At 41.1% G+C, this 144,179-nt stretch overlaps 3 protein-coding genes across 8 annotated transcripts in view; 2 read left to right on the top strand and 1 right to left on the bottom strand.

Moving 5' to 3' along the window:
• Window positions 1–41,959: 41,959 nt before the first annotated feature.
• On the bottom strand, window positions 41,960–62,252 carry FASTKD2 (FAST kinase domains 2). Its single transcript, NM_001102117.1, is given in 12 exon segments — window positions 41,960–42,163; window positions 43,105–43,219; window positions 45,076–45,160; window positions 45,575–45,787; window positions 49,312–49,475; window positions 54,484–54,656; window positions 55,750–55,889; window positions 56,143–56,266; window positions 56,550–56,658; window positions 57,501–57,604; window positions 60,575–61,395; window positions 62,208–62,252. Coding segments are annotated over 11 exon segments (2,067 nt in total). The 5' UTR covers window positions 61,295–61,395; window positions 62,208–62,252; the 3' UTR covers window positions 41,960–42,043.
• Window positions 62,253–62,286: 34 nt separating this feature from the next.
• On the top strand, window positions 62,287–94,796 carry MDH1B (malate dehydrogenase 1B). 6 transcript variants are annotated; one of them, XM_005202730.5, is made up of 11 exons: window positions 62,287–62,595; window positions 68,606–68,718; window positions 72,151–72,285; window positions 72,473–72,615; window positions 74,469–74,965; window positions 79,837–79,978; window positions 81,329–81,492; window positions 84,209–84,348; window positions 84,666–84,717; window positions 90,971–91,051; window positions 94,203–94,796. In XM_005202730.5, exons 1-11 carry the CDS (start codon window positions 62,574–62,576, stop codon window positions 94,280–94,282), a joined length of 1,569 nt encoding a protein of 522 aa, XP_005202787.1. In that variant the 5' UTR covers window positions 62,287–62,573; the 3' UTR covers window positions 94,283–94,796.
• A 34,831-nt stretch (window positions 94,797–129,627) lies between these two features.
• Window positions 129,628–144,179, top strand: part of DYTN (dystrotelin) — a 52,777-nt gene continuing 38,225 nt past the window's right edge. Inside the window, exons 1-6 of the mRNA XM_010802287.3 lie at window positions 129,628–129,837; window positions 132,665–132,866; window positions 134,746–134,831; window positions 135,355–135,455; window positions 140,971–141,042; window positions 141,298–141,461. Of these exons, the coding sequence (XP_010800589.2) occupies window positions 129,738–129,837; window positions 132,665–132,866; window positions 134,746–134,831; window positions 135,355–135,455; window positions 140,971–141,042; window positions 141,298–141,461 (725 nt within the window). The 5' untranslated portion in view covers window positions 129,628–129,737. The remainder of the gene's footprint in view (window positions 129,838–132,664; window positions 132,867–134,745; window positions 134,832–135,354; window positions 135,456–140,970; window positions 141,043–141,297; window positions 141,462–144,179) is intronic.

Genomic DNA, 144,179 nt, shown 5'->3' with positions numbered 1-144,179 from the left:
AAGAGAAGCTTCTATATTTTTGACTATTGGACACTATGACTATTGCAACTCATCCCATTTCCTCCTTGACTCAAAAAGTCAAAACAGGGTTTGTAGCCAACCTCAGGCTTTCAAGAGAACATTTTCATTTGTGTTTCCAAATGTTAACTTCACCCCTAGCTGTCTCTCCTTTTTGCAATCCAACTTTCCTTCCACCCCAATTTCCTCCTCTATTTCTTGTTATGTTTTATATTTCACAAATTATTGTAGGCAACCTAAAATCCGTTTTTGATTCTTGTGAGGAACAAATGGAAAGTCGATTAAATGGAGAAGGAGAAAGAGAAAAAGGCTCAAGTTTGTGCTACCAGTAGAGGTAAGAGTGGGATATACAGGACTTCAATTATTCAGAGTATAGATGATCACATGCTGCTTTTATCAGACTTTTTTTAGAATGAGAACTTCACTGAGCATTTTCTTAACATTGGACAGTTAAATTTGCAATGTGTATACCAAGGTGAAAGGGTGAGAGGGAACAGGAAGATGTGCTTGGCCTTGGTTGGTGTGTACCCCATGGCTCTAACTGAAGCCATGTTTCAGTTTGTCTTTAGGCAAGACCACTCCCCCCAAACCCCATCTGTCCTTCAGACCCAGAATACCTAACAACATCTGTACCCAGGAAGCTGGTGGGGTGGAGAAGGTGTAGGGGGCAGGGCTGAGGGATATATTTAGAAATCATCCTTACTTTGTCCACTGAGTCATATTCATTGTAATTGTAGATCCCTAAATTCCTGTCTGATTCCATTCTTTTTCTACCCAGTAGCCCTTGTGTGTTTTATATTAAGATTCCGTGTCATGGGAGGGAAAGTAAAAAGCTTTCTCTGGAACAAATTTGAAATAGAATCCTAAAAATGTTTTTTGTCTTTTTTTTTTTTTTCAGGCTGAATACATGTCCTAAATGAAAGTGCCAAAAAGTCTGACATTACATTTGTGATTATAAGTTTTTTCTCTCTTTCTGTAGTTGGTAATTACTTGGGAGAATAAAGCTATGTTTTCCCACTGTATCAGAATTTTAGAAAAAATGGCTTGCACACGTTAACTTTATTTTTTCCTCTCTGGAAGGTAAATGATCATGATTAATAGCAATTCCACTGGTGGGACTCCTGAGCCACCTGACTCCCTAAGGAAAAATGAGAAAATAAAATCAAGCTAAAATGCATTTGTCTTCATCTCAAGTATGTGTTATTCGCTTCTATTTATTTAATGGTGTGTTCTATCAGTCTTTGGCTGGGGTTACCTATAATATTCTTGCACCTCCTAGAAGATTTGCAATGGCCCAGCTTCATTTCAGAGCTTGGTCTGGGCCAAGCTTATCATCCAGCCTGGCCTCCCACCCTCAGGCACCCTCTGGTCCCTTCTCAGTCACTCAGTCATACCTGACTCTTTGCGAGCCCATGAACTTTAGCCTGCCAAGCTCTCCTGTCCATGAGATTTTCCAGGCAAGAATACTAGAGTGGATTGCCATTTCTTCCTCCAGGGGAATCTTCCTGACTCAGGGATTGAACCCAGGTCTCCTGTGTCTCCTGCACTGGAGGCAGATTCCCACTGCACCGCCTGGGAAGCCCCAAAACCGTCCGGTCCCTGATAGACAGCCTATACAGGGAAGCAAGCACCAGTCCCTTGGTCCATACCAAACTGTGGGGTGAACTTCAAGGGTTCTTGCTAAAGTTCACTCAAGGGCTTGGCGATATGTAAATGCTACACTAGTCAGCTTACAAGAGCTAAGAAATCAGAACCCAGAGGGGTATTAAGGCATAAGATAAACTTCTTCCTGAAGCAGAAGTGATTTTTGAGAAAACTGACCAATATTTACCTGGCTTATCTGGAGAAAAAAATATAACCTTACCTTTGTATGGCATGCTATTATTCATAACGAACTTTCACAAAATCATTCATGGGGTTGAATGCTAAAACTGTGAGAAAGGCAGAACTGTTGCTATCAATTTCTTTACACAACCACCTTCTCTGCCTCAACCCCTGAACACTAAGGTCTCCCTTGCTCTGACATTTATAGATTTATTCAATATATTTAAGATATACAAAATAATTCACTAGTTTTATTGATCACCCTAGTAGATGATGCTGAAACATCATCTTCACATCTCTTTGGACAGAATGACCACTTCAAGGTCTCAGCTTTCTCATCTTAAAATTGAGGGGTTGGTATATGATATCACTTCTATGTGGAATCTAAAATATGACACAAAAGAACATATCTACGAAACAGATTCATAGACATAGAGAACAGACTTGTGCTTGCCAGGTGCGGGGAGCAGCAGTGGAGGAAAGATGGACTGGGAGTCTGGGATCAGCAGACACAAGCTATTTCATATATGGAATGTATAAACAAGTTCCGACTGTGTAGCTCAGGGGACGATATTCAATATTCTGTGATAAACCATGAGGGAAAGGAATATATAAAAGAATATATATGTATGTATAACTGAATCACTTTGCAGTAAAGCAGAAATTAATACAACATTGTAAATCAACTATACTTGAACAAAATAAATTCTTTAAAAAATAAAGTATATACCCTTAGGAAACTCTCAAACATGGGCACAAAGGAAGGTGAACAAAGATGCCTATGAAAGCATTACCAGTAGTGATGGAAAAGTCAAACAACATGACTGTCCATTAATGGGGTAATTGATAAATAAGTTGTGATTTTTTTTTAACAGGGGTTGGTATTATAGGATTGCTTAGCATCCATCTAGCTCTAACACTCTATTGACCTATAAAAACTTCTAACCAGAGTACAGACATGAGCAGCCAACAGTGGAAAGCACATGACCACAATGGACATAAGACATAGGAAATTCTCCCGTAAACAAAGAACTGTATTAACTGGACAGGTTATAGCCTGTAAAAGAAAATAAAAAATAAGTGCCATGAAGCAGAGAGACGGCATGTGGTCAAGGCTGTTAGCGATGACACACAGCCCATCTGGTTTGGGTGATCTCTCCATAAAATTTGTAATAGTGATGGGTTAAATCGGGTATATCAGGATATGTAGGGAAAGCATCAGTGAATCCACTGGGGGGTGACTGAAGCAGATTATGCATTTCAAGAATGAACAGACATCCATACAGGAGAAGATCTGTTACTGATAATGAGATCTGGCTTCTGTGACAATGGTGGAAAATTCCATTTTTCCATTTACCTTGCTGATCTCCCTTCTCAGACTCCTTTGCTGACTCTTCCTCCTCTATTACAAGCTCTAAGCACAGTTGTGCCCCAAGGCTCAGTCCTAGAGCCTTAACTTATGTCATGTATCCATAAATTATCAGATCTAGACTCTTGCCTTTAAATAGCATCTATATGGTAAAGACTCCCATATTTTTTCTCTAGATCTGACTGCTCTATTGAGCTTCAGCTTCATATCCAATGGCTGATTAAGCGTCTCAAACGTATCATGACCAAAACAGACTCACAATCTCCTCTCTAACTCCAGACGCTACCAACCCAAATCTCCTTCCTCTCCCAATCTTCAAGTCTCAGCAAATGACATTATCTTCCATTAGCTGCTTAAACCTAAAAATCTGTGTATCATCTATGATTCTTTTTCCCTCTACCTTGACAACCAGTTCACGAAACATCAGCCTCTGCATATCAACATATCCTGAATCCATCCATTTTTCTCCCTTTCCACTGCTATCATGATCCAAATTACCATCATCTCCCATCTAGAATACCATGACAACGGTCGTAGTACCTCTAGTTGCCAGACATAGTATCCAATCTCTAGGTGTAGATACTTGACCATAGCCAGGTCAATCAGATTCCTCTCCCAGGAATTTGAATCTTAATTGAGGGAACACACAGAAATCACCCTCTGTCATATTCCTATTTTAAGAAGTTAGCTAAAACAATGCTGACACCACAAGAAACACCACAAGGGTTCCTGACCCTGAGATTCTAGAGCTTTCTTGGCATTGTTCCTCTGAAGCATCATCATTTAGCTTTTGTTTTGGTTTGATAAGTCACCCAGTAGTATCCTTCTCTAGGGAATGATGCAGTGGAATGTTTCCTTTGGAGGCTCCCTGAGGAATTCACAGAGGAACTCTAGTTGTATGCCTGCTGTGACAGATGACCAAAAAATCTGATTAGAACAGCATCAGTCCTGATATCAGTGAGCAAGGACTTCTCTGTTTTAATTACTATCATATCCTTAAGGCCTAGTACAAAGCCTTACTAATACTATAGAAGCATTAAGAAAATGTGTGTGAAGTGAGTGAGTAAATGTTATCCAAGAAGGAGAACAGGGAGTTCCAGAGAAAAAGCATCTCATTGAGATAAGAGAAAGCATATGCTAAAGAAACTAAAAAGAGGTCAGTCTGGATGTGTCCTAGAAACCCAGAGAGGGGGCGGTCAGAGATAAAGCTAGGGAGATAAACAGTCAGGAGTCATATATGGCTATAAGCCTTGTGAAAGTGTGAACTTCATAGAGGAAAGGGCATATATTTTTAAAATTTTAGGCAGGGGAGAAAATGATAAAACTTTGCATTCAGAAAGGACACTCTGGCTGCAGTTTGGAGGCTTGGGTTAGAGAGTTGATCGACTGCAAATACAGAAACCAATTTAGGTACTTCCAGGCAGTTCAGTGGTTAAGACTCTGGGCTTCCACTGCAGGTGGCATGGGTTCGATCCCTGGTTGGGGAACTAAGATCCTGCATGCCATGTGGCATGGCCAAAAAATAAATGTTAATTTTTTGTAAGTATAAAAGAAGTAATATAGGCAAGGGGACTTGGTGGTGAGCCTATGGTAGTAGTAGTATATAGCTGCATTTTGAGAGAGATTTTGAAGAAGTACAATGATGGTGATGGAGAACTAACAGGTAAGGATAATGTCCTGATATTTGACTTATCTGCCAAATGGGTGGAGATGCCACTGACTAAACTAGAGAACATAGGGGGAGGAGCAGGTATCAAGGGGATGGCAATGAGTTGAGTTGTGGATGTTTAGGTTTCTACAGAATGTGAACTATAGAGTCCAGGAAGTATCTGGGGGTACATGGATCTAGAGCTAATGGAAAATACGGGAGCTGAAGATGTGAGTTAGTCAGTCATTAGCATTAAGATATAATGCAGACATAGGAGCAAGTAAGATTAAGCAGCAAGATAGTGTAAGGAATAGAAGCCCCGGGACAAGAGCCTGGGGAGAGGTACATCAACATTTAGAAACAGGTAGAAGAAGAGTAACCCCAGGTGGTAAAAGTAGTAAAGAACCTGCTTCCCAATGCAGGAGACATAAGAGAAGCAGTTTCAGTCCCTGGGTTGAGAAGATCCCCTGAAGAAGGAAATAGCAATCCACTCCTGTATTCTTGCCTGAGAATCCCATGGACAGAGGAGCCTGGTGGGCTACTGTCCATGAGGTTATAAGAGTCAGACACAACTGAAGAGACTTAGCAATATTGAAAAGGAGTGGCTAAAAAAAAAATTAGGAGACAAAAAACATTTTTAAATCAATAAAAGGGACTATTTCAAGAAGGAAGGAGCAGTTAAAAGCTACTCTGTAAATAAATGAATAAGGACCTCAAGTCTGCATCACATTTAGCAACAAGGGTATCACTAGGATTCTTCGAGAATGATTCCAAGGAAGGAAATGGAAAGGAGTCAGTGGGGGTGGGATAAAAGGGAGGTGCTAGAGAATTGAGGGGAGCACCTCTCCTAGAGTCCGTCCTTGAAGAGGAGGAAGGGAAAGGCAATTGTTAGAGAGGGATTTGAGGCTGTAGGAGGGTTTTATATGCTAAAGGTGCACGCCTGTGAGCGTGTTTAGAAAGTGACGGGGAAGAGACAATAGGGGGGAAAGAGGGTCATAAATAGATGGGACTGAAGTGAAGGAGATTCTAAATGCTGACAGGCAACCCCCTCTACTTTCCCATCAGCCATCTCTCATGTTTTCCAAGTAACCATTTCTCAGTCTCCTAAAACTCTTGACCTCCCTGCCCCCAGCCACTCTCAGCTGAAGACAGATAGCTTCCCACAACTCATAGAGAAGACAGAGCCTTCAGACAGGAACTCCCAGACTTTTTTATCCAGGCCAATCTACTCCTCCCTTTACCTGATGTGCTGAGAGAGGTTACAACTCCTGCTTAGGGCTACAGCCCCACTTCTTTCTCCCTCATCCTCACTCTGCCTTTTTAACAGCCCATATTTCTGCTTTATTGCCTATGCCAAAGCCTTTGACTGTGTGGATCACAATAAACTGTGGAAAATTCTGAAAGAGATGGGAATACCAGACCACCTGATCTGCCTCTTGAGAAATTTGTATGCAGGTCAGGAAGCAACAGTTAGAACTGGACATGGAACAACAGACTGGTTCCAAATAGGAAAAGGAGTTCGTCAAGGCTGTATATTGTCACCCTGTTTATTTAACTTATATGCAGAGTATATCATGAGAAACGCTGGACTGGAAGAAACACAAGCTGGAATCAAGATTGCCGGGAGAAATATCAATAACCTCAGATATGCAGATGATACCACCCTTATGGCAGAAAGTAAAGAGGAACTCTAAAAGCTTCTTGATGAAAGTGAAAGTGGAGAGTGAAAAAGTTGGCTTAAAGTTCAACATTCAGAAAACAAAGATCATGGCATCCGGTCCCACCACTTCATGGCAAATAGATGGGGAAACACTGGAAACAGTGTCCGACTTTATTTTTCTGGGCTCCAAAATCACTACAGATGGTGACTGCAGCCATGAAATTAAAAGACACTTACTCCTTGGAAGGAAAGTTATGACCAACCTAGATAGCATATTGAAAAGCAGAGACATTACTTTGCCAACAAAGGTTCATCTAGTCAAGGCTATGGTTTTTCCTGTGGTCATGTATGGATGTGAGAGTTGGACTGTGAAGAAGGCTGAGCGCCGAAGAATTGATGCTTTTGAACTGTGGTGTTGGAGAAGACTCTTGAGAGTCCCTTGAACTGCAAGGAGATCCAACCAGTCCATTCTAAAGGAGATCAGCCCTGGGATTTCTTTGGAAGGAATGATGCTAAAGCTGAAACGCCAGCACTTTGGCCACCTCATGCGAAGAGTTGACTCATTGGAAAAGACTCTGATGCTGGGAGGGATTGGGGGCAGGAGGAGAAGGGGACGACAGAGGATGAAATGGCTGGATGGCATCACTGACTCGATGGACATGAGTCTGAGTGAACTCTGGGAGTTGGTGATGGACAGGGAGGCCTGGCATGCTGCAATTCATGGGGTCGCAAAGAGTCGGACACGACTGAGTGACTGATCTGATCTGATACACTAAGCTCAGGAGTCACAAAGTTGGAGATGATAAAGTTCTTCCACAAGGAGTTCAGAGTCTATCGGAGGGAAAGATAAGTGATACTACTTATTCCTTAGAGGAAAAGCTATGACAAAACTAGACAGTTTATTAAAAAGCAGAAACTAGGAATAAAACCACCATATAACCCAGCAATCCCACTCCTAGGCACATACCCTGAGGAAACCAAAATTGAAGGAGACACATGTACTCCATTTTTCATTGCAGCACTATTTACAATGGCTGGAAGTAACCTAGATGTCCATTGACAGATAAATGGATAAAGAAGTTCGGGTACATATATACAATGGAATGTTACTCAGCCATAAAAAGGAACACATTTGAGTCAGTTTTAATGAGGTGGATGAAGCTAGAACCTATTACACAGAGTTAAGTAAGTCAGACAGAGAAAGATAAATATCGTATTCGTATTCTAACACATATATACAGAATCTAGAAAAATGGTACTAAAGAATTTATTTACAGGGCAACAGTGGAGAAACAGACATAGAGAATAGACTTATGGACATGGGGAGAGGGGAGGAGAGGGTGAGATGTATGGAAAGAGTAACATGGAAACTTATATTACCATATGTAAAATAGATAGCCAACGGGAATTTGCTGTATGGCTCAGCAAACTCAAACAGGGGCTCTGTATCAACCTAGAGATGTGGGATGGGGAGGGAAACGGGAGGGAGGTTCAAAAGGGAGGAGATATATGCATACCTTATGGCAGAAAGTGAAGAGGAACTAAAGAGCCTCTTGATGAAAGTGAAAGAGGAGAGTGAAAAAGTTGGCTTAAAGCTCAACATTCAGAAAACGAAGATCATGGCATCCGGTCCCATCACTTCATGGCAAATAGATGGGGAAACACTGGAAACAGTGTCAGACTATTTTTTTGGGCTCCAAAATCACTGCAGATGGTGATTGCAGCCATGAGGTTAAAAGACACTTACTCCTTGGAAGGAAAGTTATGACCAACCTAGATAGCATATTCAAAAGAAGAGACATTACTTTGCCAACAAAGGTCCATCTAGTCAAGGCTATGGTTTTTCCAGTGATCATGTATGGATGTGAGAGTTGGACTATGAAGAAAGCTGAGCGCTGAAGAATTGATGCTTTTGAACTGTGGAGTTGGAGAAGACTCTTGAGAGTCCCTTGGACTGCAAGGAGATCCAACCAGTCCATTCTAAAGGAGATCAGTCATGGGTGTTCATTGGAAGGACTGATGCTGAGGCTGAAACTCCAATACTTTGGCCACCTCATGTGAAGAGTTGACTCATTGGAAAAGACCCTGATGCTGGGAGGGATTGGGGGCAGGAGGAGAAGGGGACGACAGAGGATGAGATGGCTGGATGGCATCACCAACTCGATGGACATGAGTTTGAGTGAACTCTGGGAGTTGGTGATGGACAGGGAGGCCTGGCGTGCTGGGATTCATGGGGTCGCAAAGAGTCAGACATGACTGAGTGACTGAACTGAACTGAACTGATAGCTGATTCATGTTGAGGTTTGACAGAAAACAGCAAACTTCTGTAAAGCAATTATCCTTCAATAAAAAACAAATAAGTTAAAAAAAAATATTCAAAGAAAGAAAAGAAAAAAAGCAGAGACATCACTTTACTGACAAAGGTCCATATAGTCAAAGCTATGGTTTTTGCACTAGTCACACAAGGATGTGAGATTTGGACCATAAAAGAGGCTGAGCACTGAAGAATTGATGTTTACAAATGGTAGTGCTAGAGAAGACTTGAGAGTCCCTTGGACAGCAAGGAGATCAAACCAGTCCATCTTAAAGGAAATCAATCCTGAATATTCACTGAAGGACTGATGCCCAAACCGAAGTTCCAGTACTTTGACCACCTGATAAAAAGATTCAACTCATTGGAAAAGACCCTGATTCTGGTAATGATTGAGGGCAGGAGGAGAATGGGGTGAGAGAGGATGAGGTGGTTGGATGGCATCATTGACTCAATGAACAAAAGTTTGAGAAAACTCTGGGAGATAGTGAAGGATAGGGAAGCCTGGCATGCTGCAGTCCACGGGATCTCAAAGAGTTGGACATGACTGAGTGACTAACCGACAACTATAAAGCGGATAATAGTGCTATGAGAAAAGTTTGAATGACCCCAAATGGTTATTTTTGGACTCTCAGGTAATCCTCCTAAACTTCCAAAGACTAGGCCCTCTCAATTTACCAGCCCCAACTCATCAAGGATCGTCACAATAGCCCTACAGAAAAATGCCATTTTAACATTGTAGAAGAAAACAAAATTCCAGATTCTCTCAGGTGTATTTCACAGCACAGAAACAAAACTTTCTGTTTTGAGATACAAATGTATTCCGAGTATATTTTCTTTAGGATGTAAATAAACAATGCACAACATTCAGTTTCAAATGTTGTCATTTATTTTTTGGTAGCAAATCTTAATTGCCACATTCCAGCGACAGGTTTATGGAACAAGACAGGAAAATCCTTAACAAATATTCAGGTTTCCCTTGGATTTAGTTTAAGAAAGCATGGTAAATATGATAGACAATGTAATTATCACCATGTTGAGCTTGCTACATTAAGACTGAAGTGTATTCATGTATGAATAACTGAAATGTATGAAATATTCAAATTGTATCAGTTTGAACATGACATTTGAAATATGTAGTTTCCAATGGCTTCTCTCTCAGCAATGAACAGTCACCATCTGGGCATCATCAATAAGATGTAAGGGCCCCTGCCCAAACACCCCATAAAATGAAACTGATTCCAGAGAAAGAGCAATCACTAAAGCAGATCCAAAAGACTGTGTGGCAGAGACTACCATATGCCCTCCCCAACATCGCCATTTTCCCCATCTTCCTGTTAGTACTACAAAATCTGAGTTTTAGCTGAGCACTTGACTGCCCAAATAGAGGCTTTATTTTCCAGATTCCCTTGAAGGTAGGTGTGATCACATGATGCTATTCTGACCAATGGGATGAGCAACTTCTGTGTTATACCTTTTCAAAGGGAGCTCAATCCCTCCTTCCCTCTTCCATGGGCTGGAAAGAGGATATGATGCTTATGGCCTGGCTTAGATCCGCCAACTGAAAGACATTAGTCCAAGGGAAGGCAAAGCAACAAGTTAGAAGAAAAATTAGACCCTACAGAACTGGTGGAGCAGAATCATCTACCTACCCCAGCCTTATCTTTACCTCTGAACTGTTACGTAAAAGAGAAGTAAACTTCTAGCTTACGTGAGGCATTATATATTGGGGTCTCTCCGAGTGATAATGGAACTTGGTTCTAGATAACCATCTTCAAAATGAGGAACCCCTGCAGGTGCCTGCTCATAGCCAGTGGAGGATAACCACAGAACCCACTGTAGCCCAGGGACCACCAAGACCCTCTAGAGTCTAGAGGATCACCGGCGCCCAACCTGAAGATCGAAAAAGAACCTGAGACAAGGACAAGTGAGTATGACATATTCATCTATAGCATACTGGTCTTGTGGGTTTCTGTTACATCCAATACCAGAATATCAGTGAATTTTTTTTTCATCAAGGTGTTTGAGGCAAAAAAAAAGAACCAGGTAGACAAGGTGAAGGTATACTTTTCCCCTTGCTGCCACATTCCAGCAGCCCAGCAATAAAGACAGCAATCTGACAGTGAAGGATTTTATAACCAATAATTTCACAGAACAATTAGAAAAAAATAGTCCTTTGTGTACACTGAATGGTCAGCAATATGGTATTATTTGTTCTAAGAGCTATTAACACTGCATTCCCACACATGGTCACAGTTTGCTATTGTTCTCTCCACATTTTTTTTTTTCTATTATCCATTGGATGTTATACTAAATACATATTAAAATGTAATTTTTTTCTGGAACAGAAACTTCTATTGCTGAATTGGTACATGATAACATTTTCATTTTTCATAAGGGTTAGGGTTCACTGTTGATTATAAACCCCATAAACAAACATCCTTTTATTGCCTCATTGACAATTACACAATATCTCTATCCTCTTACCTACTGAGTTTTATGGAAACTATTTCAACAACGCAGACATTTATCATTACAGGAGAAACTCCCATTTAGACATTAACTACCCTAGCTTTATTAGAAACTCATTTTCCACAGATGTCCAGGCATGATTTGCTCCTTTTTATCAGGAAATAAATAATATCAGGTAATAGCTTCCTGTGGCAAGAGGTTACATCTTTATTATACCCAGGGATATAGATATCAACCAGTCAGAGAACAGCCAGATGGCTTACCCTTCTTATCAATAAAATTTAATTTTCACTAAGCCAATTGCAACCAAGCTCATTTTTAAATAGGAAACAGACATTTAGGATTCTTACAAGAAGCAGCAAATATGCCATCCATGAGATTTGCAGATTTGCTCTAACACAGATCCCAAACCAGAAACCCAGGCACCCTCCTTGGCACTAGGCCAATCATTCATCAGGTCCTGTTGGTTCTAACTCATGTGGTTCCCTGAATCTATCTACTCTCCATATTTCTAATCCCACCCCTCAGTGTAACTATCATCTCTCACTTGGTTCACTGAAACAACCGACTCAAGCCTGCCCCATCCTTTCTTCTCCTTGCCATCACAACTGTCTTTCAAAAATGGAAACTCATTCCTTTTAGGATAGAGCAAAATGCCTAAATGTGATTTTAAATGTCCACCTGGTCAGCTCCCTGACCTAGTTTCTGGCCCTGTCTGCTACCTCCCTCCACTCCCTATCCCTTATCTCTGACTCTAGGTTTCATTTATACACTACTTGCAGTTCCCTCAATGACCAAGTTCACTTCTGCCCACTTGCAAATGCTGTTCCTTTTTCCCAGGATGCCTTTCCTTTCACCCTCCCTTCCATTTCAACCTCAGTAGCTAGCTGCTGCTTTCCTTGAGTTTTCAGCACACACACCATCTCCTTAATGAAGGCATTCCTGGTTCTTTAAGACTAAACAGGGTGCCCTCCCTATATGCTTTCCCTGCATCTAAGTGAACATGCGATAAATCTTACTGACAAACAGTAGTATTGTCAACATCAACTGGTTAGTCTTGTGAAATCTTGCATAGACAATCAGCTTAGTGGGGTTGGCGGTGGGTGGGGGGGTGTTACTCAAACATGATTATTACTGTGGTTTCTGATTCTGACATCACCACCCTCAGCCCAATGAACTTCACAATTCCACCAATATTGCTAGGTGTCTCAGTCAGTATCTACAATAAACTGCTCATATCAGAGAACAGACATAACAGAGGCTTAAACGAGGTATGTTACTACACTCAAACAAAAAGGAAAGTCTAAAGCTGGATGGTCCGGGGTTGGTACTGCAACCCCATAGTCATCAGGCACTGCAACTCCTTCAGCTGCTCCACTATCTTTAGCATAATGACTTCCATTATCAAAGCCACAAAATGTCTCTGGGTTTCTAGATACTCAATCTTTATCCCAAACAAGAAAAAGGGAAGAGTAAGTACTAAAGAGGGACTTTTTTTTTTTTTTTTTGCCACACCACATATGGAAATTCCCCAACCGGGGATTGAACCCATGCCCCCTGCATTAGAAGAGTAGAGTCTTAACTACCGGACCACCAGGGAAGTCCAAGATGGACCCTTCTTGATGCCTTACCTATTGCCTTCAGCTTGTATCACATTGGCCACTTGTATCACAATGAAGCTTCTCAGTGATGCACACTGACATCTCAGCATCTTATTAAGAAAGAAGGAAAAAGTGAATAATGGGTAGGCAACTAGCAGTTTAGTTCACATTCAGCCTAGTTCTAGAATCCATTCCCGAAGAAAATAATTACCTGCTTTATAAATTCAAATTTCACGTAATCTAAGAAACAATTGTTTAGTAAGAAGAATCACAGCAGGGACTTGTAAAATTTGTAAAGTAGCACACTTAAAATATGAAGGAGTCTTAAAAATTCAAATCACTTACAGTCTTTTAGGAACACATCTCATGTGTATGGGGAGGGACACCCTCATGCAGAAATCTCACTTATTCACTCCTGTATTATCCACAATGAACTATTCATAACTAACATTGAATGTATTACCTTCTTTGCTCCTTATCTTATGAAGCAGAATTATTATTCCCACTTTGTAGATGAGAACATCGAGACAAAGAGAAGTGACTTGCATAGAATTACGTTGCTGACAATAGCACCAATATTTGAACCCACTTTGGTCTGGTTCTGTCTACTCTTTTATGAAAGCTCTCCACTAATTCCCCCTGCCCTACCTTCATTTTGACCAACGATTCTGTCACTCCAAGGATGAATTTCCACCATGCTGCTTGCCCCATAAAGATTGAAGTATATTCAAGTATGAATAACTGAAATGTATGAAATCTTCAAATTGTATCAGTTTAAATATGACAAAAATAACTGAGCCCAGGCTGGCCAGTCTTTAATGGAAAATATTGGCCACTTTATTGTGTTTAAATATACAGTGAGTAATTTACTCAGGTTATGGGGGGGGGAGGGTTTCTTAAAGCTAAAAATGTCTATACAGATAATCTAGAACACTTTACTCATTTTTGAGATGAGAAAATAGAAACTGGCTAAGTTCATTGGTGAGAGTCACACAACCAATGAATTGAACTGTGAAGGAGAGGATTCAGGCCTCTAGACTCTAATTTTTTCGAGGCTGCCTTCTTCCTGAGCTTTATCTTTCCCAAAATCTTACAGCCACTGATCGAAGCCCTCTGCCACAACTCGATATTCTTTATTTTATAGAAGTATCAAAAAATTTCAAAGTCCAGCTTAAATTCCATGGTATCCTTAAGGCACTCCATGATTTTCCTAATGAGAATTAATTATTACTCATTCTTCACTTAGGCTATACTTTGAACTTCAGTTTGAGCACTTAATTCCTTCTGATTTGTATTAATTTTGTGTACTGGTATCCTGTTTTAGATATTATAATAAACTCTTTAAAAACCTACTTCTTTATAACCTCCAACCATTTTGCCTACTATTTTGTCTATACTGGGTGTTCAACATGTGTTTATTGAATGAATGAATGAATAATCTAATAGTATTTTAGTATTTACAGTATCTTCCATTAAAGCAAGAAGTTTGCACTCATAGGCTTATTTATATTTCTCCTTTAAATTCCCCAGTGCCTATCACTATGTCTGATAGAGTCAGCACCCAAATAGCTGATAAATGACAAAGAAGTGAATGAATCTCTTCCTCTGTTTCACAGACATGCACAAAATTTTTAGAATTTCAATCCAAGTCTTTCAGAAGCATGAACTCATTGGAAGCAAATACCTCAAAACAGCTATTGCATTCTTGCAAAAAAATTATTGTGGAATCTGTGAGAACATCCAATTGGCAGATACACGACCAACCGCAACACATCAATGGCATACAACAATAAGTGATTCTTACTCATTCCTCTGAGATGGTTGATTTGGCAACTCTGCTAATCTTGACTGAGCTTGACTGAGTGGTTCTTTTGGTTTCACTTGGATAATTTCACATGTATAGGGAGATCTATTGTTGTGTGGGGTTCTGTTCAGTTTCAGCCAATATAGTATGCTCTTGGCTGGAATGACTGGGCCAATTCATCTTTGTCTCAAATGTCTCTAATCATCCAATGAACTAGTACAGACTTTATTAAAGTGACAAAGAGGGTAAGAATGAAGACAAGCCTGATTGCACAACTGCTTTCAACCTTTGCTTATGTTATGCTTATCAACAACTCATTGGCCAAAGCAAGTCTCATGGCTGGGATCAGAGTCAACATGAAAAGGAACTTTAAAGTAATATAGCTAAGAGGGATGAGTGGGGGAATTGGAACCATTTTTGCAAACCTACCACAAAAGTAAAGCCTAAATATGGCTCACTTAAGTCTTTTGACCCTAGTACATAATAGTAGGCTCAACAAAGACTTGTTGAACAGAAGCACGGATCAATGGATACATAGATGAATAGATGAATTAATGAAGCTAGTTTATGAAGCTCTTAACAAAGATTAGTCATCAATAATTCATATTAACTTGATGGCAGCAAGAAAACATTTGTCCAGAGGTTTCTACAAGATCCAATATAATATCTTACAAAAATAGAAACAAGGACACACTTATTGGATCCATCAAGCAACTCTGGGGATGGGCTCTCAGAATCCTTCTCTAATGAACTTGAAATACTTTCCAAGGCATCTACCCTTCTTTGTTATCTTCCCATGTAATTAAGCTGGGTTTTGTTTTTTTTTTTATCAAAGTTGTATTAAAAACATTTTGATATTGCCAATTCTTGTTTTCTTACTAAACAAAGCTAAAGCATCAGAGGTGTATTTTTGATCTTAAATATAAGCATTTTTATTGTAAGAATAGAAACATTAAAAGACTCCTGAACCCATAGCTAGCTACTGACAAGGCCATGCAAAATTTCCTGGAGTTTCTAGGCAGATCTCTACTTGGGAAACTGTAATAGAGGAGAAATTTTTCCACTGGTGATTAAATTACAATAGAACATTCTAAACTGCAACTCATAATTGCTATGCCTTCCTCTATATTCTTTGTATCTAACCCAAGAAGAGTAAATAGCATTCTAGTGAAATGGGTTTAATAAAAATAAATTAATTCATCCAAGTCAAGGGGTTAGGATGGTGAGACTTCTATATCATACTTAAAGGAAACAGGGAAAAAAGCACCCTTGTTCCAAGAAATAATAGATCTCTTAGTGAGTTCCATATGATAAGTGAGAAATAGTAATTATTGATAGTATTAAACATTCCACATTTCCTGAGAAACATGAAAAGTTGTATACGTATAGTTAGTTCAGTAACTAACATTTACTGACTTTTAGCATCTAGGTCCTGTGCTAAGCACTCTTTATTCATTGCCTCATTGAATCCTTACAACGTCTTATGTGATGGATGTTTTTCAAATTCTTACATTTTTCCTACACATTTTACAGAGGAAAGAGCTTATACAGCTAACAATAAGATGCCCATGAATCCAGGTTTGGCCAAGACTATCCTGATTTACCCTTGTTGCCCTGGCATAATGATTGACGATACTCCCCTTCAACTCTTCAAAGTACACTGGTTTGGATAATTGTTATGATGATCTTGTTTAAGAAATTTTCCCACAAAGTGAATAAATGGCAGAGCTAAGACTAGAAGGTAGGTCAGTCCAACACCAAAGTCAGCAATTTCACACTAAACTCCTCATTGTCTTGCAAGTTCAACCAGAATGATTGCAGTCACAAATCCATTCCTCTACTATCTGCCATCTTAAGTCCAGAAACTGGGAGCATGAAATGCTCAAATGTAATAAGATTAGAAAGTAGAACTTGAGGAAATTCTAGCTGTATTTCAAAAAGACTGGAAAGAACAAATTGCCAGGAAAAGGAGGAAGGAATACAGACTTTCCAAGGCAAAGTCCCTGAAATGACTCCTGTGGATAGAAATTAAAACATTATTTTATGTACTTAAATATCAACATATTTGGGCTTCCCAGTTGGCACTAGTGGTAAAAAACCCACTTGCCAATGCAGAAGACATTAAGAGACGCGGGTTCAATCCTTGGGTTGGGAATATCCCTTGGAGAAGGGCATGGCAACTCACTCCAATATTCTTGCCTGGAGAAGAGGCATCCTGGTGGGCTACAATCCACAGAGTTGCAGAGTCAGACACAACTGAAGCAACTTAGCACAGCACATCAGTGTATTTATTGAACTGCCATTGCTTATTGAATATGCACATTGAAGAGGTCTCTGTCAGCTACTGTCCCTGCTCTCAAGTAGAAGAGAGAGGACAAATTTACAGATGGGATATTCTTCCCCTTTCTCCTTTATCTTGTTACCAGTAGAGCAGCAAATTTTATCTTCTGTGGTGCAACAGGAGTGACAGTTTGTATTTCCAAAGAGGGTCAATTTGGTTACAATGTAAATCAACAACATCATCATTAATTTCTTCTTTCCACCCTCCCTTCCACCAATAGCAGGCATTAGCAACACAGAAATGTAGAGGAACTAAGGAGGAAAACTGTGGGGAAAATGTAAATAAAAACAGTTCTTATACTTACTAATGGGTAGATTTCTTGAGAAAAGAGACCATTATCTGAGTTTTTTGGATCCTGTGGATTGCTTTTTGCTACATGCCTTATGCAAAATTCAAGCAGATTCTCCTTATGCAAATCAAACTGGAAAAATATTAACCTGGAGGGGTTGTTGTTTGCTCTTATAAAAGAATTGTCATTAAATTATTTTGAGAAAATATATTGACTAACTCAAAGGATGAAGAAATAACTAGTCCAGAAAAAAAGATAGTCATAGAAGTCAGTTTAAATTATAAGAACAGAAACCAAAAACAAGTGAAGGGAAATAAAAGCAGTAAGAATGAGCACATGTAGATATGAGAGAAAAGAAGCGGAAATCAGGCCGTCCTTATAGAATAATTAGAAAGAGTGCTGGTGACATTAATAAATTGCTTTCCCCAAATACAATATGAAGCTAGAGCATCTCTGGTTCATGGGGGATAAATCCATTTTTGACAGTGATAACAGATGTTTTCAGTCGCTTGAGTGCTCTGGAGAGACCTATGGGAACAACAATGCAAACCCCACCTAGGAGATAGACAGAGGAGAGGAAATTCACTGATTCATAAAGGAAGAAAGGAGTTGGGTGGCCACTCAGCCATCTGCCTGTCATCATGCAAAGCCACACCTAAACCATCCTGAGCTGATGAGACCTCCAGAGACGTAGCTGCACAAACTCCTTGGTCACAGTGTTCCAGGGTGGAATGTTGGTCAGAATGCTTTCCTTATTACTGGTCAACACCCAGTACATAGCATTATTCTCTTTCATTCCATTTGCAGTGGAGACAGAGCAGGCGAGCCCCTCACTGCCTTGTTTTCCGATAGGGCCGAAGGGCACTGGCATTATTTGTAGTTGTGGAGATACCATCTTCTGGAAGAGCATTACCAAGAACTCCCTTTGTCATCTCTAGGCACTTTTATCAGGATCATCAAAATCATCTAACATTAAAATAGGGAGACTGGGGACTTTGCTGGCAGTCCAGTGGTTAAGACCGCATGTTCCAAGGCAGCAGGTACAGGTCTGATCCCTGTTCGGGGAGCTAAGACCCCACGTGCCTGGTGGCCAAAAATAAAAACATAAAGTAGAAGCAGGATTGTGACAACTTCAATAAAGGCTTTTTAAAGATCCAACCAGTCCATTCTAAAGGAGATCAGCCCTGGGTGTTCTTTGGAAGGAATGATGCTAAGGCTGAAACTCCAGTACTTTGGCCACCTCACGCGAAGAGTTGACTCATTGGAAAAGACTCTGATGCTGGGAGGGATTGGGGGCAGGAGGAGAAGGGGACGACAGAGGATTAGATGGCTGGATGGCATCACCGACTCGATGGATGTGAGTCTGAGTGAACTCTGGGAGTTGGTGATGGACAGGGAGGCCTGGCATGCTGCACTTCATGGGGTCGCAAAGAGTCGGACATGACTGAGCGACTGAACCGAACTGAACTGAACTGAACTGAAAGATGGTTCACATTAAAAAAAAATTTTTTTTTTAAATAGGGAAGTTCTCCTGGATTATCTGAGTGGGCACAATGCAATCAAAGATCCTTAAGCAGAAGAGGGAGGTAGAAAAATCAGCATCACCCAGTCATTGCTCGCTTGGAAGATGGAAGAAGAACCTAGGACAAAAGAATGCATGTAGCCTCTAGAGGTAAAAAAAAAAAAAAAAAAACAGCAAAGCAAACAAAAATCCAGATTCTGTTTTAGAGACCCTAGAAAGGAAGGCCGTCCTGTTGACACATTAATGTTATCCTAGTAAGACCTAGTTGAGTTGGACACGAGTTTGCTCAAACTCGTGTGCAACTCAATAGACTCAACAGACATGAGTTTGAAGAAGCTCCAGGAGATGGTGAAGGGGAGGGAAGTCTGGCGTGCTGCCGTTCATGGGATTACAAAGAGTCAGACAGGACTGAACAACGACAAAGAGCAGGACTGAACAACAACAAGACTTAGTTTGGACTTCTGTCCTCCGGCACTAAGAAATGTATGTTGTTTTAAACCACTAAGTTTATGGTAGCTTGTTCCAGCAACAAAAAGCAACTAATACACTGTGCAAAATGTATCACAGCCGATTATCTCTAACTCTTACAAACACTCTAAAAGGCATGATCACTGCCTTCATACAAATGAAGAAACTGAGGTTCTAGAGGTTAAGTGACTTGCCTAAGGCCTCAACCAGTAAAATGCTGAGCTAGAGCTTAATCCAGGTGCATTTGACTCCAAAGCCCATTTTTCTTCTCTATTTGAAACTAGCCCATGAGAAAGCAAACCCTAGATGACCTTAGCTTGGTGTCCAGACACGCACTGCTCTGCCTCAGCTGTTAGATGGGCTCCATAGAAGCTGAACAAAGCACACACACACAAAAAGTCAATTACCATTTAAAAATAGCTCCCTCTCCAAAGAGCCAAATGAAAGTATTATTTTGGTCTAATTGGTCTTCATTTATTCACTATGTAGGACTCTTCTGAGAAAAAGGAGAGGAGACAAGGGTGACTTGCGAATGTAACCTAAAAGCTTGGCTGAAAGCACTTTGAATCAATAAGCAAGCCCACGCTTTGGTCTGGGAAATTTACTATAGTCAGATTCAAAATTCTTTCTTGTTTTCACTTTTATAATCACCATAGATAATGCTTTCTGTTAATATTTTTATAATAAATTACCAAATGGTGCTAGTAGCCAGCAACTTTTCATACACTGCTTCAACATACAGAGATAAGAAATCAGAAGCATAACTAGAGTGCACGTTCATGGATTACTAAAATACTCACATAAGAATTACACACTAATTCAACTACAATAAAAAAAATTACACTTGAAAAGCTTATTATATACTATTCCTTCCCCTCTGAGAAACATTTGAGCAGAAGCCTAGCATGGTTACTATGGCAACTATAATGCAAAATTGGCAGTAACTTTATGAATTGCAAATTCCTCTAAGGGTGTTGGGGATTTTTTTTTTTTCTACTTCCATTTTTAACCATCTCATATGCATTATTCCAGCAATATGTTAAACAAGGTTTTTGGGAACTCATGCATCATTTCGAAACAAGCTATGTTTTAAACCCTCAAATTTCATTATTCTAACAAGTGCAGGCTAAACAGGGAACACTTAATTTAATGACTTTTAAATTGTCCATTGTTTTTAACACGTTTATTACCCTCTCCTTTTCTGAAAGAGTTTAATAAAGGGAATCCTGATCCTTTTTAATGTTTTCTAAACCTCTCTGAGAATGGAGAAAAGAGATAATCCCAGTTTCAAAAACAGAACAATATAAAACAAAAATTCACACTCTCACAATGTGTTTTTCCCTCAAGGTAACTTCAACTGCACTGTGCCAAAACTTTAGTCAAATGACTGGTCAACATTCATTGTTTTCCTTTCTCAAACCATCTTCTCTTACAGCTGCTTCTCTCTCATTAGACCATGAAAATGACTCAGAGAAGTCCTTTGAGTAGCCAGTTACCAAATATGGATCATTTGCTTTGGAAGATTAAAGACTTACAAAGGTTGCCAAAAATACTGTGCTACAATGTGTGTGCCTTCTCAGTTACGAATGCTCACAATGGGAAGTAGGATTACCCCACAATCATAGCGGGTTTGGGTATTAGCACAGCCACCTTCCAGCTGTGTGACTTTGGATGAGTCATTCATGCTTTCTTAGCTTCAGCTTCTTCATCTATATAACAGGCATTTTCATTTTTACCTGGTCCATTTCACCAGACTGTTGGAGGATCACATTTTTAAAAAATGTATTCAAAATGACCATATCCTATTAAATATCACTATCAAGTCTTTTTAAATTTTATTTCAGATAACCAATGCTAGGAGGCTCCAAAATATAAATATCCTTTATCTTCAGAATCTGATATCAAGAAGACAGGTGCTGATTCATGGTGTCGGTGTCTTGGGATTTAGGAGATGAATCGAAATAAAGGTAAGAACAAAAAGATCAGAATTAAATCATATTTTTACATTTATATGTATGACTTAGTCCATTCACTGTTCACCTGAAACTATCACAACATTGTTAATTGGCTATACCCCAATACAAAATAAAACTTTTTTTTTTTATTAAATTCTATTTTATTAAGGAAGACCTAAATGACTGCCTGGCCAGTTCCTAAGTTGGAACACCTACTGATTTGCCAGACTGTCCACAGGAAGTGACTGCAATCGAGGCACATCTCTAAGACCAATGTCCATCTACTTGTTCATGAGCTCAGGGAGCAAAAGCATTCTATAAAGACAAGCATGCCTACTGGTTTGTTCCTTTCTGTGCTGTTCTATAGCAACTTCCCAGGGTCAGAAGAGCATTAGCTGTTTCCCTACCCTGGAACAGTAGCCTTCAAAAAGGATGTTAGAGGGCATGAAAACCTGATAGACATAAATTATCATGAACAAGATAACCAAAGAAATACGGGAAAAGTTTCAAAGCTGAAATACTGCTTGATTTCCAAGGACTTTCCATTCCTTTGTTCATTGGTTCACTCAATAAACATTTACTGAGAGTCAGTTATACTCTGGGATTCCTAGATGGCACAAGTGGTAAAGAACCAGCCTGCAGGAGACATAAGAGATGCAGGCTTGATCCCTAGGTCAGGAAGATCCCCTGGAGGAAGGCATGAAAACCCACTCCAGTACTCTTGCCTGGAAAACCCCATGGACAGAGGAGCCTGGCAGGCTACAGTCCATAGGGTCATAAAGAGTCACAATCAGACACAACTGAAGTGACTTCACACACACACACACACACACACACACACACACAGTTATATAAAGGGAATAGTAAGATATACTCTCACTCACGAAGAGCTCTCCAGTATGGAAGGCAATTATACACCTCTCCTTTCTCACCCCAACTGCATCTAAGGACTATGGAACACAGAAATGGCACAGATTAATCACAAATGAGGAGGCAACGAGTGAGCCGATACATTACACACAGGGTATGTGTTGCTCAAACTGCATCAATCACAAGCTTTCCAGGTGGAGACAGGATGGGAGGGATGCTGCAGAGGAGAAAGCAGGTGGAAAGACTCAGGGAGATGAGACTGGAATGTGGCTAGAACACAGGATGCCAAGGATGGCGAATAATGACCCAGGAATCTGAAAAAGCAAGTCCAGGCTTCACTAGACAGTGTGCATTGCATGCATGAAGCCATGAGTCTGGCATTTTTTGAAAAAGAAAGAGAAATGTCCCTGTCAGACCTGGACTTTAGACAAGCCCCTTGAGGAGTGGCAGAGTTGACCAAAACAAGTAAAGTGGTCTAAAGTCGCTGACCTGTCCAACGAGAGAGCTTGCTTTCAACAGGACAGACCTGAACCCTCACAGCCTCAGGGGTACAGGCGCCTGGGAGAGCAGCAGGAAGGAAGCTCTTCTCTGCCTCCTGAGAAGTGAGGACAAGCTTGGAAACCTGTCGGCATGATCTCAGAAGGTGAGCACAGATTACACAGTATTTCTACCTTCCCGAGCTTGGCAACCAGACAAAAACGCAGTTGACTCCCTTCACTCTGAGTAACTCACACCAGATGCTGATGCCCTTGGACTCTTCCAGTTCCAGCTACAGTTTCCCAAATCACTTCTTCCCAGAGGTCAGGCATATGGAGCTCATTAAGTCCCATTCACCAGCATTTCAACTGTGTACAACTTTTTGTTTGCAGTGCAATTTAATGTTGAATTTGATTTAGGAAGCACCGGGCACTCTTAGTCCCAGATGACAGCCTGTTCTTCTTCTAGGAGCTTAAATTGTGGCTGGAGGCAATGGGGAAGACCTTTGACCAAAAGCTAGAATTGGAAATCTGGGCTTATGCTAATGATTTGTAAAGAAGAGAGAGCGGCATGTCCTAGAGACGTTTTCTCTGACTTCCTTGTCATACAGACAAGTACACCAAGCCCCAGAGAAGCTCAATGACAGGGTTGGAGGCTGGCACCCAGGTCTTTTGGTCCTCAGTCCAGGGGACTTTCCTCTTACCCCCACTCTTATCCCCACCCTACTCCATGCAGTTAAAAAAAAAGGTGGGGAAAGGGTCTTTTTAAATCATGAAGAAATTTATTCAAAAGTGGAAAAAAAACCCCATGATAATGAATTGTTACCTTCAAATTCTAGTATAAAAATGAGAGAAACAGGATGCTATTTGTTTGAAAATGACTTACTGTCATGCAGGAGACCCAGGTTCGACCCCTGGATGGGTAAGATCCCCTCAAGAAGGAAATGGCAACCATTCTAGTCCTCATGTCTGGAGAATCCTGTGGACAGAGTATCCTGGCAGGCCACAATCCATGGGGTAGAAAAAAGTTGGACACAGCTGAGTGACTAACACACACACACTTTGTCTGATTAGTATGAAGTTATGTAATGTGTCCATATGGCTCTGGAATCAAATCTGGAAGATTAAATAACTTGTTCAAAATCACGTGGCTAAGTCTAGGGTCCTTCATCTGTGAAATGGGCATAATAATATATACCTCAAATTTAGAGGCTTTAATTTAATTAACCTTTGAGAAAAATGCGAAGAGACAGTGGCTATTATTACACTTGATATATTATAGTTGTGGGTCTGGGCTTAAAATAGTTTCCCTGGGAGACTTACCCTATATGCATTCCCATGATGCTGACATTCTTCAAAATATCAGCTGCCTTTCCCTTTTGGAACTGCTTCCAGAGCTAGGGTTTACATCTTAGCAGAAAATTCTCTCTTTATGCCTACATTTGACCAAAAAGATTTTAACTCAGTTTTATCAACCTCATTCACCAAAGTTAGCTGTGAGGCATGTTTAACCATTTGTGAAAACCACAGCTAAATGCAAAGGATGAAAATTTGCAGATTTGCCATAACTGAAGATATTTGGAAGAATTTGCTTCTTCCAGTGGAGGGGATAGATATCCTGTTTGCCAGACCAGGTCCCCAAACCTTGGGAAAATCATAAACCATGGCATCAAACAGTGTTTCAGAGTTGAGAAAATGGAAAGCAGGGGTGCTGATCCTCAAGGTCAGCCCTGGGGAAGCTAGAATTTTCTGAACTTCTAAGAGAGAAATACTTAAGCTATGGTTTTTCCAGTAGTCATGTATGGATGTGAGAGTTGGACTATAAAGAAAGCTGAGTGCCAAAGAATTGATGCTTTTGAACTGTGGTGTTGGAGAAGACTCTTGAGAGTTCCTTGGACTGTAAGGAGATCCAACCAGTCCATCCTAAAGGAGATCAGTCCTAAGTGTTCATTGGAAGGACTGATGTTGAAGCTGGAACTCCAATTCTTTGGCCACCTGATGCTAGGAACTGACTCTTTGGGAAACACCCTAGTGGTGGGAAAGATTGAAGGCGGGAGGAGAAGGGAATGACAGATAAGGAGATGGTTGGATGGCATCACTGACTTGATGGACATGAGTTTAAGTAAACTCCCGGAGTTAGTGATGGACAGGGAAGCCTGGTTTGCTGCAGTCTATGGGGTTGCAAAGAGTCAGACATGACTGAACGACTGAACTGAACTGAAGAGAGAAATACAGCCTCTCCGAAACAGTTACATGTGGACTTTCACAAGCAGGAAAGATCACTGTAGTTCTGGTAATGATTATTTCTCATTCGGTGTGAGGGACTGAAGGAAGGAAAGGGCTTGTGGGAGCCCTAAGCACTCTTGACCTTGAATGCAAAGCAGCCTTTGGAATAGAGAAGGGGAGCACCCAGGCCACTTCTGCCCCACCCATAGTCACATATGCAGGGTAATCTTATCCCTTTCTTTCTCCTCTTTCCTCAGAGAAACACACACACACGTGCACACACACACACACACACACACACACGGAATAGACTCCTTGCCTCTGAGACTTTCAGGTTCTAGGATTAGCACCTTGCCAGCAATTTATACCTCAAACATTTTTACATGTCATGTTGTTATCATTATAACCCTATCCTTACAGTGCTGGTTAATCATGAATAAAACAATAAACATTGCTGTATGGCTGAGGAAACTCAAACAGGGGCTCTGTATCAACCTAGAGGGGTGGGATGGGGAGGGAGATGGGAGGGAGGTTCTAGAGGGAGGGGATATATGTATACCTATGACTGATTCAAGTTGAGGTTTGACAGAAAACAACAAAATTCTGTAAAGCAATTATCCTTCAATAAAAAAATAAATAAAATTTTTAAAAATCTGAAAAAAAAATAAACAAAAAAAATCCTTTCCCTGGCAAGCACAAATAATTGCAGACGAGTTCCTCTTCTTGGAGCCCCACACCGCATACTGTTGTGGGCTATTATAAGCAGTAGTAGAGGATAATTTATTGCAAGAGATAATTTTTTTCTAATTGTAATGTTGACTCTCTTCAGAGTCTAACCTTACCCCAAGGGCCCAACAAAGTCACCTAGAGGGAGTTAGCAGCTCTTGCCTGCGATTTATGGAAAAAGTAGTCTCTTTCCTTGGTAATAAATTCAAAATGGGAAACCAAGCAGAAGAGAGTGGGGGATGCTTCACCAACCAGAAGTTAAGAGAAGATTCTAGAAGCAGTCTAGCTGCTGGGGGTGAAGGAGCAAGGGAGGGAAAGCCAGTGGTTCCTTTGAAAATATCTTGGAAGGTTTTTCAAAAGTGAAACCAGCGTAATGTGTGGGCTGGATCAGTACTTAGACTGCTGCTGCTCAGTAGTCGTCCTGATGCTCAGTCGTGTCCGACTCTTTGCAACCTCAGGGACTGCAGCCCACCAGTATCTTCTATCCATGGAATTTTCCAGGCAACAATACTGGAATGGGTGGGGTGCCATTTCCTACTCCAGGGGATCTTCCCGACCCATAGATCGAACCTGCCTCTCTTACATCTCCTGCATCAGCGGGCAGATTCCTAACCATTAGCGCCCCCTGGGAAGCCCTTTACTTAGACTAGGAACAGCTCAGTTTTCTCCCATCCCCTGCCTGTCATGCCTGCTCAGCCAGCTTTCCTTCCTCCCCCAGTGAGACCTCAAGCCTATACTAGAACATTTTGAGGCTACACTTGAATATTAGATCAGTCTCACTGTTAGGTATTAAAAAGTCCATCTACTGATTGATTCTCCAAATACTAATCTCTCATCTAATTTAATGTGGAGTCCCATGCTGAGGTCATAGGGCAATATTTCCAGAATTAGCCAAGCTCTATGGCAACCATGGTCATGAGCCATCCTGTTTGTCGTGAGCCAGCCTGGCCCTAATCAGCCAGCTCCTGTCTCCATATTAGGCAAGGTGGGCACCAAAGGCCACTGACCAATGACCTAATGCCACCCTTCCCCATAGGAATTTTGTCTTAAGACTATAGAAGTTGCCCCAAGCCCATGAAAGGGGTCAGCTCCCCCTGGTCTGTCAGGAAGTGGGTCCACTATCTTTGCAGCGACCCTCACTACCTCAGGACTTTGTTCTCAATAAATTCTCTCTTCTAAAATGCTCTGTGTCTGAAAATTCTTCTCCAACCTGAGCTCAGACTGCCTCTACATTTAAGGTTCCCTCCTGCTCAGTTAGGAGCAGCGTCTCTTCTTTCGCTGTTTGTCCACCTCGTTCTTTCTTTCCCTCCTCCTGCCCCCCTCACTGTGATCCCTATGGCTCCTGCAGGGTCAGAATGGAGAGGAAAGACAAGAGGTACAGCATCAAGGTCTTTATATTTACCTGTGACTTGTGAAGGTGTCTTTTTTGTGTGTTGAATGTGCAAATGCTAGTTCTTCCCCTTTGGGGGCCCTTAAGAGACACTTGACCACCAACACGCCCCTTTCCACTGGCTGCAGCCCTTTGACACCACAGGGCCCCTGCCCCGACCCTACAGTGGGCTCAGGCTGACTGTGAAAAGCTCACACAGCCTCCTTTTGCTGGATTTGCTGCACCCTAGCAGGAAGTCCTCTGCTTTTGTTTAGTCGCTGAGTCGTGTCCGACTCTGTGAACCCATGGACTGTAGCCCACCCGGCTCCTCTGTCCATGGGATTTCTCAGGCAAGAATACTGGAGTGGGTTGCTATTTCCTTCTCCAGGGGATCTTCCCGACCCAGGGATTGAACCTGCATTTCCTGTAACACAGGCAGATTCTTTACCATTGAGCCACCAGGGTGATGCTTTTCAGGATGACTCAATCCTGCCATCTTCCTTGGCATCTGTTTAATCGATGGAAAAGATCATGCCTTCCTCCCCTCAGTAAAGCTTGGAAGCCTACAACCCTCTCCCGCTGCCCTCTGCTTTTGCTCTGCCATCTAGCAACTCCAGGCCTTTGAGCTGTTTCAGGCAAAAGTCATGATCCTACCTTCAAGCCCCCAAGTGCTCAAAGGACTCATTTCAAGCTTTCAAAGGAATTCTGAGTCGAGGTTTCCAAACATTCCTCTCTGAGTCGTGGCTCTATTTCACTGAGTGAACAATGGGTCCAAGCCAGCAAACATGCCCTTCAGGACAAGGGCCACCCCTCTTCCTCTCTGCACTCTGAGTTCCCTGCATGGCAGATGGCTCTAGCTGGAGTCACAGATCATGTTTTTTTGAGTCTCCATCAGCCTTTGACTTTACTAAAAATTTTAAGCATAACATCCTTCCCTGTGATCATTTTAGGCAATTTATAAACATGATATCATATCTATAGCACATATAGCATGCATTTTAGACTAATTAGAATATATAATTCCCACATATACAAGCTTATACTCATACACAGTATTTCCACAACAGTCAAGTCAAAGATGGTCCTATTATTATAGTATAGTAGAACACATCTCTGATGAATTAAACTTGGTCTTGAAAACCTTGTCAACCACACATAATACATGGTACCTAATACATTCATAAATTCTTATGAAATGGATGAGTAGGTGAATGGATGGATAAGTGGAAGGGCTTTTCTAAAGCACCAAATCTAGGAAGGCAGCATGAAATTAGAGGTGGGTGTGGTTCCTTTTCTTCAGTAGAGTCATTGAGACCTTGGGAAATGTCATTTAACCTCTTAATGTCTCAATTCCCTCATCTGTAAGTAGATACACCATGAAGACCAGCTGCAAGCAGATGAGATCATTTTGAGAGTGCTAAAGCCATATATGACAGAAAGGTATTGGTGGGGACAGAGGTTTTGAGCTCTGCTGTTGCCTTGAACAATTTCCATGTTTCTGTGACTCATTTTCACCACCTGCAAAATGGACATGACAAGACCTCTCTCCAGCTTTCCTTAGAAGGCAGTGTCTTTACAGCACATCGGAGGCCCTTTGATATCAGGGTCCAGAAGACCTAACTAGCTGCACAACCATAGACTAATCATCAGAATCTTTCTGCTCCAGTTCTCTCAACTGTTTGAAAGAATAATGATGACTACTGCATAGCATGGTTGTAAGAATCAAATGTCTTCAAGTCATACAGTGCCTTGTTCATAGGTAACAATATTCATTCTGTACAATTATTAGAATCACCAGTGTCCTGTGAGTTACCAGTAAAAAATACCATGGGGTTACCTCTCCCTTTATTGCCTAGATTCAGTCATTTTTGAATAAGCTTAGTTGCTATGGTTACCTTCCAAAGACACCACATTTGAAAATGTGTTGAGAGATGGGGATTGATGGCAGAAGGCTTTAGTGGGGGACACAAAGCAACTTCGGCAATTGAGACATTTTAATCCATGTGAACTCTTTCCCTTGGAAACCAAAGTCACATTTTGCCAAAATGCAAATGAACTCAGGAAGCAGAGTTTCAGAAGTTCTGCCTCACATTTGGCCAGTCTCCTTCCCCCAATCACTGGGACCTCAAGGACAGGTATACCTGGCCCTGAACCAACTCCTGAGCATCTCAGTTTCCTCCCCCAGGATCTGGCAGTCTGAAAGATGTTGGTTGCCAGACAGAATTCATCAGACTCACTTCCCAGATGCTATCGCTTCTGATGCCGAAAGAAAAATAGGTTGCCCAGAAATTGAGGTTGGAGGGGACGAGTGTAGCTGAGAAATGCACAGTGATACACACAGAACAGTAAAGGGCGATTCTTGTTAGAATTCATTAGCATATTCTATATGGATATTCCAGTGGTCCTCCCGCCCTCACATCCCATACTGAGTCCCCAGAGGGGCAAGCACTAACATCCCAGGCTAAAGTATCCCCCACAGCAGAGTTATAAATGGTTCTCAACCTGTCAAAATCAGGCAGGGCTCCAACAGAGAATGAATAAAAGTTGGCCTGACCCCGCTTCCTGTTTCCAGCTACAGCCAACTCAACACCCGAAGGGGCCTCACCGGCAAGAGTATTGTATACTCAATCCTACTAAAAAGACTCTTTCTTCCTGGTCAGTTTTTCCCAGACATCTCAGGGAGCTGTCCTGCTCTCATTTGAAATTCAAACCAGAAGGAAGTCACCTCTAAAAATACCAAATTTCCCACTTGCACTTTCACGATGATGCAGCGCCACCTAGGGGACATTTGTATTCACTTCCTACTCTTTCCACTGTGACGTGCCTTCCAAAATATTGCGGCCCCCTGCCACTCTCTCCCCCTCCACCAGCTCACCGTATCTACAGGAGATAGGTATAGAAGCTTTTCCGTACACGTTTTTCAAGATTTCAGCTCCAGGCTTAATTCAGCCGGAAACCCTGGATGACTAGCTCATTATATAAGGATCACTGCCAAGGGCTGCAGTTCACACTTACAGTTCAGTTCAATTCAGTTCAGTCACTCAGTCCTACCCGACTCTTTGCGACCCCATGAATCGCAGCACGCCAGGCCTTCCTGTCCATCACCAACTCCCGGCGTTTACCCAAACTCATGTCCATTGAGTCGGTGATGTCGTCCAACCATCTCATCCTCTGTTGTCCCCTTCTCCTCCTGCCCTCAATCTTTCCCAGCATCAGGGTCTTTTCAAATGAGTCAGCTCTTCGCATCAGGTGGCCAAAGTATTGAAGTTTCAGCTTCAACATCAGTCCTTCCAATGAACACCCAGGACTGATCTCCTTTAGGATGGACTGGTTGGATCTCCTTGGAGTCCAAAGGACTGTCAAGAGTTTTGTCCAACACCACAGTCCAAAAGCATCAATTCTTCGGTGCTCAGCTTTTTTTTATAGTTCAACTCTCACATCTATACATGACCACTGGAAAAACCGTAGCCTTGACTAGATGGACCTTTGTTGACAAAGTAATAATCACTATAGAAATTTTGCTTAATTATAATATTATTATCAATATATTATATTAATATATATTATGTTATATATAATAGATCATAGATTTTATAATATAGAATATATAATATTCTACTATACAAATATATATCATATATAATAGAATGTAATACATATAATGTTAAACATTATATAAATATTATACATTCATATAAAATATATGTAATATTGTATAGATAGCTCAATTGGTAAAGAATCTGGCTGCAATGTAGGAGACGCTGGTTCAATTCCTGGGTCAGGAAGATCCTCTGGAGAAGGGATAGGCTACCTACCCACTCCAGTATTCTTGGGCTTCCCTTGTAGTTCAGCTGGTAAAGAATCCGCTTGCAATGTGGGAGACCTGGGCTCCATCCCTGGGTTGGGAAGATCCCCTAGAGAAGGGAAAGGCTACCCACTCCAGTATTCTGGCCTGGAGAATTCCAGGGATTGAATAGTCCATGGGCTCGCAAGGAGTCCCAAGCAACTGAGTGACTTTCACTTTCAATATATGAAAATGGGCTTGCTTCCCAGGTGGCACTAACGGTAAAAAACCTGCCTGCCAATGCAGAAATGTAAGAGACTCCAGTTTGATCCCTGGGTTGGGAGGATCCTCTGGAGGAGGGCACAGCAACCCATTTCAGTGTTCTTGCCTGGAGAATCCCATGAATAGATGAGCCTGGCAGGCTACAGTCCATGGGGTCACACAGAGTCGGACACAACAGAAGCAACTTAGCACACACACAAAATATATTAAAATAATATAAATATGTATTATTTATTATTATAAGAATTAGCAATTAAGCATCTGCTACATGACAAGGAATATTTCTAATATGTACAACAGTCCTTCAAATGGGTATTAGCATTGTTGTTTTTACAGATGAAGAAACCAAGGCTCTGAAAGTTAAAAGATTTATCCAGGATCCCAGATCAGGGCTATCTTAGTCTTTCCATTATAAAATGCCATGAGTTGTGCCTACATACCAGTGAGTCTGCTCATCTTAGTGACAATAAAGCAGAACATTCAAATATCACCTTCCAAAGAAGTCATCCTGAAGCCGGTACTATCATTCCAATAACTAATGTTTGTAACATTTCTAGTATGTGTTGTGGAAAGTGCCCCAGAACTGTGAGCCGCATAACACAATCTCTTTATTTTAAATGCATGTCACACGTTTAACAAAAACACAGTGGAGATACCCTGACTTCAAGCAGTGTGATTTTTTTCAGGCCCCTCCTCTGTATACTTTGATTGGGTATATCTGGGCTAGAGCCCAGGAATTCGTACTTTCACCAAGTATGCAAGTGACTGTAATCATTAAGAAAGTTTTAGAGATAGTGGTGTAAAGATGCATGAGTTTTGGATCAGAAGGACTCAGGCTACAGATGATCTAGGTCTGTCTTTTTTCTAATTGTACACTCCTGGGAAACCCATTTAAAGCTTAAAGCCCCTGAGCATCAGTTTCCTCATCTTTAAAATGAATATTAATGTTTATCAACAGCTGCCAAACAGACTGTGATAAGGATGAATGAGATTATGGGTGTTTTGAAATGCTAGTACAGTGCCCGGTACAGAGTAGGCGCTTAATAAATGCCATTTCTATTGTTACTTAGTCACCCACTCTCAATTTTGTCCTCAAATTTGTCCTCTGTGGTTTTTTGTTATTTCCAAAAATTAAGTCCACAATAAAAGAATATGAGGATACATAAAAAATAATATGGTAATGTGTACTTAATTTAAAAATAAACAACTAAAGATTTTCTTAGGAAAAATGATAGATGATTGATAAATGATAGAGACAAGGATATATAATCTTTTTTTGGTGATTGTACTTACTTTTAAAATTTCATTATTAGAATATAATTACAATGTTGTGTTAGTTTCTGCTGTACAACAAAGTGAAACAGTTATATATATACATATATCCCCTCCCTTTTGAGCTTCTCTCCCACCCCCCACCCCCATCCCACCCCTCTAGGGCATCGGATAACACCAAGCTGAGCTCCCTGTGGTATACAGCAGCTTCCCACTAGCTGTCTAATTTACACATGGTAGTGTATATATCGGGCTTCCCTGGTGGCTCAGAGGGTAAAGTGTCTGCCTGCAATGCAGGAGACCCAGGTTCAATCCCTGGGTTGGGAAGATCCCGTGGAGAAGGAAATGGCAACCCACTCCAGTACTCTTGCCTGGAAAATCCCATGGACGGAGAAGCCTGGTGGGCCACAGTCCATGGGGTCTCAAAGAGTCGGACACGACTGAGCGACTGAGCGAGCGAGTGTATATATGTCAGTGCTCCGTGATATATAATCTTTAGGATAAGAAAATGCTCTAGAAATATGAAACCAAGATTTAAAACAGTTTGACACTCAAGAGAATAACAAGTTTCTGGGGGTGGGGTGGGGAACACCACCTTCTACAAAAGATAGAAGCAACCCAAGTGTTCAAGGATGGAAGGGTAAACAAAATGCAGTGTATGTATACAATATACAATATTGTGTATATATACAAGAGGATATCATTTATTCTTAAAAAGGAAGGATATTCTAATACATACTGCAGTGAGGATGCACACGGTGGATATTACGCTAAATGAAATAAGCCACCACACAAAAGGACAAATATTGTATAATTCCATTCATATGAGGTATGTGTCAGATTCATAGACAGAAAGTGGTGATTGCTGGGAGTCACAGTTGAATAGTTGCAGTTTCAGTTTTACAAGCTGAATGGCGTTCTAGAGATGGATGGTGGTGACGGCTGCACAATAAAGTAAGAAGACTTACTGACTGCCCTTGTGCTGTACACTGTAAAATGGCCAAGAGAGATGGCATATTTTGTATATTTTACACAATTTCTTAAAAACTTAAAAACCCAGATTGATATCAAAATCACAGTGGAGGTGAAATTGAGAAAAGTCTTGTTTTCTGTTTGTTGTTGCTCCATCACGTCCCGTTCTTCGTGATCCTTTGGACTGTAGCCCACCAGGCTTCCCCGTCCATGGGATTTTTCAGGCAAGAATACTGGAGTGGATTGCCATTTCCTCCTCCACATCTCCTGCCTCTCTTGCATTGCAGGTAGATTCTTTACTGCTGAGCCACTGGGGAAGTGTCTTGCTTGGTTTGTTTTTCTAGGACAAAGAGTACCATGTGAGATTCTGTGGCTTAGAAAAGCATATGGTGCAAACTTTTTAAAAGGATCAAGTAAGTTCTCAAAAGGGTGACCTTCTTTGGTTGCCTCTGTTTTTCTTTTTAAAGCTTTGTGTTTACCCAAGATATATTGTTGGGCAAGATAGGAGGTTAAGACTAGAATACTTGTTCTGATTTTACTACCTCAGCCCAGGAGAGTGCTTTGAGAAGAATGGCTGTGGATCAGAGCACACCCTAAGGAAAACTTGGAGCAAGTGGCATCTGCAATCTTAAAATGCAGGGATCTGTGCAGAGTTCAGCATGGCAGGGATGGGGGAGGGTGTCCATGCAGCTAAATACAGGGCAGGTGCATCAGGGGCACAGGCTGTGGATTGCTCTGCGTGGGACCCTGTTTTCACCATGGCCTACAGCAGCAGTGGAGGCTACTTCATGTGAACCTCAAGCTGGAGAACAGGGCATTGCCCCTCCCTTTCAATTATCTTCAGCTGATTTTCTTCAAGACTAGCATTTAACATGGTAGATGAAATATGTTTTGATGAGTGTGACATTGAAGCAATTCAAAGATCCCAAAGTATGATAGCATTGGCTTATTGCCTAACTTAAAAGCTGTGACAAGATGAAAGTCTCCCTTCACTGCGTTTTTTTTTTTTTTTTTTAGTAAAAACATGAACAAATTTCCCAAGACAATTAGGCAAAAGTTTGAGGCTATTCTTCTTTCTCTCTTTCTACACTAAGATTGTGGGTTCTAGTGTAAAGAAACTGCCCGAGATGGAACTGGCAGGGTTGCAAAATGGGGAAGTATGGGGAAAATTGGGTAGAAGGAGAAAAAAGTAGAAAACAAAGTCAATTTGGCTGATTTTGCCATTCACCTGCCAGTGAAATTTTATTGCTTCCTGGAAGAACCTCCTGAGGGTGACATACATGTAAAACCAGTTGACAGTATATGTGGATATTCCTAATGGGTCTTAGTTACATGATATATGTCTGTTACCTTGAGTGAAACTCTTTTGGGCAAAATTCAGAAAATGTTAAAAAATGGTATCCCATTATGTGTGTGTACATACACCAAATGCATTATATATAGTACATGAATACTATATGTGTATGTATATAGAATATACATATATACTATAATATATATTACAGTCTCTTTATCAGTGTTCAGTTGCTGATAATAGAAACCACCAGTTCAAACACAACATACTTGGATGTCAACTTCTGGGCTTTCACAGAAGCCTCTTCGGCTTATGAGATGTTTGGACGAGCTGAAGAAGCAGCCTTTAATCTGACTTCCAGGAAAGCCTCTCAGAATGCCACCATAGAACGGGCTGTCCAGAGAGCTGCTCTCTCTGCTTACAGCCCCAAAAATAGGAAAGCATGAAGATGCTGCCTTGCTGGGGGTTCCAGATCCACATTACCTGAGCCACTGTGCCCCCAGCAAAATGGAAGTCCCACACCCTGCTGCTCCACAGCCTGGGATCTCTGCTATTGTTATTCCAGAAAAACCCAACGTCACTGACTGATGGCAGAAATACGGCCTCCCTCTCATCTGGCCTTCTTAATCTCAGGCAGGCACATATGTTTGGGAGGTTAGGTCACATCTGGAATTCAAGCTGTAAGGCAGGGGTTGGAAAATGTATAGATTTCAGTGTTGCGGGCCCACCAGTAAGCCTCACACACACATGTGGCACAAATGAGTCATAAGTGTATCAAGAAATAGCTATTTCCTCAGCCTTCTGGGTAGCCACAAAAGGCTGGGTAGCCAAAGGCCAATTGGCCAGTAACCTCCTCACCTAGTGCTCTCTAGAAGGTAGCCTGAACAAAGTGGGGATGGGAGACTGATGGTTCTCTTCTCAGTTCCTATGGATAAATACAAGAAGCATCTGGCCCATGATGCTCTGCTGTGATATGTGAAGCCAAGTATGTGTCCAGTCACCTAGGCTTCTTAAGAAGCCTACTGCTGAGTGAGACACTGACCCTCGTGGACAAAAAACACTCTAGCTGGTGAGTAATTTCATGGTAAGGCGCAGTCAGGGGCTGAGAAAGGCCAGCTTCTCATAAGTACAGCTCTGGGTAGATGTTCCCAATCTCTGTCTTATGTTTACTTATATTTGTTCGCTTAGAGATGTCTGAACTAGTTGCAGAGTGACTGCTCTGTCAACACACACACACTGTGCAAATTAGAACTCCATTATTATTTGTAAATATTTGATATGAAGAAATTTAACTGCATTTATCTATTTGTATTATCACAAAAAATATTGTCACATTTGTCAATGACAGAACAAGAAAGCGGTTAGGCTCTAAATACAATTTTTAATTTTTGAATGCTTTCAAAAAATTTTAAATTATTTCATCAGTTATTTATGTAAAGTGTCCTGTCAACAGTGATAACCAAGAATTGATAAAATATCTTGATCAAAAAATTGCATATAGCCATTTCAAACATACAACTTGATATTTAATAGTTATGTCTAGAAAGCAAGATCAAGCTTCTCATTAAGGAACTTGGAAAAATTAGTGTGTTTGGGAATTTTATACAAAGTCAATACTTAAAGTCTTCCTTAATAATACTTGGAATTTTACTGATTTTAGTTCTTGTTATATCATACATAATTTTGTTCTACAAGGCTCCAAATAAACACCAAAATACTCTCCCACTTGGTGCTATAAGAACTGCCATTTCCTGTGTGCACCATGACCTAAAAAAGATAAACCATGGGATAGGGTAGAATGAACCAATGTGCAAAATAGGCTGCACTGTCACAGACACAAGGTTTCACAGGAAACATAAGAAAATTATTTACTTGCAACATTAACATTCTAAGGATACTGCTCCTGGCTCCTCTCCCTTTTAAAATTCAGATGTCAGAATTAACACATGTACCACCATCAATATTGTTCCATCTCAAAAACCCTGGGAGAAATAATTTTCAGATCATATATGGTCTCCCTTTGCTGCCAAATCTTGTTGACCCTCCTCTGTTTAGCTGAGTACAGCTCTGAAAACCCAACCCAGTGACCCCTTCCTGCCCCGCCCCCAACTTCCTCTTATCTTCTGCTTCGGACCTTGTCATACATCAGTTTATCTTTCAACATACAATAATGGCATCTTATGAGCAACTTGAGAGGCTCTCTATTTTCATTTCTTTCTATCCCCCACAGTTTTGGGTATATATTAAGCTCTTAGTGGTTACCACTAATTGCCAAAATGCTGTTTGGGAAATCAAATATTAGAAATGGATTAAGATCAGCTAGTATGTGGCTCAGATGGTAAAGAATCTGTGGGAGACCCAAGTTATATCCCTAGGTTGGGAAGATCCCCTGGAGAAGGGAATGCTACCCATTTCCGTATTCTTACCTGGAGAATTCCATGGACAGAGGACCCTGGCAGGCTACAGTCCATGGGGCTGCAAAGAGTTGGACACAACTGAGAAATTAACACTTTCACTTTCTTTTCACTTTTAATCATTTTTCTTTCTATTTTAAGTATAATACATATTCATTCTTGAAATATGAAAAATAAAACATAAAGAATTAAAATTACTCAATTCTACTATTGAGAAATACCACTTTCTACATTTTTATCCCTTTTCTTCTTTTTATACACCTCTTGCCATTATTTAAAACATAATTTGGAAAAAAACATGAAAACAAAATTTGGAAAAAAAAGCAGGAGAATAAAATTTGAATCCTCTACATATAGTCAAGTGTTTGTTTTTCCATTTAATAGAAGTGTTAAAGTTTTTCCCACATCAAGTAAATTATGGTATATCTAGGTATTTTACAAATATTAAAATGATGTCTTAGAACAGCGCTTCCCACATTTTCATGAGCACACAAATCACTTGGGATATTGCAAAAATACAGGTTCCGGTTCAGTAGTTCTGAGATGGGTTCCAAGAGTCTGCATTCCTAACAACCTCCCAGAAGATGCTGATCCTGCTAGTCTGTGGACCACATTCTGAGTAGCAAGGGCTTAGAAGATATATATATCATTAACGAGGAACACTTAAGTACTTCCCGGTGTTAGGCTATATGCAGTAAAATATGAAATCAATGGAGTGATAAGAATCCTTACATACAGTGTGGGAATAATACAAATATTTATCATGTGCATACTAAGGGTGCATACAGACACAAAGATATAATTAAAAATCTAACTCCTAGTCCACGTCAATAGGTATCAATGTTTTCAAGACACTAGAGCATTCTATAGCGGTAGAAAGCCCATCACTGGTTTCCAAGGAACCAAAGGAAAGGCAAAAAGGGAGGAAACTTTCAGGGGTGGTGAATGTTCATAACCTTGATTGTGGTGGCATTTTCATGGATATTTTACATATATGTGAAATCTGTTAAAACAACAGATTGTGCACTTTAAATATATGCAGTTTGCTGTTCGTCAATTATACTTCCATAAAGCTATTTTTTAAAGTATAGGGGAAGAAGTCACAAAATGCATTCCAGAAAGGTTGTATTAATTTACATCCTACCAGCAGCATACACAAGTGCCTGCCTCATTACCTGTCGGCACTATGATTCCTAAAGGAAAAAAAACACAGTGCTAATTTAGAAAGGCAAAACCTCTCATTTGTTTGAATGTGTATGTCTCTGATTACTAACAGACTGAAATATTTTTATGTTGATCAGCTCATCACTCATTTTTATTTTGTAATGTGCTCTTTACTTAGATATGTCATAAATATATTACCCATTTTTTTTCTCTTGACTAAATGTTTAATTTGTGTGACATAACACAAATGGACATATTAAAAAGGTTTAAGAATCAAAAAATAAAAACAAAAGCCAATCCTAACAATGCTCAAAACACAACCAAAAAAAGGTCAGTCAAGATTCAAAATTAAACATAAAAAAAAAAAATCAATCTTTTACATCTATTTCTTTCACAAGGTGGCTGACTTATTAGCATAAGACTGCATCAGAAGCAAGCCATATACATAAATGTATCCAACTTTATATCTTTCATATTCACTCTTTCAGTTGGTTAATAAAGTAGGTTATTTTATCCCCTTTAGAGTTTGGTACTGAAATATTAACATATTTTGTGATTTAATCAAGAAGAGTCAGAATTTAGATTTATAAACTCCCCCATCTTTTATTTATTGATCCTAATTGTGTGAGAAATGGGTCCATGAAATCAAACTGGAGTTAAGTGGTTTTTGTTTTGAATCAACTGAATAAATACCAGAAAAGGAAAATATTTATATATTTTCCTGGAGTGGAGAGTAAATCTTAATCCTGAGAAGACTTATATATTATTAAATTGTTTTCCTTCCCTCTATACCTTCAGTCTCACAAGATTTTCTATACAGCAATGAAGAATGCTAATACTAGTAATACCAGTGAAAGAGGAATGCTAGTTCCTCCAAAGAATCCATAAATTTGTCCAATCCTTTGAAAATGAGTCATAATTAGCCATTAGAAAAAACTTACGTATGTATTTACTCTTTAAAGAATGAAAATTTTAGTTCCCTAATATTTTCAACTCTTGTTCTGAAGCTTGTAAGATTAAATCGTTTGGTCAAGTGCATAAAACTAGATGATGTCCAATCTGGAATAAAAGTTCAGATTTCTTGATACACAAGCTGCAAAGCAGCAGCAAAGGAAATAATGTGGAAATCAATGACGTGGCTTAAACTCCAGAAAAATCAAATTCTTGAACCTTTACTTCCTCATCCATAAAATGAGGGAGGTGGATTAAATGACTGATGCATTTCCTTTCAGCTCTAACCTTTTCTAAATGCAGGGAGGATAAGCTGATAAAACCTGTGACAGATGCAGTCATATTGCTAGAGATTTTTTATTGCCAACTTGGGGTTTCTCAACTACTTTTCTTGTAAGTCCGTATGAGCTCAGGTTCAAATTCCAGCCCTATCCTATTTATATAGCCTTTATAAATAATTTATCCTCTTATTAGATAAGAGGAAATAAGGGTCCCAAGAGATTAATAGCAGCTATATGTCAAACAGTTAAGATAATGGAGAATATACCCAAATACTTAGCAGTGCCCAGCACAGAGTAAGATGTTCAGTGCATGTCTGTGTATCTGGGGTATTTCAGTCCATCCCAGCTGACATTAACAGAATGCCATAGACTGAGTAGCTTATAAACAACAGAAATTTATTTCTCACAAATAACTGTGGGAGAGGTTTGGAAGTCCAAGATCAAGGCTTTGGCAGGTTCTGTCTGGGGAGCGCCCCTCTCCTGGTTCACAGATGGTCATCTTCTCATTGACTTCACAGGGAGAAGTGATAGGGAGCTCTCTGAGGCCTCTTTCATAAGAACTAATCCAACTCATGAGACCTCCACCCTCATGATCTAGTCATCTCCCAAAGCTCTACCTCCAAATACAATCACAGTGGGGGTTAGGTTTCAATAAATGAATTTCAGGGATGGTGAGGGGGTGAGGCACAAACATTCAGACTTTTGGATGGGGGTAAAATAATACCAACATACACATGGTAAAACCTGCTATATCCCCAGCAATTCAAATATTAGACAGACAGGCATATGACAAACGTGAACAACTATTTCCACAAAAGAATTACACACATAACTGAAAAATAGCCCCCAGGTCTGGCTCACAAGAGTTCAGCTATATATATTTAGTTTAAAAGACTTTGTGAAATGGTGAGCGCAGAGGGGAAGAGGGAGAAAGGAAGAAAGGGAGAAAGAAATGACCTCAACAAAGAGGCAACCCACAGCCTATAAATCTTAAGGTATTTGGACTCCTTGCTATCTCTGTGTTATCTCGTCTCTGTTTCTCTTAGTTTGGTCCACAAACCACTTCCATCTAGAATGCTTGTTACAACTGCAGATGCCCGATACTCACTCATTTTTAACATGCTACCTCCTTAATTTTTATACATTTTTAACTTGCCTTTGACTGTGTGGATCACAATAAACTGGAAAATTCTGAAAGAGATGGGAATACCAGACCACCTGACCTACCTCTTGAGAAACCTATATGCAGGTCAGGAAGCAACAGTTAGAACTGGATATGGAACAAACTGGTTCCAAATAGAAGGAGTACTCAAGGCTGTATATTGTCACCCTGCTTATTTAACTTATATGCAGAGTACATAATGAGAAACACTGGGCTGGAAGAAGCACAAGCGGGAAAAAAGATTGCCAGGAAAAATACCAATAACCTTAGATACGCAGATGACACCACCTTTACGGCAGAAAGTGAAGAGGAACTAAAAAGCCTCTTGATGAAAGTGAAAGAGGAGAGTGAAAAACTTAGCTTAAAGCTCAACATTCAGAAAATTAAGATCATGACATCTGGTCCCATCACTTCATGGGAAATAGATGGGGAAACAGTGGCTGACTTTATTTTTGGGGGGCTCCAAAATCACTGCAGATGGTGATTGCAGCCATGAAATTAAAAGATGCTTACTCCTTGGAAGGAAAGTTATGACCAACCTAGATAGCATATTGAAAAGCAGAGACATTACTTTGCCAACAAAAGTCCGTCTAGTAAATGGTCCGTCTAGACCATGGTTTTTCCAATGGTCATGTATAGATGTGAGAGTTGGACTGTGAAGAAAGCTGAGCGTCAAAGAATTGACGGTTTTGAACTGTGGTGTTGGAGAAGACTCTTGAGAGTCCCTTGGACTGCAAGGAGATCCAACCAGTCCATTCTAAAGGAGATCAGCCCTGGGTGTTCTTTGGAAGGACTGATGCTAAAGCTGAAACTCCAGTACTTTGGCCACCTCATGCAAAGAGTTGACTCATTGGAAAAGACCCTGATGCTGGGAGGGATTGGGGGCAGAGGGAGAAGGGGACGACAGAGGATGAGATGGCTGGATGGCATCACCGACTCGATGGACATGAGTCTGAGTGAACTCCGGGAGTTGGTGATGGACAGGGAGGCCTGGCGTGCTGCGATTCATGGGGTCGCAAGGAGTCGGACACGACTGAGCGACTGAACTGAACTGAACTGAATTTGAGAACCTAGTCCAACTGCTTTGTGGCCAGTGCTTGAAAATGTTGTCCATAACTGAGTCCTAAAATAGCTTAGATTCCAAGCCAAGGACTGCCCACACCAGATTACCTGCAAACCATCACAACTAAGAAACCCGTTTTTAATGCATCAAAGCTAATGAGAAACAGTAAAATCTACAGCTCATGAATTTGTCAGTATTTGGGTACCGGTATTTGGGTACCGGAAGGAATAGGTACTACTGCAAAGATGAGCCTTCTGGAATTTTCTCAGCATATTCTAAAGTGCCAGTAACAACATTTCTTTCATTCTTAACACTAATTTTTAACAGTGAACTGAAATAACACTTTGTATTATAGTGAGCGGTCAGGTAAATTACATAGACAACTGAATTATAGTATTTATTAAAGTTATTTTTACAAATTCAGGTCTCCAAACATTAAAAGGTTGTTTTTCACTTTAACATGTGCTTTGCAAATGTATATCAGCAGAAGACAGTGCTTTGGGTGAATAGATTTTAGTCTTCAAAAATGCGACTGCATCCTTCATCTCTAGTTTTTCCACCTCCCAATTATTGACCTTACCAAAGAAAGAAGAAAATAATCAGTTTGCAAGAAGATGATGACATATAAAAGCTAGTTTTGACACCCAAGGATATTGAAATAACATCAAGCCAACCACTTACAATTTATGCACATTTTAAAAAGTTTAGTTATGACTATATATACTAGGGTTGAAGAAAGCTCTCACAGTGAAAATTACAGAAACTTTAAAGGTCCTCTAAAGGGTGCAAACATTTCTTTTTTGGGATAATCTTCCTTAGAATATACATAATAGCCAATACGAAAAAAAAAAGTGTTACAGATTAGCTCATTAGAGAAATGGGCCATCTTAGCCTTGATAATCCAGGCATGATCCAGTTTTAGATACTGAAGTATCATAACGAAGATTCAAATGTTTACAGTTCATATTATATGCAGGACCAAATGACTGGCATTTAGATCGATCCTAACATTAATATAAACTTCTTTGTATGGTCCTCACTCCATATAGATACCTTGAGGTTGCTCAAGTTGTAGTGTTCAGAATCAAATGAAGTACAGAGAGGGAAGAACTATCCTCTTAAAACCCTCCAGCATTTTCTAGTGAGAAATATCCTTAATGGCCTCACAATGACCCATGAAAACAAAGCTTTAATCAACATCTTTTCTTCTCCTATTTAAGATAACCTAGAAACTGAATATGGTTTCATGTTCTTAAATAGGAAAATATATTATTTACATTTTTCCACTTAACAAAAAAGATTAAATTATAAAACCCTGAGTAAATGACTAGTAATCAACTGAGCAGGAACAAAATCATATACCAGAAATGTTCTTTTTCAAAGAAAACAATAAGCAAAACAATTATTCCAATACTGCTGGCAGTTTTTCTAGTCCTAGTAACCAACTTCAACCATAACATTCCTGGCAAAATGAACATCAGTAATTGAAGATGATTTCATTTGCAATTTTTCTTACCAAGATTACATGAAAACCCATTATTTTCAAATGCCGCATTTTCATAGCAAGGTATCCTTTGGGGTGGGTTGAATCCAAACAGTAAGCAGATTTAGGAACACAGAGTACAGCTACTCTGAAAACAAAAATACAGACTAGTTACTAATGAGATGACTGTGTACAACCTTGCTGTATTCTTGTTCTTTGGAGATTTCAAAGCTGAGCCCTCCACTGACCACATTCCTCGCCGTTCCCTCCTGTTCTAGCCCTTCACTTCCTCATTATCTGGCCTGTGCAGACATTCCAGTATGTGAAGGCCACTTAGGAACAAAAAGCTTATAAAGATGTTTTATACAAACAGTATCTCTTAACCATCTTTAAGAATGGCTACATTCTTCATGAGGAAAATTTTCAGATATGAAAGCACCCATTTTAGGGCTTTCTTATAGAGGTAATCGCTGATCTAAATATAATTATTTATGCCATTAGAAGTATTGGTGTAGATAACACTAAATGGAAAATGCTCTGTTTGCACATACTGTCTCCCCAAGAGAGAAGCATTTAAAAACCAGGATGGGGAGACCAAAAACAAAGAAGAGATAGACAAGACTGTTGAAAAGATAATATCTGTATGTGTAAAAAAAAACTGAAGGTGTAATTTTTTTTTCATTGTTCACGGCCTTTTGGAAAGATTAAGTTCATTGGGGGGAAAAAGACATTTGTATCCTTACTGTCTCCTGAGATAAAGAGAAAGAAATTTTATATCCTTAAAGGAACACTGATTTCTCATTTCTTCTCAGTACTTTAGGCTGAGAGCTATTACATTAATTATGCCAGAACAGTTGAATTCCAGAAAAAAGAAAAACGATCTTTCAATGAGGCCAGAAAGGCTTCCTTAGGGGAAGATAGGCACTACGTATAGGGAAGATAGTGGCTGAAAAAGATGGCCAAGGAGCAATCTAGATGGATTTGGAAAGGAGCAAAAGTTACAGAGCTGTGAGTGGGAAGTGATGGGCAGATAAAGAGTCTGAATCCCTACAGACTTTTCTCTGTACCTCTCTCTACGTATTCATGTCCTACAAAGCAGTAGGGGATGTCAGTCGCCTGGGGTCAGGATCCATGTCTGACTCAGCTCTGTGTGCCCTGCAGGCCCTAGCAAAGCCGTGAACACGGGGTGTGAACACAGGGTATGTGCAACACGACCTGATCCAGCTGCTTACAAGGCAGAGTGTGCTCTTGGGGAGCAGCATCAATTTATCCCAGAGACACCTTCTGTACTGTCTGAGTCAAGGCAACTACTTCTAATTAACCTCACTATGGCTCGATCCATATACAATATACCTTAATTAAAAAACTAAAGTTTTTCTACCTTTTGAAAGGTTTGACTGGTAGAACAAAATATTTATACTGGGTATTTTATTTGGGTAGAAGTCTTAATTCTTTAGGATCGCTATTTCATTATCTTGTCAAAAATTCACACTGTGCTGATGGTTTCAATTATGTCAATGTTGTTTGATCACACTGTTTAGCTTTAAATCCTAATTTTTTAAAACTGCCTGTTTCATTAAATGGCCAACTCCAACCCCACGGTCTTCAACCACAGTGCCTACATGTATACCTAAGGAGTAGACTAATGGATGAGACGTCCCTAGGTGCATAACAAGCTCCATACAAATACAAAGTCTGTGTATTGTTACTGCTATTTAATATGAAGTCTTTGAGAATTAAGATTTAAATACAGGGCTTCCCTTGTGGCTTAGCTGGTAAAGAAGCTGCCTGCAATGTGGGAGACCTGGGTTTGATCCCTGGGTTGGGAAGATCCCCTGGAGAAGGGAAAGGCTACCCACTCCAGTATTCTGGCCTGGAAAATTCCACGGACTATCCATGGGGTCCCAAAGAGCTGGAGACGACTGAGTGACTTTCACTTTCCAAAAAAAATAAAAAATAAAAATAAATACAGACAGCTCAGCAAATGAGTATGTGTAAACAAACCTCTGAATATCTGTAGAAGTTACCACGTCCACATCAGAAAATGGAAGCACTTGGCTCCGGTTAGCATCCATTCTGATTTCAAAATCTGGAAGAAAAAAAAAAGTTGATACTAATTTTTCAAACAGTACTCAGTGATTTTTTTGTTTAAAAATTACTACTACTATTACTACCAATAATGACAATGGCAACAGCTAAGGTATACCGAGCTTACTTACTTGTGTCAGATACTAGTCTGGATTTTACATGTACTGTCTCATTTTTGGTCACAGGAACCCTATGAGGTGGGTACTATTATTACTGCCATTTTACACATAAGGAAAGAGGCTGGCGAGTGCTGAAAGCATGGCACTAGTAGGCCGGGGAGTGAAAATCCACACCCAGGTAGTCCACTCCAGGGCCCATGCTGCACCACACTAAGCTGCTGCAGTAAACTCCTAATCTTTTGTCAGAAAAAAAGAAATATAAAGTAAAACAAAGAAACTCGTATAAAGTCCCATACCAATAAAATAATTATGTGGCAACTGTACACTTTGTGAGAAGCACCCTTCCCCCAGAAGGTCACTCAGCACTGCAGCGACCTTTGGCTGTGGACAGAAGGTCATGGGGGGCAACTGAGGCAGCACCAAGTCCAGGTCCTTGTGACAAGGAGCATCATCGAGTTTCAGACAAGTAGCCACAACATGAAGCCTGTGAACATTCCTCTCCACGTCACCTAAAAAAAAAAAAATGCAGTTAAGAAAGATATTAATGTCACATTAAAGAAATTGTATTAATGTACCTATAATTCTGATTATTTGCTTCTTATCAGGAGGGATTTTTATGGGTCCCCCAAGTTCCCACAGTGTGTAGATCGGTGCCTGTACCTGATAAGGTTTTAAGGTTTAAAATACCTTTCAAGGTGCTTTAGCCTCACTCTTCACTGAACTGATGGGGAAGCCCTCAAGGATGCTAAAACGCATCCTGGTTAACTAAGGGCAAAGTTGGAGCTAGAATTCAAGTCTCACAGCTGCTTCCCCTATATTAGACTGCTTGAAAAATCAGCACATAGTATTCCTCTTCCACACTTCAACTCTGAAATTTCATTCCACTGTTTTTAAAAGGATTTCAAATAACTCTATTTCCCAGATATGGGCTTCCCAGGTGGCGCAATGGTAAAGAAGCCACCTGCCAATGTAGGAGATCCAAGAGATTTGGGTTCAATCCCTGAGTCGGGAAGATCCCCCGGAGCAGGAAATAGCAACCCACTCCAGTATTCTTGCCTGGAGAATCCCATGGACAGAGGAGCCTCGCAGGCTACAGTCCATGGGGTTGCAAAGGAGTCAGACACGATGAAGCAAATGAACATGGGCATAAGCCTGACACTGCTTTTCCCTTTTAAAAAAAATAATAATAATACTTATTTATTTGGCTGTTCAGTTCAGTTCAGTTCAGTGGCTCAGTCGTGTCCGACTCTTTGCGACCCCATGAATCACAGCATGCCAGACCTCCCTGTCCATCACCAACTCCCAGAGTTCACTCAGACTCATGTCCATCGAGTCAGTGATGCGATCCAGCCATCTCATACTCTGTCGTCCCCTTCTCCTCCTGCCCCCAATCCCTCCCAGCATCAGAGTCTTTTCCAATGAGTCAACTCCTCACATGAGGTGGCCAAAGTACTGGAGTTTCAGCTTTAGCATCATTCCTTCCAAAGAAATCCCAGGGCTGATCTCCTTCAGAATGGACTGGTTGGATCTCCTTGCAGGCCAAGGGACTCTCAAGAGTCTTCTCCAACACCACGGTTCAAAACCATCAATTCTCCGGCGCTCAGCCTTCTTCACAGTCCAACTCTCACATCCATACATGACCACAGGAAAAACCATAGCCTTGACTAGACAGACCTTTGTTGGCAAAGTAATGTCTCTGCTTTTGAATATGCTGTCTAGGTTGGTCACAACTTTCCTTCCTAGGAGTAAGCGTCTTTGAATTTCATGGCTGCAGTCACCATCTGCAGTGATTTTGGAGCCCCAAAAAATAAAGTCTGCCACTGTTTCCACTGTTTCCCCATCTATTTCCCATGAAGTGATGGGACCAGATGCCATGATCTTCGTTTTCTGAATGTTGAGCTTTAAGCCAACGTTTTCACTTTCCACTTTCACCTTCATCAAGAGGCTTTTGAGTTCCTCTTCACTTTCTGTCATAAGGGTGGTGTCATCTGCATATATGAGGTTATTGATATTTCTCCCGGCAATCTTGATTCCAGCTTGTGCTTCTTCCAGTCCAGCGTTTCCCATGATGTACTCTGCATATAAGTCAAATAAACAGGGTGACAAGATACAGCCTTGACGTACTCATTTTCCTATTTGGAACCAGTCTGTTGTTCCATGTCCAGTTCTAACTGTTGCTTCCTGACCGGCATACAAATTTCTCAAGAGGCAGATCAGGTGGTCTGGTATTCCCATCTCTTTCAGAATTTTCCACAGTTTATTGTGATCCACACAGTCAAAGGGTTTGGCATAGTCAATAAAGCAAAAATAGATGCATTTCTGGAACTCTCCTGCTTTTTCCATGATCCAGCGGATGTTGGCAATTTGATCTCTGGTTCCTCTGTCTTTTCTAAAACCAGCTTGAACATCAGGAAGTTCACGGTTCACATATTGCTGAAGCCTGGCTTGGAGAATTTTGAGCATTACTTTACTAGCGTGTGAGATGCATGCAATTGTGCAGTAGTTTGAGCATTCTTTGGCATTGCCTTTCTTTGGGATTAGGAATGAAAACTGACCTTTTCCAGTCCTGTGGCCACTGCTGAGTTTTCCAAATTTGCTGGCATATTGAGTGGGGCACTTTCACAGCATCATCCTTCAGGATTTGAAATAGCTCAACTGGAATTCTATCACCTCCACTAGCTTTGTTCGTAGTGATGCTTTCTAAGGCCCACTTGACTTCACGTTCCAGGATGTCTGGCTCTAGGTCAGTGATCACACCATCATGATTATCTGGGTAGTGAAGATCTTTTTTGTACAGTTCTTCTGTGTATTCTTACCATCTCTTCTTAATATCTTCTGCTTCTGTTAGGTCCATACCATTTCTGTCCTTTATGGAGCCCATCTTTGCATGAAATGTTCCTTTGGTATCTCCGATTTTCTTGAAGAGATCTCTAGTCTTTCCCATTCTGTTGTTTTCCTCTATTTTTTGCATTGATCGCTGAAGAAGGCTTTCTTATCTCTTCTTGCTATTCTTTGGAACTCTGCATTCAGATGTTTATATCTTTCCTTTTCTCCTTTGCTTTTCTCCTTTTCCTTTTCTCCTTTTTTATTTGGCTGTACCGGGTCTCAATTGCACATGCAGGATCTAGTTACCTGACCAGGGATCAAACCCAGGCCCCCTGCATTGGGGGCGTGGAGTCGTAGCCACTGAACCACCAGGGAAGTCCCTGATTTTCCTTCTTTAATAGTAAAAACCAAAAGTAAACAATTAATTTTGGTTTCAAGAGTAAATAAATTCACTACTTTGCTAACTATTTGGTTTCTTAATCTAACAGCTGTGCCCTCGTTACAGACCATGGGTGGCAAAGCTTTACAGCTGCAAAAGTTGACTTAACTTGGCTTCAAATGTGACATGTAAAGATTAGAAGTATAAACACCTCTGATAGGGGCATAAAGAGCAACTTGAGCATTTAGTCTTTGTATAGGTGCATAAAGTGTAAATAAAAAAAACAATGACGATGTGTTTCTTACTCCTGTTGTCTATGTGCAGGGTCTGTCATTAAAAGAGGCTCCACAGGGACTTCCCTCATAGCTCAGTTGGTAAAGAATCTGCCTGCAATGCAGGAGACCTGGTTCAATTTCTGGGCTGGGAAGATCCGCTGGAGAAGGGGTAGGCTACACACTCCAGTATTCTTGGGCTTCCCTTGTGGCTCAGCTGGTAAAGCTGCAATGCGGGAGACCTGGGTTCGATCCCTGGGTTGGGAAGATCCCCTGGAGAAGAGAAAGGCTACCCACTCCAGTATTCTGGCCTGGAGAATTCCATGGACTGTAGAGTCCATGGGTCGCAAAGAGTAGGACACGACTGAGTGACTTGACTTACAGGTTTGCTGGCTTAACGCATGGCCCTTTGACTTCACCATCTTTGGTCCTTTCATTAGGAGCACCTGCTCCAGAAGGTCTAACTGACACCGCTGCAACTGAGCCCCTATTCAGAATCACCAGGTAGCCTGACACTACTGCCTTATTTCAGTCACACTGCGCACTGACATCCTACCTGACGTCAGCAGATCATCAATGATGTCCTTTTGAAGAAGCTGATTAATGAGGGCCAGGGGAAAATAGTTCATCCAGCAAAATGAACACACTGCATTTAACAGGTTTTCAGAAGATATATGGTGAAGACTACCAGTTAGAGCACTGGCCATAACTTCTAGGAACCTAGAGGGGCAGAAAGGAAACTTGGCTTACAAATATGAAGAGAAGACAAGATCATGATAGAGCTAGTGAGGTGTCACAGAACCAATGGCTTTCAGTGGATAAAACCATCAGGCTTGCATTTGCACTAGGTCTTCACACATCTTTCAGGTCAGCTGACTCTCGTAACAAATATATACATTCAATAAATGTGAGCTGCCATGGTATGTCTCACATAGGGCAAATATTTATAGGCTTTAACTCATTTAATTCCCATTCAAACTCTATGAGATAGGTGTCATTATCATCCTCATAATAAAAATGAGTAAACAGGCTCAGTGAGGTCAAGTAACTCGTCCAAGGGCACACAGCCAAGAAGCAGCAGGGACAGCCCTGAAATCCAAGCTGTCAGGGTCCAGAGCCTTTTAACCACTGTGCTAGGCTTTTATCTAGAGAACGCAATGGCACCCCACTCCAGTACTCCTGCCTGGAAAATCCCATGGACGGAGGAGCCTGGAAGGCTGCGGTCCATGGGGTCACTGAAGGTCGGACACAACTGAGCGATTTCCCTTTCACTTTTCACTTTTATGCGTGGGAGAAGGAAATGGCAACCCACTCCAGTGTTCTTGCCTGGAGAATCCCAGGAACGGGGGAGCCTGGTGGGCTGCTGTCTATGGGGTCACACAGAGTCGGACACGACTGAAGTGACTTAGCAGCAGCAGTAGCAGGCTTTTATCCTGAGTAAATCTACAAGGCCTGGAATGCCACTACAGGTTTATAAGCTATTAAAATTCTGTTGCTATTAATGCTGTGAGCTGAAAGAACCACAAGCCTAATTGTACCACCTCAGCTAAGGTTACATAGGATAACTGAGCACAGATGAAGAGAAGGGAAATCAAGGTTAGTTGAGGGTTAGCAGTGTCAATAAACTAGCAGGCCGAGACACACTTTGAACCCAGGTCAGTTTGACTCTTAAGGCATAAGTTATATTTCATTATATCAGAAAAAAAAAAGTAGTGCATGCAAAGTACTGTGATAGTGTACCGGAAAGAACGTAGATGGGGTAGCTTTGGGGATAAGGAGAATTTCAGTAAGTAGAAAAGATGGCAAAAGCAAAGACCACTTGAAACTAAGCACAGAAATGGGAGCCCTGAAAGTGTATCCTGTTCCGCTGTGGTAAGTGAGGAACAGGCAGGGACACTCACAGCAGGGCACGTGTGCCCTGAAGGATGAGCCACAAAGGGAAATGTCTGAGATCGACTGGGAGATCCCATGGCGGGAGGAGACGGATGACGAGAAAGACTGTGATAGGTCCTAGAGACAACAGTGAGGCAAAGGGAAAGCCGACGGGAGTCTGGAGGAGGCAGCCAGAAGGGCTGATCTGGAGCCCAAGGGGTAATCACCTCTCCCACTCCTCGTGCCCTACTTCATCTTCCGCAACACTACAATCTGTGTCATTCTCTATACGTAGTCCGCTGTTTCTTTCCCTCCTGACTTGAATATAGAGTCCTTTCTACACGTGATGCTCCTTCCATGGCTAACTCCTTTGTATCCATCTTTTAAGATCTGCTCAGGTACCATCTCCTCCAGGGAGGACGCTTGACATCTACCCTGACCTTCTACTCCACCAGGCTAGAATCCTGGCACATTCCTCCTCTATCTCTAGGTAACCTGTATAGAACTCTGCCACTTCCATGTTCATGCTCTATTTAACTGCCAACTTATGTCTACATTACCCATTACATAGAATCATCTGGCAAAAAAGGATTATGTCTTACTCACTTTTGTCTTAAGTACCTGAGCATTTGGTACAAGTTTTCTGACTAAATGAACAAATACAATTAGAGGACAAAGAGGATAATGTTATTGGAAAAGAAAGAGTCAAAAATAATGAGCTAAAAATTCACCAAGTTGTAAACATTGAATATGCACAGCTCTTTGCAGGCTGTTACTCATACCTCAATAAAGTGGAGCAGGAAATGGCAACCCACTCCAGTACTCTTGCCTGGAGAATCCCATAGACAGAGGAGTCCATGTGTTGTAAAGGGTCAGACAAGAATGAGTGACCAAGCACAGAAAGTGGTTTAAAAGAAAAAACACTTGACATGGTACTTGATAAACAGTAAACAAAACAAACAAACAAAAAACCAAGAATGAGCTGACTTCCAGAATTATTGATCTTGAGACCCCTGTGGGATCTCCGGTGACCATATACAACCTGGAGTTCAGGAGCACACTGATGACCAGACATGCAATCCGGGATTATCTACAGTGGCAAGTACATATCAAAAAGTGAAGAAACCAAAGGACTGGAATGACAGAGTTGAAATGTTAAATGTTTTCTTCCTAGGGCTTCAAACCCAGGAAGATATTCTAGATTTAACACCTTCTCTTTACCAGAGGCCATAACATAAATAAAATGATTAAGGAACAGAATGTGGATATACAAAGTGCTAAGTCAAATTTTCTACAACTCTCCTACCTAATCCATCTCTTCCAGTCAACTCACTTCCCAAATGCTTCGAGTTACTGCTCCTAAAACCTTTGCCTTTCCACCCTAGGAGGCCATCTTCCTTTCTCCTTCCTCCATAAAGCATTCATTTGGTACGTATCATATTGCCTTCCTCTCAATATACATGACTTGCCTCCTAAGAAGGATGGAGAACACAAACTTCTTTATTTATAGTCCTCAAAATACCAACTTCAGGGAACTGCACATTCATGGACATTCAGGAATTTCTTATTGATTAATCTCAATCTATTAGCGACTCTTATCACTCCTACTTCTCCAAAGGAGAAATGCTGAGGTAGGAGGGTAGGGTTAGATCACACTTCCTCAGTCTCAGCACTGCTGACAATCTGGCCTGGATAATTCGTTGCTGCAGTGCTGACTTGTGCACAGTAGGACGCTGGCGGCATCCCCAGCCTCCACCCACTAGAGAGTGTACAACAACCCTCTCCCCCCACCTCCCCCACCACACGAAACCTAACGTCCCCAGATACTGCCAAATGTCCCCAGGAGGCAAAATCACGGCCAATTGAGAACCAGTGAGTTAGACGAAAGCAGAGCAGACAGACAAGTACAACATTCACGATTCCCCCTCAGTATGGCCTGTTCCTAGTCATGTTTTGTCGAATTTCCTAACCTGTGTGTAGCTACTTAGGGTTACCTTGGTTATCCATCCTCTATTTTCAGCATAACAATTTTACTGGACCAAATTATCTCCTGGGACACCTACAGTCAACTGAAAAACTCCCTAACTACTCAGTGTTTGTTCTCTGAATTCTATGGAATCCATGGGGCTGTTTCTGGAGTTTTAATTACTACTCAGCTTAACAATGCTACTTACTCCAGTATTCTTGCCTGGAGAATCCCATGGACAGAGGAGCCTGGCACGACCCCCAGTCCATGGGGTCGCCAAGAGTCAGGCACGACTGAGCGACTAACAATTTCACACTTTTCACTTTCACATCTTAACAGTATTTGTCAAGAAGGGGCAGGAGGAACACAGGAGCCAGCTTCATAATAAAACCAAGAGTGGGTAGTAGAGGAAGGCTGAATTTGGGGAGAATCTTTTCAACCTTTATTTTCTGTCTATTCTGTGTCAGGCTCTGTGCTACGTTTAGAAACACAGGCACCTGGGTCTGACACTAGAAAGCTCTGCAATTGTGGAGAGAGGTTTATTGACAAAAAACTGCAGCTGTGTGCCAAGGTTCCACCAGAGATTCAGATAAGACACGGCAAGCACAGGAGCTCTGATGGAGATACAAGGGAAAGCACAGGACACATACAGGAAGTAAGTCTTTTTGGAACACTGGAGGGTACAGTGAGCAGCTGCTTTTCATGGCCCAGCATTTCTTTCATCACCAGAGCCAAAGAAATGGGCATGTGACCCAAACTCGGTCAATCAGATTCTCTCTTCTGGAAATCTAGATCTTGAGAAAAAACCACAGGGACAAAAAGCTGATGGAGCCAAGCTGGGCATGCATGCTCAGTTGCTCAGCCATGTCCAACTCTTTGCAACCTCATGGACTGTAGCTCTCCAGGCTTCTCTGTCCATGGGATACTCCAGGCAAGAATACTAAAGCGGGTTGCCATTTCCTACTCCAGGGGATCTTCCCAACCCAGGAATTGAACCCGTGTCTCTTGCGTCTCCTGCATTGGCAGGTGGATTCTTAACCACTGCATAACCTGGGAGCCAAGCCACTTGGTGGCCAAGAAATGGCCTGTGAACCCTGCCACTGAGACCCTCAGAAGTGCCACAGTTTATTCCTCCAAGGCCTTAATCTAATAATTACTGTGTATCCGGCACTGCCTTAAGATTCTGACACAGGTTAACTCACTTAATCCTCATAACAACAATTATTAAATTGTCCAGTATGATTAGAAATAAGTCATTATTCATGCCCATTTTAACAGATGAAGAAACTGAGGTACGGGTAAGTTACAGGTAAGGTAAAGGTAAGTAGGTAACGAATGGCAGGACTAAGATTCAAACCTAAGCAAGGTGTCTCCTGGGTCTGCACTTGTAGTCACTCTTCTAACAAATGACATGTTATATACATTTCTGGTTTTTAACAAACCCTTAACTGATCTAGAGAAGGAAAGACGTTCTGGGTGGAAAGAAGAGGTCTGAAAGAGCCCGGCACATCTGAGGAATTGCTGTGTTTATTAGTAGAAATGTAGGATTGCAGTTAAAATGAAAAGAACAGAAAGTGGTAGTTTGGGACCAGATAGAGAGCTAGGGTCAAAAGTGAGCTATAAACTAGGGTGCTAAGGGAGTAAGTTGGGCAAAAGTTTGAAACGAAGTCTCCTACACTGAATTATCAAATGCACTGCAAAGAACAACAACAAAAGAGCAAAAGCAAAGCGTGTATCTAAGATAAAACTGTTTACCTTCATAAATAAAGAATAGTAAGTTTTATTTCTGGACATGGATGGGTTTGCTTGTGAGAATTCATTGAGCTTTGTAATCTTTTCTATAAATATGATATGTGGCAATACAAAAAGTAAAAAGGAACAAGTACATACTCGTGGGTCTGGCATTTGTAGAAGTGATTGAGAGAAGAATAAACATTAAGAATACCGACAAGGCTTTTCACATTTAGGAAGCCAGGTTCATCTGCTGCTTTCTTTATAAATAAGTCCATCAAACCAACAGGTCGAAAGCCAAAGTTTTCAAATAAAATGAGGAGAAAAAGAACCTAAAAAAAAAAAAAAGAATTGAGGGAAAACGTCTTAAGAATTACAGTATGTTATCAGCAATCTTTCAAATTTCAAACAGTTTAAATAAGCAACAGAATTGTCCTGATTGAAAAATATTCCCTTAAAAGGAGTAATTATCTTTCCCTTGTAAAATATCAAGTTAATAAGCAACCTCTTTTTATCAGCCAAGAAGCAGAGCACACAATGGTTCTCATTTCCAATGTCATTTAAAATACATCCTTTCCTACATGCTTTTCATACAAAATCTCTGCAAATTACCTTTAAATATACCCCTTCTGAAGTTTTTCAAAATGACCAAGTCAATTTCAAACTGCTCTCCTTTCCAAACCTAGACACTTCCTATATTCTAATAGATAAAAGATAACTCAAAAATTTCTATGTTCAATATTAAATACTAGAAGTGAGAATAGAGCTGAAATACAATGATTAAAATAAATGTTCCACTTCACCTCTCATTTCCCTCTTTGTCATTCTTACAGTAAGGACTTTTCTTTCCAAAATCAATTTCCATAGTAAACACAATATTCACCTCAACCTCCAAAGTGAACTAAGCCAGTAATCTAACATGGTTACCTCGGCTTCACTATAAAAATAAGTTTTTACCAGTTGCTTCATTCAGACGTTTTAGTATTAACACAGGCCCTGAACTTAAAGGCTCTTACCCTTGAAGAACAAAGCAAACTTTCCATACATAGAAGACAGTAATGACATTTTATTCTTCAAAACGCTTAAGCCCGTCATATTACCTATCTTTATTATTCTAAATCTAACAAAGGAAACATAGAAAGGCACAAATAATCCTTAGTACCCAACCAAAGTATCATATAATATGAAAAACAGACTTTGGCAATACAGTTTTTGTTTTGGATAGAAAGATGATCAAGATATTGAACAGTATATAATAGGTAACACTCAGACAGAAATTGTAAGGAGCTAATTTTTCAAACCAATTTAGCATTGGAATATTTTGGAATCTAAACCACTTTAAAACGATAGAGAATTATATCCACAAATAAATAAATAGATTTCTTGAAAGTTTCTGAGACTTATTCTAAACTTTAACATACTTACTTTTTTCAACTTCCAGATGTCAAAAGTTGTAGCCACATAATCTGCTATTCCTTTAAAAAGATCTATATTAATATATTGGAGGTCCCTGCAAGACTGCAATATGTTGATCAATATTTTAAAAGGACACCCATGGATGTTACCTTTAAGAATGAGTTAGAAAACAAAAATTACCAGATGATTTTGACTGTAAGATTCAAGATACTATATACCCAGCACTTTTCTTTAGAAAAACAGCACTGCATTTTGTAAAAACAAAAAATAATTATAGGTAAAAATAAACTTTATATCTAACCATATCATCAGATATTTTTTCATATAACAGCAAACAAACAAAACAAATATAGCTCAGAACACATCAGATGCTATAAACCATGTAAGAAAAATTCCCCTTACTTGTGACTCTCTTACTGCACTCATTCAGAAGGATAATGGAACGGTGATTCATGGCGGCCAGTACCGCAAACATGTGCTGGCAATTCAAAACAGAAAATTGGTCTAATTCTTTCAAGGCTTTCATCTAAAGAAAAATAAATTTTAATTTATCATTTGTGGTAAAATAAATTAAAATCTTATATTTAAATAAAAAAGGATAAAGTTTGAGTAAAATGACTCAGACATATACAGATAAATGTATGTAAATACATACACACATAAATATCTCTATTATTCCACTTAAGCAAAGTTATACCCAAAAGCACAACAATGTCCTCCTAATAAACTGACTTTAGGAGATGATAGCAAATCACAGGAAATATCTTTTTCAAATTTTACCCAATAGAGAAAATTCAGAAAGTATTTACCTCCAATTTCCTTTTAAGACCAATCGGAGCATCTTTTCCAATACTTCTCATTACAGTTTGTAATGTGAAGACATGTTTTATTTTGCAAACTTGCTCATCAACTAGCATCCTGTCATCACACACAACAAATACCACAGTCTTAGGATCTTAAAACCAGAAGAGAAATCTTAAAAGTCATTTGGCCCAGTTCCTACTTATAGGCAAGGAATATGAAGCCCAAAGAAATGAAATATCTGCCCACGAGAGTGTAAACAGTTAGTGAAAGCTCCAGGACCTGACTGGTATTCTTTTCTCTCACATTATTTTGCTATCTTTTTGCATAAACAAACACCAGGAGACTATATTAAGACATCCCAATGCATAGTCAATGAAAATGGGAATTAAAAATTATTATAAGATTAGGTGCATCAATTTTATAAAAACTTAACCTCCTTTGCAAGCTGGGCTACTGTCATGTGACTCCACACAGTGCCCAAATAACATTATGAACTGAGCATGTATCAGTTCTCCCCCAGCCCATGTCAATACTATGTTTTAAGATAATTTTAATGTTACCCACACTTTTTTTTTATAGTGAATCCTGAAAGAAGCATTATTTCTAGCTTCACCTGTTCCAAAGTCAGGATTTTAAGTTTAATAAGCTATTAAAGACCAGCTTCCCTTGTAGGTCAGTTGGTGAAGGATCTGCCTACAGTGCAGGAGACCTGGGTTTGATTCCCAGGTCAGGAAGATCCCCTGGAGAAGGAAATGGCAACCCACTCCAGTATTCTTGCCTGGAGAATCCCATGGACGGAGGAGCCTGGCAGGCTACAGTCCATGGGGTCGCAAGAGTCCGACACAACTTAGCAACCAAACCGCCACCGCCACCAACAAAGTCTTTCATCTTTGCTTTTGATTTGAGGTAAGAGAAAAAGAGAAAGCCACTTGAAGAAAGTGTAAGAGAGTTCTCACCGCAATCCTGCCAGAAGAACATCCACATTCTTGCATGGCTCCATTGTGTTTAAGATAGTTGACAAAACTGAAAGACATTTCTCATCACACTCATTGATACGTTCCTATTGAAATGTAATCACAAAAACACTATAGGTAATGAGTTCATAGTAGATGACCTCACCCAAGCAAAACCACTGAACTGATGCTTTCAACTAAAGGATTAAGTATTAAACCAATTATTCAGAGTCAGTCCACAATAAACAGCAACTTTGGAAAACCAGACATTATATGTAAGTGAACTTTTCAAATAATTGATACACATTCTTTTTGTATCAACAATTTCTTTACACTTTCAATTACCACTGAAAATGATTTGACATTGATTATATTCCTCCACTTCTGAAATAACTTTCATCAAGCATTATTTTTACCCCTTTATGAAACCGAAGGCCATCATGGTGACAAGTGCAGTAACAAGCTATAGGGCAGTTTTCCCTCCCCTAATTAATCTTACATTGCTGTGCTTACAATTTCCCTATATTCTTTCCTGAGTATCAAACTGCAACCTCAGTTGTGAACTTTCTAATTCACATCTGCTGTCACATTTTACCACCACTATCTGGATCTCAAGAGGAACCCAGGCTCCCTGGATCCTTCTTTCAAACCCTTTGAATCAGGGTTATTAATTTAGTTCCAGAAATGGCCTAATTTAGAAAGTGAACAGTAATAGCACAGCTCACCTAGTGCTCTACAATTTAATCACAACTAGTCTATACACCTCACAAGAGTACTTGTAATCACACCTGAAAGATGTATGCTCTTCTGCTAAAATTACATGACCAACAAGCCACAAAGCCTCAAGTCTGAAGCAGATATTGATAAGAAATGGATACTGCTGGAAGGAAAAAAGGTCTCATTCCCATGAGAGGGTTTCCATTATAGCATTCCATCAATATCTCCTATAAAAGAAAAGACCACCTGGCTAGGTGTTTGAAGGGCAAGCTTCACTGATGATATATTTCATACCTAGCTAAAACGTCTTTGCAACATTCCCATGTTAGTGAGATACAATTATATGTATAGATAATCTGACCCCAAATACCCATTGGTCATATTTCACCAATGCAGATACTATAATGATGGGAATACTGTCCAAAATTCATTTAGAGAATCACTGACCAGGTAAAGTGACTTACTGCAATTACTTTGAAGTAACTATATAGGGAACAGAGTCTACCAAAAAACACAGATATTCTGCAGTTTAAACAAACATACACAATACAAATTAGTTACTGGTTGAAAACATATAGAAATCACAGTAATGTTAAAAGTTAAAAACACTCAAGTATCTATAAACTCAATCCTTGAATTCTATAGTAAGATAGGATACATGTCAGATCATCCTTGGGAAATTTCTATCTTAAAAAAAAATTATTTAATTATGATCATTGAGTTTTGAAATCTGAAGAGCCCACTCTTAAGAGGTAAACAATTACTTAAAGGAACTATTCTTTTCCTTGGCCAACCTTGGTGTCATTTCAGTGACGTCGAAGAGGACACTGACTCCTTTGTTTGAAACTAAAAGTGATCCCCCCCATCCAATTTCATTTTTCCAATAAATTTTCCACTCACAGAGTGATCTAAATACTAACTGGAGCAGCTTGACCTTTGCTTAAAATACTCCAGTGGATCCCCACTGCCTATAGCATAAAGGCAAACCCCTTAGCCAGGCATAAAAGGCTCTTTATGATTCAGCCTTTTTCCTCCCCCCAACCTCATGCCTTGTCATGACACCAACCCCTCTCCCTTGACAACCATAGGCACAATTTCCTACCAATTCCCTCAAACTCATAACCCCAATAATCTGTACTTCTAGCCACAGTGAACTACTTTCAGTTCCCCAAACTTTTCTCCAGGATTTGAACAGTCTTCTCTACTTGAAACACCATCTCATTGGCTATCAACCTTCTCACTGACTGCTGGCCATCCCTTGCACTCAGCTTAGACATCATCTCCTACTGGGCTTGAATTTTAGCTCTACTATGACAAGGTGTTTGTTCATTAAACCAGCAAGTATTTTATCAAATACCTACAAATGGTGACATTAACAAATATGCGGCCTTGGGCAAGCTATTTAACCTCTCTAAGCCTAAATTTCCTCATCAAGAAGAAGAAAGTAACAATGACTACTTTTAAAAGCTACATTGAGAATTATATGAGACAATCCTCCTTTCAAACCCTGTACATATCACTGCTTCAAACAGTAATCTTGTATCCTTCCCCCCACCCCCCCCATCACCTCTTCCCATCATGAAGGCATTCTCCCAACTAGGTTTGAAGCCCCTGGTTACACACTGTGTGTATTTTTCTTTCATCGCACTAAAAGCTCTATGTGGCCCTTATTTTGTAATTGTATTCCCAATGATCAGTGCTACAGTATCATAGCGCCTACAATGTCGTAAATGTATGAATGGATATTGGTTATTTTTGTAATTGCCTACAAAGCATCTGTTGTCCCCTCTACAAGGGCAGGAATTATGTTTTCCATATCTTTACATCCCTAGTAACAAGTGTAATAACTAATCCACAGTTGACAGCCAATGAACATTTACTGCGTGAATAAATAAATTCAGTAGTTGTGACTTTAGCCAAGTTGCTTAACATAACAAAATCTCTTTCTTCATCTGCTAGAGTAACACCAACCTCACACAGCTATTGTGAAGATTAAACAGGACAACACAAGTAAAAGGTATACAGGTAGTCAATAAATACTAGCTCCCTTCCCTTCCCTTCTCTCCTTTCAACTACCCAAACTGTTCTTGTATATTTTGTATCTCTTCCCACTTCAGCTTATTCACTATTACTCAACTCCTGAGAAGAAAAATGGGGCAAGTGTTCATAAACTTCTAAAGCAAAAGAAAGATCTTGCTAACTTAAGGTATCTAAACCATAGAATATTAGTATCTATGCAGAAACAAATGTAAACTATCATTCCAATGATAAGTTTCATTCAAGGAGGCTATAGGTCTACTTCCTATCATTCTTTCAAGATTTGCTAAACCGAGTATATTTATACCTCCTTTTGATTTTACCTGGACCACCCTCAGCAAAGTCTGTACGAGCAGCGTGTTCTGAGGAATCCCAAGCTTCACTATAGCATGAAGACTAAACAGCAGGTCTCCGAAATACATGATCTTGGCTTCTCTCATAACATGTTCACACAGCTGGTTAAACGCAGGGTGGTTAAACATCAATTGTTTTTCAAAGCGCTTCTGATCTTCCGACATCCGTTTGGCAATTGTCCACATGGCTGAGAAATAGTTACTACTAGGAAATGTAGGTGCTTTTGAAAATATATCTAACACATCACTCAGAGAATTACACTCCTGAGACAGTTTTGTACTGCTGATCAGGGCTGGTTTTCTTCTCTTGGTGAGAACATCTTCATCAGAGGCCTCCTGATGAAAGCTTTTCTTCAGTTCACTAACAGAGACAAGAAAGTGCTTTGAATCAAAGGACAGTCTTCTAGGACAAAGTAGTTTGTCAACTGTAAAGACTGTTGCCGTGCTTATGCCCTTTGTTTGACAGCCATCACCTTCTGATTTAAAAATTAAAGCATCCTGAAAGAGATATCTAGTAGATGAATGCATTTTATTACCAAAGGTATTTAAGAGGTTTCTTCGGTTCCAGTTTGAATAAGCAATATTTGGTCTGCAAAATGCCAAAGGATATAGCCTCACAGTTCTGCCTGTTGGAACTAAAGTACTGAGTTGTCTGAGGTTCCATAAAAAGGAACCCGCTCTGTTATTCATTTTCTAGTTACTGAAGTACTTTCAAAAGACTTTAAAGTTATCAAGATGACACACACGTCGCTTCTACAAATGAAAAAAAACTCATGTCCGCCGTCATTTTCCTGCAGGGGAAGGGGTTATAACAGAAATAAAAATTAAGAATAAAATTTCTACTTAAAAATACAAAATCCATTTAACAGAGACTAAAGTGGGGACCTAGGGAGACATTAACATTTACCTTAAAAGGGTAAAACCATTTTATCACATAAGGGCTTCTTCCACTTCTACTACAATGTGTATGCTGCTGCTGTTGCTAAGTCGCTTCAGTCGTGTCAGACTTTTAGCGACCCCATGGACTGCAGCCTACCAGGCTCCTCCATCCCTGGGATTTTCCAGGCAAGAGTACTGGAGTGGGGTGCCATTGCCTTCTCTGTGCATACAGTCTTAAAGGAGCAAGGTTAGTTTGGAAGTAGTGGATACATAAATAAGTCTTAAAAAAATAATAATAATAATTAGTGGGTTTCTGACGGGAAAGTTTTAGTATAAAGCTTTCTTTGCAGTAAGATTTTACGGAGATGTCGGCAATAAAAATTAAGGGCTTAACCTTGATGGATAATTTTTAACATGAGGATTTAACAACAGCTAAACACGAACTGTTAAAATAAGGCCTTGGACAAGCACAACGGTTCAGGGGAGGAGGCAGCAAACTAAAGTGATGCTTGCACGTGGCCTGCGTTTGGGAGGGAGATGCAACCAGTCTCACCAGGTCTCAGAACCGGTGAGAGGAGTCCGTGCTTCCCGAGCCGGGCCTCTTAGTATGAACCCACCTTCCTCAACTTACTTCCCGGGCAACTTCTGAGACCTTTCTCCGAAAGGCAAGAAGTCTAAAGCGTAGTACAACCAACTGTTGCGCTTAAGTTCGTCCTCCACTCACCTTAGAGTAGAAGCCTGTGATTGTAGACAGGCGCGGCCATGACAGTTTCCCTGCGAACTGAGCGACTCGCGAGATTTTACGGATCCCTCATAGGTCAAAAAGTGTTTGTTCGCGGGCGGACGGTTGGAACTATTTAGAGTGAAGAAAGCCTACCGAAAAGAATGACTACTTTTTCTTAGCTGCAGGGAACAGGCACGAGGGAGACCACAGAGCTTTTAATAGCAATGTATAACTGTGCATTCCAACATCTTTCCAGCTGGGCGCCAGAGTCCGCGCTCAGCTTGCGAGTGCGCCTGCGCCAAGTCCTGGTGTGGTTACCTGGAAACGGTGGCGCCGCGGTGCTAAGCTCTGGGTCCCGGCTACGCCATGGCCAAATTCGTGCTCGCGGGTGAGTGATACCCCCGTACGCTCGCAGATCGCTCAAAACACCGACGACTGCCCACCTCCTGTGGCCGCTCCAGCTTTTATATGGGGCACCCAGGGTTTATTATGCTTTCATTCAAAAAGGTAAATTGAGCAGTGTGTACAAACACTGCCGGAAGCAGGATACAGTGAAGGGAAAGACATCCTTGCCTTCGAGGTGCTTTTGGTCTCACGGGATCCAGTAGCACGTAAACAAATAATTTTGATGGTGCTGTTAATGCAATGAGGGAAATGTGCACAGGACTCTGAGAAATGTGACACGAGCTGATTTATGAAAGTTTGGAGTAGGGAGGATATTCCAGATAAAGGGACAGAGGCTAGAAGTCCCTGGATATGAAGGAAGTGACTGGACCTGGGTCAAGAATGGGAGCAGGAGGGCATGAATAGAAACACGAACATAGAGTACTGACTTGTGGACACACCGAGGGAAGAGAGAGTGGGACAAATTGAGAGGGTACCATTGAGGTATACACACTACCATGTGTGAAATAGATAGCTAGTGATTCTTTGTGAGGACCTCAGGTGGGGATGGGTGGGGATGGGGGGAGGCTCAAGAGGGAGGGGATACAGCTGATTCATGTTGTACAGCAGTAACCAACACAACATTGCAAAGGAATTATCCTCCAATTAAAAATAAAGAATAAATTTTTTTTAAAGGCTTAAAAAAAAAAAAAAAAAGAATGGGAGAAAGAGTCAGATCTTTGCCCTTCAGGGACACCAAGCGAAGGTGTTTGAGCTGTATCTTGAAAACAATGAGGAGTCATTTAAAATTTGTAAGCAGCCTGGTATCTTAATGAGTTTGCATTTTAGGAAATCCACCTTGTCAGCAATGGAGGAGAAGGATTGGAGATGTGGACTGATATCCAGAAAACCACCAAAGAGGGTCTTACTGCAACAGGCTGTTGTACCTGTCTCCTTTCCTTCTCAGCAAGTTTCTCAAGAGTAGACTACTCTTCTATCTCCAGGTCTTAAATCTGGTTTCTACATCTGCTTCCTTTCCAAAATGGCCCTCACCAAAATCACCAGTGACTTTTACAGGAGCTGCCTGTCATTGTCTTATTTGACCTCTTGGAAGCGTCCACACAATTGACATCTCCCATCTGCCTGAAACCTGTTTCCTTTGTTGCTTTTTTCATTCAGAATAATATTTTTGAGCAATGACTGACTGTATCCTGGGAAGACAGTGGTGAACAAATGTGCAAAGAAGCATTTGTGGCAATGGCCAGGCTGGGTCCTATCGGACCAGTAGCAGTGGCAGCGGATCTTATTTAGGCCGAGACTTCCTGGAGAAAGGGATTTTTAAATCAGAGTCCTAAAAGATGAGCGTAACCTGTCAGAAAGTGAAAGTGAAGTCCCTCAGTCGTGTGCGACTCTTTGCGACCCCATGGACACCAGGCTTCTCCGTCCATGGGATTTTCTAGGCAAGAGTACTGGAGTGGTTTGCCATTTCCTTCTCCAGAGAACTTCCCGACCCAGGGATCGAACCCAGGTCTCCCACATTATAGACAGATGCTTTACCGTCTGAGCCACCGGGTGCTTAACCTGTCAGAGAGGAAGTTATAAGGAGGAGAGTAAATTAGGCATGGGTAGCCAGGAGTCCGGAGAAGGCCCTGGCAACCCACTCCAGTACTCTTGCCTGGAAACTCCCATGGACCGAGGAGCCTGGTAGGCTGCAGTCCACGGGGTCGCTAAGAGTCGGACATGACAGAGTGACTTCACTTTCACTTTTCACTTTCATGCATTGGAGAAGGAAATGGCAACCCACTCCAGTGTTCTTGCTTGGAGAATCCCAGGGACAGAGGAGCCTGATGGGCTGCCGTCTATGGGGTCGCACAGAGTCAGACACGACTGAAGCGACTTAGCAGCAGCAACAGCAGCAGCCGGGAGTAGGGCTGGAATGAGGAGCACGAGTTGGGTAATGATGGAGAATATAAGCAGAAAATTGAAAGAGATTTAATAGGGTTGAAGCATAGAGTACAAGGAAGGGACTATTATCAGTTGAGGCCAGAGTTAGATAATATATCAAAAGATTCTTGTGAGCCATGTTCAGTATTTTAAACTTTATCCAAAGTACATGGAAGGCTTTTGAAAGGAGGTACATAATCAGTGCAAAATACATTGATTCTGTATTTTGTAAATACAGAATCAATGCAAAATACAAAAATACAAATACATAATTTGCATTTTATCTGAGTGTTATCACTACAATGTGAGAAGAAAAAGACTGGTTATCCAGAGCCCATTAGATACTGTAGTCCAGGAAGGAGATACTGGTGGCCTGGCCTGGAATGGTGGGCAATGGAGTTGGAAAGAACTGAATGGATTGGGGTGATGTTAAGGAGACAGAATCTATAGAACTAGACATTTAATTGGATGGAGGAAGGAAGAGTTAAAATTCTTTTCTAGCAGTAGTTTGCATAACTGGGTAGATGGGAAGTCATTGATAAAAAAGCAAAGAGCAGGCTTCATACTGTAGTACTCCTAATACCCTTAAATAACTGGGTGCATGCTTGTTAAGTCACTTCAGTCATGTCCGACTCCGTGTGACCCTATGAACTATAACCAGGCTCCTCTGTCCGTGGGATTCTCCAGGCAAAAATACTGGAGGGGGTTGCCATGCTCTCCTCCAGGGGATCTTCCCAACCCAAAGATTTAACCCATGTCTCCAGCATTGGCAGGTGGGTTCTTTACTACTAGTGCCACCTAGGAAGCCCAAATAACTGGGTAGATGGACGTAACATAAAAGAAGGAGCATATATAGTGGGGGAGTAGTGGCAAAACTCTCATAAACATGCTGAGTTTTCTGAGACATTCAGAAGGAGTTGGAAAAAATACAAGAGCATATAAAGATAGACAAGGAAATAGTTCTGAACTGGAAATACAGATTTCTACTTGAAACCAAGAGAATGGAGGAGATTATACAAGAAGAATCATAGAGAATGAAGATAAGATGCCTTGCAGAATGCTAATCTTTTAATGAATTGATAAATGAACCTAAAAGTGTAATGAGGAGGGGCCAGAGAAGCAGGAAAAAAAACAAACAAACCTGAAGAATGCCCCCACCATAGTGGGTATTTCGAGTAGAAGGGAGACAAATGCTACCAAGGGTCAATAAGAAAAGCATCAGAAAGTATCCATCGGGTTTAGTGACATGAAGGTCCTTCAGATCAGATCAGTCGCTCAGTCGTGTCCGACTCTTTGCAACCCCATGAATCACAGCACACCAGGCCTCCCTGTCCATCACCAACTCCCGGAGTTCACTCAGACTCACGTCCATTGAGTCAGTGATGCCATCCAGCCATCTCATCCTCTGTCGTCCCCTTCTCCTCCTGCCCCCAATCCCTCCCAGCATCAGAGTCTTTTCCAGTGAGTCACCTCTTCGCATGAGGTGGCCAAAGTACTGGAGTTTCAGCTTTAGCCTCATTCCTTCCAAAGAAATCCCAGGGCTGATCTCCTTCAGAATGGACTGGTTGGATCTCCTTGCAGGCCAAGGGACTCTCAAGAGTCTTCTCCAACACCACAGTTCAAAAGCATCAATTCTTCAGCGCTCAGCCTTCTTCACAGTCCAACTCTCACATCCATACATGACCACAGGAAAAACCATAGCCTTGACTAGACGAACCTTTGTTGGCAGAGTAATGTCTCTGCTTTTGAATATGCTGTCTAGGTTGGTCATAACTTTCCTTCCAAGGAGTAAGCGTCTTTGAATTTCATGGCTGCAGTCACCATCTGCAGTGATTTTGGAGCCCAGAAAAATAAAGTCGGACACTGTTTCCACTGTTTCCCCATCTATTTCCCATGAAGTGGTGGGACCGGATGCCATGATCTTCGTTTTCTGAATGTTGAGCTTTAAGCCGACTTTTTCACTCTCCCCTTTCACTTTCAGCAAGAGGCTTTTTAGTTCCTCTTCACTTTCTGCCGTAAGGGTGGTATCATCTGCATATCTGAGGTTATTGATATTTCTCCTGGCAATCTTGATTCCAGCTTGTGTTTCTTCCAGTCCAGTGTTTCTCATGATGTACTCTGCATAGAAGTTAAATAAACAGGGTGACAGTATACAGCCTTGATGAACTCCTTTTCCTATTTGGAACCAGTCTGTTGTTCCATGTCCAGTTCTAACTGTTGCTTCCTGACCTGCATACAAATTTCTCAAGAGGCAGATCAGGTGTTCTGGTATTCCCATCTCTTTCAGTGACCTTCTAAACAATTATAGGAAAAGCCAGATTTCAGTGGAATGAGAAACAGAAGTGAGGAACTGGGGGTGGCAAGTGTAAAGAACTGCTTCAAAAAGCTTTAATAGAAAAGGGCAGGTAGGAGGCAATAGCTAAGGGGAGTCACTGGCTCTTTATTTCTTAGGACAGGAGAAACTTAAATAGAATGAGTATATTTAAATATGATGGAAACAGGCCATTAGAAGCAGAACTAAGATGTTAGAGAGATAACCAATAGAAATGGAAAAGGGTGGTGTTCAGATCATAAGTGGTGAGTTTAGACGTGGACGGAAGGTAGAACCCCTCTTCCATCAAATAGAAGAAGGTAAGAATGAGTCTAAACACAGACAGGCTGATAGGTTTGATGGCAGGAGGTTGAGGGATTTCCCAACTGATGCCTTTTTGTATGATTTGGTTTAGTTTGTGTAAAGTAGAAAGCAGAATTTTCTATTGTCTTCTGATATCGCAGAAAAATACTGGAGAGAAGGAAGTAGGCCAAGTTTGTAATAGTAATTGTAGAGAACAGAAGAGAGTGCTGCTAAGGGAAACAGAGGGATCTCCAGAAAGAGTTGGGAGCCAACTGAGACTCAGTTCAGTTCAGTCGCTCAGTCGTGTGCGACTCTTTGTGACCTCATGGGCTGCAGCATGCCAGGCTTCCCTGTCCATCACCAACTCTTGGAGCTTGCTCAAACTCATGTCCATGAGTTGGTGATGCCAATTGAGACTGGTGACCATGAATTTATAATGACTCCTCTGCTTTGTTCTACCATGTTTATCCAGAGGTGCCAAGTACATGGAACTCAGGCACAGAAAAGGCAGATTACTGGGCTCATCCAGGGTGAGGGCTAATTTGCCCGAAGCACAGTGAGGCAAGAGAATTTAAGACAAGAGCCAGAGAGTGGTCTGAATTAGTGAGCTTTGGATTTGAACTAGACAGGGAAGCTAATGGGGGAGTTTGAGAGGAATTGACGACTTAGAAGTCACCAGAAGGTTGAAGAACAGGTGACTGGGAGTAACCAGGGAAGAATGCCATAGAGAGAGTGCTGCCCTTGACCCCTGCCCCAGACATCCATTCAATCCCACCCACTTTAGTGGCTGTCACTTTCTCTATGTTGATGACTGCAAAATCTATATCCTAAGCCATTACATGAGGCCTTCTCTTCAGATTTGAATATGCAGCTGCCTGATGGTCATATCCACTCAGATATACCACAGACATTTCCAACTGCACTTGGCTATAATTGAATTAACCCACAATTTCTCTAGTAAGGTCAGGATCACCTACCCACGCCAAAAACTTATCCCAGACTCTAGACTCTTCTCTCTCCCTCCACTTCCACTTTCCACAGCATTCCTGCCACACATATCAGATCCTCCAGTGATTTTACCACTCCTCCCTTTACACTTTGCCTTTTTGTTGCTGCTAATGAATCATTCATTATTAGCAGTTCATGCTTAATTAGTAACCTGGCAGTCTCTTAGAGGATCTGAAGTCTAAAATAGAACTGGAGGAGAATAAATATTCTTTAGTCTTTTTTTGCTTTCTACATTTTATTACTTATGATTCTGCTCTCCTATGAAATTCATTTTATTTTGCCAATATAAGAAAAATCAAAAGTTTATGTGGTGACAGTTTAAGCTATAACTCTATATAAATTATATTGTAACTGTGTGATTAATTCTGTAATTATATGACAAATGCTTGGGACTACATGATAATTTCCATGTAATGAAAGAAAATGTTGCTAATTTGAACTCTTTTAGGTAGAGCTGATTGCCCATATTATGCGAAAGCAGAACTTCTGGCAGATTATTTACAAAAGAATCTTCCTGATTTCCGGATACATAAAATAACACAACATCCTGATATTTGGGAGGTAAGAGGCCTTTATAGTTTGTTAAACTCACGTACACATAAAAGTGTGCTCTGGTTTTATTAAATATTAGCTAGTGTATCAGATAGCTTTCCAATATTGAATGTTCATGTACTATTGATATTTTGATACTAATAAATCCCTACTTCTCAGGGTGAAAACATTATTCATATTTCTTCCTAATGCCTAGTAGGACAAATGAGGCTCTAATCAGTAAGTAGAATAAATTTGGCTGTTCTTTCTCCTATAAGAATCCATGTAGCCTGTATGTACTCTTTAACTTTCAATTCTCCTTCATATTGATTTCTAATGGCATGAGGGACTTGTTTACTTGACATGACCTTCATTTGAATTGAGATGGAAATTTAGGTGAAGGAGTTTCCTTTACTGGGGCATACTCTTGGGAACAGCATCCTGAGAAAGAACGAAGGTGGCAGGATTGTGCAGTGGGAGAAGTTAAACTGCCCTACAGCACTAACGGGCTTCCCAGGTCACACTAGTGGTAAAGAACCTGCCTGCAAATTCTGGAGGCAAAAGACATGCAGGTTTGATCCCTGGGTCAGGAAGATCCCCTTGAAGAAGGCAGGGCAATCCATGCCAGTATTCTTGCCTGGAGAATCCCATGGACAGAGGAGCCTGGTGGACTATAGTCCATGGAGTCGCAAAGAGTCGAACAGGATGGAAGCGACTTAGCAGGCATGCACAGCACTGACAGGGAGCTCAGCTGGCCCTACAGGGAACTCTAAAGCTGGTATGACCCTTCAGAGATACCCCCCAGAATCAGCAAGGGGGCCAGGTTTCTATTCTCCAACAGCTAACAGTCATAGGATGTGGGCTGCCCTGGGGAAGAGACTTAACCTTAGGCAAAGGAACATCCTTTGGTTGAGGTCAATTTCCAGAGAGATACTCAACACTGAAACATCAGTAGTCAATATACCGGGTGACAGAGGGCATGAGTGCCTTGGTCACGAAGGAGGAATAGGGACGACATGTGACAGGATTTGCTAGTTCAACAGTTGTACCTTTTTGGATCCACATGCTCCATATAGTAAGTTTCACACTATCTGGGAACAGCTCTTCCAGAATTCTGGTTAACTTTATAAGGAATTATTGTTGTTCAGTCGCTAAGTCATTTCTGACTCATTGCAACCCCAGGAACTGCAACACAGCATGCTCCCCTGTCCTTCACTGTCTCCCTGAGTTTGCTCAGACTTTTGTCCATTGAGTCGGTGATACCATCCAACCATCTCCTCCTCTGTCGAAGTTTAGTTAAATGACAGTAGCCTCCACCGCACATCGTTTCAGCACCATAACTGATGCTCCTCACATTTCTCCTCTTCTGTCCTTTGTGGAGCCCCCTCACCCTCTGCAGATCCACGTGACTTAGTAGGTGTGGTGACTCAGACCTGTATCCTTAGCGGCCCAAGCCCTCGTGTCAATTCCTTTTTCAGGATGTGACTGCTGTGCTTGTCCATTTGCCGAAAAAACTGAGCAAGCCACTACCAAGGTGTGCAGGTATCAGTCTCTCAGCTGGTGCCTGCACCTTTGGTGGGTTGTTCCATCCCCTAATCGCGCTGCTAGATGGTACCATACATGACAGGGCCAGTGGAGCCCCTGGTTACGTGCCCAAAGCCGTACATCCGTTCCTCTGCAGTGGGCTTCTTGGTTCAAAGTGATGTTATGCAGGAACCATGTGGTAGGTTCAATTCAGTCACTCAGTCATGTCTGACTCTTTGTGACCCCATGGACTGCAGCATGCCAGGCTTCCCTGTCTATCACCAACTACCGGAGCTTACCCAGACTCAGGTTAAACATTTTCAAAGGTGTTCAACAGGGTGCTGGCCAAAGTCTTATAAGCAATAAAGGCAATTCTCTACCCAGAATATATGTTGATTAAAATTGAGATTAATCCCTTCTCTTTCCAGGGAAGAGGGATCCAATGTAATCAGACTACAACCACCTCTTGGGATAGTGCCATTAACAGGAAGTCAGCATTAATGGCAGTAGCAATGGCTGCATTAGCTCTGTTGAGTGATAACTTGTTTTCTTGGGCCGTTGCATAATTTTTCATGTCTCCGTTGTGCCTTCAGCTGTCTAAGTTTTCTTACTGCTGGGGTTGCTTAGTGCTTCTTTGACAGTAGACGTTCTCTGGTGGGCACTGTCCCGTCTTCTTTTATTTCAGAATTCTATCATCCCAGTTTCTAGGGGGTCCAGCTCTTCTATAACAGCGTGACCTTTAACAACCATGGCCCAGAAATGACAGCCACACGGGGTTTTCTCAGTGATGCTGAGACGCTTCTCATGGGTGCATTCCTTGTCACTCTGGTGAATGTAGTGTCCTCCAGGCCCTTCCAGAGGACCCAGCGGGCTAGTGAGTTTCCAGCCCTCCATTGTAACATATCCACTGTAACGAGCCCATTTTTTTTCTAAGCTTTTTCATCCCTTCTTCCATGATCTTTCCTGACAGTTCTGGCATTTCCGTTTTGTCTCATCCCTTCCTCAAAGCTTTGAAGAACCGTCCTAGCAACGTGTTAGCACACTCTTCTGAGTGTATCTTTGTCAGGGTACACTCTTGCATAGAAGAGTGACTCGCTTTGGCAAACTCTCTCATCCAGGTTTATGTTCCACTCCTGATTCAGCTCCCTCAGGGGCCAGTGCTATACGTACTCTCCCAGCTCTTGCCAGGACATCCCCATACCCTGCCTGCTGCTGAAGGCCTTTGAGGTAGAGTCCCTTTCTTCCAGATTCCCAGTACTTCACTGCTGAGCCTAGGTTGCAGCTGGAGGGACCATGGGGGACTCATCATGGTGAAAACGTCAACAAGGGAAATTCATTCCTAAGATGTTATTTGTAAGGTAGCCTCATTACGCACACCTCCAAAGGCAAGAATATTGCCACATAGTTTATACCCGTAGCAATGTTGCGCTCTTTCTCTCTGCAGGTACTGTCATTGGAAGGCCTGGTGTGTGCAAACCAGATAATGATGATTTAAACTTTTTCTCAGTAAATATCAGAAATCCCCAGATAATTTTAGCTCATTAATTCAGTCTAAAAAATATAAACTATACTCACATATTTCAAAAGCAATATCAAATTTATGTGGCCCTAAGACCAGAGACAGCTTATACAAAAGACCATTTGAGTCAGAAAATTTAGCTTCTATTTTAAGCTAAACACTTGCACTTCAGGTCTGCTCAACTTTCAATACCCTTATTTGGTCAATGAATTTGAAGAATGTTCTTTCTTACTTGATTAATTTGTTACTCAACTCATCACTATTTCTATATTTGTATTTTACAGTTTAAAGATATCTAAATTTTATTATGTATACACAGAGGTGGTAAAAAAAAAATAGAACTTTACTGTGTGAACTCCTGAATTGAATTCTAAGACAGATGCAATGTGTGACTTCTCATGGACAATATCATTCCATAGGAGTGGCTGAAAGATTTGTGCAAAAAGAATAGGTGGAGTCACAACAAGTCCCCTATCATCTGGAGAGAGCTGTTGGATCGTGGAGGAAAGGGTTTGCTTTTGGGAGGATATAACGAGTTCCTAGAACATGCCCAGGTATAAAAATTAAGTTGACTTATCTGTCTAAAACATTATTGATTTATTATTGTATTTTTCAAACGTCTTTCTTTATAAGGTATTCTCTCAACTCTCTTTTTACTCTATTTGGGCTTGAAACAAGAACTTTCCATTATAGCCATTTTCAGCTATCCTGGTGTTGATTCTTTTCTTTCCCAATATTTAGCTTTACTATGGTGTCACCTCTAGCATGACAACTGAACTGATGAAGAGAGTTGCTCAAGAAAACCTGGGGACACATATAGAAAAAGAGCTGGAAAAGGAATCCCTGAAAGGTCTTGTTAACCCCTTGCAGGTCTGGATCACCAGGTGGGACCGTCAAATCCCAGGATTTGTGAGACTGGCTTTTTATGTTAGAAAGGAAAAATGATGTGGAATTAATTATATGATGGAAGAATATCTGAATGTCAAGTTTGAGATTTGTATGTAGGTAGAGCACTATTACAGATACACAGCATATGCATATGCACGCTGCTGCTGCTAAGTCGCTTCAGTCGTGTCCGACTCTGCACCACCCCATAGACGGCAGCCCAACAGGCTCTGCCGTCCCTGGGATTCTCCAGGCAAGAACACTGGAGTGGGTTGCCATTTCCTTCTCCAATGCATGAAAGTGAAAAGTGAAAGTGAAGTCGCTCAGTCCTGTCCGACTCTTCGCGGCCCCATGGACTGCTGCCTACCAGGCTCCTCCAGGCAAGAGTGTATATGCATATATATCACCTAATGTAGCCCCATATATGAGTTCTAGAGCTTCCCTGGTGGCTCAGTCAGTAAAGAATCCGCCTGCAATGCAGGAGACCTGGGTTTGATCCCTGAGTCGGGAAGATCCCTTGGAGGAGGAAATGGCTACCGACTCCAGTATTCTTGCCTAGAGAATCCCGTGGACAGAGAAGCCTGGTGGGCTGCAGTCCATGGGGTTACACAGAGTCAGACATAATTCAGTGACTAAATCACCACCATGAGTTCTAGACTACATATAGTTTTAATGTGTATGTAATATGCATGTAATGCACATACATACCGAATCTAAAAGCAGCTTTATAGCAAAGATATTTACTTTGCGTAACTGTCTCCAGCCCTCCTGCCCTCTCTCTGTGTGTCTCTTGCTGTCTGTCCCCATACCATCCTTCCCTTCCCCTTCCTTTCTCCCCTCTCCCCCATCTTCCTGACTGCTGCCTTCTTCCTCTCCCACACATGCTAGCACCGTCCTCATTCTTGGGTCTTCCCGATGCACTCATTCTCTGTAACCTCCCCTCCTCTCGCTCCTGCCCCTTCTTTCTTTTTCTCTTTCTCACTTTCATCACTCTTGCTGTCAGTGCTGGGTGGACACATTCAATGTTTGTCATTGCTTTTTCTCTCTTTCTCTGCACTCTGTCTCTCTCTGTTTCTTTTGCTGTCCATCTTACGATATCTCTCCCTGTCCTTTCCTCACTGCTTAATCTGTCTCTCACACTGCCCTTCTTACTGCTTATGTGTGTATCCTAATATACATACTCAGCTGAAAAATTATTTATTATGAAATATTCAAAACGCTAAAAGAACTGAAAATGATGTAATAACCATACATGAACCAAACACCCAGATTTAATATTTCATCTGCTTTAGATATTTTTAAAGGATTAAAATGGTACAGACGCTCTTGAAAACCCCATTGCAGCTCTCTCCAAATCCAGAATGAAAACCAAAAGTGCCCACATGTATTCCTGAAGTCCCCTAATGATAATGAGGTCATTAGGGCTCTCATTATCAGCCGAGCTATAGAGTACTCAAATACTGGCTGAATTGTGGGTACAGATACATGATACCTTGCCTGTGTTCAACTGAATGACTAATACTTTCACACTTTCAAACATGAAATTACAGTAACATGACAGTTCTTTTAAATTTTGCTTGCTGCCTATTCTGTTTAATTGGAAAAGCCTTATTAACAAGTACACTTCTTACCTTGGGATTGTTTTCCGATAACCAAAACAAGAAGTTAGCAGTGAGAAAGTTTTTGTTTTACTTTTGATTCCTGGCCTTAAAAAAATCTGTGCAGCTGTGTATGTCAATTTAAGATACTAATCAAGTATTAATCCACATGTAGAAAAATACCTATTAAGAATAGAGCCTGAAAAGGAGCCCAAGATTTACCCATTCATAATCTGGTTTTCCATTTTTGTTAGTGCATCATCTCTTGCCTGCTACCATCTAATTCCCATCTTGACAAGTGGTGAAGTGTTTGGACCACAAATGGAAATCAGCATAAACCTATTTGACAATAAACACACAGAAGAAAAACTCATAAGCCACAAACAAGAGGCTGAGGACCTGGCGTCACCCTGCCTCCAGAGTGTGTCCATCTGCACCCAAGCAGAAGAGGCCTTCCATGGGGCCCACGTGATCATCATCCTGGATGACCACGTGGACAAGGAGATAAACAGTCTGGAAGACTGCATTCGAAGCAGAGCTCCTCTGTGTCAGCTCTACGGATCCTTGATTGAGAAAAATGCTCACAATTTTGCCAAAATTATTGTGGGAGGGAAAACCTTTGTGAATCTCAAAACAGCTTTGCTTATGAAATATGCCCCAACCTTTGCCCACAATATTATCGCAGTGGCCTTGGGTGTGGAAGGCCAAGCGAAGGCAGCACTGGCCAGGAAACTGAAAATTACTCCCTCATGTGAGTGAGCTCAAGTTTCCGTGTCTGGTTTTTAACAGATATCCCAGCAGCAGATTCCAGGAAGAACCTGTCCCCTTCTAAAATCAGTCAGGATATCAAAGTATGGAGCAGATGCCAAGAATTTCTGATTGTGTGATTTCAGCATTGTGCAAACATTTTAATTTTTGTTGTTGTTCCGTCACTCAGCTGTGTCCAGCTCTGTTGTGACCCCATGAAATGCACGCTTTTCTGTCCATCACTATCTCCTTGAGTTTTCTCAAACTCATGTCCATTGAGTCAGTGATGCCATCCAACCATCTCATCTTCTGTCACACCCTTCTCCTCTTGTCCTCAATCTTTCCCAGGGGGAAAGATCAGGGGCTTTTCCAATGAGTCACCTCTTTGCATCAGGTGGCCAAAGTATTGAAACTTCAGCTTCAGCATCAGTCCTTCCAGTGAATATTCAGGGTTGATTTCCTTTAGGATTGACTGGTTTGATCTCTTTAGCTTTTATGACTAGCTGATCTTTTAACATCATTATAAAAGTTAAGAAACAAATATTTAATAAGATTCCTATTTTTCAAGTAGTAATTTGAAACTTAATATTCAATTTTTTCCCCAATGAGAATAGTTATCTAAGGTCATCAGTGTTTTTTAAAACATATTCAGGGCTCTGTTAAAATGGTCCCACCCCACTTCCCAGCTGTGTGACTTAGGGCAATCACTTAACCTTACTGTACTTTATTTCCTCACCCATAAAATCAGGATGTGAGTACCACCTACCTCCTAGAATTGATGCCAAGACTCAAAGAGATAGCATTTTAGAAGGGCTTGGAGGAGTGTGTGGCACATGGTAATGGTTTGTAAGGATCAGTTCAGTTCAGTTCAGTCGCTCAGTCATGTCCGACTCTTTGCGACCCCATGAATCGCAGCATGCCAGGCCTCCCCGCCCATCACCAACTCCCGGAGTTCACTGAGACACATCCAGCGAGTCAGTGATGCCATCCAGCCATCTCATCCTCTGTCGTCCCCTTCTCCTCCTGCCCCCAATCCCTCCCAGCATCAGAGTCTTTTCCAATGAGTCAACTCTTCGCATGAGGTGGCCAAAGTACTGGAGTTTCAGCTTTAGCATCATTCCTTCCAAAGAAATCCCAGGGCTGATCTCCTTCAGAATGGACTGGTTGGATCTCCTTGCAGGCCAAGGGACTCTCAAGAGTCTTCTCCAACACCACAGTTCAAAAGCATCAATTCTTCAGCACTCAGCCTTCTTCACAGTCCAACTCTCACATCCATACATGACCACAGGAAAAACCATAGCCTTGACTAGATGAACCTATGTTGGCAAAGTAATGTCTTTGCTTTTGAATATGCTATCTAGGTTGATCATAACTTTCCTTCCAAGGAGTAAGTGTCTTTTAATTTCATGACTGCAGTCACCATCTGCAGTGATATTGGAGCCCAAAAAATGAAAGTCTGACACTGTTTGCACTGTCTCCCATCTATTTCCCATGAAGTGATGGGACCAGATGCCATGATCTTCGTTTTCTGAATGTTGAGCTTTAAGCCAACTTTTTCACTCTCCTCTTTCACTTTTATCAAGAGGCTTTTTAGTTCCTCTTCACTTTCTGCCATAAGGGTGGTGTCATCTGCGTATCTGAGGTTATTGATATTTCTCCCGGCAATCTTGATTCCAGCTTGTGTTTCTTCCAGTCCAGTGTTTCTCATGATGTACTCTGCAGATAAGTTAAATAAACAGGGTGACAATATACAGCCTTGACGTACTCCTTTTCCTATTTGGAACCAGTCTGTTGTTCCATGTCCAGTTCTAACTGTTGCTTCCTGACCTGCATACAAATTTCTCAAGAGGCAGATCAGATCTTTTTTTTTTTTTCTTTTCTGCTTCTCCTGTGCTCCCTTTAAATACAATTCATCTTCTGACTCTGTCTCATCCTCTTATGCTTCTTGAGTCTACCAGCCCAAACAGTACTAGGAACAGAATCTGTTCCTCAGCTTGTGTTTCTTCCAGTCCAGCGTTTCTCATGATGTACTCTGCATATAAGTTAAATAAGCAGGGTGACAATATACAGCCTTGACGTACTCCTTTTCCTATTTGGAACCAGTCTGTTGTTCCATGCCCAGTTCTAACTGTTGCTTCCTGACCTGCATACAGGTTTCTTGAGAAGCAGGTCAGGTGGTGTGGTATTCCCATCTCTTTCAGAATTTTCCACAGTTTGTTGTGATCCACACAGTCAAAGGCTTCGGCATAGTCAATAAAGCAGAAATAGATTTTTTTCTGGAACTCTCTTGCTTTTTCCATGATCCACTGGATGTTGGCAATTTGATCTCTGGTTCCTCTGTCTTTTCTAAAACCAGCTTGAACATCTGGAAGTTCACAGTTCACGTAATGTTGAAGCCTGACTTGGAGAATTTTGAATATTACTTTACTAGTGTGTGAGATGAGTGAAATTGTGCAGTAGTTTGAACATTCTTTGGCATTGCCTTTCTTTAGGATTGGAATGAAAATTGACCTTTTCCAGTCCTGTGGTCACTGCTGTGTTTTCCAAATTTGCTGGCATATTGAGTGCAGCACTTTCACAGCATTATCTTTTAAGATTTGAAATAGCTCCACTGGAATTCTGTCACCTCCACTAGCTTTGTTCATAGTGATGCTTCCTAAGGCCTACTTGACTTTGCATTCCAGGATATCTGGCTCTAGGTGAGTGGTCACACCATCATGATTATCTGTGTCATGAGATCTTTTTTGTATAATTCTTTGTATTCTTGCCACCTCTTCTTAATATCTTCTTCTTCTATTAGGTCCATACCATTTCTGTCCTTTATTGTGCCCATCTTTGCATGAAATATTCCCTTGGTATCTCTAATGTTCTTGAGGAGATCTCTAGTCTTTCCCATTCTATTGTTTTCCTCTATTGCTTTGCACTGATCACTGAGGAAGGCTTTCTTATCTCTCCTTGTTATTCTCTGAAACTCTATATTCAAATGGGTATATCTTCCCTTTTCTCCTTTGCCTTTCGCTTCGTACAAGTGACAGAAAGTCCACTCAAAGAGACAGAAGTCAGACAGAGGGTATTTTTCCACATAACAGTGCAGGGGTAGTTCTTATTTTAGGCATAGCCAGATGCTGGAATTCAAATGATGATGTCAAGCCTGGGTGTGCTCTCACTTGGCTCATCACTCAGCTCGGCTTTCCATAGCTTTGGTCTGATTCTCAGACTGACTTTCTCTAAAAAGTGGCAAAATGGCCCCTGGTATCATCGTTCAATAACCACATGGGGGGAAAAAATACTCTCTTAATTCTTTGTATAAAATCTAGCAGAATATTTTCTCATTGGCTGCGCTTGGACCATGTGTTGTTGTTCAGTCGCTAAGTTGTGTCTGAGTCTTTGCAACCCCATGGACTATAGCACACCAGGCTTCCCTGTCCCTTACCATCTCCCAGAGTTTGCCCAAGTTCATGTCCATTGAATCCGTGGTGCTATCTAACCATCTCATCCTCTGCCACCCTCTTCTCCTTTTGCCTTCAATCTTGGACCATGTGCCCGTCTCCTGATTGGAGATCAGAGATCTGTTCAACTCTTGTGATCAGAATAGGAGATTGGATCAACTGCTGTGATCCAAAATCTGGAATCTAGGTCTCGTACCCATTGATAGACTTGAGGTATGAGAACAGCTTTACCCAAACCAAATGGGCTGAAACTGGGGAGGGGTACCTTAAAGAAAAACTTGTATGCAGTTAAAGAAAAAAAAAAAGAAATGTTAGGGGGAAAAAAAGCAGATGTCCACTGTAACTTTCTCTAGCGTAACTTAAGGCATTTAGAACCATAAAGGGCCTTAAAGCTTACAAGAAAGATTCTTTTTCCTACTGCCTGCCTTTGAACACAACTCTCAGAGTGTGGTAACTGAAACTGCTGGAGCCGTTTTTGGGCCATGAGGGGAGGGCCAAGACAATAACATCTTTGAGCTGCTGAACAAATACCAGTGTCACTGCCTACCTCGACTTATTAATTGAGATAAGTGAACTTCCAGTTAAACTAAGTCAGAAGGACATTCTGTTACTTGAAGCCAACAGCAAACTTAGCTCATACATATGGGAAGAATTCTATCGCCATACTAGCAAGTGGTATGAAATGATAAGAAATTAAGTTTTTAAGCAAATAAGTTGATAAGTAAATGCCTTCTTTCCCCTTGGATACATTTGTAAAAAATCCACAATTATTAGAATCGTATTAAATGCCAATCCCCATTTCTCTCTAACTGCATCCTCTTCTTTTTCTTCGAAGTACGTATCATGTTTTTAGTAGTTATTTTCTCACTCACTCCCCTCCACCCCCAGAATATTGCAGGAATTTGGGCTGATTTGTTTTCTTCTGAGCCTCCCGTCTAAAAGTACCTCCTACATACAAGCTGATTCAGTAACTCTGTGGATTAAGGTGTTCCTCGGGGGTCCTCTTAGTTCAACACCCCCATATTGCAGGAAATGAACGCCATGCAGGGAGTCAAGTGACTTGCCCAAATTTTCATTCCAGTCTAGAATCAAGGACTCATTGTCAGAATCAAAGCAGATAAAAAAAAAATCCTCTTCATGGCAAGCAGAGTGTGATGTTAGGATCACAGCAGGGGTTTCATTTTCAGTAGCAGTTTCACTCAGGGAACATTTCAGTATCTCCTGAATACAGTCATGTGCCCACACCACCCACAACCATTATTAAGAATGGCCAAACCCTGGCGATTAAGGAGATGATCCACATCATTTGCAGAGTTTTAGGGAGCATGAATCTGTCTGTTTTAAAAGGACCAATTGTAAAACAAGCACACAAACAAAGGCTGCAGGCCATTTTTTATGTTATATTATTTTTAAAATTTCTTCACAGGCATCAAAGATGTGATCATTTGGGGTAATATTAGTGGAAATAACTACGTTGATCTGAGAAAAGCCAAGGTTTACAGATATGAGAGTGCTATTTGGGGACCTCCGCACTATTCACGCCCTGTTTTAAGCCTGCTTTTTGACAGGTATGGTATCTCTTTAAGTGAAGTATTCTAACAAGATTGAATAAACATATAATAATTGTTATAATCTTTTAAAAATCATCTTAGAAATCTGTGTACAAAAATAACCTGATTGTTCATACTCAGCCTCATTTATGCTTTCTATTGAAGAAGCAAAGAAAATTCCACAGAATTTCAACCAGTCAGACCCCACCTCCAATTTATTTGATTTTGGAATTATGAATTTTTATATTTCAGATTATCCTTAAAGTGGTTCACATATTCCATTAATGTTATTGCTAAAGCAAACCTATATAAAGTGCTTAACGCAAAGACAGAGATATGTGTTCAAGTCAAAACTAGTTGAAACAAGCTTCGAGAATTAGGAATTCTGGTGAGCAGGTCCAGGCCAAGCTGGGTGCTCAGTCTCAGGAGAGACAGAATCGAGACGCACTAAGAAGCATTGTCTCTGGAGCCAAGCCACCTTGGTTGGAATTCTCATTCAGTCACTTATTAGCTGTGTGACTTTAGAGAAGTTACTTAGTGTCTCTGTGCCCTGATTTTTCCGTGTGCCAACTGGAAACAGTAACAGAGTACGGGCCTTACAGAGTTCCCGAAAAGACGAAATGGATTAAGACAGGCAAGGCCCTCAGAACTGTGCCTGTCACAATCAGCACCACCATCGCAAAAAGAGTGTGGGAAGAAGCAGAGGGAGGGACGCATTTGGAACTTTTTTCTAAACTTTGCGGTACTTTCCCAGGGGTAACACATGCATCTCATCACCCCTTTCTTCCCTTCCCTTCCTTCACCCATGCCTAGAATTTGTGTCCTTGGGCTCACCTTCTTGGAGTACAGTTCCTGCGATTCTACTGAATGGCTCCCTGGCAGGGCCAGCATCTCCTGGAGCTGTTGTGCTGGCTCAGCAGGGACGGCCTTTTCATGCTTGTTCTAGTCTAGCTGGACTATTCCCTGAGTTTTTAAACTTCAGATTATAAAAACTTAAGAATTCCTTACTTCCCAATATGAGGAAGTCAGCATTTCATGATATTTTATTTAAAATGAAAGATACCCCTGACTCTAAGATAGCCTCTACATAGAATACATTCTTTAGATGAAATTGCTCTTGCAGCCTTTGGCCACTCTTCTGTGTTCATATTTATTTTATCATGGTTTTAGCTTGAAACTTTAGGATTCCTTTCTGCCCTGTTTAATTACTTGACTCTTTATGGGATTGAAGAAGTTTGAAGAGGGATTCAGTCATACTTCTGTTTTGTGGAGGTGATTTCTTGTATTTAGATGCACTGACCCAGGGAACATTCTTTTTCATTCCTAGTCCTTTCTCCATTGTAAAGTCGTTTCCTTCTCTCCTCACAGGGAGTGGGTAAACAGAGAGTTTGTGGTAAGTCTTAAAACACTGACTGCCACAGGAAGACAATTCGGAGGCATGTTAGCTGCGCACAGTATAGCCACTACGCTGAAATACTGGTGCCATGGCTCACCCCCGGGGGAGATTGTGTCTCTAGGGGTACTGAGTGAAGGTAAATCTGGTTTTTTTTTGTATCTTATGATGATTAAAAACCTCAATGTATGCCTTGTGCTCCTACTTTTGTGTCCTCACCTGTCTACCTCTTTACAGGTTCTGTGAGCTCTCTGGATTTTCACGATTCTATAATCTTGCATGCATGCGTGCATTCCTTCACTCGTCCATTCAGCAATGCCGCAGTAGTTTGTGTGTATGTGCTGGGAACACACACAGGGAGAAGGCCTGGCTTCTGCCTTTTAGGAAACTCACAGCAGAGAAAAGGAGAGTCATATATGTCAATGAAATCATTCCATTAAGTTTTTCTCACTGTTTCCCAGCTGAAGAAGGGAAAGCAAGTTCAGTTTTCAGTAGGCAGCAGAAAGAATCAAGACAGGCATCATAAAGGAGGGGACACTTCAGAAGTGTCATCTGCAAGTTTGAGTCATGTTTCCCTGACAGACAAGTATGGGAAAAAAAACCTGGGTGCAGGAGCCACAGGAGCAAAGACACAGATGCAAGATACAAAGGGCACAGAAATGTGGAAAGCTTGCTTTCCATCCACAAAAGATGTGTATATATTTTTATATCCTTACTATTTTAATCTGCTAGAAACTATACAGAGCACTTCTGTGTTTAAAATATAGGAAAGAAAGAATAGCTGATGCCCTACCTAGAGCGTAGGCTCTACCTAGAGTATCTCTTACCTTACAGCTTTCCATTCTCCCTGAGCAAAGCCCATTCATTCCCAAAGCTCCAGGCCTGGGTCTCACTGCTGAGCCCTGCCCTATGAACCATTGCCACCTGGATGTCATGTTGTCACTTCAAACTGACATACTCCAAATTAAACCTATTGTCTTGCTCCCCGATGTGATCCACCTCTTGTATCCTTTATGTAACTAATGGAACCATGTTCTTCCCAGTGTTTCAGTGACTATGGTGCAGCTCAAGGAAGTCTCCCCAAATCCTGCAAGTCAGAATTCATGTCTGTCTCTCTTCTGTACTCACATAGCATGTGTTCCTCTATTGGAGAAGATATCACAGCCTGCCTTTATGGATGGGCTGTTAGCCTCATATGTCCTCTCCATTAGAGTTCATCCGCTCTGAGGGCAGGGCCTTGGCTGGGTCTTCTTGTTGCTCCTTCATAGGTAGACACTTAAAGAGTCTTGTTCAATTAAAGTGAAAATGCACAAACATCCCATCCTGTGAATTCAAATCACTGTGTTACCTTTTTAGTGAATTAGGCATTTAAAACCTCACCTTTTTTTGGTAAAAAGTTTAATTAGGAAGTCCCTGGTGTAATTAGGGAAGTGGTTAGTACTCCATGCTTCCATTGCAGGGGGCATGGGTTTGAACCCTGGTCAGGGAACTAAGATTCCACATGGCCAAAAGTTTAATCTCTATAGGAATTCATCAATAAGTGCTCAATGCTGAGGGCAAGTGAGGTGAGAAGCAAGTGATCATTGTGTCCCTGAGACGGTACCACATATATAAGCTCCCACTGCAGTATTCTTGGGCTTCCCTGGTGGCTCAGACAGTAAAGAATCCACCTGCAATGCGGGAGCCCTAGATTTGATCCCTGGATGGGGAAGATCCCCTGGAGGAGGGTATGGCAACCCACTGCAGTATTCTTGCCTGGAGAATCCCCATGGACAGAGGAGCTTGGCGGGCTACAGTCCATGGGGTCGCAAAGAGTTGGACATGACTAAGCACAGCATAGCACAGTGTGTATATGTCAATCCCATCCTTCTAATTTATCCCTCCCCTCTTTCTCTTTGGTAACCATGAGTTGTTTTCTATGAATGTGGGTCTACTTCTGTTTTGTAAATAAGTTCATTTGTATCCATTTTTTTTATGTTTCACATATAAGTGATATCATATGGTATTTATCTTTGTCGTACTTAGTATGATGATCTCTAGGTCCATCCATATTACTGCAAATGGAATTATTTCACTCTTTTTTATGGGTGAGTAGTATTTCGTTATAATACGTTAACACATCTTCTTTATCCAGTCATCTATCAATGGATGTTTAGGTTACTCTTACATCTTGGCTATTGTAAATAGTACTATGAATTTTGGAATGCATATATCTTTTCAAATTAGAGTTTTCTCCACAAACATGCCCAGGAGTGGGATTACAGGATCATATGGTAACTTTAGTTTTTTAAGGAACCTCCACACTGTTCTCCATAGTGACAACATTTTTGATGACTAGAATGGTGTGAATAATTTTCCTACTTGATTGAGGCATGAAAACAGGAGGCATTTTATCTGAAGGTTGCTCAGTTAGTAATAAACATTATCAATCTTTTTATTTGGAGCACATTTAAACTGGGAACTGGAATTGTGAGAAAATCACCAGCTCTCCTTCCCAGTGCCCGCTCCTTGGCTCTGTGATTGCAGTCATAGGTTGAAAGAGCAAAGGCCAGATTGGACAAGTGTCTAGGGCTCAGGGGCTACCTAGAGGCCCAAGGAAAAACTAAGGAAGCAGACAAAAGGAATCCAGACAAGGTGGGAGAGAAGGACTGCATTAGTCCTCGAGGCAGGAGCAGGCCATGTGAACCCAGCAGGGATGAAAGGGATAAAGAAGGAACAGTGAAAGTTTAGGTTCACTATTATCATTAAAAACCATGTCATTTAAAACCATGTCTGTCCTTCTCTACAGTGTCACCAGGAAGCTTTATTTATCCGAGTGCTTTTGTCTTGCTTTGCTTTGTGTTTATTCCCTGCAGGCCAGTTTGGTATTCCTAAAGGGATTGTCTTTTCTATGCCTGTGAAATTTGAGAATGGAACTTGGGTGGTTCTTACAGATCTCAAAAATACAGAAATAAGTCAACAAGTAATGACCAGAATGGCAAATGATCTAATTCAGGTAATGTCAGAATAGCCACAAGGAAACTGACTTTAATAATGGCCTTAAATGGATTCCCCTAGATCAAGGCATATGCTGTTTTACTGTGGTTTCAATTTGCATCTTATTCCTAGGAACAATAGAAGGCCATAAAAGTTTTGAGAAATCAGCAGAAGATCACTACTTATTTGATTGTGTAATTTCTAGTGTGTTAAAGATAGTAGTTGGTTACTTAAATATCCAGAATCAAAGTACATTTCTAGTAAAGAATGATTAGGTTACTAATGTGGTCATTTAATTCTCTGATTACAAAACTTTTTTGCAAAATTTTTCCACAGGAGCAACTTGTTGCACTTGGAGAGTTGGCAAATTTTCAGCCATATCAATCAGGTAATCTATTAGATATGAAATTTTATAGGGCTGCTATTAAAATAGTATTAAAGTATGTGTTAAAACAAAATCACTATTTAAATAAATCTAATCCATATTTCATCACTTTTCAGGTAAATTATTGACAAAATAAACTATAGGTATAGTGTATCCTTTGAAATAAAGTATCTGATAAGAATGCTAAAGAAATCACACCTTTAAAACTTTTCTTCTTTTGCTTGTTTATTTTTGGCTATGCTGGGTCTTTGTGCTGTGTGTGGGCCACTCTCTAGATGCGGTCTGTAGGCTTCTCACTGCAGTGGCTTCTCTTGTTGCGGAGCACAGGCTCTAGGCTTGCAGGCTTCAGTGGTTGCGGCACATAAGCTCAGCAGTTATGATACACGGGCTCAGTTGCCCACGGCATGTGCAATCTTCCTGGACCAGGGATCAAACCCATGTCCCCTGCATTGGCAGGCAGCTTCTTATCCACTGTGCCACCAAGGAAGTCCAAGAAATCACATCTTAATGCCACTACTCCCTATTCTCTTATAAACTTTGTGTATCGTGGTTGTTCTTCAGTCACTAAGTCATGTGCATGTGACCCCATGGACTATAGCCCACCAGGCCCCTCTGTCCCTGGAATCTTACAGGCAAGAATACCAGAGTGGGTTGCCATTTCCTTCTCCAGGGGGTCTTCCCAACCCAGGGACCAAACCCAAGTCTCCTACGTTGGCAGGCGGATTCTAACCATATGTATTAGTTTCCTAGAGCTGCCGTAACAAAGTACCACACATGGGTGGCTTAAAACAACAGAACTTTATTCTCTCATGGTCCTGGAGACCAGGAGACCTAAATCAAGGTGTCAGCAAAGCCACACTCTCTCTCTGAAGGCTCTAGGAAAGAATTCTTCCATGCCTCTTTTACCTTCTGGTGGTGATGATTGGCATTCTTGGCTTGTAGCTGCTTCATACCAGTCTCAGCCATTGTCTTCACAAGTCTGTCTTCCCTCTGTGTGTACCTGTTTCCAGATCTCTCTCGGGAAGAACACCAGTCATTGCCTTGGTTGTTGTTCAGTCCGTCAGTCGTGTCAGACTCTGAGATCCCATGAACTGCAGCATGTCAGGCTTCCCTGTCCTTCACCATCTCTAGGAGTTTGCTCAAATTCATGTCCATTGAGTCAGTGATGCCATCCAACCATCTCATCTTCTGTCACTCCCTTCTTCTCCTGCCTTCCTCCCAGCATTGCCTTGGGAGCCCACCTTAATCCAATTTGACCCCATCTTAACTTGATTATATCTGCTAAAACTGTATATCCAAGGAAGGTCACATTTGCTGATACCAGGGATCAGGAATTCAATATATCTTTTTGTATATTTGTGAAACTCACAATACTTACAATTACCTTTAGGTAACTTTAAAAAATAACTTTCAATAAGCTTAGTTTTCTTATTGATATTTTCTCTAATTGTGAACTCACAAGGAAGTGTTCTCATCTTTCTTTCCTTACAGAAAACCTCATCTGAAATATGCAAATACAAAAATAAATAAATAAATTCACTCAAAGAAAGAGCTTTCATCAAGTGTCTTTTGAGAGCTCAACATCCGTTCCTTCTACCATTGTCGATGGAATGTCGACCATCAGCCAGTGCTAGGAGTTAGAAATATGGGGGTGGATAAGATAGACCCATTCTTGCCTTTTGAAACCTACAGTTCATCAGGGATCATAAATTATACCAAGGGCTATAGCTGTAGTGAATCTCAGAATGAGAAGTACAGTGTGCTGTGAAGGCATTTGCCTGGGGATGTGATCAAAGAAGCTGACACAGGAAAGCATACATCAACGTGTTGGAAAAACTGCAAAAAATACCTTGTGTGGCCAAAGCCCAATGAGATGAAGCTGAGAGAGCGAGTGGAGAAGGGTAGATGAAAGTTGCACAGGCTTCTGGATGAAGAATGACCCAATCAGGTTGTGATCAGTTTGGAAAACAGATTGGAACCAAGGCGAGACTATTTGCAGAAGACAGGTATCAGGAGGATAGCAGAGTGACACAAGGAAGAGACGATTACAGCTAAGGCTGAAGGCTGTAGAATTTTGAAAGACATTTAGGAGGTAGAATTATCAAGACTTGACTATGGATTGGCTCTGGGGAATCTCAGAAGACTCTGACTTCTTTTAGTTAAGTAACTGGGTGGGTTTATCAATATGGGGGAAAAAATGGTAGAGGAACATTATTTGAGAAAGAGAGAGTGTGTGTGCCTGTGTATATTTGTGTGTGTGTGTGTGTTAGGTGAGAGAGGATGTGTGGTGCCAGGGTACAGGAGGAATAAGTTTAGTTGCTTAATTTTGTTTTTTATTTTAATTTTTGTATTAGTTGCTTACATTTTGATTCTGAAATACCTGTGGGGGTATCTCAAATAGATACAACAGATAAGAGAACCACATACTCTCTGGAGCTCATCAGGATCTGCTGCTACTGCTAAGTTGCTTCGGTCATGTCCGACTCTGTGCGACCCCATAGACGGCAGCCCACCAGGCTCCCCTGTCCCTGGGATTCTCCAGGCAAGAATACTGGAGTGGGTTGCCATTTCCTTCTCCAACGCATGAAAGTGAAAAGTGAAAGTGAAGTTGCTGAGTCGTGTCCAACTCTTAGCGACCTCATGGACTGCAGCCTACCAGGCTCCTCCATCCATGGGATTTTCCGGGCAACAGTACTGGAGTGGGGTGCCATTGCCTTCTCCCATCAGGATCTGAACTACATTTATCAAACTGGGAGTTGCTGACTTTATATATATTGGGTTGGCCAGAAAGTTCGGTCGAGTTTTTGTAAGACTTTAAGCTCGAACCAACTTTTTGGCCAATTCAATAGAAGTGAGACCATAAGCATGATGGAGATTGGAGAGAAAGAGAAGTCCTGGAAGAACTTAGCCTTTAATGATTCAGTAGAACAGCTGACAGAGGACTGACTGTAAATGGGGTGATCAGAGAGCGGGACACGCCCTGGAATCTGATGCCATGGAAGACCAAAAGGCATTGTTTTGGGAATGAAGGCTGGTCTGCACTGTGGGATGCTACCAGGGGATCAAATAAAATGAGACCTGTAAAGTTCCCAATGGATGTAGGACACCGAGGACATTCGTGACTTTGATGAGAGCCCAACAGTTTTGTGGAACAGAGAGGCAAAATTGAAACCAGTGTCGGCAGGGAGGACCAAGCCCCAGAAACTACAGACTTGCTGTGGAGCCAGGGTACTGAGTGCTGTGGGCCTGAGGACGTGTGTGCTGAGAACAGAAAAGGGCCCCCGTGAGGACAGGATGGAAGGTCTTTCTGGACAAGGTGGCATCTAAACGAAGTCATGAGAAAAAAGAAGGTGTTAGCTAAGATGGGGGTAAATGGAAGGGTTGGTCCATTCAGAGAGAGCAACAGGCATATACAAAGGCAGAAATATAAGGCAAAAATTTCTGAGAACTGTCAATTCATTTTATCTGTAAAATAAAATTTGAGGTGAAAAGTGTTAGAAAGTGGAAAGGTTACCTAATCTTGTTAAAACCAGTGAAGGACTTTAGGTAGGAGAGGCACAGGAGCAAATTTAAAATTTGAAATGATCACTGTGTTCATAATAGGAAGAATGTATTGGATGGGAGAGAGCGGAAGTAGTAGTAAGACCAGTTTGGGGGCTTTTTTGGCAGGTAGAGTAATTATGAGGGCCCTAACCAAGAAGTGGCCATGAAATGTAGAGAAGGGGCTAGATTTGAAGATATAAAGTTAACAGAACTTTATCATCTGAGATATAGGGTAAGAGAGAGCTTGGGATGGGATGAAGAATGCCCCAACGTGTTTGGCATCTCGACATACGGTGGAGACATTCCTTAAGACAGAACTTCCCAAACCATCAGCCACACATGGGTTGGGACATGGAGCTAGTGATCTCCTTAGCTCCAGAGACTGAATCTGGAGCAACTGGAATCCCCAGGCTGGTTGCCTCTATTGTCTTGGTCATTTTTTATGTGTGCTAAATAATGAAAATTATTGGGAAGCTGTGGTCAAGGTAAGGGCTATAGAAGAAGAAGCAGGTTTTCCAGAGGCATCTGTGTCCAGTGGGTAAGGGACCCATGGTCTCTGGAGGCCAGGAGAGAGATCTGGGCTGGAGATGAGGCTACAGAGTCATCAGTAACTAACTGGTAGTCTTTTAGAAGTTGATAACCATGGCGACCCTGTGGGGAAGGACCTGACTGTTTGAGGAAGGGAGACTTCACTGCTTGGTCTCTCGTGCCTTTTAAATTTCATTCTGCGGGTATGTTTGACACATTCAAAAATATGTGTCAGAGAGAGAGATATCTGGATGGATGGGTGTTAACATTCAACTACCATTGGAGAAGGAGGAATGTGAGGAGAAAGATCCTCAAGATAGCAATAGAAAACAAGCTTCAGAGCACAGGGATCAGATACCAACAGGAAGCATCTCTTCTGCTGAGACCTCAGAGAAGGGAGAGGTGATGGATAGGACGCAGGGAATTTTGTGGGGGGGGTGGGATTCAGAACAAAAATGGCAGTAAGGCTAGGTACCAGTGATCAAAGTCTAGGGGGAAGCTAGGGTTGTAAGGAAAGAGGTGAAGATTTGAAATAATTTGTTAAGAGGAAAGGAAAGAAGGACAATGGAAAAAGTCATAATTTTCTTTCAGATCTAAGGTCTCAGTGGAATTTAAAGACAGTGACATTTGTAATAACTCCAGTGTACATTTGTGTGATTGCTTGTAATGGTGCTCAGCTGCCTGGATGCAGGAAAGGAATTCCAGATGTATGATTTGCAGTAAGTTCTGAAATATCAGAGAGTGCTGCCACCCCTCCACTTAGAATACAAATAACATTTGGAATAAAGATGACACTATACAGTATTCCAACAAAATTCTAAGTATTTCCATGATGACTTTATGTGGAATATCAAATTATCTTCCCAAAGTTTTTATGTTTCTCCTATTTTTTTTTTCTTGTATGTGTGTGTCTTGTTTGGCTGGCACCCTAAATGGGTGCTCAGGTGATTTGGTCATTGGTATTAACATGGGAACAGAAAAATGAGTGCACTTTTGTTACTCTGCTTGGCATTTGGGTTGGAAGCAAGTGAGGCAGTGGAGAGAGGGTAATTGAAAGAAAGCTGATGAAGTAATGGACTACAGGGGGTCTCTACTGGATAAAGAAGGGAGGATAAGTAGAAATAACATTTAGAAAATCTAGGCAGGGGTAGGATAATATTGAAAACATTGAACAATCAGTGTGATACAGATTTCAACCAATTTAAGAAGTTGCTGCCCCTCAGAATTGATTAACTAGTAAAGAGAAGCTGGCAGGGTACCAAAGAGTGCCCTTGGTCATACCCAAAAAGGTTTAATGAGGTCAAAGTACCAGCAGTGCAGGAAGTGCAGAGAGACCACAAGGAAACGAGGTTATGCACAGAGGGTAGCTTTTGAGACTTGAGACCCAGTTCTGGCTGGTGGTCAAGTTGCCAGGAGTGGGCCAGACCAAACAAAGCCTCAAGACAGCATGCAGGTGGGAGTGGGTACAGAAGTCCAATGAGGAGTTGCATTTACCTTGAACTTTTGTATGCTCAGAATGTAAGGCCTTCTTTTCTGGCCTGGCAGGCAAGAGTTGCAAACTCTTCTTATGATATTGACTGATAAGGCAGTCATTCTAAACTTGACTCCATTGACTGATTGTTAGTCCTAAATTTCTCATAACCCTTGCATTGTAGAAGGTTTTCTGAAAGAAAATGACCTGATTTTATGCTATGTTTTTATTAACAAGAGTTAAGTCATATACATACATGTATTAGTCATTCAGTCACGTCTGACTCTTTGCAACCCCATGAACTGTAGCCCGTCAGACTTCTCTGGCAAGAATGGAATTCTCCAGGCAAGAATGCTGGAGTGGGTAACCATTCCCTTTCTCCAGGGGATCTTCTAACCTGGGTTCCTGGGTCTCCTGCATTGTAGGCAGATTCTTAACCATCTGAGCCAACAGGGAAGCCCCATACACACACACACACACACACACACACACACGTATGTGTGTTCACTCATTTGATCGTGACTCCGTCACCACTGGACCCTTGTACCTTGCCCAAAACACTGTTCCAAAGATTCCAAGATTAGCGCATTGAAAATAATCAGAACTTGGCAGATTGTGGAAATTTCTGCTTATTATCATATCAATGAGATAATTCATGTATGAGATTTGTTTAATCTTTTCAATTAATTTAATACTTAATTTCCCTACTTTTAGAAACTGACTTAAACCAAGAAGATGTAAAGACCACCTTACCCACCAAAAATGACCATCAGGAACGTCGAAAAGTGTCAGATGGTAGGTATATCATTTGGAAAAAAGAAATGCGCTTTTATCCAAAGCTTAACATGAAATTTCAGAGAAAGGATCATCTGTTAGCTATAAAATGGAAGTTAAATCTTTCATCTCCCTCATCCTATACCCAAAAATATCATTGTTAAGAATCTATTGAAATCTTTGAAGGAAAGTACCAGATATTCACTAAGTACCTTCTAGATACTGGTCACTGTGAAAGACACTGGGGCCCATAGTAAGGCAGCTGTGGCCACACAAACACAGGGAAAGGAGCCCTGGAGAATACAAAAAAGTGAACACCAAGATACACAGTGAATTAAAAAACGCAACGAAACAGGGCAAGATAGGACACAAAGGAACGAAGCAAGTAATCTAGAAACTCACAAGGAAAGAAAAGATCCTTGTAATGTGTGAAGGAGGAAATTTAATGATATTTTGAAATCTAGCTGAGACTTAAGATGGCAAAAATAATCAAATAGGCACTTATTTATTTATTCAGAAACTGTGCTGGTTTAGTCACACAGGATGAAAAAATTCTAGCAGACGGCCATACCATGAGGTACATATGTTTAACGGTTCTGTACTATAGATTTAAAATTTTGTGAAAAGGGTAAATTCCATGTTATATATGTTTATCACACACTCACGTACACATTTTGAGAGGTGCTAGGAATGTCAACATAGATCAGATTTCTTCCTTGCCCTCAAAGTGCTCACCGTCTAGCATGGGAGACAGCAAAGCAGAGCAAAAACTACCCTGTTGAGAGACAAGTGTTATGATAGAGAGAGGCCCAGGGTATAGGGAAACCACATAAAGAGTGCTAGGAAAGGGGCTTTCAAGAAGAGATAAAATGGGAACTGAGCCTCAAAGGAGGAGTAAGAATCACTCCTGTAACTTGGTGAAAGGAGGTGTGCTAATGGAGGGGCAGGTAGGGAAGAGATTGTGAAAGGTGTCCCACCAGAAGGAAAAACAGGAGCAAAGCAGGCATGTCAGGGAGTCCAGGCAGGGCCGAAAGTGTGAAACTGTTCAGTTCAGTTCAGTCATTCAGTCAGTCGTGTCCAACTCTGCAATCTCATGGACTGCAGCACACCAGGCCTCCCTGTCTATCACCAACTCCCGGAGTTTACTGAAACTCATGTCCATTGAGTCAGTGATGCCATCCAACCATCTCATCCTGTGTCATCCCATTCTCCTCTCACCTTCAATCTTTCCCAGCATCAGGGTCTTTTCAAATGAGTCAGCTCTTCCCATCAGATAGCCAAAGTATTGCAGTTTCAGTTTTAGCATCAGTCCTTCCAATGAACATTCAGGACTGATCTCCTTTAGGATAGACTGATTGGATCTCCTTGCAGTCCAAGGGACTCTCAAGAGTCTTCACCAACACCACAGTCCGAAAGCATCAGTTCTTCAGCGCTCAGCTTTCTTTATAGTCCAACTCTCACATCCATACATGACTACTGGAAAAACCATAGCCTTGACTAGATGGACCTTTGTTGGCAAAGTAATGTCTGCTTTTGATATGCTGTCTAGGTTGGTCATATCTTTTCTTCCAAGGAGTAAGCATCTTTTAATTTCATGGCTGCAGTCACTATCTGCAGTGATTTTGGAATCCAAAAAATAAAATTTGCCACTGTTTCTCCATCTGTTTGCCATGAAGTGATGGGATCAGGTGCCATGATCTTAGTTTTCTGAATGCTGAGCTTTAAGCCAACATTTTCACTCTCCTCTTTCACTTTCATCAAAAGGCTTTTCCATTCCTCTTCACTTTATGCCATAAGGGTGGTGTCATCTGCATATCTGAGGTTATTGATATTTCTCCCGGCAATCCTGATTCCAGCTTGTGCTTCATCCAGCCCAGTGTTTTCTCATGATGTACTCTACATATAAGTTAAATAAGCACGGTGACAATATACAGCCTTCACGTACTCCTTTTCCTATTTGAAACCAGTCTGATGTTCCATGTCCAGTTCTAACTGTTGCTTCTTGACTTGCATACAGATTTCTCAAGAGGCAGGTCAGGTGGTCTGGTATTCCCATCTCTTTCAGAATTTTCCGCAGTTTATTGTGATCCACACAGTCAAAGCATCAAGTTGGTTCTTTGGCAGCATCAAATTGTATTCAGATGATAATCAGGGTAGCAGGGACAGAGCAGGGAATCCAGAAAGGATGGAGAGAGCCGAAAGAGATAGGTATAGGCCATCAGCTGTTCAGCTGAATGGTTTATGGTGGGCTCCACAACATGCCTGGTGGGTGGCTGGACAAAGCATGAAATGGATGGGGGCAGACTTGATGAATGAATCTAGCTCCCTGTAGAAGTTGGTCAAGCTGACCAAATCACTGTCCAGAGGAGCATGGCAAATTCAGTTCCGCTCAGAATACGTGTCTTAAGAGGTTCAGTCAGACAGTGTCTCTACGTATCTGGGTAACACCCAGCTGGTGATAAGCAATGCCCATGGAAAGCAGAAGTCCACTGGGGCCCCTGTGGGACGACTGAGCAAACACTGTAAGGTCTGTCATGAAGGGGATGACTGGCAACTTCCCAGGACAGAGGAGGAAAAACCAAATTGTGGAGTCTTTGCACCAGAACCGTATAAGTTGTTCATTAAAATTTTAAGCTCTTAGGCTTAACTAATTCATAAAAAATGTTAGTAGTGGTTAAGTGGGGAAAATGGGGTTGAATTTGGGTTGTTGTGGGGCTATTTATTTAATGAGCACTGGAATCAATTATAACAGTATGGTGCTTTCCGTATTGAAAGGTGAACTGTGAAAAAATTTAGTAGGTATAAAGTGGATGTAATAACTAGCATTTTTTTTTGAGCTAGAATAAAATAGATAATAAAAGGAAAGTAAGAAGAGCTGAAACTAAATATTCTATTTAGTTCATTTTTCCAGTAAACTAAATAGAATATTAAAAGAAAGTAAAAGGTATGTAGAAAAGAGAAGGGTAAGAATAAACTAGAAAAGGGTATTTTCTCGTGTAGCTTTTTGTTTCATTACATGCACACAAGTGCAAGTATTGATCTGGAATGTAAAAAAAAACAAAAATTTATAGTGGGTAATGGTCAACAAAGTTTGAAAAGCACTCACATAGAACATCTCGTGGGCTGTTAGTTACGTTCTAAACCCACCATGTTTTATCTAATTTTTTTTCAGACTATAAAGATTTGTTTACTCATCTAATGCCAGATGATGAAAAAGATCTAATTTTGTCAGATGGTGAGTCTGTCGAGTGATAAACAATCTCCGCAGTGCTGATGATCATGACAGAAATCATCCAGTCTCAGAGAATGACCTTGTGGTCAGAAAACACAGTCCAGCAACTAAAGTAACTTTGAAAGGACTCTTTCTCATACTCATAGATGCTTTGAAGGAGAGAGAAAAAAGATGGAAGGAAATTTTATTTTAAAACCAAAATTGCTTCCGTGTCATAATCACGTCATCTCTCCTCAGATACTCTAATTTCAGCTCCAGCTCCCATGGCTCATTCTTCTCACCTTTTCTTCTCAATTCCTCATTACAAAACTCAAAATAGCTGTCATGCCAAGTCAGGATCCTTCTCAGAATGTGGGTGAAAGGAAGACCCTGACAAGCCCAAGTTAGAAATCTCTTTATCAAGGGAAATCTGGAAAATTTTATACATACTTACATATATGTATCTTGTATATATTTGTATAAAGGCTTATATTTTTTAAAATCTGCCTAAGGAGTTGTATATCCAGAAGATAATAATAACCTATTCTGTTTCCATCTTGACTACTTCTTTACTTAAAACTGTCTGTACAGGAGGGAGCCAGCAAATGCTGAAACATTGCCAGTGACCAAAGTTTCACAGGGAGCTTGGTAGACACTTCCCTGAGATGTTTGGCTAGAAACCCATTTGCCCCTGACAGTGGCTTATCCATGACACCATATAAAAGTGATCTGTAATCCCATGTGTAAAACAGATAGCTAGTGGGAAGCTGCTGTATAGCACAGGGAGGTGAGTTCAGTGTTATGAGATGACCTAGGGGGATGAGATGGGGAGGCTGACTTGAGACGGAGGGGATATGTGTATATATATAGCTGATCTAACACAGCAGAAACTAACACAACATTGCTAAGCAATTACATTCCAATAATAAACAAGCAACCTGACATCTTGCAGCTTTCAAAGAAGGCAAGGCATTCTGAGAACCTTGGAGTAGGAGGGAAAAGATAGGGGAAAATGAGAATAATAGCAAAAATGAATATACTTTAAATACTAAAAGTGCCATTCTTCTAATTGTCTACTGCATTGGATTTTTTAGATCTGGTTCCTCAAACTGGCTCTGAAAAGCCACAAAGTCAAGAATGCACAAATAGTAGGTGGTAGACAGACATTCACATTAAAAAGTGATCTTTTCTGTTATAAATAAACTGGGTAGAAGAGCTCAAGTGTCCCTGTGATACACGATCCCACATCCCTAGGACTCAGCCTTGTTTGCTGACTCTGGAGCCTAGCTTCCTACTTTAAAACCAGGGTTATGACAACAGAACCCTTCCCTCAGAATGCAGAAGTAAGGAAGCAGACACAAATACATCTGCAGATCCAGATTCTCAAAGTTCATAACTGAGTTGTTAACAATATTTTACGCAAACAAGGCAGACATAGATTTCTTTGTGGTTAGCCAACTCAGGATATTCACTTATGGCCTCACATGCATGCATGCGTACTCAGTCGTGTCCGACTCTTTGTGACCCCATGGCCCCGCCAGGCTCCTCTGTCCATGGAATTTTCCAGGCAAGAATACTGGAGTGGATTTCCATTTCCTTCTCCAGGGGATCTTCCTGACCCAGGGACTGAACCCACGTCTCTTGTGCCTCCCGCATTGGCAGGTAGGTTCTTTTCTAGCTGAAAATGTTAGAATGGGGAAATGTTAGCACTTCTATTTCTATATCCAATAAGATGAACAGATCCATTGCGACTTCCATTCTGAAAACGTGCAGTGTGGTAGGCTTTGGAGTGGCCATGGGGAATTAGAATTGATGCATAGAGGAAAAGCAGGGCCAAAAGGGGAAATGAAACTGACAATTTATCTGCAAGCAGAATTCAGAATGAGAAACAAAGGCGCCAAGAGGGACTGCACATAGAAATAGATTAAAGTCAGGAAAAGTGGCCAGAATTTAGTTTTGCTACGTGAAAATATCTAATGATGATCATTGGTTTGATTTCCTTCATAGGGTCCCTCTCACACATGCAGTTCCTCAGCTATTGAATCAGCTTGAGTATAGGAATCCAGTAAAGGAAAGGAACAGGGTAGCCAAAGAAAAGCCAATGAAAACATGTCGACCAATGTATTTTTAAGACAGTTACATCCTTTCAGGGATCCTCTGGTCAGTCAGTAAAGAGTCTGCCTGCAATGCAGGAGACCTGGATTCAATCCCTGGGTCAGGAAGATCCCCTGGAGGAGGAAATGGCAACCCACTCCAGTATTCTTGCCTGAAGAATTCCATGGACAGAGGAGCTTGGTGAGCTACAGTACACGGGATCACAAAGAGTCGGACACAACTGAGTGACTAACACTTTGACTTTCATATCCTTTCATTACCTTCCTTTCACAGGTTCTGAAGGCAAGGCTACAGAACAGTAACAGATCAAATCAGGCCAATTACAAGATTATTTGGTAGTATAATAAATATGGAAAGACCATCAATGTCTACATTTTGTTGTTGTGTAGTCGCCAAGTCCTGTCCAACTCTTTCCGACCCCGTGGACTGTAGCCCACCAGGCTCCTCTGTCCATGGCATTTCCCAGGCAAGAATTCTGGAGTGAGTTGCCATTTCCTTCTCCAGGGAATCTTCCTGGCCGAGGGATCAAACCCATGTCTCCTGCATTGGCAGGCAGGTTCTTTACCACTGAAGCACCAGGGAAGCCTGAATATCTATATTCAGGGAAGAATAATTTGAAAGATTTGCTTCAGTCTTTAGCTAATACTATGCTAGACAGTTCAATAACAGTGACAGCACACACACAAAGTCAGTTCAATCATTCTGTATTACCTGGATTCATTGATGTTTGCTTATTGCTGTCTCTGCTCTGCTCAGTCACTTCAATTATGTCTGACTCTTTATGACCCCGTGGACTGTAGCCCACCAAGCTCCTCTGTCTGTGGGATTTTCATGGAAGAACACTGGAGTGGGTTGCCATTTCTGTACTTTCTCCAAGTAATTTGGTACCAACTGCTGTTTTTTGAACTACGCTAAAATAGAATTGTCAGTCATTGCATCCTTGCTTATACATCCTTCTGAAAGAACCTATTCCTCCCACAGACCAACCCTAAGACATGGGCCTAGGTGGCCACGTTTGCTCAAATGTCCTTACCACATCAGCCTCGACTAATTGGGCCCAAATGGACACACCTGACTCAAGGAGAAACAATCAGAGCTTTCTCTTGCTCTCTCAAGAAATTTGAACTCGGCAAAATGGATGAGTGAGTTGGTGTCTGAGTGATAGCAATGGTGGTGAGCAAAAGGAGGCCACAAGGTTCTGTCTGTGAGGTCTTTAGATCTGCTCAGGGTCACGACCTTCATAAGACCCAGCTGTGCATTGTTTCTCCTTAGTATAAGTGTCATTATAACAAACCACACTTTTAGTCTAAATTGAATGGATTCTGTTTCTTGACACCGCACGTACCCCGGGTAAACTATATTTTGAAAGAAAAGCAGTCTTACACCTGGGCTTCCCAGGTGACACAAGTGGTAAAGAACCCGCCTGTCAATCAGGAGACCTAAGACATACGGGTTCAAACCCTGAATCAGGAAGATCCCCTGGAGGAGGGCATGGCGACCCACTCCAGTATTCTTGCCTGGAGAATCCCATGGACAGAGGAACATGGTGGGCTACAGTCCATAGAGTCGCAAAGAGTGGGACACGACGGAAGTGATTTAGCACACTTGCATACCTTATAATTCTATGGTTTAAGAAAAATTATAGTCTTTTATTAAAGTAGTAGTAGTCACACCAGTCTGCTCATATATTTCAAGCTTTTGTTGTTGTTTAGCTGCTAAGTGTCTGACTCTTTTGCGATTCCATGGAGTGTGGCCTGCAAGGCTTCTCTGTCCATGAGATTTCCCAGGCAAGAAGGCTGGAGTGGGTTGCCATTTCCTCCTCCAGGGGATCTTTCCAACCCATTGATTTAACTTGCATCTCCTGTGTCTCCTTCATTGACAGGAGGATTCTTTAAGTTTTGAAAGACCAAGAGTCATGTTAAAAACTGCTGGTACTTGTGCTTTCTCTATAGTTTTCAATGGTGCTTACGGTACAAATTACTTTCTGAAAATTCAGGGAGATTTCAGACGCTTCTACATTGCTTCTGTACTGTCATAATAAAATGTATGATTTTAAAGCCATGGCTAACTTTGGCTTTTTTTTTTTTTAAGTCAGCGCCTTATTTATAGTGAAGAAAACTTAATGTTAAGGACTTCAAGTGAGGTCTCGTGCCCTAATCCTACCACTCCACCTGCCTCTTCTCATGGGGTTCTCAACCAAAGCAGTGAGACCACCAAGGACAGTAGCTGGAGGAGGACTTGCCTGTCCTCAACACACAGCGGGGCATGTGACAGTTGCCCCCCAACATGCAGGGTTTCTTCATGGTGAAACTGAACTAGACTGGAACGTGTAACTCAGAAACTGCAGCAAAGCGTCCTGTTCTATTCACCTGGAGGCAGTTTTGCCCATCAGTTATCAGCCAGAACTAGGAGGGAAAGTCAGTGAATACAACCATGGACGCAACACCACCTTTCAAGCCAGCGGCCCTGCCCTTCAGTGAGACTCTTCCCAGTGGGTGTCAAGCGCTGACCGGTCAGATGATCAGCTGCTTCTCCAATATGTGGACATCTAGGAAGGGGTTAGAGAGAGCCCTGGGCAGAGCTTCTCCTCTCCGGGGACACTCTAGGAAACATTCAGCCCCATCTCCAGCAGGCTGTATTTCCCAGTATGAATCAGAACTCTCACTTGTTCGAACCACTATGGGGTGACAGGATGCTCTACGATAGACTCCCATAGGTGAAGAGAACGAAGTGATTTTAACCACTATACCTAGCACCACACATCTGCTGAAAATTAATATAAGATACAGAATGATGGGAGGAGGAAAGTATCTGTGTTTGCTATTGGTTTAAAAGTAATGATTGTGCCATTTCAAAACTACTATCTTTCAGAGAATTACTATTTTGTTGTGTTTGTTTTTCAACTGCTGCACTGGTTCTCACAGTAGCTTATTACATGTAATGAACCAGCCTGGAAAATTTTCAAGTCTGGTCTTCCCATTAGGAGTAACTTTAATATGAGATTATTAAAAGATAATTTCTCCATGTTATTAAAACTGTCCAATAAAGGCATGAGGGAAGAATATTCAGTCGGAATTTTAGAATATGACTCAGATAAAGTCATTATATATATAAAGTGGTTACTTTATTGGTAACTGAAGTATAGATTAAGTACATCCTGTAACTGTAGCAGGCACTCTTAGTTGCCCTCTCTACAGCCTTGCTCCCTTTCTCCTGATTCACTGAACTCTGATTTTGTTGGGATGGTCAATGGGCCCAACCTTAAGCCATGAATCTTGATAGATCTAATATAGTCTCATTTACCAGTGATTGGTCTAGGGGCAGGCATGTGACCCAGTTTTGTACAGTAATACATGAGGAGAAATCGTCTTCCAGAGGGGCTGTATGTGTGAAAGAGGGGTGAGGTGGGGTGGGGCGTGGAGATGGGGAGGGCAGAGAGCAAGAGAATGAATGAATGATATGCAAGAAGAAAGCACTTTGACTTCCACCTACTTCCTTCCTGTTTAAAATGTTCTGCTGCTGCTGCTGCTGCTAAGTCGCTTCAGTCGTGTCCGACTCTGTGCGACCCCATAGACAGCAGCCTACCAGGCTTCTCCATCCATGGGATTCTCCAGGCAAGAACACTGGAGTGGGTTGCCATTTCATTCTCCAACGCATGAAAGTGGAAAGTGAAAGGGAAGTCGCTCAGTCATGTCCAACTCTTAGCAACCCCATGGACTACAGCCCACCAGGCTCCTCCGTCCATGGGATTTTCCGGGCAACAGTACTGGAGTGGGGTGCCATTGCCTTCTCCCAAAATGTTCTTCTACCAGAATGTAATGTTTGCAGCTTGAAGGATCATTTTGTGGCAATAAGGACTGACGTCACTGGTAGGATACCACCAGGAGAGTAGAAGTATAGCAAGAGAAAAAACCTGATGCATGAACCCAAGGCCTCAATGACTTCCAAAGACCTCAGAGCCAACCTTGGATCAACTTCAGAGTTTCTGTCAAACAAATGACAACATAGTTTAAGCTCCTGTTGTGGTTTCTGTTACTTAAACAGCCAAAAGCTATATAACTTAATGGAGAAATAGCTTTTATTTTGTTATTGTTATTGGAAATAAATAGGAAATATATTTAGATAATTTAGACAATTCTCCCACTCAGGTTCCAAAGCTGTATTGACTTTCATATTTTTAGTGTTCTCAGTTCCAGTTGGTAAATGTTACCAGCCTAGTTCAGTCCTAGACCAATAGTTTTCAGTATTAGCATGAATCAGAATAATATGTCAAAAACACATTGCTGGGCCCCATCTGCAGAGTCTCAGATTCAGCAGGTCTTATGTGGGGCCTGAGAAGCTGCATTCTTCACAAATTCCCAGGCAGTGCTGATGTTGCTGATCTGGGGACCACACTTGGATAACCACTGTCCCAGCTAATGGGCAGTCACCTCCTAAGTCAACCGCCTCCCCAGTTCCCTTTATCCACGCCTATAGTCCTGAAGCTGTGGTTTTTCAAGTAGTCATGTATGGATGTAAGAGTTGGACTATACAGAAAGCTGAGTGCCCAAGAATTGATGCTTTTGAACCATGGTGCTGGAGAAGACTCCTGAGAGTCCCTTGGCGGGCAAGGAGATCCAACCAGTCCATTCTAAAGGAATCAGTCCTGAATATTCATTGGAAGGACTGATGTTGAAGCTGAAACTCCAATAGTTTGGCACTTGATGTGAAGAACTGACTCATTGGAAAAGACCTTGATGCTGGGAAAGATTGAAGGCAGGAGGAGAAGGGGACGACAGAGGATGAGATGGTTGGATGGCATCACCGATGCAATGGACATGGGTTTGAGTAGGCTCCAGGAGTTGGTGATGGACAGGGAAGCCTGGTGTGCTGCAGCCCATGGGGTCACAAAGAGTCAGACATGACTGAGTGACTGAACTATAGTCCTGACACTCACTTTCTGGCCACAGGATTCCACTTACCAGCCCAGTGTTTTAGGACTTTTTCATGCCACCCAGATTGGTCTGCACAATCCTCTGAGCTTTAGTTTTGCTGCTTCCCCATGCTCTCACAGACCACTGGCCCTACCTAGAGTCTTATCTCGCTGAAGCCTCCTTGGGTCTGACACAGTGGGGTGACCTTCCTTCTCCTGGACAAATCACTTCTTTTTATCTGAGAAAGAGGGAAATTATGGAATTCCAACAGACAGAAATAAATTAAACAGCCTTTTCCTCCCTCTACTCCCCGCCAGGTGGGAAATAATGTTGTATATAACCTTCATTTGCTCCTTTCCTGGCCTTAACATGAGCATCTTTACCTGTAAAATGGTCCTTGCCCAGAGCTGAATGCTTACTCATTCTGCAGAGGACACAGAAATGTTACCCACGCTGACAGCTGAGCTGCTGGAAACAAAGCCTGTAACCCTCCCAAGCCTGAGCAGCTGCTCTGTGCCTTTGATTAATTTCTTCTGGGCAGAAATTATAAGCCCTCAGAGATCTCTGATCACAAGCTTCTCACTTCATTGGTCCAAGGAAGCATGATTTCTATAAAAAGGGCCGTAAGCAGGGTTTTGCAGAGGCATGGTTTCCTTCTTTCCTTTAGGTACAATACCTGTCTCAGGGAAAGTGGCCTCAGGCCCTAGTGTCTCTTGCCCAAGAACAGCAGGCAATAGTCACTCAAGTAATGCCACCAAGTCAGCTTTTCATCCACAGCCCCCAGAAATCATTGCGATGATTGAAAAATCTCGTGATGCATCCTCAGTCCTCACACGGATTTGACCCATCAGCAGTGTTTGACATGGTGGATCATTTCCCTCTCTTCGTATCACTTGCCTTCCAGTGCAGGGCACTCCCATGGCTTTCTTCCTACTTCATCCCATGAGGTGCCCCACTTTTTCTCTGTATCCTTTGCTAATTCCCCCTCTTCTCTTGTAAGGTTGGAGTGCTCCAAGAGTCTATCCTTGGTTATCTTCTCTATCTACACTCATCTGTCAATAATTCCATTTAGTTGCACGGCTTTACATTCTGTCTGTGTGTAGGGAACTCTCCAACTAATATCTGCAGACTTTCAGCTCTTCCAAAGTTTACACTTCTCTGTTTTTCTTCAAATTCCCAGTTAAATGGCAAATAGGCAAATAAATTGACAAGTCCCAAATTTCTCTTTTATTCCAACATTTCGCACCTCAGACTTGTTCCTCCCACAGAATCTCAGTGAAGGAGAACTTATCCTTCCAATTGCTCAAACCAAAATCACTGGAATCATCCTTTACTTCTCGTTCCCTCACGTTCTACATCCAATCTCTTAGGAAAGTCTATTGGCTCTAACTCCAAAATATTCTCCTGTAAATCAGATAGTATTGAAAGGGAGCAGGACTGTATGGTCCTTGCCACCCCAGCATGTCTTCTTCCTGGCTTTTGTGAAAGAATAAGTTTAATCAGAGAAGTGAGAAATGCTGAGACAAAGGAAAACAGTCAAAGGAGACTAAATGACAATAACATAGTCATTAAGCATAGTCAGGGGTGGCTACAATCTGTGGGGTTACAAAGAGTCAGACATGACTGAGCAAGTAATACACACACAAATATATATACCAAGTGCAATTCAAACATACTTAAGGCTTCCCTGTAGCTCAGCTGGTAAAGAATCTGCCTGCAGTGCAGGAGACCCAGGTTCGATTCCTGTGTTGGAAAGATCCCCTGGAGAAGGATATGGCCACCCACTCCAGTATTCTTGCCTGGAGAATCCCATGGACAGAGGAGCCTGGCAGGCTATAGTCCATGGGGTCGCAAGAGTTGGACACGACTTAGCGACCAAACCACCACCACTACCAGGGACCTTTAGTTCTTTCTCAAGCGCTATAGATAATATTCTGGGCCATATCTTGTGAGCTGTCTTATAGATGCCAAAACACTATGTGGAGAAGTTAATTACACGGTGACCAGACTGTACCCAGGACATGAGTGCCACAATTCTGAGAACTGACCACAAAGAAATGGGAACAAATGGACCCTGGAACTAAGGATTAACTGTACCTAAAACAATCAAGATGATGCTGGTCAGACCTCCGATGATCAATTTGAAGATGACTGTTAGAGATGATGGTGCTGTTTCTGCATGTAACCCCTCACCCCTGTCTATAAAAGCTCTCACTCCCTGCTTGTCGGGCGGAGGGAGGTTGGCCTTTGGACAGATGTCTGCCACCCTCCCCCCTCCCCTTTCCACCAACCTGTCCTGATTATTGGCTTTTGAGTGCCAAGCAGTCAGACCCAGAAATTCCTTTTGGTAATAGTATCTCATCTATGTTTAAAAGTCTGTAGAGGCTCTCAATTTACTTCAGGGTAAAGGTCAGAGGATGAGATGGTTGGATGGCATCGCTGGCCCAATGAACATGCACCATTGAGTTCATGTCCGGGAAATGGTCAAGGACAGGGAAGCCTGGCATGCTGCCGTCCATGGGGTCGCAAAGAGTTGGACATGACAGAGTGACTGAACAAAAATAGAAAGTCAGATCTTTGCAATGGCCTCTCCCCACCCCCACCCTCACCTTTGCATCTCTCATCTCTCCTTGGAGAAGGAAATGGCAACCCATTCCAGTATTCTTGCCTGGAAAATTCCACGGACAGAGGAGCCTGGCAGATCACGGTCCGTGGGGGTCACAAAAAATAGACACGACTGAACGACGAACATCTCTCCTATTCCTCTCTTCCATGCTCTTCCCACTCGGCTCTGGCCACCCTGGCCTCTTAACTACAACTTACATCTGCCAAGTACTCTCCCTCCTCAGAGACTCTACCTGGCACACTCTTTCTCTAAATGGTGCTTAGCCAACGCCTTCACTTCCTTCAAGTCTTTGCTCAACTTAATAGAGCCTATACACGCCGCCCTATTTAATACTGTCATACTCAGCAGTCTCAAATCTCTTTATTCTGCTCTACTTTTTATTTTATTCTATGGCACTTATAATAATCAGTATTATTATTTGTTCATGTATTATAACTAATTACAATGTCCATCTCCCATCTAGGATGGCAGCGTCATCATCTGTTCTCTGATCTTTTCTAAGCACCTTGAATAATGCCTGAGACATAATGGTGATCAGTATATGTTTTTGTCCCTCTCTTCTAAATTCTAATGGCAATCATTACTATTTTTTGAAGTATATGTAAGTCTCCGAGGAAGTGAGCTAGTTTTCTTCTAGGGTGATATTACCTAGGTAGAATCCAGCACCAAAGTCTCTCTTCAGTCTTGCACAATAAGAAGGATAGTTCTCAGGCACTATTAATCTCCTCAAAAAACCAACCAAGACTAATGATAGAACTCGAGTGCCAATTTATAAGTCTTAGGTTTAAAATAGAACCATCAAGGATACCAGATGTCCACAGTCCTGAGAGTGAGTTTACTTCCTATGCAAGCTACATGGGGACACCGAATATAATCAGAAGACTTGGAGTCAGAACAAGGAAAAGTTTTTAGATGAATTGGAAATCTGAAAACTTCAGACTCTAATTAACTTTATCTCCACAGTAGAGCCATATGCCATATGGAGTGTTTGAGACCACGGGCAGAGTACTCTCTTCCTACACAGTGCTAACTAGTCTCTCCTGACTGACTTATCCAACACATTTCTTGGGTGCTTATGATGGCTCATACAACATGGCAAACAAGTACTCAGGATACAGAGAATAATTCTGCTCCTAATTCTGATGCATGAGGGTCTTTCCCACCACTAAGGTAGTCTCTGAGATCAGCTGCATGTCCTATGATTCAGCTCAGTTCTTACGCTATCTACCTGGAGATAGGCTCAGATCCCGCAGGCTGAGAGCTCAGTCCCAACACACACACACACCACTTCAGACACCAGTCAAAAGGTCAGACTGTCACCAGTGCTTCTGACCAATGGCTGTATATCAGCAGTTTCAGTGACTCCCTCCTTGGGTGAGATTAATCTCCTAGAGCATCTCACAGAACTCAGGGAAAGAATTAACTTAATAGATTACTAGTTTGTTTAAAAAAAAAAGATATAACTCAGGAGCCAGATGGAAGAGATACACAAGGCAACATATGGGGAAAGGTTATGAAGCTTCCATGCCCTCCCCAGTATGCTACTTTCCCCAAATCTCCACGGGCTCATCAACTGGGAAGCTCTCTGAGCCCCGTCCCTTGAGGGTTTTATGAAAACTTCATTGTAGGAGTGATTGATTAAATCATTGTTGCTGTTCAATTGCTCAGTCATGTCTGACTTTGCGACCCCAGGGACTGTAGCACCATCTCTCAGAGCTTGCTCAAACTCATGTCCATTGAGTCAGTGATGCCATCCAGCCGTCTCATCCTCCATCATCCCCTTCTCCTCCTGCCTTCAATCTTTCCCAGCATCAGGGTCTTTTCCAATGAGTCAGGTCTTCGCATCAGGTGGCCAAAGCATTGGAGCTTCAGCTTCAGCATCAGTTCTTCCAATGAATATTCAGGACTGATTTCCTTTAGGATGGACTGGTTGGATCTCCCTGCCATCCAAGGGACTCTCAATAGTCTTCTCCAACACCACAGTTAGTAAGGTTCAATTCCTCAATTCTCAGCCTTCTTTATGGTCCAATTTTCACATCTGTACATGACTACTAGAAAAACTATAGCTTTGACAATACAGAACTTTGTCAGCAATGTAATAGCTCTACTTTTTAATATGCTGTCTAGGTTGGGCATAGCTTTCCTTCCAAGATACAGGTGTCTTCTAATTTCATGGCTGCAGTCACCATCCACAGTTATTTTGGAGCCTAAGAAAATAAAGTCTGTCACTGTTTCCTTTGTTTCCTCATCTGTTTGCCATGAAGTGATGGGACTGGATGCCATGATCTCAATTTTTTGAATGTTTAATTTTAAGCCAGCTTTACACTCTCCTCTTTCACCTTCATCAAGAGGCTCTTGAGTTCTTCTTTGCTTTCTGCCATAAGGGTGGTGTCATCTGCATATCTGAGGTTATTGATATTTCTCCCAGCAATCTTGATTCCAGCTTGTGCTTCTTCCAGCCCAGCGTTTCTCATGATGTACTTTGCATATAAGTTAAATAAGCAGGGTGACAATATACAGCCTTGACGTACTCCTTTTCCTATTTGGAACCAGTCTGTTGTTCCATGTCCAGTTCTAACTGTTGCTTCCTGACCTGCATATAGGTTTCTCAAGAGGCAGGTGGTCTGGTATTCCCATCTCTTGAAGAATTTTCCACAATTTATTGTGATCCACACAGTCAAAGGCTTTGGCATAGTCAATAAAGCAGAAATAGATGTTTTTCTGGAACTCTCTTGCTTTTTTGATGATCCAACAGATGTTGGCAAGTTGATCTCTGGTTCCTCTGTCATTTCTAAATCCAGCTTGTATATCTGGAAGTTTTCAGTTCAAGTACTATTGAAGCCAGGTTTCGACAGTTTTGAGCATTACCTTGCTAGCATGTGAAAAGAGTGCAGTTGTGAGGTAGCTTGAACATTCTTTGACATTGATTTTCTTTGGGAAACTGACCTTTTCCAGTCCGGTAGCCACTGCTGAGTTTTCCAAATTTGCTGGCATATTGAGTGCAGCACTTTCACAGCATCATTTTTTAGGATTTGAAATAGCTCACCTGAAATTCCATCACCTCCACTAGCTTCGTTAGCAGCGATGCTTCCTAAGGCCCTTTGACTTTGCACTCCAAGATGTCTGGCTCTAGGTGAGTGATCTAGGGTAACCATCATGGTTACCTGGGTCATTAAGATCTTTTTTGTACAGTTCTTTTGTGTATTTTTGCCATCTCTTCTTAATATCTTCTGCTTCTGTTAGGTCCAATTTTCTTGAAGAGCTCTCTGTGCTGCATGCTGTGCTTAGTCACTCAGCATGACTGACTCTTTGCTACCCTTTGGACCATAGCCCACCAGGCTCCTCTGTCCATGGAGATTCTCCAGGCAAGAATACCGGAGAGGGTTGCCATGTCCTCTTCCAAGGGATTTTCCCAACCCAGGTCTCCCTCATTGCATGTGGATTCTTCACCCTCTGAGCCACCGTCTTTCCCATTCTATTGTTTTCCTCTATTTCTTTGCATTGTTCACTAAGGAAAGCTTTCTTATTTCTCCTTGCTATTCTTTGGAACTGCATTCAGGTGGGTATATCTTTCCTTTTTCCTTTGCCTTTAACTTCTCTTCTTTTCTTAGCTATTTGTGAAGCCTCTTCAGACAACCATTTTGCCTTTTTGCATTTCTTTTTCTTGGAAATAGTTTTGATCATTACCTCTTATACAATGTTGCAAATCTCCACCCATAGTCCTTCAGGCACTCTGTCTATCAGATCTAACCCTTTGAATCTATTTGTCACTTCCACTGTATAATCATACGGGATTTGATTTAGGTCATATCTGAATGGCCTAGTGGTTTTCCCTCCTTATTGGCTATTGGTAATTGATTCGGCCTTCAGCCCTTCTCCTCTCCCTTGAGGTCAACGGAGTAGGACTCAAAGTTCCAACCTGCTAAAAGGGTGGTTGGTTTCTCTGGCAACCAGTCCCCTATCCTTAAGTGCTTTGGAAAGTCACCTCATTAACATAACCAAAGACAATTCCACACTTTCATCCCTTAGGAAATTCCAAGAGTTTGAGGAGCTCACTGCCAGAAGATCATCTGGAGGAGAAAATGTCAAGGCAGGCTGCAGTCCATAGCATCACAAAGAGTCTGATACAACTAAGCAACTGAGCACTGAGCATGCCAGAAAGGGAACAAAGGGACAAAATCCAAATATACATATTTCTTATTATGAATCACAGTTATCTCACAGAGATAAACAAAAGATCTCTTATTCCTGCCTCTGAGGAGTTTGTTTTCTAGTAGAAGCCAATATAGTAAGTTAACAAATAAAGAACCAAGATGACCACAGGTTGTGCTAATAGTTATGAATAAAATGGAGTTATGGGTTGAAGCCACTTCAGATCGGGTGTTCCTGGAAGACCTCAGGGTTTCCCTCATAGCTCCACTGGTAAGGAATCCATCTGCAATGCAGGAGACCCAGTTCAATTCCTGGCTCGGGAAGATCTCCACTGGAGAAGGGACAGGCTACCCACTCCATCATGGCTCAGTCAGTAAAGAATCTGCCTGCAATGTGGGAGACTTGGGGTCAATCCCTTGGTTGGGAAGATCCCCTAGAGGAGGGCATGGTAACCCACTCCAATATTCTTGCCTGGAGAATCCCCATGGACAGAGGAGCCTGATGGGCTGCAGTTCATGGAGTCACAGAGTCAGACGTGACTGAGTGACTAAGCACAGCATGGAAGACCCCAGAGAAGCCTGAAGAAAGAGTTTGTACCCTTAGATCAATATCTCCCTTTCCCTGCACATGTCCTCCCAACCCTACCGTCAGCCCCCAGCCTCTGTAACCACCACTCTGCTTTCTGTTACAATGAGGTTGACTTTTTTCTTTTCTTTTTAAATTCCACAGGTGAGATCATGTGACATTTGTCTTTCTGTGTCTGTCATTTCAAATTCACATAATATCCTCCAGGTTCATTCATATTTTTGCAAATAGCAGGATTTCCTTCTTTTTTAAGGCTAAGTAATATTCTGTTGTATATATACACATCCCATCTTCTTTATCTATTCATCCATGGTGGAACATTTATGTTGTTTCTGTATCTTGCCTGCTGGGAATAATGCTACAATTTACATGGAAGTTCAGATGTCTCTTTGCGATAGTGATTGCATTTCCTTTGGATATATACCAGAAGTAGGATTGCTGGGTAACAAGGTAGTTCTATTTTTAAACATACTGTTTTCTATAATGGCAGTACAGATTTATATTTCCACCAACAATGCCCAAAGGTTCTCTTTTCTCTATTTTTTCTTGAGTCAACTTTGGTAACTTTATTTATTAAAAGAGTTCATCATGTATGTAAATATGTATATAAAATTATCCTGTAATTTATGTAAGGGACTACCTACACATTTTAGGGTGTGATGTGTCAAGGATCTTCTTGTCTCTTGGGAGTTAGAGTCTTCAGATGTATGTATAAAGAGCTATCAGATATCAAACAGAATACTGGCTGCTTCAAAAAATTGTTTCCATCACAATAAGGAACAGTCACCTGATTAGTATGGAGTCTGTCCAAATCAGGGCAAGTTGTGTTGGTACAGGCAGATTGACCCCTCTTCTCACCTGCTTCCTCAGGGTGGAGCTACTCTGTTTCAGAAGGTAAAGACATTGTGAATTACAAAATTGTGATTTACAGGCACTATGGCCATACTGGGCTTCCCAGATGGCAATACCAAGAAAGAACCTGCCTGCCAGTGCAGCAGATGTTAGAGATGCAGGTTCAATCCCTGGATTGAAAAGATTCCCTGGAGGAGGGCAAGGCATCCCACTCCAGTAATGTTGCCTGGAGAATCCCATGGACAGAGGAACCTAACCGGCTACAGTCCATGTGTTGTAGCCACGCGTTCCAGGAAACAAACTCACTCAAAAGGACAATGCAGATAGTGGAATGCATAAACCGGCGGGCCCAAGGCAGAGTCTCCTCTTAGCCAAGGACCTCAACCAGTTTTTGTGAAAACCTTATATAACCTAAGTGTACACGCCCAAACCCACCTCCCCAAATTCCCTGGCAATCAAAGTTAACCCGTGATTCATATGCCTTAAGCCTAGGTAGTTAACAGGGGACAATTATCAATAGGCCTGTGGTCATACCCCAATAAGCATAATAGAATGTATGATTCTATTCGGTTACACAGATCATTAGGGTATTCTTTAGGTGATGGAGAGCCCTGGGGCTCTTCCTTCTGGGGGCCTGGTTTTCCAGTAGATATGTTGTTTCCATAGATACTGGGCATATAGCTCAAAGTCCACAGTCTGGCCCAAGATGGAGTTCTGCTTTCAAGATAGAGCCTGTTCTGTTTCCTCCTTCATTATAATAATTGTTTTAGGAGCATCAATTGTGTTACAGGGAAGAGCCAATGCTGACTCTATCTTGGATCTGTTACTTTAGCCTTTGCGTCCTGTTGCTTTTGTCCACTAAAAGGGTACCGTTTATACATAATCTCCTGCCCCAGGGAAGCCTACCCCTTTGCCTGAAAATTAATTCAAAGTGCCTTTGTTCAGGACTACATCCACCTAAGGATGGCTACAGGAAGGAAGAAATTACCGCATCCCCTCCTAGAGGCTTGTCATTCTAGGAGATACTTGCAAGATTAATAGCCTTTTTACTTTGTTTCCTCACCTCCCCCCATCTCCATTCTATATAAGTGGTATCCAGACCCCTATAAGATGTTGTTTTGAGAGATTCATGCTGAGAATACGAATAAAGTCATATTCCTTGCCTCAACACTTCATCTCTCAGAGCAGAGCGAGGTTGGACTCCGTGACAGTTGGGAGCGAGGACCCCCTGATGTTCTGGCTCTCTGGGCACTGCTCTTGGAGTAATGTACCCATGCTTTGCATTCCAGCCCTTCTGAAAGACAGGTCTCCAGCCGCCTGGTGACGTTAATGGTACAGTTCTAATATACTTGGGTTCATATGACATCATTTTTAAAAACAAAACCTTATTAGGATTACAACAGGTATGTTTTTAATTTGAATTTAAAAAGTGTGTTTTCAGATTATACTTAAAACTTAAGAGGAAATGTGCATTCATAAATTATTATTATCCTTTTAAAGTCATATTTGGTGCCTTAAAAAATCTATAGCTCTATCTCTGTATTCCTAAAAGAACTAATAATCAAATGAATTAGATTCTATTCCTAGGTCACTCTTATTACCTGGGATGGTTAGTAAGGTGGCTATTACCCAGGATGTGGGGCCATTCTTACTGTCTCCTAATCTCTATGGTAACCCCTGCTCTGGACAGCACACAGAAGAAGTTTTACTTGTCTCTCCCACACACACGAAATCAATACGAAATAGCCCTTTGAAACAGAGATGTAGGAGTGGCCTTAAATTATTCATCATCTTTATTACTAATGAATGCACTTCTGTGAGCCCTTAAAACAGGGCAGCCTCAACGTCAGTTTCTTGTGTCATTGCTGGGCAGTCAGAACCGGACATTGACTCTCCATAGGAATGCCACGTCTGGCCATCTGTTAGTACTCAACTTGTCCTTCTCCCGAACCTGCTGAGTAACCACTGCAGAATGTTTGACTAAACTGATTCCCCAAGGACACTAAGGAAGGTAAGGACCTGGCATGGAGGCAGATACACTGGATTTCCAGGAGCATTGTTGATAAGATGCAGGCTGGACCCTTCTGCACCTACCTGAGGACTTCAGAATGGGCTCAGGAAAACACCAAAAGAGTTCTAGCCTGATGGCCCTTGCTACAGCTTTTCAAAACAAATCTTACTTGACTATATTTGGAACTTTCCTGGTTTGGGGCAAGTCTGGTATTATAACTGTTGCTATCATATTTTTAAAGAAATAATGTAAATCAATTTTGTTTTGGTATCTCTCTGTAAAGTATTGCTTATCTGCCCAATAATTTGTACCTTAATTAATACACTCATTAGAAGAAGAAGAAGAGAAGTCCTTTATAAGCCTAATTATCATATAACTTTTTAAAACATTTTTCAACTGCTCATATTTAGAAATGCCTTACTCTTAGAACTGCTTAAGGTTTTATTATAAAATAACTTACTCTTTTTGTTGAAAGCAAACATACTCCATATACACACACGCACATAAATGCACACATATATGCAATAATATGTTCAAGTAGATAATATTTTTCACATATTTAATGTATAGACTTATTTAATATGGTGCTATTAGAAATTCAAGCATTGAGAGCTTCAAATTTTGTCCTTCAAAATTCGAGTAGATTTCTGCTTTTTTGAAGTGAGCTTCTAGTCCACTCTTAAAATTATAATGTCTCAAAAGTTCTAAGTATTCACCTACAGCATGATGACTATAGCTAACAATATTGTATTGTTTTGAAAGTTGCTGAGAGAGTAGATCTTAAAAGGTCTCATCACAATAAAAAAAATGTATAACTGAGTATGATGATGTTAAACCTATTGTGGTGATCATTTCATGATATATACATATATCAAATCATTATGTCATATACCTTGGATTAATATAATGTTGTATGTCAATTATATCTCAGTTTTAAAAAAAGTTCTAAGTGTTCACCATATTAGTTTAAGGATCTGTTTCCAGGTTCTGAGATACAGCTCTAAATCCCTAGAGATGGGACCCATATAAAAAGCCTCTCCCTGCTTTCCTATTTTTTATCCTCCAGGAGATTTCGGGTCTCTGAACACCTTGTAATCATTGTGCCACAGGTAAAAGGACTTTGCTTAATTGTCTGTTTGCTTCCTATCCCACTTGATCACTTCAAAACCTCCTGCTTAAAATATTGGTTTGTTTCCAGTTACAAGGACCTTCTTCCCAACTGTCATTCCAGGAAATTCCTAAAATGGACCCAGATAATCAAGGTAAGTATTATTGTTAAGTTTCTGAGCACAGTTTGCAAACAACACAGACTTCCAAGTTGCAAAGGATTGACATTTGGCAAATGCCTGGCTGATAAAAAAACTGTTGGGGATAGAGAAGATTTTTTCCTTTTTCTAAACAGAAATTCATAATATGTTGATTATTTGGTCTGTGGTCCCCAAAGCACCAAAAATAATTTAACAAAGACTTGATCTCAATGTAATTTCATTTTAAATTGCTATTCAAATATACAAAATAGCTTATCTCATTTATATATGTCTTCATTTTTTATAATTAAAATGACATCATTGTAGGTATTTTAGTTTCAGGGGTAAGTTTACAGTACTACATGAGGCCAAAATTGGGAAGGAGACTTCCCTGGTCGTCCAGTGGTTAACACTTCACCTTCCAAAGCAGGGGGTGTGGGTTCAATCCCTGGTTGGGGAGCTAAGATACTATATGCCTCATGGCCAAAGAAACAAAACATAAAACAGAAGCAATATTGTTAACAAACTCAATAAAGACTTTAAAAATGGTCCACATCCCCAATTGGGGATGGGGGAGCCTGGTGGGCTAAGTCACTTCAGTCGTGTCCGACTCTGTGCGACCCCATAGACGGCAGCCCACCAGGCTCCCCTGTCCCTGGGATTCTCCAGGCAAGAACACTGGAGTGGGGTGCCATTTCCTTCTCCAATGCATGAGAGTGAAAAGTGAAAGGGAAGTCGCTCAGTCATGTCCGACTCTTAGTGACCCCATGGACTGCAGCCTACCAGGCTCCTCCATCCATGGGATTTTCCAGGCAAGAGTACTGGAGTGGGGTGCCATTGCCTTCTCCGAAAAAAGCTCACAGCTGTTACTATATGAATATTTGACATTTGATATATGGACAGGGGAAAACTGATTCCCTCTTCTTCCAGCATCTCTGAATGCCAGGGTAGACCCACGATCGGCGTGTGATAGTTTTATTCCAGGATCTAGTAGCAGCCTTATTCCTCTGGCTAAAATCTAGATTAACTTGGCTTGTTTTATATAAAATTCTACACTCTCCTAAGTTATTTATCTAAAACAGCATTCTGAATATTTCCAATTATCTTTGGTTTTCTAAAATTGGGCCTTCATACTAGTTAAGCTTCACACAAAGCAGTAGATAATGTATTCAAAGCCCACTTCTCTCTCCCTGAGGGGGTTTTCTTACATCTAGTATGTCTGCACCAGAATCACTGGAGGGTTTTTTCAAATACTGGGTTCCACCTCCAGGGTTTGTGACTCAGTAGATCCAGAGTGGGGACTGAGAACGTGCATTTCTAACTAGTTCCCAGGCCATGCTGATGCTGCCCACCTAGGACCACACTTGGAGGACAACCGGCCTAAAATGTCTCTTTCTGGATCATCCAACTACATGAGGGACTGCCAAAAGGAATTTTTATTCCATTCTTAGTATCTGTAGAAAATGACACATATTTATTCGGCTAAGTAAAAATATGAGTCGTTTAAAGCAAAACTTGTTTCCCAGTTAAATTGCTTCCATGAACAAGACCATATGTAGCTTATGTTATTATTTCTTTGAACATTGCACATTATTTTGCTTATAGCTTTGGGTCTGATACATCCAGCAATTTCTCTTCTTTTCTTGAGTTTTCTCCTACCAGCAGGAGAAAAAAAAAAAAAGAAGAAGAAGAAAAAGCCTTGAGGAAGCAGGACTGCTGGTGAATCACCTGGGATGCTCATTCATTTTCCCCATGTACTCTATCACAGCTTGCCATGTTATGCTGCATAGCTTCATCAGATGACACTGCAAAACATAATTTGACAGGAGTGTGATGGGCCAGATGGTAGAGTAGCCATAGAATCACTCTTCCACCACAAGCAGCATCTGGGAACCTACAGACATCCTAGTCTGCTGATTCTGTGTTCATTTGGTGCATCTGAGAGGAATCAGGGCACAAAATTTGGCCACTCTCCAAAAGGAAAACCAATGTTGTACATTACATTTTTATAAGTCGTTTCCACACTATGGTGGCCACTCTCCATGTGTTTTCCTTCTCCAGACATGGAGCAGAGAGGTGTGATTTCTTCCTTTCTCTAACACTGGACTCTTAACTGAAAGCTGCTGCCGCCGCCAAGTCGCTTCAGTCGTGTCCGACTCTGTGCGACCCCAGACAGAAGCCCACCAGGCTCCCCTGTCCCCAGGATTCTCCAGGCGAGAACACTGGAGTGGGTTGCCATATCCTTCTCCAATGCATGAAAGTGAAAAGTGAAAGGGAAGTCTCTCAGTCGTGTAACTGAAAGCTAAGCCTTTTTAAAACATCAGGAAATAGTAAACAACAAAAGGGTTAAACTGTAGGTCTCTGATATGGTTATACTTGTTCAAAAAAGAATTTTAAAAATATGGAGGCTTTTAAAATAAGCTATCTTGTTTAATGACAGTTTTCGGCACAGCCCACATTCCCCAGAGGTAGGTGTCTTTGGGGCTTCCCTGGTGGCTTAGATAGTAAAGAATTTGCCTGCAATACAGGAAAACCGACTTCATTCCCTGGGGCGGGACTCATGATTGTATATTGATCTTTGAATCAGTGTATGTTTAGAAACAGGCCAGAGGTGTGCTCCAAGGCCTCAAGGGTGGGTCTGCCCTGGTTCAGTGCCATAACACCCTTGAGTGGCTTAGAATAGTGCCCAGCACTCAATGTAACAGGTTAGGACTTCAAGCCACAACACTCAAGGGCAAGAAACAGCTGCTTGTTTGTTTTTTACTTTTTGGCCTCACCCCATAGCATGTGGGACCTTAGTTACCTGATCAAGGACTGAACCTGTGCCCCCTGCATTGGAATCACGGAGCCTTAACCACGGGGCCAGCAGGGAAGTCCTGAAACAGTACTTTGTGAACCAAAATCAAGTCATTATCGCTTGGTGTGAAATTTAGACTGAGTTGTTTGGGAAGCAGCCATCTCATAACAGAAATAGCTCAGATTTTAATCCTGAAAATCTGGTCTCAAGTGTTCAAAACATCTGGTCTGAAGTGGCGTCGTGGTTGCCACTCACCCTGCTCTTTGCCTTTGGCTTTGGGGTCCGCTTGAAGACATGGGACTCCATGTCAAGACTGGACGCAGAAATCCTTGCCAAGCCTAGTGGCTGGTCTCCCTGGTTACACCATACAGTCATTCCCTCCACCCAGAAAACTGCTACTAATAGTAAGAGCAGCCCTGGAATCAGCCCACAGATTTTAACCCCAGTTAGGCATCTCCCACTTGCCTGTCCAGGTATTAGCATCTCTTCCACCCCAGGGAAAAAGAGAGTCATAGCTAGAACAACACTAACATCAAGATTGGTTTTCAAAGGCAAGGGAGATTCTAGAATGTCTGGATGTATATGGGTTAGGGCTGAGGGGCCAGGACAAAGGAAGAGGTTGAGATTCAGGCTGTGGGGGATCCAGTCAGGTGATATTTACCACAGAAAAGTCCCTCTCAGAGGCACCTGACTCTTCTGACCATCCTGCATCTAGTCAAGTTTCTTCTGGTGAAGCAGTGCACCTATTTTGTTGTGGAAGAACAACATCCCCCTGATTTTAGTCCATGTAATTGTAGTAGTGTTTATTCTACTCCTGTGCATGGATGTAGTAGTTTTGATTCTCTCCTGTGCATGGATGGCATTGATTCTTGGATGGGCCTTTCATACTAAGGCCTGAGTGGGTTGAATTTGGGGTGGCCCCCTAAGCACTGGCCCCTTAAAAGATGGTAAGGAGTTAAGAGAACTTAAGCCTTGGAACACACACAGAAATGGACATGGCAACATTGCCTTTTCATTCTCTTAATTATTCCACTGCTGTGAGAACAAGGAACGAATTAAAATCACCATAATTTATCCTGCTACCTGTTTTTGAATCAATGAAGTCTCCCTCCTTCCCCCCAATAATTCCTTGTTTTGTTTTGTTTAGGGCCTACTGTGTTTCTAGTCACAAACACTTCTCTAGCACACAGACCATTTACTCCCAATTGCCTGAGTTTTATGGTAATCAGCTGATGATAAATTTGAAAATAGCTTTATTTTCCTCAAGGCGTCTTCCCTTCAGCATAGTCAATACAAGTCAGTCCTGGACTCAAAGCTTGTTTGCATGTGAAATCTTGCCTCCAAGTAAGCATTAGGGTGTAAAGTCTATTTAATTGAAATTTGTCATCACAGGAAATATTAGAGATGCCATGTTGCTTGGCAGTTCTTTCCAAAGTGTGTGACTGGTCACCTCTCTCAATGGCTGCTGTAACAATTTCAAATCTTCATCATTCCTCAAGTTTTCTGCTCACTATCTCCTCCTAACTCTGAGTGAATTTGTTCCTCATTTCAAAAAGAAAACAGAAGCCCTTAGAGTGCCCTCTTCTCCCTAGCCGTCATCATCTCCATATTTTTCTTCCTCTCAAGGAATGAGCTTCTCCCCAGAGCTAATTCCTTCACCTACGTATCTTCTCCCAACCATTGCCTCTACCTCAGGGATTGTATCAGTTAGCTATATTTCAATTGTTTGTGGGAGAAAATAGCTCAAAGAGGCCTTATTACCTTTTATATTAATGACCCAAGGGAGGACTAGCTTGCTGTGGTCCTAGAAAAAGTCACTAGGGTGTGACTTTTCTCTGTCTCCCAGTTCATCTCTACTCTTCTTTGTGTGCTGTTTGCACGCTCAAGCTATATACCCAGACGAGAGAGTAACTACCACTTCAATCTCTGATTCCAAGTTCAAGAGGAAAAAAGTAATTCAAACAAAGAGTCCTTGATCCAAGTTTCATTGGTGTATTCCTTGCCTGATTTTGGTTATGTGCCCATGTCTGCAGAGGGCAATGATGCAGTCACTGATCAGATTGGCCAGGCCACATGCTCCCCTTGGAAACAGGAGCGTTGGAATGAACACAACTAGAATTTCATGGGCTAAGATTAGGGGGAGATTGTTCACCAGAAGAAAGATGAATGGATGCTGAATGGCTAAGGTATGTGCCCTTATATGATTAGTCTATACACAGACTTTGCTGTATGAAATACCACCTGGATCCCGCTTCTTGGACCCTCAACTTCACCCTCTCTCCTGACTCCCTGTTCTGACCCAGTCACATATTCTGGAATCTCTCCTGCCTCTGAAAACAAGATTTGGGCTCTCTTCAGAGTAAGGCTCTTGAAAGAGTTGTCTTTTTACAACCCTGTGCAGTTGATTTTGGCCCCCACATTCCCATAAAACTGTTCTTAGGGAGCCTTCAATAGTCAGGTTAATCATACACAGAGGTTACTTTTTAGCCCATAGTTGATCTCCTTGTGGCTTCCAGGTACTGAAGCATTGACTTGTCTCTACTTTCTGAAACTCACCTTCCTTGACCTTTGTACCATCGCTATCTGCTGGTTTCTTTGGCTTTCCCTTCTAGTCCTTCCTCTTGGGTTTCTCTTCCTCCTGTTACATAAGTGATTATGTTTCTCAGGCATACTGTTACTTAGCCTAATTTTATCTTCACTTAAAGCATTCTTCTTAGATAACCTAATAGTTGAACATGCTTTTGCCCAAAGCCAGCACTGCTGACTCCTAAATTCTATCCCATCCCAAATAGCAACCCTGACCTCCAGACACAGAATCAAAAATTGACACCTGTTCAGCACCCTGAACTGCTCTCCTCTCCCAGCCAGTATTCTCCTAATCTGAGCCATGTGTAGCTATCAATCTCTTGAAATATGGTTAGTCCAAAATGAGATGTGCTACAAGTATAAAAAAGACAGTAACAATAGAAAATATCTTAATAATTTTTATGTTGGTTACATCAGTTCAGTAAGTCACTCAGTCATGTCTGACTCTTTGAGACCCCATGCACTGCAGTACTCCAGGCTTCCCTGTCCATCACCAACTTCCAGAGCTTGCTCAAACTCATGTCCATCGAGTCAGTGATGTCAGCCAACCATCTCATCCTCTGTCGTCCCCTTCTCCTCCTGCCTTCAATCTTTCCCAGCATCAGGGTCTTTTCCAATGAGCCAGTTCTTCGCATCAAGTGGCCAAAGTACTGGAGTTTCAGCATCAGCATGTTGGTTACATGTTAAATAATAACTTGGTAGATCTATCTAACCCAAGATAGATAGTCGTGTCTGACTCTTTACAACCCTTTGGACAGTAGCCCACCAGGCTCCTCTGTCCATAGTGTTTTCCAGGCAAGAATACTGAAGCAAGTTGCCATTCCCTTCTCCAGGGGATATTTCTGACCCAGGGATCAAAACTGTGTCTCCTGCATCTCCTGCATTGCAGGCAGATTCTTTACCCACTGAGCAAAGATTAGATTAAATGAAATACATTAAAATTAATCTCACCTGTTTCATCTTAAAATGTAGCTGCTAAAAATTTAAGCTGACATATTTGACACATATTGTATTTCTCCTATTGGACAGCAATACTCTAAAAGGTTCTCATGGCTATTCATGATGCTAGGAAATCTCTTTAAGCTTCTTATTTTCCCCACCATGTGGAACCTTCTGGCTCTAGTCCAGCATTCTCTGATTCTGACCTCTTATCTTTCACCTGGCCTCTGCTTGACCTCCAAGACTTTTCAGAAAGACACCTTGACCGACATGTATACCTGATTATTCAGATCACACTAGTTCCAGGCTCTGCAGTCCAAAGACCATGCCCTGCATTCCTAGCTCAGGCCTCGAGGGCCAAGTCCAGGTTTCACATTTCTGGATTCCCAAGTGTCTGAGAGGGGGTTCCAGCTGCCTACTGGACATCTCCATTCAGATGTCTTACAGAAACCTCAAACGCAGAGGTTAAAAATGAACCCCCCTTCCACCTCTATGTGCAAACTTTTTCCTCCCTCATTATTTCCTACACTTGATCTCCCTCCCACAACCAATCAGCCACCAATCCCTGTCAATTTCACTAGCAAATTATGCCTCATATTTCCCTGCAATTTTCTCTCCCTAGCTCCATTCAGATCCCTATCATGTTACAGAAAGTAAAACATTAAACCCCTCTCATAATGTACTCCTGTCCCCAGATAAATAAAGTTTGATAGATAGCCTTCCCTATTGTGTTTATTGGGTTCTTCTTTTCTATTTTTTATTATTTACAAAATAGGACCATACTAAATTAGAGACATATTACCATGGATTTAGGCTTATAATCATGCTTTAAAAAGTCTTTCAACCTCAAGCTCGCCAAAAATTTCTTCCTTTAATAGTCTTAGAGCTTTAAAAATTCATGTTTAACTCTGTAGTACGTTCTGGGGTTATTTTTGTTTATGATCTGAACTAAGGTACCTATATCATGTTTTTCCAAAGAGTTATGCATCCAGTGGTCCCAACATTATTTACTAAATAAACTCATTTCCTCATTGGTATAAACCACTGATATAAACCACCAATATAAAGGGAAGTTGTTGATTCTCATTGAGTTAAAATATCATCTTTATCATATGCTAAAACCCTTTGTATACATAGGTCAATTTCTGATTCTTTCCTATTCCTTTACCCTATCTTTTCCTGAAATAAACACACACTGCATTTATTCTTACAGATTAATTTTATATTGTTTTGTCAAGTTCCAAATAATAGTTGGAATAGGGGTTGGAACTGCCTTAATTTTTGGGCTTCCCTTGTGACTCAGTCAGTAAAGAATCTACCTGCAATGTAAGAGACTGCCCTCAATGAGGAGATCTGGGTTCCATCCCCCAGTTGGGAGAATCCCCTGGAGAAGGATATAGCAACCCACTCCAGTATTCTTGTCTGGGAAATCCCATGGACTGAGGAGCCTGGGGGGCCACAGCACTTGAGGTCATAAGAGTTGAACACAACACAGGGACTAAACCACCAACCACTACTTTAGCTTAAGTTTATAGATTCATTTGGGGTAGAATTCACATTTTTATGATATTGAACATTCCTATCTAGGAATATCCAGGAATGGAGGAAATAGATGTCTCCATGTATTCATATTATCTTTAATGCCTTTCAATAAAACTTTATAAGGTCTTGTACATTGTTTCATGTACTTTAGACTTTTTTTGGATGTTAAAATTACCTATTCTAATTATTGTTAGTTTAAAATAATGGTCCTCAAAGTATAGTTCCAGGACTGAAAGCACAAGCATCATCTGAGATTAGAATGCAATTCCCAGATGCCCTCCAGACTCTGGGTAAGATCAGCAATCTGAGGCAAGATATATTTGAAAACCACTGATATAAAAGGAAATTATTGATTCTCAAGCAGTCGTCCTAAATCCAGCCAACTTGCAGATGATCATCATGAATTATCTAAATAGAGATCATCCATAAATCTCTTCCTTCCTGAAATTTATAGCTCTTATTTTTATGTTTCTGTAGATTAGAATTCCAAAACAAGGACAGCAAATAAATTCCTATTATATTATTACGTACCAGCTCCAATGGACTGATACTGACATTCTGGAGGGCTATCCTTCAAGATCTAGCCAAGAGATTCTGCCCTGTCTGGCACAATTTGGAGGGGACAGAGTTGGCCCTGATGCCCTGTGGTTCGTTTCTCTGCTTCAGACTAGTGCTGGATCATAGTGGTGACTTGGTGGGGTGGGGCTGATTTTTTTCCTAGTTGAACTGGGGTATCTTCTATCACATTTATTAAAATTTGCCTTTTATTTCTGACATTTTAAGTATGTTTCCTTCTCTTCTGAGATCATGTACCATGTATCATGTACCAAGATCAGTTTTTAAAAATCAGAGTGGCTGATGAATTTAACCAATATATTCTGAGAATTCACTGATTCAATAGTTTTTTTTCCTTCTTTTAATATATAAACCAACTGTTGAACAAATTTTAAATTCCTAAAATAAATCTTTCTATATACTGGAACATAATTTTAATATGTTCTTGAAAATGTTTGATAATATGTTTTATCTTTGCTTTCATCTTATATATGTTTATTTTTAATATATCTGATTTAGGGGATATTTAGATGAGACATTAGACTTTTGAGTTCATACTGGAACAATTCCATATTAGACAATTTTCCTTAGCCAGTTACACGAATTTCCTTCAAAGCTTCAACTCAGAATTTAACTACTTTCTCTCAGTTATAACAGTGTAATTTTTTCAATAAATCTTTATCAGATATTAGTATTTCAATTATGCCAGTGTCCTAAAATAAACTGGGGAGTTTTCTGAGTGTTTCCAGTTTTCAGAAGAGTTGATTAAAAGTAATTCCTCTATCCCTTGAAAGTTTAAAGGAATTTGCCTGCAAAACCCTCTCTTCTTATGGTTGTTTATTTTTGAAGACTGTTTCTCCTTAAAAATCTTCTGTAGTAACTAATCTTTCAGCTATTTTTAGTATATTTTGATGATGTCTATTTTCTATTCATATATGTTTTCAAATTTGTTGGTATAAAATTATACAGAGCATTTTTCCATTTTAAAATATTCTCTGTAACTGTAAATATAAAGATTTTCTCATTTCTAATGTTTTATATGTTTTCCTTCTCTATTCTTGTCAATTGTTTGCTTAATTTACTTTTCTTACCAAAAAGCCAGTTCCTATTTCCCACCACCTCCCCACCCTCCCCCAATTCTATTACTATTCTGGTTTTGCAGGTTAGGTACTTATAATATTGATATTTAGTCATTCTTTTTTCATCTTTTTAGCCCCTAGATAGTGCTTAATTTCAACTTTGATTTCTAAATTGACCTCATGACATTTAGAAAATGTTTAAAATATGTTTCACAATGACAATTAAAAAAATCTTTTCATTGATTATTTCTAGTTTTATTGCATTGTGGGCCAGAGAATGTGTCATTTCTCTAGTTCTGTAATATTTCTGCTACTTTTGAAATTCATTAAATTTTCCTTGTGGCTGAATCACGATCAATCCTATCATCTGGACCTGAGTCATTGAAATAAATTCTTATTTCTAGTTTCACCAGTAATCCATTCTTCACAACTGCTGGAGTGAGATTTATAAAGTTTGTATCAATCCCCACAAGGACTTCCCTGGTGGCTCAGTGGTAAAGAATCTACCTGCTAATGCAGGAGATGCAGGTTCCATCCCTGGGTAAGGAAGATCCCCTGGAAAGGAAATGGCAATCCATTCCAGTATTCTTGCCTGGGAAATTCCATGGACAGAGGAACCTGAGCAGCCTACAGTCCACAGGGACACACGACTTAATGACTAAATAACAACATCAATAAATTCCCATGCTTGCAAGAAAACTGCAAGCTCTTTAATGAACTCATACCAACCTACCCCATGCCCTCACTCCCCCAGCTCTCTGTTCCAGCCATACTGATCTCCTTGGTCCTCTTACCCCTGTGCCTTTGCACCAGCTCTTCCTAGACCTGGGAAACACCATTCCCCCAAACCCTTCACCCAACTTAATGCCCTGAAAATTCCCTATTTCTCCTTCAAGAGTCAGCTCTCACTTCATCTCCCCTGAGAAATTATCTGTCTGCATTCCTATGTGTTTAGCCTATTATCAGTTCAGTTCAGTTCAGTTGTGTCCAATTCTTTGCAACCCCATGGACTGCAGCATGCCAGGCTTCCCTATCCATCAACTCCCAGAGCTTGCTGAAACTCATGTCCATTGAGTCACTGATGCCATCCAACCATCTCATCCTCTGTCGTCCCCTTCTCCTACTGCCTTCAATCTTTCCCAGCATCAGGGTCTATTCAAATGAATCAGTTCTTTGCATTAGGTGGTCAAAATATTGGAGTTTCAGCTTCAGCATCAGTCTTTCCAATGAATATTCAGGACTGATTTCCTTTTTGATGGACTGGTTGGATCTCCTTGCAGTCCAAGGGACTCTCAAGAGTCTTCAACACCATAGTTCAAAAGCATCAATTCTTTGGTACTCAGCTTTCTTTATAGTCCAACTTTCACATGCATACATGACTACTGGAAAAACCATAGCTTTGACTAGATGGACCTTTGTTGGCAAAGTAATGTCTCTGCTTTTTAATATGCTGTCTAGGTGATCATAGCTTTTCTTCCAAGAAGCAAGCATCTTTTAATTTCATGGCTGCAGTCACCATCTGCAGATCAAAAAAATAAAGTTTGTCACTGTTTCCACCGTTTCCCCATCTATTTGCCATGAAGTGATGGGACTGGATGCCATGATCTTAGTTTTCTGAATGTTGGGTTTTAAGTCAACTTTTTAACTCTCCTCTTTCACTTTCATCAAGAGGCTCTTTAGTTCTTCTTCACTTTCTGCCATAAGGGTGGTGTCATCTGCGTATCTGAGGTTATTGATATTTCTCCAGCCATCTTGATACTAGCTTGGGCTTCATCCAGCCCAGCATTTTGCATGATGTACTCAGCATATAAGTTAAATAAACAGGGTGACAATATACAGCCTTGACGTACTCCTTTCCCAATTTGGAACCAGTCTATTGTTCCATGTCCAGTTCTAACTGTTGCTTCTTGACCTGCATACAGATTTCTCAGGAAGCAAGTCAGGTGGGCTGGTATTCCCATCTCTTGAGGAATTTTCCACAGTTTTTTGTGATCCACACAGTCAAAGGCTTTGGCATAATCAATAAAGTAGAAGTAGATGTTTCTCTGGAACTCTCTTGCTTTTTCTATGATCGAATGGATGTTGGCAATTTGATCTCTGGTTCCTCTGCCTTTACTAAATCATCTTGAACATCTAGAAGTTCACAGTTCACATACTGTTGAAGCCTGGCTTGGAGAATTTTGAGCAGTACTTTACAAGCTTGTGAGATGAGTGCAATTGTGTGGTAAATTGAACTTTCTTTGTCATTGCCTTTCTTTGGAATTGGGATGAAAACTGATCTTTTCCAGTCCTGTGGCCACTGCTGAGTTTTCCAAATTTGCTGGCATATTGAATGAAGCACTTTAACAGCATCATCTTTTAGGATTTGAAATAGCTCAACTGGAATTCCATCACCTCCACTAGCTTTGTTCATAGTGATGCTTCCTAAGGTCCACTTGACTTTGCATTCCAGGATGTCTGGCTCTAGGTGAGTGATCACATCATCGTGGTTATCTGGGTCATGAAGATATTTTTTGTATAGTTCCTCTGTGTATTTTTGCCACCTCTTTAATGTCTTCTGCTTCTGTTAGGTCCATACCATTTCTGTGCTTTATTGAGCCCATCTTTGTAAGAAATGTTCCCTTGGTATCTCTAATTTTCCTGAAGAGATCTCTAGTCTTTCCCATTCTGTTGTTTTCCTCTATTTCTTTGCATTGATCACTGAGGAAGGCTTTCTTATCTCTCCTTGCTATTATTTGGAACTGCATTCAAATGGGTATATCTTTCTTTTTCTTCTTTGCCTTTAGCTTCTCTTCTTTTCTCAGCTATTTGTAAGGCCTCCTCAGACAACCATTTTGCCTTTTTTGCATTTCTTCTTCTTGGTGATAGTCTTGATCACTGCCTCCTGTACAATGTCATGAACCTCTGTCCATAGTTCTTTAGGCACTCTGTCTATCAGGTCAGGAAGCAACAGTTAGAACTGGACATGGAACAACAGACTGGTTCCAAATAGGAAAAGGAGTATGTCAAGGCTGTGTATTGTCACCCTCCTTATTTAACTTATATGCAGAGTACATCATGAGAAATGCTGGGCTGGAAGAAACACAAGCTGGAATCAAGATTGCCAGGAGAAATATCAATAACCTCAGAAATGCAGATGACACCACCCTTATGGCAGAAAGTGAAGAGGCACTAAAAAGCCTCTTGATGAAAGTGAAAGAGGAGAGTGAAAAAGTTGGCTTAAAGCTCAACATTCAGAAAACAAAGATCATGGCACCTGATCCCATCACTTCATGGCAAATAGATGGGGAAACAGTGGAAACAGTGGCTGACTTTATTTTTGGGGGCTCCAAAATCACTGCAGATGGTGATTGCAGCCATGAAATTAAAAGACGCTTACTCCTTGGAAGGAAAGTTATGACCAACCTAGATAGCATATTCAAAAGCAGAGACGTTACTTTACCAACAAAGGTCCGTCTAGTCAAGGCTATGGTTTTTCCAGTAGTCATGTATGGAATGAGAGTTGAACTGTGAAGACAGATGAGCATCAAAGAATTGATGCTTTTGAACTGTGGTGTTGGAGAAGACTCTTGAGAGTCCCTTGGACTGCAAGGAGATCCATCCAGTCCATTCTAAAGGAGATCAGTCCTGAGTGTTCATCGGAAGGACTGATGCTGAAGCTGAAACTCCAATACTTTGGCACCTCATGGGAAGAGTTGACTCATTGGAAAAGACCGTGATGCTGGGAAGGATTGAGGGCAGGAGAAGAAAGGGATGACAGAGGATGAGATGGCTGGATGGCATCACCAACTCGATGGACATGAGTTTGGGTAAACTCCGGGAGTTGGTGATAGACAGGGAAGCCTGGTGTGCTGCAATTCATGGGGTCACAAAGAGTCGGATACAACTGAGCGACTGAACTGAACAGATCAGATCTAATCCCTAGAATCTATTTGTCACTTCCACTGTATAATTGTAAGGGATTTGATTTATGTCATACCTGAATGGTCTAGTGGTTTTCCCTACTTTCTTCAATTCAAGTCTGAATTTGGCAATAAGGAGTTTATGATCTGAGCCACAGTCAGCTCCTGGTCTTGTTTTTGCTGACTGTATAAAGCTTCTCCATCTTGGCTGCAAAGAATATAATCAATCTGATTTCCACATTGACCATCTGGTGATGTCCATGTGTTGAGTCTTCTCTTGTGTTGTTGGAAGAGGGTATTTTCCATGACCAGTACGTTCTCTTGGCAAAACTGTTAGCCTTTGTTCTGCTTCATTTTGTACTCCAAGGCCAAATTTGCCTGTTACTCCAGGTGTTTCTTGACTTCCTATTTTTGCATTCCAGTCCCCTATTATGAAAAGGACATCTTTATTTGGTGTTAGTTCTAGAAGGTCTTATAAGTCTTCATAGAACCGTTCAACTTCAGCTTCTTCAGCATTACTGGTTGGGGCATAGACTTGGATTACTGTGATATTAAATGGTTTACCCTGGAAATGAACAGAGATCATTCTGTCATTTTTAAGCGTGCACCCAAGTACTGCATTTCAGACTCTTCTGTTGACACTAATGGCTACTCTATTTCTTCTAAGGGATTTCTGCCCACAATAGTAGATATAATGGTCATCTGATTTAAATTCACCAGTTCCAGGCCATTTTAGTTCATTGATTCCTAAAATGTTGATGTTCGCTCTTTCCATCCCGTTAAAGCTCTATTATAGACCTACATATTTTGTTTCTCCCTTGACATTGAGAACTCCTGATTTTCCGCTTGCCCTCAGTACCCAGCATAATACCTGGGACCTCATGGGCACTCAAATCTTTGGTGTTTTGTGTGCATGAAAGGGGGCAAATTAATGAATAAATAAATATGAATAGCTATTTTTTTTTTACTGTTTCCTATTTGTTATATCTGTTCTTTTTTATTTTTTTATTATTATTAATTTTTTTCACTTTACAATATTGTATTGGTTTTGCCATACATCAACATGAATAGCTATTTTATGCTGACTTAACTGCAGACGTCTCTATAAGCAAGCTTTCACACATAGTAGAAACTTGAGAGATACTTTCTAAATTTGTGGTGGTTTTTTTTTTTTTCTACAACTATTCCTTCAGACATTCATTTAACAAATATATATCATGTATTCCTTTGAAGACACAGATGATTCAAGGCAAGAAGATCCCATCAAAGTTTGGCCATTAGAGAGAAATGAGCATAAGACAAGATAAAGTAGGCCTCGGGCTGGGAAAGAGGTCAGCTGTGCAGTGTGGGAGTGCTGAATCAGAGAAAGAGTAATCACGGGCTTTCATGGGTCACCACCACCCTTTCTATCAGCATCATCTAAAATAATAGCAAACACCTGTAACATCAAAGTGTGAACTGCAACCCATTTTGGGGTCATGAAATCAGTTTAAATGGTTAAACTAGAACTTTTTTCATGTTTATGTAGGTTATTTATTTACTTATTGTAAATTTGAGAATTTTAAGTCTAGATAATATGAGTTCAGTGGTCAGTGGCATTTAGATTTTCCTTTTTCTAGAAATGAAGACTAATCATTTCAGTCTTAACCAATCAAAAGTTCCTTTTTTAGATTGTTACATGTCTCTTAAACAAAAATCCAACTTGAAAGATCAGTGAAACAAATTAAATTGTAGGTCCTTAGCAGAAGGAAGAGAGATAATTATCTCTATTTTCTTATTTAAATCATGCAAATACCCCAGGAGGAATGTAATGTGATCCCTATTAATCTGATGAATACACTGAAGATAAAAGTAGTTTCCCCAAAGGAAAAAGGAAAGAATGGACCTAGATATGGTTCCAGCACTTTCTCTTCTCTACACTGTGAAAGGGGGGAATACATACTCAGTGCCTGGTAAGTGCTCAGAAATGCTAGCCACTATTGTAGTGATGTTGGTGATGGTAAAAGAAGGTATATTAATAATTCTTTTCTGATTATAAAGTAACGTGCTCTTCACCAAAAATTTAGGTAATATTGACAAGTAGGAAGAAAATAACCAAGAATTCTAGCATTCAAAGATATACACTGTTAACAATTTTGATGAATGCCACTAGCAATTAAGCTCCTCGGGGCAAGAATTTTTATCTATTACGTTAACTGCTGTATTTCAAGAGCCTGGACTCCTGCCAGGGTCATATAGCAAGAACTTGATAAAAATCTGCTAAATGAAGGGATGGATAGATTTTCAGTCATTTTCATAGATGCATTAATGTGTGTGTACATATGAGTAGAATATGTTAACAATTTATATTCTACAGATAGTTTTTTGTCTTATTGTTTTGTTTCGCACGGTCATTTTGTTTTTATATAAAAAGCGGATAGCTTCATAGAGGAGTCCTCGTTGGCGGACTGCTTACTTAGTGTAGGGGGCTCAGAGGATGCTCTCTAGTGCCACCTGCAGGCTAGGACAGTGTTGCTGTTTACGTCGCTAAATTGACCCTATGGACTATAGCCTACTAGGCTCCTCTGTCCTTGGGATTTCCCAGGCAAGCATACTGGAGTGGGTTGCCATGCCCTTTTCCAGGGGATCTTCCTGACCCAGTAATCGAATCCATGTCTCTTATTTCTCTTGCATTGGCAGGAGGGTTCTTTACCGCTAGCACCACCTGGGAAACTTTTTTTTTTTGACCGCACCTCATAACTTATTGGAGAAGGAAATGGCAACCCACTCCAGTACTCTTGCCTGGAAAATTCCATGGATGGAGGAGCCTGGTGTACTACTGTCCATGGGGTCGCAAAGAGTCAGACACAACTAAGCGATTTCACTTTCTTTTCTTTCATAACTTATGGGATCTTAGTTCCCTGACCTGGAATCGAACCTGGGCCATCGGCAGTGAAAGCACAGAGCCATAACCACTGGACCACCAGAGAATTCAAGGACACTGTAGTACATTATTATTTGCTCCCAGGTAGGAAAGAGCAATGGGCCTCCCTGATGGCTCAGCACTAAAGAATCTGCCTGTAATGCAGGAGCTGCAGAAGACGTGAGTTCAATCTCTGGGTGGGGAAAATCCCCTGGAGGAGGGCATGGCAACCCACTCCAGTATTCTTACCTAGAGAATCCCATGGACAGAGGAGGCTGGTGGGTTACAGTCCACAGGGTCGCAAAGAGTCGGACATGACTAAAGCGACTTAGTACTAGTACTAGACTTTCCTCACCTGCAAAATAAAGTAAGGCTACTTGGCTTTCTTGGCTTTCCAGGTGACTCAGTGGTAAAGAATCTCGGCTCACTTGGCTTTCCAGGTGGCTCAGTGGTAAAGAATCTGCCTTCCAATGCAGGAGATATGAGTTCAATTCCTGGGTAGGAAAGACGCCCTGTAAAAGAAAATGGCAACCCATTCCAGTATTCTTGCCTGGGAAAATTCCATGAACACAGGAGCCTGGGGGACAGGGGGTGCAGTCCACAAAGAGTCAGATACGACTTAGTGACTAAGCAGCATAATGTGCTTGCTCAGATTTCCTTACAAGATTTATCTAATGGGAGAGTCCTTTATCTATGATATTTCATGTTTTCTTTACAGATGCTCTTAATAGTATTGAGAATTCCACTTACAGAACAGCCTTCAAATTACGATCAGTGCAAACCCTGTGCCAATGTAAGTACAGGCTTTCTTGAAACATTGAAATAACCTGACCCTACTGCATAAAGTAAAATGCACAGAGAACCGAAAACTCCCCCATGTGAGTGACTGCTGAATCCAGAAGGTTGGACCTGTGCATGTACCCCACTTGTAACAGAGAAGATGAAGTGGGTAAGATACTCCTGTGTACTCAGTCCACATGCAGCTTTGCTAATTGTTTATGGACGAGAATTTTAATTCTTAAAAAAAATTTTCCTACTTTGTTTCTGGAATTATTATTTTTTGTTTGTTTGTTTATTTTTCAGGATACCATTACTGATGCAAAATAAAATAACAAGATAAGTTAGTTTAATCTAACTTGTAGATTCAAATATAAACATTTCTAAATTCCCCCTACCACTTAATATTTGCATTTTGAAGCTGTTCCCCCTCTTTCTGAACCTGCAAAAGTAAGTTTTGATGAATAATCCTCAGGCCATAAAGTTTAAAAATTTCTTGAGAATTTTCTTAACTGCTCTTTTGCATTAAATTTTATCTGATTGAATGCCACTGTTTTTTCTCCTATATGGTTATAACTAGGCAAAATATGGTAAAATATAGTAATATGTTTATCCTGTAAGAATTCTCCAAAACAAAATGACTTGTGTCCTGACTATGAAAAACAATAGGCATTCAGCATATCTAAATTATTGATTTCTAATAAGTTTTATATAGCATTTAAAAATCATGTGAAATGATTTATGACATTTATTACAGCAGATCTAAATGAAATTTTTAACATATATATATACACATGTATATATAAAGGTTGAAATTTTTTTATCTATTACTTTCTGCCTAATAGGTTAGATAGACTAGTGGTTTCCAAATTGCTTCACAGCGTAGACATGGGTGTGAAGTAGGATAAGAAAGCGTCAGCCAGGCAGGAAAAGGAAGTACAGGCAAGCCAAGAAAACCCAAAAGACAACCCAAAAGTTGTTCCTACACCAGAACAATTCTGTTTTTCTCTATCTTTCATACTGCACTTATGTGAAAGAATCCCTTTGAAGAAGGGATTCTTGGCCTAAAAATTTTTTATTCATGGATATAGACCAATCACTAATTCCAGAAATTCACACAAAAAAGAATACACTCAAAAAAATTCACCCTCAATTATACTGTTTTCCTGGAGAATGTCTCCTAGTAAAGATAGTTAGCAGCCAATGTTATATGAGCCTCCATCATTAATGCCTATAATTGATGCAATGTAATTTGAGGATGTACCTTTTTGAACTTTTATTATACCTGGCATCAAAAACAGTGAATATAAATAATACTCATGGGAAATAGTAACAGTACACACAGGGAGAAGTTGGAAATTTCTACCTATAGAAGATAGCCACACAAAAACTGGAAAACAAAAAGAAAAGTCCCAGACACCAAGATAAAGCATATCGTGAGCTCCAGGCAGCAGGATCTGGGGAGCTAGAGAGCATTGCTACACAAATCTGGTGGTGAGATTAATGGACACCACTGTTATCTGTTTTGCTGTAGTATAGAACTCTCAGCAGAAGACACAGCATCCTGTGTACAGCAGGCCAGGCCGAGGTGATAGGTTTTGCGATTGAATAATAATAAAAGAGTTTGCAGCCTCCACCACCTGCAGCCAGGTTTTTATTAAAATCACATCCCCAAACCTACCCCCTCACTTCCTTAGACTCTCCCCTTAAAAGTGGTATCAGAGAACAAATAAAAAATTTTATTATATTTGCTAGATTTCTCATCTGTGAGGTTGATTTACGAAGTAGACAGAAACACGGGGTTTATCACTGCACAAGCTGAAGCATTTTAAATGCCAGCAGCTCTTGGTGCCACTGACATCCCCATCTCTCAGATGGCACGAGTGGGTGTTTATTCATTTTGTCTGTCATTCTCCATCTGCAAGAAACCATAGGGTTGATTCTATTTCATTCTCCCTTATCTTCATTGCCTTGTAACATTTTTAGGAGAATGTGATAAAAAAGATATGTAAGAAATAAACCATTATTTTTTGTAAGCAACTTTGGTTTTATTAAGTGCCTTCCAGGATAGTAATACTGACAGGGCCAAGATCAAAAAAATAAATATTACTAAGGCAAGGGTGAGACCTAAAGAGTCTGATAATTCAGCAACTGTTCTCTTATAAAGATCACTGGGCTTTTAAAGTAACGCAATTGTGTTTTAACATACAATATTCCTTCTTGAGCTAGGCTATGCACCAGGAAAAAAAGTTATGTAAACATGCATGGTGAATTTGCTCAATCGACTTAATAAAGAGTATAAAAAATGTTTCCCCCAAGTTTTCACCAGTATTCTAATTTCCTCAGAAAGCTGTTTTCAAGTTTTTCACTTCTTTACCTTTTAATTTCCTACTTTAAAGTCACATCTTAGAGGTTATACTGGGAATAATATTCTAACTTTCCTTCACTAACAAACGCACTTTTCCAAAATCAAATCAACTGTCAGAATAGGAATGCCTGAATTATGTACAAGATGGTGGCTTAGATGGTGAAGAATCTGCCTGCAATGTAGGAAACCGAGGTTCAATCCCTGGGTCGAAAAGATCTGGAGAAGGAAACGCATTCCAGTATTCTTGCCTGGAGAATCCCATGGAGGGAGGAGTGTGGCAGGCTTAGTCCAGGGGGTCACAAAGAGTCAAACACAACTAAGCAACTAATACACTGTATCCAAATTGTGGTCATATGTAACTCTCTTAAAAAATAGCTGCCATTAAAAAAATGTCTTATAGACTAGATGATGTTTACTTTTTTGAAGCCTTTTGTTCCCATCACAGATGATGCAGTGTTTCCTTTGCTTCCTGCAGTGGACTTGATTGGCAGTTCTCTGATTCAGCATGTCCTACGACATCAGAGTCTCTGGGAGGCAGGAGAAAGCACCCTCTCCGTTCAGCAGCTTTTTCAGGCTCTGCAGGAGATGTTCCAGAAAGTCAGAGTGGAAAAACCAGGACAGATGCACCCCAGGGCTTCAGAACTCACTCTGAGCCTTCTCACTACAATGTATGACAGGTGAGGATGAAGAGCTCAAGCTGTGACCTAATAGGGGGTATGCAGTTGCCTCTGGTCATTGACAAACTAAGGATGTCTAATATTTGCTCAGGGTTTGAGGTCTAAGAAAGCTTCTTTGTTTGTTTTCCTCAAATGTATTACTCATTCAGAAGGGGAACAAAGAAGTACATGCTTATCAACCTCACTAACATAAATGATTCATGCAAAGCAATAAGAAGGAAAATCCACATTTTCATACAAACTTCATTTCCACTCTAGAGAAGCATACACACCTTTTTCTAGGGCAATTACGCATCTATAGATACTGAAAATTACACTTTTTCTTGTTCAGTCTCTAAGTCATGTCTGACACTTTGCGACCCCATGGACTGCAGCATGCCAGGCTTCCCTGTCCTTCATTATCTCCTGGAACTTGCTTGAACTGATGTCCATTGAGTCAGTGATGCCATCCAACCATCTCATCCTCTTTCACTCCCTTCTCCTCTTGCCTTCAATCTTTCCCAACATGAGTCCCCAGTAATTTATTTCTTTGTTTATTTCTTTATAACCATTCATCAGTTTCTGTTTGTGGGATAAGCTTGAATAACCTGTGCATAAATGGCTGACCTCTTGTCTTAGTCTGTTTGGGTTGCTATACAAAAATACCATAGACCAGGTGACTTAACAGACATCTGTTTCTCACAGTTCTGGAGACTAGGAAGTCCAAGATCAAAGGCAGCTGCAGACGCTTGGGTCTGGTGAGAAACCACTTCCAAGCACTCAGAGATCCATCTTCTGGCTGTGTCTTCACATAGTGGAAGAGAGTGAAAGAGCTTTCTGGGGTCTTTTTTGTAGTAACAGTAATCTAGTTCATGAGAGTCCCACCTTTGTGACCTAGTCATCTCCCCATATCCTACCTCTAAATAGTCTCTCACTGGGAGCTAGGATTTCAACATATGACTTGGAAGGTACATAAACATTTCCACCTTATCAAAGGCTTGATTATGCATGCTCTGGAGTCAGTGGTGTTGTGTGTGTGTGTGTGTGTGTTTCACTGAACTCGAGTTTATCACTTTTTTTGCTCCACTTCAGCTGTGTTTATCTTATGTGGTCTTGACCCAGTTGGCTTCGTCTTGTAGAACGGACTTTTAAAAACTCGCAGTGAATATAAAACATCTGGAAAGTGCAGGAAAGAGTAAGGAAGAAGCAATATCACCCCCAAAGCCTGCATCCTAGAGACAAGGACAGTTTAACCATTTGGCAAATTCCTTACTAGTTTATTGTTTATTTTTTGTCCTGCAAACAATATATAAATATGTTCTCAGGTGATTTTTTTTCTTGATTTCAGCCTCCTTAAGCATTAAGCTTTTGGCTGTCCTTTCTATATTCAACGCCTGCCTCTAACAACCCACTTGCCTTTGATACATTGTTCTGTAGCTTTCCTAACTGCATAGCTGGTGAGCACAGCCAGATGAGGCTCTAGGTAGTGACCTGAGAAGAAGCAGATTTTTTTAACATACAGATTTGCTCATTCTGCCTGCCCTTTGGTCCGTGTCTCTGTTGTTTGGTTTCTGGACCTGTGAACCCTAAAGACAATGAGACCACGTGGTCCAGGAAGAGAGGGCGCACCCCTGGGTCCCCAGTGCCTAGGGTAGTACTTTGTATCGAGAAAGCACCCAATAAATATTTGTTGAACACATGAATGAAGAAATCATGAAGGATGAAATATTTCTATTCAGTTATTTGTCCTGTCAAATTCTAGATATGGGAAAACAGACCATGAAGAGCGTGAACTTGTTACATGATGTCAGAAATGTTCATTCATAGTCATGGTTTTTATAAGAATAACCCTGCCTTTCCCATTCTTGCCTCTGTTGTTTTTTTTGTTGTTGCCATGCAGCACAGGAACGGGTTTTATCAAGCTTGCACCTGCAGCAGCTGCTCTGATCACCCTCTCAGGGGACAGTCCTCTGACAAAATACACAGGTAACGTAAGTAGGGGTTTAGAGTGTCTGAAGTGTGGTGACCACCAGACCTCTCCAACACGTGACCTTCTTCACTCACTCCTGTATCCCCACTACCACACAGCTCTGGTTCAGCATGTACCCAGCAAAACTTAGAATTTTCCAAAATGTTGATCTGTGTGTTCTAACTATTCATAATTTGTTATATTTATTTGTATAGAGATTATTCAGACACCAGTAGTTCTTATTCTCTTAAGGCAGTCCCTACTCCCATCACCATTCACCAAACTCATGGTGTTTGTCATCAATGTGCTCAATTATCAAAAATTAGAAAAAAAATAGAAATGTGAGTGGCTCTTCACTACTTTTCAAGTTACTTAGTTTGGGAAGCTTTCAAAATAGCAAGCGGATAATCAAGAATTATAACTTTCTCCTCTTTCCCTCTTTAAACCCGCAAATTAAGTGTTTAGGATTCAAAGCACATGCTCTTCAAAGATATATGCAAGTATTCAATTAAAGGTTTCTCTTCCCCCTTATATGTCTAGCTCTTTTTCAGCTCTATGCAGAAAATAACAGGGGAGGTCATGATTTGGGAGCACGCATGACTCGAAGGGTTTTGAGAAACCTACTAACAGATCTACAACAGGTAAACCTCTAATGCTCAAGAGTTCTAAATGTGTTCCAGTTATATTTGTCATATTAATTATTAAAGGGTCTTATTCTTTACAGTGTCGATTCTATCTTGATATAGTTCTCCAAGCAATCTTTCTCTTCTCTAGCCATTGGTAATATCTGAGTATAGTCTGACCTATTGCAATTATTTCCTAACTGGTTTGCCCAACTCAAGCCTCTCCTTTCTCCAATTCTTCCTCCACACAGCAGCCAATGACTCTTCCAAATGTCAATGTAAGTGTCTAAAATTCCTCATTGGCTATTTCTATCTATAGAATAAAACCTAAACTCCTTAGTATCACAAACAAAGCTTTCTCCAATCTTCTACTTTCAAAAAGAGGTAAAATCATGATACTTATACATATTTAAAATTAATGCAAACAAATAAATATTTGTAACTCAAAGTGAAGAAATATAAAAATTTATTCAGTTTTTTATTTATTAACTATAAGAGGGCTCCAGTAAGATGTCACAACAAGTTGAAAGAAATAACTAAAGAACAGACAAACTGATAGATTAAGAATGTTGTAATGAATTTGCAGGTGGACCCAAGAGTGGCTTGGGTAGGGGTGGGAGTTGTTGCTCAACCACGAGAGAATTCATTTTGCATGTCCATAAATAGAAACTATTTGCACTGTGATCAGTTGTCAACAAATTGACATTAATCTCTATAAAATTATAAGGGAGCCTGATCAAAGAGAGTGATGCACATCTCTATAGGTTCAGATAATCCCCAATGAAAAGCTATCCAGTGGTTTCCTTTGTGTATTCCACAGTGTTTTAATTTTTGCTTATACTCCTTCCAGCTTTGTCTGTCCTGCATATCAAAATCCTTGCTGTACCTGACACGGTCCACTCCTGGCTTGTGCAGGAACATCTGTCCACAACACCACTGCCTCTCCTTTACTTGACAAATACTGTTTGTCTTTCAGGTTACTCAAAATATTAGTCACCTCATCCCTGAAAACTTCTTAAACTCCTTGTAAATAACTTTGTTATAGCACTTGTCAAATTTTATTGCAGTCATGTCTTAGATATGTGATTTTCCCACTAGGCTGCTTCTCAAAGGCAACGATTATATCTCAGTGATCTTTATGTCTCCAATAGCTTGAAAAGTGCTTGATACTAAAGTCTTCATGTGTGCATGCGTTATGTGCTAAGTCATGTCTGACTCTTTGCAATCCAGTGGACAGTAGCCCACCAGGCTCTTCTGTCCAAGGGATTTTCCAGATAAGATTATTGGAGTGGGTTGCCATGCCCTCATCCAGGGGATCTTCCTGACCCAGGGATAGAACCTGCATCTCCTGCAGCTTCTGCATTGCAGGCAGATTCTTTACCGATGAGCCACCAGGGAAGCCTACTAAGGCTTTAACAAGTGCTTAATGAACACATAGATGAAATGCAGCCCTGAATACTCAATAGTTGATTTCCATCATTTTCTATGCTTTAAGAATTAAAAAGAATATATTTGAATCAGTTCTAATGAGGTGGATGAAACTGGAACCTATTATACAGAGTGAAGTAAGCCAGAAATAAAAACACCAATACAGTATACTAACACATATATATGGAATTTAGAAAGATGGTAATAATAACCCTGTATGCGAGACAGCAAAAGAGACGCAGATGTATAGAACAGTCTTTTGGACTCTGTGGGAGAGGGAGAGGGTGGGATGATTTGGGAGAATGGCATCGAAACGTATGTTTCAATGATATGTATAATATCATATAAGAAATGAATTGCCAGTCCAGGTTCGATGCAGGATACAGGATGCTTGAGGCTGGTGCACTGGGATGACCCAGAGGGATGGTACAGGGAGGGAGGTGGGAGGGGGGTTCAGGATGGGGAACATGTGTATACCCGTGGCAGATTTATGTTGATGTATGGCAAAACCAATACAATATTGTAATTAGCCTCCAATTAAAATAAATAAATTTAAATTTAAAAAGAAGAATGTGCAAATATAACATTGTTTTCATCCAATTAATAAGGAATCTAACCTCCTTAATGTAAATATGCTTCTTAATTGTAAAAAATGATGTAACCAAGCAAGATCTTCTGCAAATGAGTTATGTAGGCTCTGGATTATTTTGTGTACAAGTGATTACTGTCTCTGTATCTTTTATCCCTGCTTTAAGGATGCCTCTGGTATTCTTCAAGCCCCAGTAAAATTCTTGAACTAGGTTTTCTGCACTGTGAAACTATAGTAATTTTCTGTCATTTCCCCCCTGGTTCTGGACTGTAGGGAAGAAAAAAAATCTTTTTCCCTTACCCATCTTAAGTTCTGTAAATTAGGGCCCTGTAAATTAGACTTGTAAAAGAATTAACAAGAGAAAAACAAACCAAAGTTTATTCATGTGTATGGTGCATGGGAACACCCAGTGATGAGTAACTCAAAGAAGTAGATAAAACTCAGGCTTGTAAGCTATTTTACGGTAAACAAAGGAAAAGGGACTCTGGGCTTCTAGGTTGGGGAGGCAAGTTTATGAGAAGATGATCAGGAAATAGATCATCTATGGTGAACCAGGGTTGTTTAGTAGGGTTTGTTATGCACATTTAAGTCTGTGATTTCTCCCCTAACAAGGGTTGTTAAGAGTCCTCTTCCTGGTAGGTAGAGGGAGACACTATTGGTAAAAATAAATTTACTGTATAAATGTAAGTTACCTTTACAAAAGGAAAACCTGTGTCCTATTTTTAGTGCTTTTTCTGCCACTATTGGCTCTCAATGACTTTTAGTTCAAAATAATACATATGCCAAGGAGGTATATTTGGGGCTGGCATATTCTGGTACCCTGGAGAACCAAAGATGCTGAACCGGGGATTATTACGGTAAGAGTGAGAGGTGGGTAAGGAGAAAGATTATCAGACAAGGAATATGATTTAGGAAAACCTACCCAAATTACCTTTGCAGGAATTTCCCTGGTGGTCCAGTGGTTAAGACTACACTTCCACTACAAGAGGGATGGGTTTGATCTCTGGTCGGGAATATCCTGCATGCCTGGCATGCACTGCAGGCCATGCAGTGCTGCCGAAAAATAAAATTAAATAAATAAAATATAATTACTTTTCCCGAAAAAAATAAAAATTAAAAAAGTTACCCTTGCTTTGATTTGGTCTTAATATTAAGAGTTTATGTTCATACTGATTGCAATAATTAGTATTTAATTTATTGTGTAAATTTTAAACAACGTTTAAGATACTCATATTTCTTAAGTGGAACAATGATCTTTTTTTCATTTCTAAGGTTCAAATCTCAGATGTAGTTTTCAAAGAGCTCTTCTGGTGGTTGCCCCAGCACATGGATCCTGTCACCAGTTTTCTGCTGACTCTCAGGCATGTCTTAAGAAGCTACTGCCTCAACAATCCCCGCATCTGCCCATCCATTTATGCAATCAGTCTAGTTAGACTGAAGTGGTGAAATGGATGTGATGAAACAAGATGGACGGAGGGGCATCTTCCTTCTGAAATCCTACACCACTTCCTCACTAGTACAGCTGGCCCCAGGCTGGCTCCCCACCCAAGAGGCCCTAAAAATCTGCCCTTGTTTCAGGCTCAACCAAGGTCAACGAGCTGCTGAAATGGCAGCTCCTGCAGGGCTGTCTCCCCCTCATGCATCAGTAGGCTCCTGAGAAAGCTGTTAGGAAGGTGGAGATTTGCATAGCAAATTATCATCCCATTGACTTCCATTAAGAACACCGAGATGGGTTCCCATCGAGAATTCCAGGCCCCTCTGTGTGATCCCACCCCCTCCCCCCGAGAACCCTAATTATCATTTCAAGTGGTGTTCTGCCTATACTGCAGGCCCTCTAGCCAGATTTAATTCTTCCTTAGATTATCTGCAAGAAATTAGTCAAATGGGCACAAAATCTTTGTGCACACACTTAAGAGCCAAAAATGTAGGTTAAAACCCACAACAGAAGTGAATTTTCTTTTGACTCATATCAGAATCCCAGAACTGGCTAGTGAATCCTATCTGATTCAATTTCCTTACCATACAAATGAGGCTAAAGCCCTTTCCCAGGGCTCAAGATATCATCCAAATAAGTGGTTCAGTTAGTTCATCAGCATTCACAGGCCAAAGTAGGGGTAATGAGTTATTTTTTCAGATAAAAGCCAAATAACACATCATGTTTAGTTCAGCTGGTGATGGGGTTATTATTAATTTAAAGTACAAGCCATCTTGTCACAATTACACAAATGTTTGTTGACTTCTGCCTGGCTAATTGTCAGCAAAGTGGTTCTAAGTGCCACTTTCCTGATTAGAAGAATGTTTATTCGAGTTGATGGACTCAGCAGGGGGGTCTTTGAAATTACTTCTGAGCTTGGGAGCAATGCCTGCTGACAATCTGTGCTGTAGAAGGCATCAGACATGAAATTAGGACACGTGACCAAATGGGCATAAATGGAGGTGACAGGTACATGTATCTGTGCATATAGTTAATGTCAGGGCGAGTCCCTGGCCATCTCAGCAGTCACAGGGGGTTCTCAGTCCCTTAGTTAAACTCCTTAATGTGACTGAGTGAAAGATAGAAACCACTGAGTGAGGTAGTGTTAAATCAAGCCATTGGAATACAAATCAGGTCCAGGTGTGACAAAGCTTTGGGAGAACCCCTCAACAGAGTAAAGAGTCTTGGAGGGAGATCTCACGTGTATAGTAATTCTCATCTATTTTGTTTGTTTTACCTTGAGCAAAATATCAGATCTCAATTATTTCTTGTTGTAAACAAGGATAATAACTGCCCTGCCTCGAAAATTGGCATTTATTAAAATAAGATGATGTGTGTTTGAAAAGGTTTTTCTTAAAACTGCCCTGAACTTTAAATGATATCATTGTTATATGTAATTGGTAGGTGAACAAAGGCAAGTTCAGTTCTGTCACTCAGTCGTGTCCGATTCTTTGAGGCCCCATGGATTACAGCACGCCAGGCCTCCCTGGCCATCACCAACTTCCAGAGTTTACTCAAACTCATGTCCATTAAGTCGGTGATGCCATCCAACCATCTCATCCTCTGTCGTCCCCTTCTCCCGCCTTCAATCTTTCCCAGCATCAGGGTCTTTTCCAATGAATCAGTCCTTCGCATCAGGTAGCCAAAGGATTGGAGTTTCAGCTTCAGCATCAGTCCTTCCAATTAATATTCAGGATTGATTTCCTTTAGGATGGACTGGTTGGATCTCTTTGCAGTCCAAGGGCAAAGAAAGGTTAAATAATTTAACTGGGGTCACAAGAGAAACATGGAAGCCCTCCCTGTATTGCCCTCATTGCCAGAACTTCTTACTCTTCTCGTCCCAGCCCCACTTCTCCCCACTTGTTCACTCTTTGTCTCTATTCATATACTGCACAAAATCCACACATGTCTTATTTGCCTAATTGAAACAGCTCATCCAGCCTCATACACCAGTTAGGTGTGACTCTTTGGTCAGAAGTGCCACTGCTCGGGTGTGGCCACCATTTCTTAATCACTGACACAGGGTTTCTTGCCTCTTGTAGATTCCAACTGTTGTTGGGGAAAGTCGTGCTCTGTGCTCTGTGGAGAGTGCTACACGCAGCTGTTTCCAAGGGGTGAGTGCCACGCACATGTCCTTGGGAACTGGGGGCAGACACAGCTGCTGACCCATTTCAATCACAGACCTACTACTCCACAGGCATCCCAGACAGCCTAATTCAGGAGGTAGACTTGCCCCACCTTTGCATGAGATAAGCTTCAGCAGAGTCAACAGAAACAGAGCCAGAAGAGAAGATGAAAATACATTTTCATCTCTACAAGAGACTGCAGTCATGCTTGGAAACATATTTGACTGTGCCACTGTTTTTCAGGTGTTGAGCCCAGTAATCAAAGAAGAGAAATTCCTGTCTTGGTTGCAGTCTGAGCCTCCCATCCTCTTATGGATCCCAACCTGCTATCGACTGTCAGCCACTGAAATGGCCACTCACCCTGTTCGGTGTAGAATCTGCAGGAACTTTCCCATCACAGGACTGAGGTACAGTCACTCATCACTGTTACACAGACCATCACTCTCCAAATGGATCTAGAGTTGGAGCTTCTTCTCCCCAGATTCTTTTGGTTGTACTATTCACACTTTCAGAACTCAGCTGATTTGGCGGGGGGTGGGGGGGGTGGGGAATAATAATTTCCTGTATGAGTGATCCTGCTTATATTTTATTTTACCTTCTATAATTAATGGAATATTAAGTTCTAGTAACACATACTCAGACCGGTAGATATTTTTATTCCTTAAGGGGAAATTTCTTTGTCTTTTGTTACCAAAACTCTTTTAAATATTTTGTAGTTAACCATAACAATAACAACAGTTTACATTTTTTGTTCTTTAAAAATATTTTTGAAGTATAATTGATTTACAGTGTTGTGTTAATTTCTGCTGTACAGCAAAGTGGTTCAGTTATACATACAAGCATTCTTTTCCATTATGGATTATCATAGGATATTGACTATGATTCCCTGTACGATAGGACCTTGTTAACATTTGTTAAATGCTGAACAAATATTAGGTTGTGTGGTTCACATGGATCATTTGTGTAAAGCATTATAACTCCATATACAAAATGGTGTTATCATGCCTAATGGTGGTATTATTATTATTTAGCAGAGATGCTAAATAACCTGAGCTTAAGCTCACGTGGTTAGCAAGTGGCTGAGGCTGTGGACTGAATGCAGAGCCCCTGCTCTGCAACCGTGATGCTCTGCTGCCTCCTCGTGGAGGCGACTGAGAACATGCCTTGAAACCAAAACAAATGAGGCTTTATAGGAGCTGCTCATGCCAGAGCTTCTCTTTTCCTGGAGGAAAAGGCAGATTTGAAAGCTAGGTTTGGACACAAGAAATTCAGATCTTTCCATGGCTTTTAGATGACACTCAAAATCCCATCTTAGGAAAAGGGTGTTGTAGGTTTCCTCTAAATAAAACAATAAAGAAGTAAAATTTGTGTTATTATTAAAGATGGGGAGGAGAGAAGGAAGCCAGCAAGTGGGGGCCAGGCAAGTGGGTGACCATCACCATGGTGGGTGAACCCAGGTGTAACAGGGGCTAGTGATGTGGTGAAACTGACGAGCTAGGACAACCTGGGAACTCAAAACTGGTTAAAAAAGGGGGTATGCGCAGAAGGGGCAGGAGAAGTGACATAAAATAGGTCTGATATAAAATAAGTCTGTTGAGCTCACTAAGAACTGGAAATCAGGTTTTCATTTTGCTGAGAAAGTGAATTGATTTTGCAGAGAATTCTGAGGACACAATGAAATTTCATTCACAGAAACTTCACAAATAACACAAGTTGAAACAATAAAACATACCAATGGCCCCAACTGCTGGTAACCAGGCAAGCTACACCAAAGAAATATCCACACTACAATGAAAAGTAAACTCTTTTTTAAATTGGGCAGTGGGAAAACATTAATATGATTTTCTATATTACAAGTATATCATAATCATTTACTCAATACACAAGTATTACATAGCAGTTACACTGTATCCTGTACTGGGCCAGACACAGAATTCGTTTTTGCAGTTACATAAAATACAAATTTAACATTGATGTATTTTTTTCAAAATCATTATAACATAATAACATTATAACATAAAGCAGGTATTATTATTTTTATTTTATCAAGGACTCTTAGTTTGTGAATGACTTGCTCAGGTCACTCAAAAAAAAAAAAAAAAGATAGCAAAAGCATAGGGCCAAATATGCCATATTGTAAGTTTTAGGTTGTGTCCCTACCTGCTAAGAGTAAGATTAAACTTCTTCTTAGAAACACCTCTGTGTGGCCCATCTTTTGTCCTAGAAATCTAAGGCAATGTATAGTTCTCATACATGCAGACAGCTGAGTCATCTGGGCATGACCATGAGCTTCTCCAGACCACAGTTTCTTTGTAAGCAAGAGAAGGATGGGTGAATCAAAGTACGACTTAGGCTTCTCTTAGCTGTAACCATCTGAGCTTATTAGAAAGTGCTTGAATACGTTATAGGTCTGACCTTAAACCTGTGCTTTTGGCTCTCAGAAAACCACAGCTATAGCATCAAGGCTTTTACTTTGATTGAGTGTCATAAAGTCATCTTAGAGCAGAAGTGTTCATAGATCTGGAGGTAGCAAGAGGAGGGCAAGACTTGGCCTCCTAAAGTCAGAGAGAAAGACCAGAGATTGTTCCTAAGCTGAGGGTCCAAGTTTAGCAGGATGTGTCACACTTAGACTCCTGAAGAGCATGTAATTTTGAAATGAGATTAGGGGGAAATAACGGGGTTCTTTGTGAGTAAAAGCATCAACAACAGACCAGCTTGTTATCCACACTGCACCCGCTCTCATGCCTCTGTCGGTAGTTTCAGAGCATGGAGGAGCAAAGCCAAGGTTAGGGTCACCATATTGTCCTAAGGAACTAACTGCAACCATGCCATAAAGCCAAATAAAGCAGCCAGTAAAGATGGCTCATCACATCATCTTATTAAAAAAATGCTTCATGTTATACACTTCACGTCTCCCTGAGTATGCATGTTGAATAATTTTCAAAGTTGTGTAAAACTTTACAAAGGCCTTGGCTTCCCTGGTGGCTCAGATGGTAAAGCGTCTGCCTGCAATGCGGGAGACCCGGGTTCAATTCCTGGGTCGGGAAGATCCCCTGAAGAAGAAAATAGCAACCCATTCCGGTACTCTAGCCTGGAAAATTCCATGGACTGAGGAGCCCGGCAGG

This window comes from Bos taurus, chromosome 2 (assembly GCF_002263795.3).
Source record: "Bos taurus isolate L1 Dominette 01449 registration number 42190680 breed Hereford chromosome 2, ARS-UCD2.0, whole genome shotgun sequence".
NCBI classification, from domain to species: domain Eukaryota; kingdom Metazoa; phylum Chordata; class Mammalia; order Artiodactyla; family Bovidae; genus Bos; species Bos taurus.
This window is presented reverse-complemented; position numbering and strand designations above follow the sequence as displayed.

Bases quoted from the DNA above. Each gene is read 5' to 3' on its own strand.
- MDH1B (XM_005202730.5), top strand. From the start codon at position 62,574: ATGGCCAAATTCGTGCTCGCGG. The intron at 72,616-74,468 runs GTGGGACCGTCA...CATTTTTGTTAG, and splicing joins TTGCAGGTCTGGATCACCAG to TGCATCATCTCTTGCCTGCT. The intron at 81,493-84,208 runs GTAAATCTGGTT...TATTCCCTGCAG, and splicing joins TCTAGGGGTACTGAGTGAAG to GCCAGTTTGGTATTCCTAAA.